Here is a 138008-nt window from a genome sequence, read left to right on the forward strand (position 1 = left end):
GGGAGCGAGGGCGGAAGCTGGCAGGAGCGCAGGGAAGCGAGATGCGGAAGAGGATGGAGGCGAAAGGGCAAAGTGTTGCTCCCCTGTTGGCAACAGTGGAAGCTTTATGACGCCCGGTCGTTTGGTAAAGGCCGGTTCCGTACCCTACGGGTGCGCAGGGATAACGCCTAATCACTGGAAGTAATGCGCGGAGTGGCCTTAACTACCCAATTTGGGGGGGGGAGTTAGGGCGAAAATCTCGTGCCCACTGCTCCGCTTTTAGCGGCGCCGTACACGGGGCAGCGAAGGGACGCAGGCCCGCAACTGATGCCCACGCGTCGGTTAAGGGCGTAGCCCGGCAACCGACTAGAGGGAGACCCTTAAGGGAACAGGTGATGCCGGCCCACGCCCGGGGGCTACCGTCGCACCAGTGGCACCCGGGGTACCACCGCTGCGCGACGCGTGGGCCCCTCCCCCGGGTTCCCGGGAAGGTCTCATCCCGGGGAGCGCCGACGAGCTTCCCGGCAAGCTACCAGCCCGAAAAGGGCTAGCGGGGCTTCGGGGAATATTCCCGCTTAGGTACCTCCCGGGAAGCTGCTTCGCGGGAGGAGGTTCCCGGGTGCTTCCCGGGTCGACTTGCGGGGACTGGGGGTTCCCGGATGTGTGCCCCCGCCTCGGGTCGTGGGGCCCACTGGACAGCGCCGCGCGGGCGCGTGGCGGGCGTGGAACACGCGGTCCCACCAAGGCAAGGATTAAGGCGCGCGGCTCAGTAAACGAGCCGACCGACGGGTAGTTACCCGTCCGATCCAAGGAACAGTGGTTGTCCAATCCTACCCTACGGTCTTAGGCCCCTAGCAACGGAGGTGGCACCCATGCATGCCACCAGCTCACCGGGGAGAGTTGCGTGGCTCTCCTTTGGACACTTGTAGCCCATGCACCGTGGCACATGTGGCATCCTCTTGTGTATAAAAGGAGGACCCATGCCAACGGTTGAGGGGGTTAGAGGGTTGACGGGTCAGACAGTTCAGGGATAGTGAGTTGGTCAGTTGGTTCCGGTGGACAGCAAGCAGAGAATAGTAAGGAGTACTTAGACAATGAGAGGAAGCCCGGGAACTGGCCTGGCAACAACTTGTAAATGCTTGATCCGCAATCGATATCAGTTCAGACAGGCAGGACGTAGGGTTTTACACCTCCGGGTGGCCCGAACCTGGGTAAAGAATGGGTGTGCATTTGTTCCGGTACTAGCGCACCCTCTTGGCACTTGGTCTCACCGGCCCCATCGGGCCTCATCGGCCGTGCCGGCGATAACCGGGTCTCCGCCCCAGACGCCCCTACCGAACCTAAATGGGGGACGTGGCTGCACGCCCCCGGTGTTGGAGCACCGAGCGACGACACAAGCGGGAGTAACGATCGCCCACTCAAAGAAGGCGACCAAGCTTCGAATCCTGTCGCACAGGCACCATCTTCCCGAAGCACCTCGCGATGATGTTGTGACATCCCCCCTCGCTGATCTTGGCCTCGTAGTCATGGTGCCCTGGCCGCCGTACGGACATATCAGCTGCGTGGCCCACAACGCCGCCCTTTCCTCGGAAAAAGTCGCTGAAAAAGACAGGCCCAAAACTGTTAAGTACCTTCACAAGGGAAAACAATCAAGGCGCGAAGGGGAGAGGAGCGCCACTCATGTGCGGTGACGACTTGAGGAGGACGGAAAGATCGAAGGATCCCAATCTCGGACCTCGGACGACTCCTCATCATGAAGCGTCCCGCCATCACCATTTCTCCATGAGGTCACGAAAGCTCCTCTTGGCCGACACTTCCTTGATCTTGGCCACCTTCCAGAGGTCGGCCGACCGAGGATCGCCAGGGTGGGATGCCTCCCTAAGACCTCCGGCCCCAGAGTGCCGGGGGAGATCACCCGTGTGCTGAAGACAGGTCTTCGAAGCCCGAAGAAGAAACCACAGGGACTCCCACTTGACGAACAACTTCTCCGCACTCTTCCCCGGCATGAGCAGGAAGTCGTCCCCAAAGCCGGAACGAAGCCTCAGGTTCACCGAACCAAAGGTGCTCAGAGCAAAGCCGTCCGGGTTGAGCAACTCCCTCACCTCCACGGTGAAGTAGAACAGCAGAAGCCTCATCAAGGGCTCCTCGTGAAGCACCATCTCGCACAGCCACCTGAAAACATTCAACCTCACGATCGTCGACGGGTGAAGCTGGGCCAACTCGATGCCATACGTCTTCAGGAACTCCAGCAAGAATGGGTGAACAGGCACACACAGGCCGGCATGAAACCAGGCCGAGAATGCCACGATGCATCCCGGACGCCGCCTCTGGTCGAACCTCACCTCCTCACCGTTAGGCAGGATACCATTCCGCTTGGGGAAGTACCCCGCCTCCTCCAGCTGGACAAGATCCTCGGGGCTCATCGACGAAGGAAGGAGGTGGTCGTGCGCCCAACCTCCGCCATCCACGGGCACTTTCGGAACCAAGGAAGGGCCACCGCGAGGGCGGAAGGAAACCTTCTTCTTCCGCGACGGTCGGTTCGCCGCAAGCTGCGCCACCGAAGACCCCCTCGCTGGCTCGCCCACCGGACACACGGCATCGGTTCCTGCCATCTCGCCTGCAAAAAAGACCCGCCAAAAATTCGTAAAGCACGGAAAATCTCAGAAAAGGAGGAGCAACAGGGGTGCTGCAGCCCTCGCCCGCAAGATGCTCGACAAAATGTCCGCGTTCTACCACCGGTACCCGCACAAACACCATGCCGCGCCAAACGCCGCACTGCGCCCGCACCTAAGCCTCGTCGCACCGCATCGGGATTCTACCGCGTCCGCGCCCATGCTCTGCCGCGCGCCCCGCCGCGCCGCGGCCCGGCTCTGCCGCGTGCCCTCGCTCGCGCTCTGCCGCCCCGCGCCCGCTCTCTGCCGCCCGCACGCGCACCTAGCCGCGCCGCGCTGCGCCACACGGGCGCTCTGCCGCCCGCGCCCGCGTGTGCACCGGGCCGTGTCGTGCCCACGTCGCGCTCCGTCACCGACGCCCGCGCACCCCCGGGCCGCGCCGTGCCCCGCCAACGCCCGTGCGCCTCCCGCCACGCCAAGGCCAAGGAAGGGCCAAGCCCACGACCACATCGCGCCCCGGCGTGCGCGCAGCCACGCCACTCCCTCACCTCACCGAGCCAAGGCCAACCCGCGCGGAGACACGCCTGCTTCCACGCGTAGAAGCGACGTCCCGGGAGCGCTCAACAGAATGCCCACAAGGGTCGCCCATTCAAGAAACGTCAAAAAACAGCGCCACCGGGCTTCCTCCTACCTTCGCACAAGCAAGGAAGGCGCGGCCGACGACGAGGCTCACCCGGGAACACTTGGAGGCACGATCGACACCGAGCTCCGAGTGGCCTCGCTCGCGCTCCACGTCCCCACGAAGGCTCAGAGATGGAGAGCTTCCGCGGTAGCACCGCGGCAACCAACGCAACCTCCGTCGTGAGCGGGAAGTGGCTAGTGCCCCTGCGGAGCTCCCTACTACACCAACCTCTCGAAGAAATGTCGGGCGCCGCCGAACTCGTCTTCGACGCCGGACAAATCAAACAAGCATGGTGTAAGCTCCTCCTGTGGATGGGGGTTCCATTTTATAGGCCACCGGAGCTCCTTGGCATCCGGGTCGGGCCAATGGCGGGGCGACACCTCGCCGTCCTTCCACCCAAAGAACAGGCCAAGAAAGAAGAAAGAAATGCGAAGAAGGAGCACCACTTTCCCTAAAGGAGGCCGGCCTGGCCAAAGGGGGGCGTCCCGCGCACGGACCACGCGTCCTCGCCGCGTCGGCATCACCTCCAGTGACGAACGCCGGCAGCAAAAGCAAGGCCAAGGGGACCCTCCCTGTACGAAGGAAGAAGAAGGTCCCCGGCCGTCCGATCTAGGGCGCCCGGCCACCCACAACCGTCGGATCTTCTTTACTTAAACCGAACCGGTACCGGGCTCCAACTGGGCCGCGGCCCGGTAATGGCCCAGGAAGTTGGCCGGAATAAAAAAAAAGGAAGAGGCGCGCCCGAGGGCGGCCCAGCTCGCGCGCAAGGCCAGCCTGAGGCGGCCCAGCTGGCCCAGGCGGCCGATGAGGCTCAGGAAAATTGCAAAAGAGCCCAAAATCGTGGGGAAATTGCCAATAAGACCCTGGAAATTTCGGGGAGGCCCGTAAGGCCCCTGATATTTGCAAAAAAGTCCTCCGGGACACCGGATTTCTCACAGAGAGGCCCCTGGGGTCCCGGTTTTGCTAAAAATACCCTCCGAAACTCGATTTCTCGCAGAGAACGCCATCATGGGCATGGAATCTCCCCACAACGCCTCCAAGACTTCCATTTTTTGCAGGAAAAACACCAAGTACCTCCGTTTCTCACAAGGGAACCCATCGGGGTATCCGTCAAGGGACACCGTCATGAACCCAAGAGCGAAGAAAAAGATCAAAGATCTCGCACCGGAGGTTGACCCGAAGGCATTCTCAATGCCTCCAGCTCAAGGGGGCTACTGTTGTAGTAAAATAAAACCCTTAATCCTACGTGGCGACGACCAAGTCAACATTCCGCAAGCACGAGTCAAAGACACCTACGTGACGCAGTCAATCCTACGTGGCAGAGGAAGACTAGTCAACGAGTCAAACCTCTCATGCCATGGTCAAGGGGTCAAATGAGCTAGAGTGGGGGGCAAGAAAAGTGAGAGGAGAGAGCCATTGGTCCATGGTGGACCATGGACCAAGACCTACTTTTCTCACATGGTGCACACAAAAGTTATGTACCAAAAGAGCTACTTTTACCCTTTTGCCCCCACTTTTCTCTCTCCCTCAAGGGTAGCCATGGTCATTTGTCATAGACCCCTAGGCTATAAATACCCTTCCATGGGGGCATGTATCACTCACTCTCAACTTGAATAAACTCAAGGGGAGAGGGCTAGAGCCTCTTGCAAAGAGCTCTAGTTTCGAGATCCGGGAAGACGCGTTCGGCCCGGACTCGAAAGAGAAGTGGTTGGGTTAGAGTTCCGAGGGTATCCTAACCTCGATAATTGGAAAGACGCGTTCGGTCCAAGTACGAGGCGGCCTCGACGAACCTCTCGCCAAAAGGTGTCTTGGGAAGATTCGCTCGGCCCAAGCCCTAGGCTAACAACCCCCTCGAAGTCTTTCCTAACATAGAATTAAGTCGCACCAGCAGGGTCGACCAAACTTATTCAAAAAATATCGACGTGTCAACTTGTCAAAGTGTACGGCGACCTTCGCTATAAGGCCGGCGTACACGCCGTACCTTTATCACCGTACTTGTGCCATCGAGCATTGACACCCCTTACTCTAATTGTTGTCGAGAACAACAACATCTACAAACATTCAGGTTGACGAAACTTCACTTTTCGGTTCCCCAAAATTCTTAATGTTCGTCCACATCAAAATTACTCTTATTGTTTTGTTGCATATGTGTTATGAATGACAAAGTCGTTGTGTCTTACGATATTCATATTTTCTTTTTTCATTAATTCATATTAGTATCATTTTCTAACATCATATCCAGATCGCGGCAACTCGCGGAGAATCGCCAAGGCCACTTCAATTACGCACTACTGAATCCGCGTCTCGCATGCATGCATACATGAGCTTATTATTCCTACCCACGGAAGGAAGCACGTACGCGACACGTCAACGGTCAAGATTATTTTTGGAGGGGTAATAGCTAATAAGAGTAACCATAGATCCAAAAAATTGCCCTCTTGGGTTTGTCCACACGCACTTGCCCACGACCCATGCTACCTTTTCAGTCCAAGGGACATCCGATAAAAAAAACGGCCCGCTCGGCGTAGGCGTCCTTGAAATTAGGCACCTTCCAGTTAAGGCGCATTTTAACGATCGTTGGACCCTAGCAAGATGTGCAACTGCACATTTGTCTGCAAAGTACGTACATGGAGCGACTCAACGAATTCTTGGTGACTTGAAAAATCATCCTGGCACTTGGACTCGGTAATTTCAAACAGACTTCGATTTTTTTTTACCAACCTTAGACACTTAAAACAAAACCGGAAAGTGCCGAACTACAGTGGTGGCCGTAATTCTGCATGAGATAAGACTACCAGTGACTGACATTACGCATAATCGATCGACAAGGCCACTTCAAGTTCGCCACGCATGCATGCATGAGCTTATTATTCCTGCCCACGGGCCACGGAAGCACGTGACACGTCAAGCGTCGGACCAGGTGATGGGCACGACCCCGTCGTCGGTGTCGAGCCCGAGCGCCTTCCACACCGCGGGCGACCCGTCCACGACGTTGTTCGCGCACGGCGGCTCGAAGTTGTGCTCGTCGTCGCAACCGCGGGTGGAGTCGCACTCGTCCACGACCTTGGCCGTCGTGGTCTTCCCGCTGGCGGCCCGGATCACGACGCGCTTCCCGCACCTGCCCCCGCCGTCGTACCACCCGGTGGAGAGCGCCACGACGGGCTCGGAATCGGCGTGGAACTTCTCGTCGCACTCGGACCTCCCGCCGCCGTCCCCGCCGTCCGCGAAGCTGTTGAGCGTGAGCACGGCCCGCGTGCGGCCCGTGACCCGCGAGGAGCACGCGAACGTCTGGTACCGCTGCCCGTCCACGCAGCACTCGGAGCCGTTCTCCGGGTTGCAGGTGCCCGATTTGCCCCGGATGGTGCCGCTCGGGTTGCACGTCTGGAGGAGGGCGCGGGCAGGGAAGCCGGCCGTGGCTAGAGATGAGGGGAGAACTAGGAGGACGAGGAGTGCGTAGTAGGACAGAGGAGCAGCAGCCATGCTTGGTTACTTCACTTCTGCTAGACGGCTGGTTGCAGTGCAGCTAGTGCTGTGTGTGCTGTGTGTAGGCGCCAGCTTTTTATAGCCGCGGGCTGGGCGACGTAGGGAGCGGGCAAAAGGTTTTGATTGGTCGGTTGACGACTGAAACTTCCGGTCGTCTCCCTGTAGACGACTGAAACTTCCGGTCGTCTCCCTGTTGATTGAACCTTCAGATTGGGCCATATCTGCATGCATTGCATTAATTGTGCCATGACTTTGGTGCTAACTGGAGGAGATTAGTACGATCTGCGACTGTGTACAAACTGCACCAAAGGTGTTACGCAGAAGTGCGCCTAATCCTAGCTAGTTGAACAGAAGCTAGCTGGGAAAACAGTCGTCAAATTAACTGTATCGCGCTGAGGAAATTGATCGGATAGGTGAAATAAGCAGCTAACTGATTGACCAGAGTAGTATTGAAGAATTAACGTCCCTTATGAAGAATTAACTGATAGGTGAAAGAGAGAGGCAAAAGCTTTCTCTTATTTTCTTTCATTGAATAAGAAGAAAGCGAAAACTAGGCTTCAAGTGCATAACACAAATTCACCAATTTTTACAGCGGGTGAGAACTTCTACACCTATTGAACTTTGAGGGCAAATATTTTGTTTTCTGTATTTCAAATTCTGGACAACTGAAGGCCCAAGGCCTACTGTACGTAGGCCCTGATCACGTGATGAAGACAATGAAAACTTTGGCGGCGTTCGCGGCAGATTTGCTCAACTTGTATTGAAAGGCCCGTATATGTGACAAAAGCCGTTTGGTTACAAGGGGCCCAAGTAATGTATATACACGCGATAGTTATATGCAGGAAATGAGCAATCCAACAAGATTCACAGATAGAATTTTCTACTTCATCAAGCCGGCCGGCAAGTCCACCGTGGCGGGCGGGCGCCCTTGCCTTCGAGATGTGACTTCTGAGCACGGGCATGTGTTTTTTATTCGTAGCGAAAGCTTGAATCTTGGATTCTTGGATCTCCTCGGGGATTTATGTCCATGGCGGTGTCCTCCGGCCGGCACAATCTGATCTTTGTGGTCAGGGATTAGAGTTTCAGGGGATACGTAGTTGTTAGCGCATTTTTAATGGTGACATGTCATCGATCGTCGGTTAGATCATGCCGCGTCAATAAAATACTATGTGGAAGAATAATGCATTTTTGGTACAATTTCATACAATGTTGTACGCAAGGCAAGACAAAACTGCAGACAAGAAAGAGAGATGAGAAGGAGAAAATACAAGTACAGTACAAAATATACAATTATGGGCTGCGGTACGTAATTATATAATCTATAATCATTAGAGCATGTGAAAATCATGTTTAAAAATTTCAAAAACTTCCTACAGAAGTAACATATGTTAGAGGTGTGATGCTCTGCAAACGTACAAAACTCAAATGCATTTGGGAAAATTAAAAAGAGAAATATACAAATAAAAAACGCCAAACCGTGAAGAATGAAGAACCACTATTCATGTTGAATTTGTTCTTTTTCCAACTACTTCCTCCGTCCCACATTCATTGTCTCAAATTTGTCTAAATATGGATGTATCTATGCCTAAAAGGCATCTAAATACATGTAATATTTTGACAATTAATATGGGATGACGGAGGGAGTATCTTTTTTTCGAAAAGGAGTGAGTCTCTCAGCCTCTGCGTCAATCGATGCACACAACCATATCATTAAAGTCTATCGTGCAAATCTCAGATATTACAACTCAAAATGATAACAAGTTAGAAAAGAACACACCCCTCATGGAAATTTGCCTAATATTGGCCATTCCCATTTAATTTAATCAAAAATTCCTGAAATGCTAGAGGCCTATGTGGCCCATTCATGCATGGCTTGAGGTGGGACAAATGTTTAGTCCCACATTGCTAGTTGAAGGGGAGTTTCATCACTTTATAAGGGGAGCTCTTCCACCACTTGGTAAATGGATGAGAAGGAGAAGGAGAGAGTCCCACACGCGCGCTCCTCCTCCTCCGACGCCCGCCTCGCCGCACGGGCCGAGTTCTTTTTGCCAAGCATGACTGAACAGGTGCACAGAAGCTGGTTGTTCGGCTGTGGCCGGGTTCACCTCCTGGCTCTTCGTTTCGCCTCCCATCGTTGCCTGTTCGCCTACTCATCTCGTGCCTATAAGAGAGAGAGGTCGCTCCTCTCCTCAGACGCACTTGGACACAACCACTTCACCTTCACTTCCAGAGCACTGCGCTGCCTAAGATCTTCCCCATCCCGTCTTGCGGCGTGCACTGCGAGCCCGGGACAGTAGGCCTCCGGAACCCCGCCTCTTCGAGTCCTGTACGGGAGAAGGGCGATAAGGTTTTTGAGGAGCGCTATCGGCGCGACTACTGGCTTCATCACGGACTCCTTCACGGACGCCGACGACCGCTGCCCCAACGACGACTTCTTCCCTGAAGTCGAGAACCTCTTCCTCGACGACATGGCTGACCCCAACGCCAACACCAACGTCAACGCTGCTGCACTACTGTATGCTATCTTCCTATCCTTTCTTCAGTTTGTTCAGATCATGTCTCGGTTCATATGTTCTGCAGTTACTTGTGATTCTTGGTTGACTGTTTATCTGCAAGACTGCATGATTAGTTTATTTCTATTCATGCTTTATCTACTGTTTATTTTGGTTACTACACTTGGTAAATTTCTCATATTCTCAACAATCCAAAAATCTTATTATAAGCAATTCAATCCAAGTGGTTTCGTTCCATCCGTGAAGCCACCACCCTTTGAGGGCGTGCATTACAAGAGATGGTGTGTGAGAGCAATCCTATGGTTTCAAAACATGGGCTGCTATAAGGCTATCAATAGCAAACCTAAGAGAGAGCTTTCAGCTGTCCAAGAGGAAGTTTATGTGAAAACTGACTTCATGTTCAGGGCTGCTCTTCTCTCTGTCCTTGGGGAAAACATTGTTGAACCCTATATGTCATATGAGAATGGCAAGGACATGTGGGCTGCGCTCGAGGCCAAGTTTGGGGTCTCGGATGCTGGCAGTGAACTGTATGTCATGGAGCAATTTTATGACTTTAAGATGTCTGATGACCGCTCCGTCGTTGAGCAGGCTCACGAGATACAGTCACTGGCCAAGGAGCTTGAGCACTTCACCTGTGTGTTAGCGGACAAGTTTGTTGCCGGGAGCATTATTGCCAAGCTTCCTCCTTCGTGGAGGAACTTTGCTACTTCCCTGAAACACAAGAGACAGGAGTTTTCCGTATCAGGTCTCATTGGGACTCTTGATGTGGAAGAGAAGGCGAGAGCAAAAGACACACGTGCTCGAAGTGCTGAGGGAGGTTCAAGTGCCAACTTGGTACAGAAAAAGAACTTCCAGCCCCACAAGTTCAAGAACAAGGGCAAGTTTGATGGCAAAGGAAAGTTTGATGGGAAAAACAAAGCCTCACAGTCTACCAATTTCAAGAAGAAGACTGATAAGAAGAAAGGTGCTTGTCATGTATGTGGTGATCCTAATCACTGGGCTCCTGCTTGCCCAAACCGCTTTGACAAGCGTCAGCATGGGAAGAGCGGCAAGACCGCTAATGTTGTCATGAGCAACGTTGAGATGAAGGATGTTGGGTACGGTATATTACCTATTGTTCTTTCATTATGTCATTCTCCTGATTGGTGGATTGACACGAGCGCTAATGTACATGTTTGTTCTGATATTTCCATGTTCTCTTCATATCAGGTCGGGAGGGCTTTCTCCATGTTGATGGGGAATGGCTCACATGCTTCTGTTCATGGTGTTGGTACGGTCGATCTGAAGTTCACTTCGGGAAAGACCGTGCGCCTGAAGAACGTGCATCATATTCCCTCCATCAATAAAAATCTTATTAGCGGATCGCTTCTGTGTCGTGATGGCTACAAGATTGTCTTCGAGTCCAATAAGTTTGTACTGTCTAAGTTTGGAACTTTTATTGGTAAAGGCTATGAGTGCGGAGGTTTGTTCTGCCTGTCATTGTCAGACATATGTAATAATGTTGTGAATCATGTTTCATGTGATCTTGAATCTAATGTCTAGCATTCACGTCTCTGTCACGTTAATTTTGGTTGCATGACGCGACTAGCTAAATTGAACTTAATCCCTAACTTCACCACTGTCAAGGGATCTAAGTGCCAAGCCTGCGTACAAGCAAAGCAACCTCGCAAGTCACATACGACTGCAGAGGTGAGAGATTTGGCACCACTAGAGCTCATACATTCACATCTCTGTGAGATGATATCTTGACAAAAGGTGGAAAAAAATACTTCATGACGTTGATCGATGATTCTACTAGATACTGTTGTGTGTATCTTCTGAAATCAAAAGATGAGGCTTTGAGTTTCTTCAAAATCTATAAAGCTGAAGCAGAAAACCAACTTGATCGAAAGATTAAGAGGCTTAGGTCTGATCGTGGTGGAGAGTATTTTTCCAACGAGTTTGATTCTTTTTGTGCGGAACATGGTATAATCCATGAGAGGACGCCTCTCTACTCACCCTAGTCTAATGGGGTGGCCGAAAGAAAGAACCGTACTCTAACAGATTTGGTTAACGCCATGTTAGATACATCGGGTCTCTCCAAGGAATGGTGGGGGGAGGCATTATTGACAACGTGTCATGTCCTAAACCGAGTTCCCACAAAGAACAAACAAATTACACCATTTGAAGAATGGGAGAAGAAAAGGTTAAAACTCTCTTATCTACGTACTTAGGGCTGTTTGGCAAAGGTTCATGTGCCAGTTCCCAAGAAGCGCAAGCTTGGACAAAAAACTGTAGATTGTGTTTTTCTGGGATATGCTTTTCGTAGCATCGGCTATAGATTCTTGATAGTAAAATCTGGAGTACCTGACATGCATGTTGGTACAATCATGGAATCGAATGATGCAACTTTGTTTGAGGATATATTTCCCATGAAGGATATGCCTAACTCATCAAATCAGGAGATACCTAGCTCATCAAGTCATGAATTGGCTACAAATTCTGAACCTACCATTCCAATGGAACGCCTTGAAAATCCTGAGGAGGATGATAATGAAATTCCTAAAAGGAGCAAGAGACGGAGGATTGCAAAGTCTTTTGGTAATGATTTCGTTGTGTACCTCGTGGATGATACTCCCTCTTGTATTTCAGAAGCCTATGCATCTCCTGATGCTGACTACTGGAAGGAAGCAGTCCGTAGTGAGATGGACTCCATCTTAGCTAATGGAACATGGGAGATCACTGATCGTCCTTATGGGTGCAAACCTGTAGGATGTAAGTGGGTGTTTAAGAAGAAACTTAGGCCTGATGGTACTATTGAAAAATACAAGGCACGGCTTGTGGCCAAGGGTTATACCCAAAAGGAAGGTGAAGATTTCTTTGATACTTACTCACATGTAGCCAGATTGACCACCATTCGAGTACTACTCTCTTTGGCTGCCTCACATGGTCTTCTCGTTCACCAAAAGGACGTTAAGACGGCTTTCCTAAATGGAGAGTTGGACGAGGAAATTTATATGGATCAGCCAGATGGTTTCATAGTAAGTGGTCAAGAAGGTAAAGTGTGTAAGTTGTTGAAGTCTTTATATGGTCTTAAACAAGCACCTAAGCAGTGGCACGAGAAGTTTGAAATAACCTTAACCGCTGCAGGCTTTGTTGTAAACAAAGCTAACAAGTGTGTTTACTATCGCCATGGTGGGGGCGAGGAGTTATTCTCTGTTTGTATGTTGATGACATATTGATCTTGGGGACCAACCTTACCGTGATTGAGGAGGTCAAGAATTTCTTATCTCAGTCTTTTGAGATGAAGGATCTAGGAGTAGCTGATGTTATCTTGAACATCAAGCCGTTGAGAGATGATGATGGTGGGACACTTTGCTTCAGTCTCACTATGTGGACAAGGTCTTGAGTCGTTTTGGGTATAGTGACTGCAAGTCTTCTCCAACACCGTATGATCCTAGTGTGCTACTTCGAAAGAATCAAGGTACTGCTAGAGATCAATTGACATACTCTCAAATAATTGGCTCGCTTATGTATTTGGCTAGCGCGACGGGGCCTGACATCGCTTTTGCTGTTAGCAAGCTCAGTCGATTTGTCTCAAATCCTAGGGATGATCATTGGCAACCTCTTTGAAAGAGTTATGCGCTATTTAAAAGGCACTGCAAGCTATGGGATCACTATACTAGGTATCCGAGGGTACTGGAGGGTTATAGTGATTCAAATTGGATATCCAATGCTGATGAGATAAATGCCACAAGTGGATATGTATTTACAGTTGGTGGTGGCGTTGTTTCTTGGAAGTCTTGCAAGCAGACCATCTTAACGAGGTCAACTATGGAAGCAGAACTCGCAGCATTAGACACAGCCACTGTTGAAGCAGAGTGGCTTCGTAAACTCTTGATGGACTTACCTATGGTTGAAAAACCTATACCCGCAATCCCAATGAACTGTGATAATCAAACTGTAATTATTAAGGTGAACAGTTCTAAGGATAAGATGAAGTCCTCAAGACATGTGAAGAGGAGATTGAAATCTGTCAGGAAAATGAGAAACTCCGGAGTTATTGCGTTGGATTATATCCAAACATCTAAAAACCTGGCAGATCCCTTCACGAAGGGTCTATTACGCAATGTGATAGAAAATGCATCGAAGGAGATGGGTATGAGACCCACAATATGAGTTTTCCACAGTGGTAAACCAAACTGTCTGATCGGAGATCCCGTGAATTAGAATTGGGAGACAAGTTGTTGGTTAATTGAGAGGAAAGTATCCCTACTTTAATAAACACCACTCCGTGAAGATGCAATACTTTCCTATTCTGCACGGCAGGTTGATTTTTATCTTAATGTGTTCTAAGTGGCTTATCTTAAGCAGAGATGTTGTCATGTAGAACACCTTTTGAAGAACACACCTATATGAGTCTGATTGTTAAACGTCGCAATCTATGAGAGTTGGGTGCTCTCTAATAAACTCATGAAAGGCCATGAAGTATGACGCATAAACTCCACCCACGGGGAAGTCCCACAGCAGCCTAGTATCGGTCAAGGCTTTGTGTGAAGTTAGAATGCAGCAAACTTGCAGTTCAACACATAGTCCATTGTACAAGTTGCAAGTTAGTGTAGCATAGAGTTCTAGGTGGAAGTTCAACTTAACAGTCTCCACTAGCACCGGTATATAAACAATGTTTTGGAACCAAAGGCAAATTTTTCATGTGCCTCTGGGATCTGGTGGGGGATTCTTGGAATTTTGCCTAATATTGGCCCAGCCCATTTAATTTAATCAACAATTCCTGAAATCCTAGAGGCCCATGTGGCCCATTCATGCATGGCTTGAGGTGGGACAAATGTTTAGTCCCACATTGCTAGTTGAAGGGGAGTTTCACCACTTTATAAGGGGAGCTCTTCCACCACTTGGTAAAAGGATGAGAAGGAGAAGGAGAGAGTCCCACACGCGCGCTCCTCCTCCTCGCCACGCCACGCGACGCGACGCGACGCGACGCGCGGGTTGCGGGAATCTCGCCGAGTCGAGTTCTTTTTGCCACGCATGACTGAACAGGTGCACAGAAGCTGAAACGAACTGAGTGGCTGTTCGGCTATGGCCGGCGCCGGTCGCTCCTCTCCTCAGACACACTTGACACAACCACTTCGCCTTCACTTCCAGAGCACTGCGCTGCCTCAGATCTTCCCCGTCCCGTCTTGCGGCGTGCACCGCGAGCCGGGACAGTAGGCCTCCGGAACCCCGCCTCTTCGAGTCCTGTACGGGAGAAGGGCGATAAGGTTTTTGGGGAGCGCTATCGGCGCGACTACTGGCTTCATCACGGACGCCGACGACCGCTTCCCCAACGACGACTTCTTCCCTGAAGTCGAGAACCTCTTCCTCGACGACATGGCTGACCCCACGCCAACGCCAATGCGAACGCGAACGCCAACGTCAACGCTGCTGCACTACTGTATTCTATCTTCCTATCCTTTATTCAGTTTGTTCAGATCATGTCTCGGTTCATATGTTCTGCAGTTACTTGTGATGCTTGATTGAGTGTTTATCCGCTAAACTGCATGATTAGTTTATTTCTATTCATGCTTTATCTACTGTTTATTTTGGTTACTGCACTTGGTAAATTGATCATATTCTCAACAACCCCTCCTTGCCTGTATGTAATAGTGTTTCGACTTGAAATTTTACACATATAGTTCTATAAAATATCACTTCTCTAGCATATATTTGTTTTTGAGAATTTTGAACTGTTTACAATAAAGTTTTGCACCGTAAAAGTAATTTTCATCGCTGCCAATTATTAGAGCGCACCGTCTACAGGAGTATTGTCTGTCCGACGTGTAGACCCAGGAGGAGTCCGGCTCTGGCGAGAAGAATGCTCGTGGAAGCTGAATGTTCCGCTTGGCTTCTGGATCCCGGCCTCCCGGGTGACAGCCGGTAAGGCACGATGATCTCGCGCTGTGCGATCCGAGCGTGGAAAACAAAGACCTCAAAAACTCTAGTGTGATTTTGTTTCGTGTGAGAGGATTTCGTGCTTGGTTTGCACTTTGCACCAGGCTTCTCCTAATCCTTAAAAAACCTCGGGTCGTGAGATATTTCCTCTGATACATAAAAAATGTCATCTGTTTAGTACAAAATTTATACTAAATTAGTACAAAATGAACGATATTTTTTTTGAACCGGAAGGAATATGTTTGAAGAGTTGAGCGCCACCCGGCACCCGGAGATAGCTCGCCACCCACTCACCGGTCCGTTATGTAGGATCTGTGTGGATCCCTCCAACTGCCTGAACATACACACGCGCGTCGCCGTCGTTTCATCCTGTGTTCACTGCACATCTCTGCGACAACTGATCATTCTCTACACGACGGCGACGGGGCACTCGGTCACCTCTGGCATGGGTCTCGCGTGCTAGAGCTGCGTAATTAATTCCGTTTGATACACACCAGACGAGACGACCAGGTCGTCTCACATTCATCAAAACGTTTGATACGTTAGGTCGTCTCACATTCATCAAAACGTTTGATACGTTAGGTCGTCTCACATTCATCAAAACGTTTGATACGTTACGGACTACCTTCACCTGAACTTATATCAATGAATTGCCGTGTAAAACAACCAATAAGTAAGTGTTCATACCTAAATTAGCAGGAGTGCAATCAAGGAGGTGACTATATAAGCTCCACACCCCAGCTCTCTAACCACAAGCAACCGAGGCTGGAAACAAACCAGTGTAGCAGCAATCAGGCAAAGAGGGTTACAGTTCAAGAGCATATAGTAAGAAGATGTCAACTGCCAGAGCTCTAGCCACCATGGCGCTCTTCCTCCTGGTGGCACTCCCCACCTCTCACGCTGTGTCATCCCTCCGCTCAGGCCTCGGTGCCTGCCGTGCCAGCGGCTTCCTCCCAGGAAAGTCCGGCAATTGTGAGAAGAGCAATGATCCGGACTGATGTGAGGACGGAAAGAAATATCCATAGTATCATTGCTCGCCGCCGGTCAACCGCCGCCACAAAGGCCGTCCTGACACTTAACAGCTTCGAGAAGGGCAAAGGTGGTGGCGGTCCGTCGGAGTGTGACAAGGCTTACCATAGCAACAAGGAGATGGTCGTGGCGCTCTCGACAGGCTGGTTCGAAAACATGGGTCGTTGTGGCCACCGTATCAAGATCACTGCCAACGACAAATCCGTATATGCCAAGGTGGTGGACGAGTGTGACTCCGTCTACGGCTGCGATGTTGAGCACAACTACGAACCACCCTGTGACAACAACATAGTTGATGCCTCGCCAGCGGTGTGGAATGCCTTAGGGCTCGACCAAAACATCGGTATGGAAGGCATCACATGGTCCGACGAGTAAGCACCGGTTGATCCCTGTGATCTATGACTTGTCGATCCAGCGTCATGTACATGCTTTCATTGTTTATAGACATGCTTTCATTGTACACAGTAGCTCACCTATATGGAATTTCAGGCTCTGTATATGATCCTTGTTGATGTTACAAAATAGGTAAACAGTGCAACCTGTGAGAAGTCCCGTGTGGGCATCATCAAGCGCATTAGTGAGCACTGTAGTGCAGAAAGGGATTGAGCAATGGAGCTTGACAGAGTTACAGAGTAGAGCATCACAAACATAATATTCATATTTGCAGACTGTTTTCAAGTGGTGTTCACAGAGCAGATACCAAAGCTAGTTAAATTTCATAGAAAATCATGTGTCTAGCACATATCTACATTACAGCATGCCAGCAAATGAGTAAGCAGGGCCCGGTCCTCCATGATGTGAATTCAACTGCCACAACCATTAAGTAAGCAGTCAAATGGAACAGCTAGATCAAAGATGCATGGAGAATTTTTGCACTTGTTGCTGATTGACATTTGAGTAGCGCAATCCAGAGGGTTCCGTGATCATTAGGTTCTTAGGCTTTGCACAGACTTCTGATCTGGTATTTGCACCGACCATATCATCTCAAATGACTTCCACTAGTCTTTCACGAAACGACTTCTGATCTGGTATTTGTTTAATGCTGTGCATGGGTCAAAAACCTTTGTCAATACTTAATAACTTCATAACACTATTTATAGAAGATTGCCTAACATGAAAGGTTTTTAAAATAAAAAAAATGCATAGTGAACTTGCCTGTACAGAATTTCTTCACCACGTAGCTTCTTAGATATCCAATCAGGAGACAGATCCTCTAAAATATGCAAATGTTCTTCTATCTCTCCTGTCAAGGCATAAGCGAAATATGAGTAAGAGAAAAGGACAATCAGTACAGAGAAATATTAAGTACAGAAAGGTTGGAACTGTTAGATCAACACCATACCTGTCCCTTCTATCTCCAAGTTATTAGCAAGAATATTGTGAAAGAGTTCTTGCTTAGTGATTAGCGAACTCTTGGTAGATCCAGAGATACCGCAGACTATGTCGAACGTGACACGTAAAGAGTCTAGCTTTTCCTGGGAATTCGTCGAGGGTACTTGATTGGTTTTTTCTCTATCATTTTCCTGCAAGTAACAAGTTTTCTTGGTCAGAAAAAAAGAAGCAGACAGAAGACAGGTGACTTATGATTTCTTCCAAACTCTATTGCAATAGAAAAGGTGTTCAAGTTGCCTAACTATGGTAAAATATACGAAATGGAGACAACAAACAAAAATCTAGGTGAGTATGTGCTTTCTTATACAGTTACATTGCATTTTATCCCTGCAACAAAACCAAGTATTTCTCCTACTAAACCATCGGCATTCCTAGCTTTTATGACAACAAAGATGATTAGCATATTAGTGCCAGTTACCAGTACACTGATGCTGACTAATTCATAAGACAAACAATTCTGCGTTTTGGCAATACTTGGAAACAAATATATGAATACTGCAGAATTGCTAGCATGCCTCAGCTTTTATGATAACACAAGATGATTAGCATTTTACTGCCAGTTACCAGTACACTGATGCTGACTAATTCATAAGACCAATGATTCTGCTTTTTGGCATTAGTTCAGCAAAAAAGATATGAATAGTGCAGAATTGTTTAGTGCACTCCCAAATATCTTCGTCGCTGAACAAGTCCAATCTGCTCCCCCTACCTAGATTGTTGATCTAGAAGACTTGACACCAGTTACACTAATACCATGTTAATGAGACCAAAATGACATGCATAACATTGCACAGTAAAGTTTTTACAGGAATGAGAACCCAGAAAAATATATTTGCTACTAGTTATACAATTGTCAATGGCATTTAACAAATTCATCTCCCAGTATGTACTAACCCATATACGCAAACACATATATCATGGAATGAGAATAATTGTAAGTCACATAGACACATACCACCAATAAGTCAATAGAAGTGCATGTTTCTTCTGGGAAAAGGCATTTTCCAGTTGGAACCTCATCTTCAGTGACATCCTTGTCAAGTTTTGATGTGTCGATAGCATGATCAGAAGGGCTTTCATCATCGAGTTTTGATGCTGAGAACATTATTAGTGATCTGCGAGCCGAACTGGTAGATCGTGCTTCAGAACCATGCCTACATGAGGTATCGAATTTCCCAAGTGGAGTAGGCAATGGCCTTTTTGGTGTCTGCATTGCTGGTGTTTCAGCCATCAACGGTGAATCTGAGGTTCCTTGCTTTGGTGTACTCTCTTGATAGCAAGAGATCAAATGGCGGTTTGGGGTGTCAGAAATATTGGTCTTCACTAGAACGGGGACATGCTTACTAGAGCTTTTATTGGAGCCTCCTGTATCATCAGTACTCAGGGAGGTCACTTCTACTGGATCAGAAAGCAGTTGAGTCTTTTTAGTTCCTTCAGCAATCATTTTCTTGGACGTGAGCTTTTTGAAAGATTGTGGAAAGTGCAAAGCATTTGAAAATCCAATTTCAGAGGAATTTTCAAGAAATGGCTTGATAGAAAGACCATTATGTGGTGCCTCCAGACATAGCTTCTCACTTGAATCAAAGGGAGCTGGTAGTGTGGCCTCAGGAATATTGATGTCCTGCATACATAGAAGTTTCATTGAAAAGGCTGAGAAATCATCATGACCCTAAGACCATAATAATAATAAAATGATAGGTCTACTGGAGATGCAAAGGAACTAGAGTTGAGGTTCTAAGGTGCTCCATTAAAATTAAAACAAAAACAAAGCTCCACCAACTAGCAGATGAACTTAGTACCTTATGATGAGATTCCAGAAAGCTCAAAAGCTTTGAACGAAAAGCCTCGCAAATTGCCATGGACGGGGACTCATCAGGATTGCTGCATTCCACAGCGTCCATTCGAAGTATAATTTCCATGTCAGCATACATGCACAGGCTTTTCTCATCGTGTAAGAGTATCCTATTTATCTCGATTGCTTCTGGGAATAAATGTTTCATCTGAGCCAAATGAGCGTACAAGAACTTGCTGAAATGCAGAAAATATAAAAAACCATAATCAGACTCCAATGAATGAATAATGCTTCTCCAGACATACATTTCTTATTGTCATTAGTACCTCTTTGTGAGTACTTCCACTTGGGTTGCAATGTTCTTAAATGTAGCCATCTTCTTCCTCAGGCGCAACAACCTTATAGAACTCTCCATCCGGTTGAAAAGATTTAGCAAATTCTTATATCTGATATTGTAACAAGAAATAATGGTAAACAATCAAGGCTAGGCAACAAAAATATCCATGAGATCTAAGATGTGATGTAAATGAAAAAATGGCTCACTTCTCAAGAAGTCTGTTTGATTGGCTGTCAACAGAAGGGATATTGTTGTTATCATCTTCATCGTCTGTTTCATCCTCATCTCCAAACACCTGCTCAGCTAATCTGTCCTTGTACCTATCTGCAAGTAAATTCCTTGCCAGTGAGCTTATAATAATCCCCTTCCTTCCAGATTCAGGCGCCTCTGGAGTCGGGGATTCAATTTTGCTCCCAGAATCTTCCATATCAGTTTTCATCTTCTGCATAGTTGCAGGGCTACTTGAATCGTCATCATTAGGCATTTGATGAAGTCCTTTCTCAAGGTCAACGTGAATACTTTTCCCCTCACTCATTGTCAGCTCCACACACTACAATAAGGGGGTGACACTGTATCAGACATCTTTCTGCAGTAATGTGCTCAAAATCAAATGGATAACAAATGGGACTTGCATTGCATTTTGCGTAGAAGAATTGCATCGATAAATTGCAGATAACTGTACACTATATCACTATGAGCACATAGCAAGATTAGCAATATCAACCATTTAGTCACACTACCGCTCAGGTTTACTAAATTAGTGAGACACTGAGGTGCGCTTAAGAAGCTAAGATCTTGCAGACTATCTAGTACTCATGGCTCCAACACAAACAATTTTACAAACAAAAATACAAAACTCGCAAAATGCCTACCTGTTTTACCAAGATTACAAAAGACGTAATCCGGCGCGCTAGGCACTCGTGCGCGCTGGCAAATAGCAGAACACTGCCTTACGCCCTTACCCCCTTGGAATTAGGGTGTAGGTTAGGTCCTCTGGCAAGGAATCAATCTCTCCAGCCACGGGCGGAGGACCCAGTAGGGCAAGGTAGGGCGCCCGCTCTATCTTGATTTTTGCCTCAGTTAAATTGGGGAAGATTATGAAACGGGGATCTAAAGGGCGGAATCCGTTCGTGGGGTGATGGGAGGAGAAACGGTCGGGAGCGAGAGAATCGAAGGGGAGATCAACCTGCGGTGGAGGCGCTCGAGCGAGGAGGAAGACGAGCTAGGGGGCTCGGGCGCTCGGCAGCGGGATGAGTGGCGGCGCTCGCGCTAGGAGGAGAGAACGGGGCAGCCGGAGAGGAACGGTAGGGTTTAAAATCAGCCGAGCCCAACGGTTGTATTTCTGGCCATTTTATACAGTACGTCAGTGTGAATGAAGTCTCGGGCGATTTAGCAACTGGCCCAAACGTTACGGAGTAACTGGGCCGGCCGGTTTCACTTCCACCCAGCCCACGCCTGCCTCTTCCCCCGTCTTGGATCCTGCCCCTGGTCGTGATTCGTGAAGCAGAGCGGCGCAGCGGAAAAAAAGATGTCCGCCCCGCACGCCTCCCCCTCCGCCTCTGAGCTAGAGCTCGCGCGGGCGCAGTGCCGCGCGCTGCACGACAGCCTCGCCGCCTCGCCCTCGCTGCCGCGCCACCCTGCTCTGCGCTCCCTCCTCCGCCTCGTCGCCGGCGAGCTACGCTTCATCACCTCGAGTACTAACCACCCCGACCCCAGCATCGGTAGGCCACTCTCCTCCAACCTGCCCCACCTCGCGGCGCTCCACATCCTACTCACTCACCCCGCCGTGCGGTCGCCGTCCCGCCTCTCTCCGCTCCCGGGCGTGGACTTCGCGTGCGCCTTCCGCTCCCGCCCCGCGTGGGTGCTCCTCTCCGCGCGCAACCCGACAGGGCTCCGTTGGGTCCCCGGTAACGGCTTCCACTCCCGCGTCGCGGCGGTGCTCGATGCGGCGCGCTCAGCTCCGCCCGCCATCCGCCCTGAGAAGCTGGTCCTCGCCTTCGCCCGCGGCGTCGGCGCGGACATCGTGTGTGGGCTCGCTGACGGGTTCGGGGCCGTGGAGATCGACTTGCTCGTGGAGTTCGTTGGCGAGTCGGAGGTGGACGGCTGGGTTAGCGTCAGCTTTCACTCGAATGAGGAGATGAGGAGCTTTAGGGCGTTCGAGATTGACGTCCTGGATGGCGGTGGTGAATTGTTGTCACCGCCACCGCCCCCGGAGGTCCAGGTGGAGGAGGAGGAGAGCGTGGAAGGATTGGAGGGTTCGTTTGGTGACCTTTTGGGGATGATGAGGATGGACTCGATGGACCTGTTGAATTTAGACACGACTGCTCTTGTTGCCATAGTGTCAGGTATCAGCAATGGCGGAGTGGGAAAGCTGATGGGTGCACCCGAGGCGGATACCAGGGCAAGGTTCAAGTGTAACTACAAGTTCGTCATTGATCAGGTGGTTTGAAAATATTTTCCTTTCAACCTAGTAGAGTGTGTTCAGAAATAACCTAGTTTATCTTGTTAGTCTGATGTTCTTTCATCAATCTTGACCGTAAACATCGGCAATATCTAAGGTGCATAGTACTAAAGAATTGATATGGATTTATTTGTTAGACGCAGTGTATGTTAGCAAAAATATACAGCATTTGTATCTATAGTCCACATAACTTGTTAATCTGAATTCAGAGGAACATAGTGTCCATAGCAATGGGTGAAACCCCTTTCCTTTCGTATTTCTTTTGAAAAGGTGAAACTGGTTTTCTGATGAGCGTAAGTAGAGGACAATGTGGTAACAGAAGCAGTAAATCTTGTGTTGAATTAATAGGATGTTTTCATCCCTCTTGCAGGCGCAGTCTGAACTTCAATCTCCAATATTTGTTGAGTTGGGAAAAGCAGTGGATGGAAACAAATGTATCATATGTGAAACGGTTAGCTCAGAGTTCAAAGAAATTGTTTCAATGTGTGGTGGGCCTGAGGAGAAAACCAGAGCAAACCAGTTACTCAAACAACTTATGTGAGCTTTCTTATAGTACTTCATTTTGTTGAGTTGTTTCTTATATTACTGAACAATTTATGTGGGCTTTAGTGTTTCATAATTCTAATGGGCCTTTATCTGTCCAGTATCAACTCTAGTTTCCAATTTTGATTTCATCCCTGCTTGTAATATATATACATGACGGTCAAGTTTATGCAGCAGATTTACTTTCTGTGCTCTTATAAAGATCTGAATTGGTGATCTTCCGTTCACTCTCACTGAGATTACTTCTTAAGTTGCCAAGAAATTAACTACCGCACTTTATCATACATTCTATGTACTCCCTCCAATCCCTAATAAGTGTCTTGGATTTAGTACAAAGTTAGTAGACATATGTATCAGGATTCTTTTATTACTCCCTCCAGCCGGAATCACTTGTCACTGATTTAGTACAACTTTGTACTGATACATAGGTTATTTAATTGATATATATTTTTTGGGACAATTTTTTTATTTTGCACATAGTTAGGGACTGATGAAACAGGCATTTATAAAACTCGTGCAATACTGGAACTTCTGTACCTACGCATGAGCATTTAGCTAGTCTTTCATCGATAATTTTGCAGGATATTCCAAAATGTTAATTAGCATGATGCGCTTCTTTTCTAACCGAACTTTGCAGGATATACCTGTTATTTTATAAAACAAGTTTTTTTCTTTTTATTTCTGAAGGAGAAACTTTGAAGTATAGATTAATCTACGCACTTAGCAAGTGTGGCAAAACTAGGAGGAAAAAAATGAGGGGTGAATATACTTGCCATTGGAACAATTTTCTCACAATTTTGTCTAGATACATATATATCTAGACACGTTTCATTGTGTAGATTCGCTCATTTTGAAAAAATATCGACAATTATTTTGGGATGGAGGAAGTAGAATTTATATGCTATGCGCATAGGAAGTTTGGTCTGAACTTTGGATTGCTAACTAATTATCAACTCCCAGTTTCATGACAAAGTCAAATTTTCTTCCTCTTTTGGTCTGTTACACTTGCTTAGCGATGCTAAACAAAAGAGTTAACTTCACGCCACCTTAAGGGAAACTATTCCAATCTGATATGTTTTTATGTTTGCTAGCTAGCTTCTTAAGCTGTTTTCTTGGTTGATGGCTATGACTTTCCTTTTCCTACACTTATTTGTATTTCCTTGTAATGATATATTGGAAAATAGTAGCATTGTAAATCCTTACATTGTCAAGGTTTCTGTTTTTCATTTCATTCAGTCATCCTACTGTGGTAGTCCAAGAAATTAAGGAATGTTTGATGTGTTTGCCCTTTTTATCTCAATCGTCATTTCCTCTGTTTCCTGGCTGCCTAACAGTACAATGTAGTCAGTTGCCAGGATAGCAAATTTCAGCATAATACTAACATGAGATAGAAAATTGGTTTGCTTCTTGCACATTGATGCGTTCACCCTTTTTGTCTCATTGTTTGTCACTTCACTTTGTACTAGTTAAGTGCCTAACAGTACAATATAGCCAATTGTCCTGATAGCAAATTTCAGTGCTACAGTAACCCAATATAGAAATTTAATCAGCGGTATATGTTTGCTTTTTGCGCATTTACTAAGTGGAGACTAAGAGTTGAGAAAAGGATAGGATGAGCATCAAATAATTTATTTATTTATTTATTTTAGTAACCTTGATTAGCATTTATGCACTCTGTTGGCTTGTTGATTTGCCAGCTTTCTCTACAGTCACAGTAATATGCAGTGCATTCATCCATTTAGCTTTATCTTTTGCTAAACAAGGAAATTGTATTTGTCATTATTTAGTGTTTGTTGTCCATCTCCAGTGATTTCATGACTATGAATGGTCTTAATTTCATCCCCAATCAATCTACATCTTATTTAGTAATTGCTCTTGGACCTGCAGAATTGTCCCAGACAGTCCTTCACAACGTATGATGGATCTTCCAACAACAAGAAAGCTTGCGATGAAGAACAAAGTTGTTTTTGGTACAGGTGACCGCTGGCGTGCTCCCACTATGACTGCTAACATGGGGTTTGTAAGAGCTGTTTCACAGGCTGGTATGCCTTTGTTGACTGTTGAGCACAGACCTTGCGCACTGATTGGCTTGTGAAGGAAGATAGCCCATATTTTAGGTATTCCAAATCTAATGTTAAGAGTCCTGAAACTGTAGTAACTCTAGGTGTTTGTTATGCTTACAAAATTTTTTGTTCTAAGTTAGGGCATACCCGGATATCTGTACATAAATTTGTAGCTGGTCTCTGTAGTAACTGTATTGTTTATGCTCAGTAGTAACATCTCTGAGGTTGATGTTAGTAAATGATAATTTATATCTGCAAAAGTTCTGTTAAAGAATTGAGTTGACCTGTAGTCTACACTAAAAGGACAAGCATGAGAAATGAGAAGTTAAAACATCTTTAGGCTGTATTGTTTATGCTCTGTAGTGACATCTCTGCGGTAGATGGAAGTAGAATGCTAATTTATATCTGTGAAAGTTCTGTTAAAGAATTGAGTTGACCTGTAGTCTACACTAATAAGACAAGCATGAGAAATGAGAAGTTAAAACATCTTTATTTATTTATTTTTGCGCTGGAGTTAAAACATCTTTAGGTGCTGCATTTCTTTTATTTTTGCACAGGCCACAAAAATGCATAAATTTGATATATGTATCTATAAAAATTCTGTTAAAGAATGAGTTGACTTGTAGTCTAGATTAAAAACACAACTATGAGAGGTTAACGCAACATCTTTATGTGCTGCATTTTTGTTACGTTTGCGCATGCCATAAAAATGCACAAAACGTAACATATGCATATGATACTTACAATCATCTACATGTGTGATACCGTTTTGACATTTTCCAGATGCACGGAAGTTATGTTTTATGAGAGAGCTCAAGTGAGTCGGTAGGGGTGGAAATGGATCGGATGATGTCGTCCCCTCTTTCTTTACTGTATTTCGAAGCAAATGCTGATATGAATTATTTTCCATATTTCAAAACCAATGCGGATCTTGTTGAATACAATGGTGTCATTTGAATATGAATACGGGTGTTGTTTACTCGATTTGAGAAGCATACTGGTATGGAGTATGTTACAACTTATTAAGACAGACTAGGTAACAAATTTAACTCGGTGACTTTGACTCCTGATAATTGACTTATGAGTATAATAAATGAATGATGAAATGGTAGACGATAGCAAGAAGCCAAGAATACTTGACAATTCGCTTAGTTCCTAGGCTGGGTGTTTGTTTAACCTAAATTGACTAGTGTAACATTGTTTGGATACCGATGGTATACATCCTAGTCTGCCTTTGCTTCAAAATCATATTTGTATTTTCCTTCAAAAAAAAATCATATTTGTATTTGTAAAACAATTGTCTGGACTAGTGTAACATTGTCTGGACGTTATCCATATCCGTAGTTGTTTCCATTCGGATGTTGGACGCTTGCTTGCCATATTATTTGCCGACTAAAATATTAAGGATTTTGTCAGTTTCTACCTTGATGTAATGCTCACCTCAAATACCTCAATGTCATCGCTCTACTTTCCTTCACTCCATCCCGATTTCTGGTGGTGTAACCGTCTAGAATCTGTGGACAGTAGGCGAAGTTTGCGGAACTATAATTGCTGAAACTGCCATCTAGGCAGTCTCTGAAAAAAGCACCACAACGAATCTATACATTTAATTTGATCTTCCTATAGAATTGTTATCTTGAAGCGTTAGAGCAAATATACACAACACTAATTACGTCATCAAGAAAGCATTAGCTGGCCCTCTTTCTATTTGATGTCACAAAAAAAATGTTGTCTTGATACAACTTAAAGGAGTAAAGCTTACAAAAAACTAGTTTTTCACGGTGCTGCTTTCACCACCTACATTTTCATACAGATGAACATATATTTTATTTCCATGCCAGAAGTATGGCAAGCACACCAAAGATTCTAGACTTGAGTAAATAGTACCAGTAGACGTCTGTTCTTTAAACATCAAATAGATTTTTACTCAGAAGATCCCTTGAGCACGAAAAACCAGATCTAGTGTCTAAAACTTAGAATGTGAACTAATAATTTTTTCCACAGTGTATCAAGCTCCCAGCTCCCAAGAAAAGCCCGAATATTGCAGCGCTGCCAATTGTAGTTTGTCCAATGTGTCTGATCTTCAGCAACCCAGGGACCTGAAACAAAATCACACTGTTGAGCATAAGCTGAGCAGGCAGAAGCCAAGAACCAGCAAGGTTCCAAACAACCTGCCACACGGCACATGGTCCATTACTTCTTTCTGGTTTGTGAGCATCACATGGTTGCCATCTCAGGTGGCGCAGAGAGATTCAATCACAATTCAAGATGGCCCATGGGGAGAAACACAGATAAGGAATGGAAGTAAAAGAAGAAGAAAAACAGACTGATTATAGTAAAACGGGCTAGCTAGTCGTATACCATCACCAAACTGCTACCGTGTTGTATGCCCAAATCTACCTAGAAAGTCATGGGATTAACGAATAAATATGTTCGATTGCGCAGGATTCTTTGTTGGATATATGTATGTAGAGGGAAAAAATGTACTTTTAAAAGGTTGATGAAAAATGCATGAATCTTTAATAGAACTGTGGCATCATGGCAAGTGCTACCACCGGACCTCTTGTTGCTTGTTGATGTACACTACAGACTACAGAGTACACTCTACAGTCTAAAGATCAGTACGCCAGTATACCTACTAGCAGGGAAGCTAGCTTAATTAAGAGATCGAGCGAGAGAGCGGCAGCCAGTTACACTTCTCGTTAACAAACAGAAACTGAATTTTCACGCTGCAGACAAAAAGAATACTATGTTCTGAAGGTGTCATGAGTTTCCTATGAGCAGACTCCTGAGGAAAAAAAAAACTGGTGAACCATAACCCATCTGCTTCCAGTTGCCACTTCTCAGGTACAAAAAAAGTGCCTTGCACCCCTTTACCAACCAACCAAAATGGGAACTAAAAATCCTCTAGAAAAAATGGGTGTCAAATTCGATCACCAAACAAGACGCCCAAATTAAAGAAGATGTGAGATCTCAAATTGAGACTAGGAACTTGCTAATCCGTGTCCAGACAGAAGCAGTTCAACTCACAAATTACATGTCATGTACTCATGTTTGCTTGCTAATTAGAAACCAGCTAAATCCATGCAATATTTTATTAAGTGATGAGGTTCAGCATCACACATCAAATTATGACCTCGCAAACTTAATATTATCTCTTCCCGGATATACCCTTTTCCAGGATTATGATGTTCTGTCCTTTCAGTATTTATGTGTTTGAATAGTAGCATGTATTAATTAAAGAAAACTTCAAAAATTTCATACAGAGCTAACTGTTGATTTGCCCAGACAGATTGAAGTTAATCACGTAACAAGGATATGAGTACAATGTCATGGTTAAAATACAAATCATTTATATAATGCTGAAAATACAAATACTTTAGCATTCCGATTTATTTACCGACTTTGAGCACTGTGTTAATCTCTAAATTCTAGCACATCAAGTATGACATAAAAAACGAAGATTAAAAGAAGTGGTAGAGTGCTGCCACAAAGTAGTTTGGGTATTACTTACCCTAAGTCTGACAGCTTCGTAAGTCCCATAGACAGCACCTGCACAAAAAGAAAGAAAAGCATGTCCAATTATTTCCTTCATATTCATTCATATCCTAAGCTAGCCTTAATTCAGATATTAAGATTACTACAAAAAACGAATCAACACCAACAATAAGAAGCTCCATCGGACTTGCATTATGAGATTGTGAATAGTTCTAGAGTTGTTACAGCGAAGGAGCAAAAATAACTATGAATATTACAGAAACATCCATAAAACTACTGATCATCTAGCACAAAATAGCAGAAACAGTGAGTATGTCTCCAAGTCAAAAACTAAGGAGTAAGTATGCCTACCTTGGGATGTCATGTTTTCAAAAGCATTAAACACTCCAAAGTGGACTATTACTTGTCAACATCAATTGCCAAGATACACGGTACAAATAACATCAAAATTCTTAAATTTCGTTCCTAAGTCCAATCTAACTAAAAGGCAAAAACTTAATATTCTAATCTGCAACTCAATCCACATTAGCATAAAGCATCCCACTTAAATTACTGGTAAAGCCAAAAGGAACACGGAAATATTATCTTTTCACCCACTCCTGGTCCTAATTTACAACCACCAACAGATGAAACACCGCCTATCACACCAAACCAGCATTGACCCGCAGTTGGGCGAACAAGCAGGTTGTTCAGCATCTAGTCGCCACAGACGTGCCGTCTGCTTCTACCCTCAGAAGCTCCTACGTAGTACACAAGAATTCCTAACAAAACGCAACCAAATAAGCACAACCCATACCCCCACAATATACAGCCCTCACCTACTAGATGGAAGCAACAGATCAGCAGCTAACCGGAGCAGATCCCCGAATCAATCCAATCCCCAGAGGCTTTAGCCAATGTCTAAACGCGAAATCGAACCAGTACCAGGCGGGTTGGTTACAAGAGTAGCTAGGGTTTAGGGTTTTAGGGAGAGGGGAGGTTACCGACGGCTCCTCCGACCGCGCCGCCAATTGCGACTCCGGCGCCGACGCGCACCAAGCAGCTGTCGCCTCTCGCCATCCCCTCTCCTCTCGTAGCTTGCCGCCGCCGCGCTCCTCTGCTGCTGCCTTCCCGATGGAATCTTTCTTGCTTGGTAATCTTCCGCACCTGCCTTTGCCTATATGGCCATATGGGACTGGGCTGCTTTGCGTCAGTCCCTCGCTGTCCGGGTTTACGGATACGGGTCGGGCTTTGTTTTGTACTACGATTGGATCGGGCCCGGGTTCTCGCAGGAATACGAGATGAGCCTTCTGAGCCGTCCGATTTGCGTAGTTACGGCTTGGATTAGAGAATTCTGCTTCAGAAGATACACCGACCATTAAAAAAATACACCGACACAAATTACGTTTTCTTGCAGTGAAGTTAAAGAAAAAGCTTTCTTGGAGTATAATTTAGAGAATTTTTCTTGGGCTCAAAGTTTTGGAGCCTCTTTGGATCGAGGGAATCGAAAAATGTAGAAAAAGAAAAACAAAGTGTAAAATGTCACTAATATACAATGAATTCCCATAGGATTTGTACAAAGTGTAAAGTGTAAAATGTATTTTGATGGTCATAAGAAATGAAACGCATGATTTTTTATATGAAAAATAGGAGAGACGTAGAGGGAAATAAAGAAAAGGTGCATTGGACTTCTTGAAGAAAAAAAAGATTTTAAGTTCATATTAGATTTCCTATACTTATGACGGAATGAATGCATTCCATCGAATTTAACAGCCTCATCCACATGGTTCAAGGAAATCATATACTCCCTCCGACCCATATTACTTGTCCGGGGTAGGAAAATTTCTAATGATTGGAATCCTAAAACAACAAAGAGGTCTTTTATTCATAGTGTTGTATTAAGTATATTTTCTTTTCTTCACTTGCTATTGTTTTTAATCGATTTTCGTCTACAAAAATAGAAATGATACTTCGCGTGCGCTTATACAAAATGCAAATGTTTCCTATGTAGCTTGGTTACTGGTAGATGGTATCATCAAGTTTGCCACTAAGGGTATCCACGAAGGTAGAATTTGTTGCTACATCTTCTAGCTCTGCATATCATTTAGACTCGATAGCAAATAAAGTATGCACGAAGATGTACACAAGGAGTAAGCATTAAACTCGTCGGCATAGAAAGGTAATGACAACACTCCTTCACAAATGCCTAAGAAATATTATGCTTTTATGAATGAACTCTAAATTTTGAGGAGATACCATCATAAGATAGCCTCGGGGAAACTCATATAGACATTTTAAAAGAAGATATGGCCCCCAACCGACCCCCACCCCAAGTGCAATTTTTTTTTTAGGAAACACAGTACTGAAAGGGCATTTCGATCCCTAAGTGTTTTGGTTTAATGACAACATGACACGTGGACTAACCGTGTGCTCGAGTGTTTCAGATTTGAAACCAAATGGCACAAGATGGTTCGTTGCCCTCAAAAAGGAAAGAAGCGTAGCGGTGTTTAGCGGCTTTTTATTTATATTGAGTCGTAGGAACTCTGTACTATAAAGAGTGAGTCCACATGGGAAGGTAATGGATGAATCGGCTTCACGTACACAAATCTACCTTATTTTGCACCCACTAAAAGGCCTACCCAAAAAGTGAGAGAAGAAACCAAACTCCAAAGATCAGTTTTTGGGCTGCTAGAATTTCAGGGGAGGAAGTTCCGGTCCAACCAGGTGGAGGAAATTCCGGTCCAACTTCCAGTCGCTCTCTGTTAGCCCCTCAGGAATATGCGGAAGTTCCGGTAATTTGCGGAAGTTCCGGTTTGTGTCTACGTAGTGCATAACGGCTCGATTTGAGGACCCCATATAAATACCCCTTCGTCCCCAACGAGTCTTTTGCCCGAGCTTCAAGCCAAGAACAACCCACTCTCTCCCAAGAACACCAAAAGTCAATTCCGTCTAGATCTCCCTCCATAGAGCTTCCCCCTTGTTGATTCTTTGAGGATTGGTGGAGAAGACCTAGATCTAGGGATTCACCAAAGCAAAACGTTCATTCCCCTTGTTTCCTTTGTGAATTTTGTTACTCTTGTGATTTTGGGATTTCTAACCGGAAGGTGTCTCCTCAAGGCCACTAATTTTCTGAGGTGGTGCTTGTGAATTCGGTAAGTAGGCTCCAATTAAGTTGTGGAGACGTGCCCTTCTCCTCGGATTGGGAGCTTCCAATTAAGTTGTGGAGAGAGCCCGATCAAATTTGTATGGGTTGGCGTTCGCCCTCAAGGAAGCCATTAGTGGAGCTCACCTCGCCTTTGTGGTGTTGTGAGAGGAGAATATAGTGTGCCTTTGTGGCGCTTCTAACTTTGTGGTAGAGCACTCCTTCAAACGGAGACGTATACCTCCCAAAAGGTGGAACTTAGGAGTCAAATCTTCGTCTCCCGTGTGATATTCTTGCCCCTTTACTTACTTGCAAAAATTAATTGTTTATCTATTGCTTGTGTTTGTGCTTCGACTATTGCATCATACTAGGGGTGTTCATCGTTTAGACGATTTAGTGAATCCATGTATTGATGCTTGTATCCTTAAAAGCGAAAAGAAAAGTAAAATTTGTTAGTCGCCTATTCACTCCTCTCTAGTCGACCATACCGATCTTTCAAGTACAGACACAAGTACTCACACACACGCACGTACAATCACGCCTATGAACGCACGCACACACACCCTACTTCGATGAGCACCTCCGAGAGACTAGACCGAGATTGACGAAGTCACCACAGGCGCCTCCTAGTTGAGGAGTATGTCATTCTCACTGAAAGCACAACGCCGATTAAACCCTAAAATAAATCTAGAAAATGCGAGCACCCATGCCAAATCTGTGACTTGAACCTAGGTGGGGTTGGTTCCAACCTGAGCTAGGTTTAGTTCGCACCCCTAGTGTAAACATTGAACTCACACAAGATACTAAAGAGTGTCATGCGCAACTCTCCTCTGGGTATGCCAATGTTTTTATACTAGAACATTTTCCACCATATTTATATATGTGTAAAATATCAAATCCAAAATCAATCACGTTTAGTAGCAGCAAAAAAAAAACAATTTGACATGAATAGAGGTTTTTCACTGTTTGAAACTATTCGTTTGTGTATTTTTCTTTTTCATCTCTTCCAAACGCATCCAAGTTTGGGCTTGAAATTTTGCATGTTCGTGGAGAATCGGAACTCAAATATATGCTTTTTCTCAGAAATTTTTTGATACTTTTAAATATATTTACTCTATAGTTTTTATGTATTTTGCGCACTGTATGCACCGAAAGAGTGATTTTTATTCTGTAAAATATTTGTCACATGCTAGCTCGCCACGGATGCAACTTTGAATTCACGAGGGAGAAGAGGCAAAATTGATTGTCAGGTGTCAATTGTAGTAGCAGACGAAAGTTACAAAAGGCGTGGGCGCGCGGATGGCAGGAGCAGGACATGGCTTGCAACAAGTGGCACAAAGACTATTTTGTGTCTAACTCGTATCACTGACAACGCGTAAAGTGCTACGTGGAATCAGGATTTAAATTACTCGTTCTCGTGGATTACGTAAAAGCGGTGCATTGAACTTGCAGTGTACAGCCCATGCCAGCAAGTTAATTTACCCACTTGCACTTTTGGGAGGAGCAGTTAAACACTGGTGTATTAGTAATCGACCGTGCAAGCAGAAGTGACAAGCTTGCACCGGAAGTAGTACTAGTACAAATCATTGGAAAAGATGTGGTCGTGCTCAAGTTTTCTTTTGGGTCAACTCTATGTGCAACCATGCGAATCTCATGTTTGTGTGTCGCAGCACTTCGTCTTATCACCTATAGCGAAAATTCTCATTTACCGAGCCGGGGACTTACCGAGTCAAATCGCCCGTTGGTTTTCTTGTCCGGAGATTCGTCCTTCTGGTTTCAGGTTCACTTGATTTTTGTCGTGCATGTCCAGGAGTGGGTCCTGGCCTGTGAGGTCACGCGTGGTTGCTGAAGCAACAATACACTAACATATTTGATCTTCGTACGAATTATTTGATGGTCCAAACGAATTTAGATTTTGGCGAAAATTTGAGGGGTTGTTTAAGACGATGTTTCCCACCTACAGAAAAAGTTTCAAGAAAATTTTAGCAAGTTTGAAAGTATTCAAATTTGCTTTAAATTAAGAGAGGTAGTAAACTAATTTCGTGAAATTTTATATGGGCTCATCTTACATATATACGGGCTGGTAGAAAAGGTGTCGGGCCAAAACGACAAAGTTAAAAATGATGTGTTTTACAGATGATTGAAATATAATTTAACTATTGAAATGTTAGTGTCATAAGGATTGCCGATTGAAACATTGGTGTCTCAATGAAACTTTCTTATACAATTTCAATCTTATAAGAATAAGTTTAAATCTTGCCGATTGAAGCAGTAGTGTTTGAATAAACCTTCGTATATATGGTCAATGAAAATATTTGTGTCTCAATGAAAAGTGTCTCAATGTTAGTTTAATATTTGACCATTGGAATAACCATTGGTGCTAACGAAATTTCAATGACTTGTCAATAAAAATTCAATGTGATATCTTTAAAATTTCAGAACTAGCTATACATAGCCAGCCATAAAAATGGTTGCAATTGCATGCATTGGTCAGAGCTAGCAGCAGAATACAAAACAATTAATTACTTCATATGCACGTGGCTGGTCCCGCGCCTGCACGTGGTAAGGACGGCCGGATGGAACCTGTATAGAAACAGCAATCTTAGCGAAACATTACGGTGGATTTAACTAGTAAAAAAAATCGCTTTATCACCTATAGTCAAACAAAACACACCGACGAGCGGTAGAACAGTGACGATCTCCCAGCACGTACGTACAGATACACGGAATGATTTGTTGCGACAACCTCTCAAGAACACAAGATGTTTTTTACCCGAGCTATGAAAGATGTAGGCATGCATATTATTCTTCCTCTCTAACAGCAAACATAGTATCAACTCGATCTACACAAGAATACAAGATGTACATGAACGGAGCGAGTGCGCCGATGCAAAACACCACAGGGCACTCTGCTAAAAGAATGGACCCGAGGCAAGACCGGATCAAATGCGACCGACCGATCCCCAAGAACAACCCAAAGAACTGCACTAGGAGGCAGGAAAAGGAAGGACGCGGAGGCTAAGCAATAGCAATCGCCCACAATTTTCAGATGAGCTTGAAGCCGAACTTGCAGTTGCTGGCCTTGATCTTGATATTGCTGCCGGCGTTGAGGATGCTGTCAACGACAAGGTCGCAGCGCACCCTGGACGTGACCGTCCACAGCTTGAGCGTGCCGAGCTCCACCCGGACCGGCACGTCGGCGCGGAACACGAGCGGCACGGCGCCCGTCCGCTGCGCGTCCCGCATGGCCGACACCACGGCGCCGCCCAGCTGCGCCTGGCCCGCCATGGCCACGCCCAGCGTCGTGGTGTTGCGGTGACCCTGGTAGAAGGCCGGGAGCGCGCCCCTGGCGAGCCGGACGGACTCGTACCACACGCTCAGGCTGGACCCGCGCTCGTAGAAGATGCCGATGCGGGCGTTGGGGTTGGACGCCGTGAGCGCGGCCTCGAACGCCGCGGTCGCCGTCAGCGTGGCCGGGTCCACCTGGAACTGGGTTACCGAGAGGCGGTCCACGGAGTAGCGCGGTGCCTTGGGGTTGAAGGCCAGGTAGAGCGCGCCCAGCGCCGCCGCGACCAGGACGGCCAGGATGACGGCGGTCGCGATGATGCAGCAGAGGAGACGGCAGCAGCAGGAAGCCCTGCTGCGGCGCCGCTTCGGGGGCGGCAGTGGCGGCATGGGTGGAACCGTGCGGCGAGGCGGCGGTGGTAGCGGCCTCGTGTCGGGCTGCGCGGCCGGCGGATGGCCCTTGTCGGAGCGGAAGCTTCCCGACGGAACGAGCGGCGCCGTGGGTCTCGGCTGCCCCGCCTCCAGGTCCACCGGGTGGATCCTCTGGTGATCCGCCATGGCCGATCGATCGAGCGCCTCCTGGCTCCTGCCTTGTCTGCAACACGCAAGAATCGCAAGATGGAGCCACAGAAACGCTACACTGGGCTAGCTTGCAGTCGTGTGTGCCTCTATTCCTCTCTTCTCCTCTTTCTTGCAGTAAGTAGCAAGTTAAAGACCTGTGCGGTGCGGCTCTATATACTGGCGCCCTGCTACGGGACGACGGCGAGGGTCAGGGAGGGAGCGGGGGGAGGTGGAAAGGCTTGGACGCGAAGGGATAGGGACGTATGTTTATGTGTCGGCGTGCGCGTGTCGCGGGAGCGTGAAGTCTCCACCTGCTCCCAACGGCTCACACGGCCACTGCCCACTGCGCGTCGTTTGCGTCGTCCGTGCCGGTGGGCTAAAACTGGCCGCCGCTGTCCTTGTGAGCTCGCTTTCGCGCGTTTTCGGTGAGCGGCGTGGCGCGGCGCAGCGGTGCCCGGTTGGTGGGATGGCGCGTCCAGTCCAGTTTTCTTTTTCTTCCTTCGCTTCTTTCTTCCCAGAGATGCACATGGGGCGCACGAAAAACTCGCGGAAACTTGCCGTCCGTCGCCACGCGGGAATTGATGTCGGGGGACGCGTGTTCTTTCTGCCGGGGGAGACCGCTGTAGATTCGGACGCGCCTCCACCGGACGGATGGGCTCCACGCGACACCTGCGTTTCCGCGAGCGGCGAGCCGGCCGGCGGCTTTCCGCTAATCCTGCTCCCTTTCAATAATCAAATCAGATCTTAATGATTTATTTCATTCTTCTTGCGGGAAATGGAAGGAGCATCTTTCTTCTTAGCAGGGATGTTCTCTTGATTTGTTTTTGGCAGGATGTCCGCTTGATGCAAGCACGTCTTTAGTAAATAAACGACATGATGTGGCCTTCCGCTGCCCATTCCCGAACTTCTTTTAACAAAAGACGCCTCGATCGCGTGTCTGAGACTCCGAACGATTTGATGGTGAGGTTGGATGGTATGATACACGGCCGAATAGTCAAATGTGTGCTGCTGAAGAAGCTCCTCACTCACAGATTCAACCAAGCTGGACGACCAGAATTACAGATTACCCACAGTACCTTTATTTCGAACGGAGCTTGTCAATTAGTACTACGTTACACCGTCCGGTCAGATTAGTACTTACACGGCAAGTAATTAAAATTCTCTATCACTATTCTCTAGCTTGCGAGGTCTTTTCACGGCAGGTAGCTACTGTAATGAAGTAGTATAAGCATATATTGATACATTAGTACTGTAACTAGCCTCACATATTGGAATGCAAGTACATCGATCAACTATGTACGTGACGGCTAGATTGGCGTCGTTTTGCCGTGTAATTAATTAGTGGCGTTCCAGTCTCTTGATCGACATATCTATCTATGATTAAAGGTGGATATACTACTCTTAGCTTCAAGTGTGCGTTGAGCTGGTTGTTGATCGGTGCCGGCGACAACTGCGGACAACTGTGACAAAGACAGCGCTGAATAAAGAAGGCGAGCAAAGCAGGGATGTAAAGCGTAGATGCGACAACGTCACAAGGATGTCTAGGATGTCAAAAATATGTCATGGTCTTTTTCTGCATTTCGACGGGCCAGTATCCATATGCTAGAGACGAAAATTGATCCCATGTGATGGAACCTGGACTTATGGGTCTGTTTTCTCGCCCATGGACACCCGGTAATCGTTGGCTAAGTATGGATCTATTTTTCTACTATACCCCTGGGTAACCCGACTGCATCTACCCAGATAATTGTTAACAACACTTCTCAGGTTCGCAGTGATTTTTGCTGCTATGGCAATGTCAAATGTATGATATAAAAATGTGACTTGTTGATCTGGTGGAAACAGTTCAAAACCATGCAAAAATCATGTTCATAAGTTTTTATTCCCTCCGTTCCAAAATGAGTGACGTGGATTTGTATAAGAATCTATACGAATACAAGTCACTTATTTTGGGATGGAGTGAGTATTTTATTTAGAGAACTATATGTTGGAGGAGTGGGGTTGGACAAATATGTAATATTTCAAGTTTAAACTCAAATTCAATGAGAAATAGTACCAAAAAATATGCTTTTTAGGGGAAATAGTAAGTTCTACTCTCTCTCTCTTTCTCTCTCTCTTGCTTAATTTGCTTTTTACATATCTCAAACGAATATGAGTTCGAACATGTTTTTTTACAAAATTCTAAACATAGTTTTCACCGTAACTTGGTTTCCATGGGTCACTTGTTCATTATCAATCTGTAGTGTATTCGTCTTGATATGCCAAATGGATATTCGTCAGGTTTGCATCTCCCGTGCTTTGATTTAACCTGCTGGTCACCAGCTTCTCAATGCTGCCGACCTCAAAGAAAACCATTGCACACCTCTTGATCGTTCTTTGCTACTCCTCCTTGCATAATTCTTATCGAAATATTACAGGTATTTAAACGCATTTTAGGAATAGATACATCCAATGTTGGACAAATTTAAGAAAAAAATTATGAAATGGAAGGAGTACCTTCATCAGGGCTCTATGTATGGAGGGGGAAAAAAAGGCGGACCGTCACTTTTTCTTTATCTTTGACGATTGTGCTTCCTATTTTTTTCTGGCAGATTGAATTTGATGACTTGTATTACTCCCTCCGTTTTTATATGTAGGGCGTATATTTCTGCGCACTAATATAAACGCAGCTAGCGAGCGTTTTGACTCGATGCCTTCCGTAGCACGTTAACCTGTTAAGACATCTCCAATAGCATATCCATATTTTGGATACCCAAAATCAATATGGGTAGGGAAGAGAGAAAATTTGGTTACTCAAAATTAGTCCTACTTTTGCAGCATCCCTAAATTTGGATACCCATATTCCTCAATTTCTGTGAGGCCCACCTGTCATTGACTAGCCCCTTCTTCCCCTTGGCCCCTTTCTTCTCCCCTGCCCAATCCCAAATCCCAATCCACATCGGAGCAACCGAGCCGGGCACGAGCGTGGCAGCGTGGGGCGTCGGACGGCGCGAGCGTTGGGCCGCAACGGCGGGGGCTGGGCAGAGCTCACGACGGCGTTGGACCTCGGGGAGGGAACCGGCAACGACGAGGGCTGGGCGGCGGCTGCTGCTGCGGAGGGGATGCACCGCGGGGCGGGCTGATGGCGGGGGTGCGAAGGGAGGAGCGGCGGCGGTTGCACGCCAGGCGCGCTACAGCGGGGGCCGCGCCTCCTTCTTCGAGAGCGGCGGCGCATGAACTTCGGCAAGGGAGTCGGGATGGACGACGACGAGGGCAATAGGGAGTCGGGAATGGCTGGAATCGGCAGCGGGAGGTTGGGAGAGGGCGGCGCATGAACTCCGGCAAGGGACGGCGGCGGCGGGGCGCCGGAACGAAGAGGGAAGGAGGCGGCCGGCGCTGGTTCGAGGCGGATCGACGCGGAAATGGCAGTTACTGTGCGCGCCAAGAATATGGGTCGTTTGGGGACTCTTGCCGGGAATACCGTATTGGGCCTAAAAGATGTGTAGCTACCAAAAAAAAATATGGCTATCCAATCTTTTTTAGGTATGCCGTTGGAACTAGACAGTTTTTGGATATTTTTCTATTTTTCTAAATATAGGTACGCTGTTGTAGATGTTCTGACACATAAGACTTTCACAATGCTTAAGGCCGGCCTGAGCCATAAGATGGAGCCCACGTGTCTGAACTTTTTTTCCCCACCAACCTCGCCTCTTTCCTTCCCGCGAGCAACCGGAAAATCCCCAATCTCCCCTATCCTGGAATTCCACCGATCCCCAATTCGACATCCCGATCCGTCGATTTCTCAAATCGCCTCAATCCCAGAGCAGATCAACAGGCTAATGGCCTCGTGCTCGGCGTGGTTGTGGCCGGCGCCGTGTCGTGCGTGAAGGTCGAGGACGAGAAGATTGCGGCGGGCTTCTTCTTGATGCGGCGACGGCCACGGCGAGGGTTCTTGCCGGCGGGGTTGTCGTGTGCCTCCAGCCGTCGACTGCCTCCGCAGCTCGCGTCCAGCGGCCATACGCAGCTCGGGTGACTGCCTCCGCAGCTCGCGTCGCGCTGCTGGGTCATCCACACGGTGGCATGGCACCTGCCGATCTGAAGCATGGCTCCGCCAACATCCTCGATTTGCATCCATGGTGAGCACCAATGTGTTTTTCTTGTGTGTGCTATCACTGAGATGATTTGTACGTAGTATGCATATGAATAAAATTCAGAAATTTGTTCTGTTCATTGTGATTGGAATTGGTTTTCATGTACTTGCCATATAGATGAACTTGCTGAGCAATGGATAATTAGAATAAATTGCAAACTCAAATTAGTAGTCTATGGATACAGAATAAAGTTGTTCTCCAACAGGACCACAAGAAATAACATGACACATAAATTAGTACATATCTAAATGGTACAGACAGGTTCAACTTATGGAGAAATACAATAATATGGCTGAGAAATTAAGAAGGACAAATATTTAACTAAGGAATGCTAATCTTGGTCATCCTGAAATCGCTGCCAAATATGTTCTACCAAATCTGCCTTTAGTTGCCTATGCATTGGTCGATCATGAATAGCAGTGTTCAGTTCAAGGACCCTTGCAAATTCATGAATAGCAGTGTTCAGTTCAAGGACCTTCGTGAGTAGCTCCTCCGCTGATTAGGGTTGCCAGCTATCTCTGCCTCAAGCCTAGCTTCAAGTTGAGCTTCGATCTGGGCTGTCATCTTCTCCTCCAATGGGTTGTACATTTCTTCTTCCAGAAGCTTATCAAGATAATCACTATCAATGGTGGCATCTGAATTGTTGCTCTCTTGTGGTGACTCAGACATTTCTATGAAGTGAACTGGAGATGTTTGCTTGGTTGAATTGGGTACTACCTGAAGAACATCTTCTATATATAGAGTTTGAGTGCATTACATTAATTTGAAGATCGATAGGCATTACATTAAACTGAAGATACATGGGCATTACATTAAACTGAAGATACATGGGCATTACATTAAACTGAAAGATACATGGGCATTACATTAAACTGAAAGATACATGGGCATTACATTAAACTGAAGATACATAGGCATTACATTGAACTAAAAGATACATGGGCATTTCATGAAACTGAAAGCAGATACAACCTAACCAAATAGTTCTAATTGCATCTGATCTAAGGCCTGATTATGTCTTTTCAACCTTTCTTCATTGAAACTTGAAGTATCCTTCTCCATCATATCTAAGTATTTTGACATCTTGCTGAACTTTGTCCTTTCATTTGTAGCAGAGGCTATTGCAACTTGTCCTTCTGATTTCTTTGACATAGCTGAATGATACATTCTCATGTTCTCACATGGCTCATCAATCACACCTTTTGCTTTTCGCCTTGCTTTTGCTGCCTTTTGTCCCTCGGGACGCCTTTCTCGGGTTGTCTCTTCTCCTTCTGGGTTGCTTGATGAGGCTTATGCTCCAGTTTCTGAAATTTTTGTCCTCTTACTCTTTATCATCTTTCACATAAATTCTGCGCCACTTAGGATTATCCTTGACCTGATCCCACAAATACTCCATTGTGAAAGCTTTCTGATTGTTCTCAGCTTTGTACCACTCACGGGTCTTGCTCTTTAGCATCTTATCACATTGCCCACTACTATAAGCACTCTTTGCTCGCTCATAAACTCCATTGAAAGCTGCAATACCCTTGTTTAAAGTGCTCCAGTGGCTCTTGCATTGCTTAGCTGTCCTTATTGTTCCATTTGTAGGCCTATTCTTGTTAAAATCTTCAGTCACAGTTCTCCAATAGAATTCTGACTTCTTTGCATTGCCCTCTACAGGGTCATTTGAATTTTCAATCCATGAACTTGCAAGGCGCAGATTCTCTTCATCATTCCAATTAATGAGCACTCCTTTGATCCCATCTTCCTCTGGACTACTAGCATCTGATTCTATTTCTTGTTTAGGTTGCTCTTCATGTCTTGAGTCAGGAGAGGCTGAATGGGTGAGTGGTGCGGCGGGCAAATGGCTGGATGATGCTCGCATACCTGCAGCCGGAAGCTCTTCACGTGGTGAGATGTGCTGCCAAAGTTTAAAATCAAAAGCAAGGAAATGGGTGGATGAGATTGTGCTCGCATACCTGCAGCTCGGGGCACTCCACTTGGTGAGTTCACATAAGCTTGTTGCATTCCTTGAAAGCTTCCTGTAGATACAACATGATGTTCGTAGTTGTATGTAGTAGTAAATGGGCGAAGATTCTGGAAGTAATGAGAGGGTGGACTGCTTTGGGGATACTGAGATTGTGGTAAATTCATGCCATATTGTGGTGGTGAATAACCTGAGTAGTTTTGGGAATAGCCTTGGGAATATTGAGATGGTGGAATGTTCAAATTTTCCGAATGTGACTTTGGGGAGTGTGGGATGGTGTGATTTGTGAAATTTCTATCTCGTGGATCCATGGCATGAGTTGGTATTTCGAAAGTTGAAAATGATTTGAGATGATGAACTGATATGTGTTCAACTTCTATCTTTTATAGGCAGATTTGGAGCTAGGAGAAGAAGAGCATGGAGCAGCAGCTTGTTGTTTGAACGAGTCCAGAGAAAAGAGGCCTGCGGGGAAGAAATGACTACAGGGAAGAAATGGGTTCAGGAGAGCCAACGGTTATTTTGGCCAACTGCAACATGCAGTGCTACAGTATAAAATGTATTTTATTGCCTTGTGGACGGGCCATATGGCTGTGGCCGACCTCAAGCTGGTTTTGCTTATGACCGACCTGCGCAATGTGTAAAGTTGGCTATGGTCGACCTTAAGGGGCCTTATGGCCGACTTTATGTTCACATTGGAGCTGCCCTAACGCAGAAGGAAACTGCTACTCTGATTTTTCTCCACGCATGCAGTCAACAACGGTGGCATCTGATTACCGGCCGCAACTACTGCGCGCCTTATAAATCGAAAATCAATAAAAAATATTACACGCCCTACATACGAAAACGGAGGGAGTACTTTATTTTGTTGAAAATAGAAAGTTAGTATCTTGTTTATGTTTCACCGATCTAATTGTTTGTGTTTTTTAAATATAGATATGACACATGTAAATATTTTTTCACTCAATAATAGTACTAAATGTTATATAAATTAATGTACAATAATCAAATTTCTACTGCCATACAAACCACATAAACCCTAATACACCAATACATGTATGAATCCCATATGAGCCAACACATATCCGCAAGGTTCCAACCCACGTATATACCAAGCTATTTACTCATCAGACCAGGTGATACCCTCCATACCGACATTCTGGTCAAGACCCAGGGCGTTCCACACCGCCGGAGAGGCATCAACAATGTTGTTATCGCATGGCGGCTCATAGTTGTGGTCTTCGTCACATCCATACACGGAGTCGCATTCGTCCACCACCTTAGCATAGACGGACTTGCCGTTGGCGCTGATCTTGATGCGGTGGCCGCACCTGTGCATATTCTCAAACCAACCTGTGGACAGTGCGACGACCATCTCCTTGTCGCTGTGGTAGGCGTTGTCACACTCAGACGGACCGCCACCGTCCTTACCCTTCTCAAAGCTGTTGAGCGTTAAGACAGCTTTGGTGGCAGCAGTGACCGGAGGCGAGCAGCGGTACTGTGGATACCGTTTGCCATCCTTGCAGCAGTCTGGGTCATTGCTCTTCTCGCAGTGTCCAGCTTTCCCAGGAAGGTAGCCACTGGCGTGGCACACACCAAGACTAGGACGAAATGAGGAAGCAATATGAGAGGCGGAGAGCATGACCAAGACGAGGAGCGCCATGGTGGCTGCGATCGAAGCCGGGGCCATCTTTTTTTGGAGGTAAACTCTCCTCTTTGTGTTCTTGATTTCTTATGCTTTTGGTGGCTTGATTGTTGGGTCTCGACCCTGTGTGAGCTTTTATAGTTGAGTTGTTTACGCTCCTAGGCTGCCACCACTAGCAATGGACGTCGATCTGTATTTTGTCAGCCACGGCAATCCACTGCCATGTTCAGATTTGACTACACGAAGCTGGCGTGCCGTTTCAATCGGTTATCTCACTGATTAACGTGTGTCATTTATACGTTTTTACAGGGGTTAAAGTGTTAATTACATGGGCCAAGGCCCAAGAGATTATGACAGTCAAGGAGTATCTTGCTGGTTAGCCCATTAGTCCCCGTATCCATCAGCCGAGTATCGGCCATTTGTTTTTCAGCCAGGTACTCACTCGGGAGGCGGCGGCAGAGAACGTGCGCGTCATACTTCCTTCCGGCCTCCTCCCCCGCCGCCCCTTCCGACCATTTTTCTGTCAGCCCAGGTACTCGGGGTAGTGGGGTACTTCCTTCCGGCCTCCTCCAGTCCTCCGCCTCACCTTCCGCGCGCAATATGCTCCAGCCGCCCCTTCCTTGGCCGAGCAGTTCGTTTTCTGGCATATTCGGCCTTGCCGCGGTGGAATTCGCTGAAATGTCAGCGACGCCATCGCCGCCTCCACTGGGCCTTGCCTTGTGCTCGCTGACTGCGGATGGCATGGATATGGAGGGACATGACCTGCAACTGCAAGCGAGCATTGGTATGTACTCCGATTCTAAATTCTTGACTCAAATTTGTCAAAACATGGATGTATCTATTCTTAAAAAACGTCTAAATACATGTGATATTTCGACAACATTTAGGATCGGAGGGAGTACTAAGCAGCACTTGGGATGCGTTGTTAGGTTTTCAGTTCTTGCTGATTGGGAACTCGACATTGTATAGTGCTATAGGAAAAATATTTTTTGAGAAAACGCAAAAGCTTTGCGTCTCGATGCATTGAATAAGAAAGAGAGTTATGTACATGTCCAAGAGGACAACACCACGAAATTACAACGCCACACAACTAGGGATCCGCCAGGAGCAACGCTCCAAGCCCAACCGCCCCGGCCCTACCCCAGATCCGAGCTTCAGTCTTGATCTGATCAGCGAGGAAGGCGATATTGGGAGTCGCATTGTCGAAGACGGCCGCGTTGCGATGCTTCCAAATCCACCTGGCCGTAAGCATGATGATCGACGCAGTGCCCTTTCTAGCCGTGGAAGGGGCGGAGAAGACGGATGTCTGCCACCAATCGGCGAACGGGATGCCAATGGTCGGTGGGGCACACGTAGATCGAATACAGGAGAACACCTCGTGCCAGAGGGTGCGGGAGAAGGGACAATCGACCAGGAGATGATTTATGGTCTCCAAGGACTGATCGCACAACAGGCATCTTGGGGCGTGAGCCAAACCATGGCGTGCTCTTCTCTCAGCGGTCCAGCAACGGTCCTGGCAAGCTAACGAGATGAAAAACTTGACCCGTGGGGGAGCCCAAGCTTTCCAGTTCAGCTTCCAAGTGTCAGAGGTGATCCCACCGCAGAAGAGTTTGCGATAGAAAAACTTGGAAAGTATTGGCCGCCGGAAGTCCACCTCCAACAAAGGGTGTCAGCCGCATCCGAAAACTGCACCGTGCGGATCCTCCCCCATATCTGGATGTACTGCCACAGAGCAAGTGGATCCAAAGAACCCTGGATGTCGCGGATCCAACGTCTGTCAACAAGAGCCTCGCGAACCGTGCGTTTTTTCCGGATGCACTTAGGCACAAGCAACGTGAGGTTCGGGGCCAACTCCGAGATGGCCCGACCATCCAACCATCTATCCTCCCAGAAAAAAGTAGACTCGCCATTGCCAATAATCATCTAGGTGGACGCGAAAAACACACTTCTCTCCAGCTGAGAGAATTGCAAGTCCAGTCCACGCCAAGGGCGGAGGGGATCGGTTCTCATACGCCACAACCAACGGACGCGAAGGCTGACGGCCAACCTGGAAAAGTCCGGGATGCCTAGACCACCGAAGCAAAGTGGTCTGCCAACCTGGAAAAGTCCAGGATGCCTAGGAAAAATATTGCAACTGCCACATTGTGTGTTTGTTTAACAGGGCATGTGTCATATTGTCCCTGTTTTTCGCAAAAACAAAAAAAATATTATATTGTCACTTCTCTTGGTTTGTCAACCCTTAGTTTTGGAGCTAGAAAATTGATGTGTAGTGTAGAAATATAGTTGAACTCCCATCACATCTATTCCTGGGTAATTTGGAAATTGCACTATTTGCTGATGTGAGTCGCAATGTTGCTCGCTACCAGCTTCGGTATTACAGTCTGATGGAATTATAGTTGAGAAATTTGTGACGAACTCATTTCACTGATAAAATATGGCATCTTGTGATTTCTGTAAGATTATGTTATTCTACTAAGAAAAGAAGGGGGCTTTTTTGATGAAACCAATTCTTACTCTTTTTTGAGTGAGGAGTACAGAAAGTAGCATCAAGTACTAAGATCTATTGGCATCACATGCATTCCTCTCTAAACATTCTTTAAATTTTGCTGTCTATGCCCATTATTCAGTGATTGCAGATATTGGCAAGATGTTCCAATTTCCCTTTAAGTTTTTAGAACCTGTGTAGCGTCACCAATCCAATTTATAGATGGAGGCATTGAATGTTTGGGTGTTGACGTGTTGTACCGTAGATGCTGTAGGGAAAGTTGTTCAACAGGTTTGGGAAGATGTCTTAACCAGCCTTTTCCTCTCTGGTATGAACTCTGGTACTTGTTTTTCAAATAGTTGTTTCACAAGAGCAAGTGCTTGAGCTAGCTAGCTGCGTCAGGCTAGCTGTAATACTTTCTGGGTTTCAGGATTTTTAGATGTCTGATAAACAATGACCATGATTGCTCTAGTTGCCTCCAAAATCAGGGTGACACTGTAACTGTGACATAACTAGGAGTAATTTATAAAGTTTAAGTCTATATAAAGAGACATCATATTTACAGGGGCAATCATTCTTCCTATTAACAAATCTGAACATGCCATATATCTCTGTACTGACTGCTCTTGGATACCTGCTATGCAGTTCTGCTGTTTACTCTTCTGACCAGGTGATATCCTCCATGCCCACATTCTGGTCGAGCCCCAAGGCGTTCCACACTGCTGGTGAGGCGTCCACGATGTTGTTGGCGCACGGCAGCTCATACTTGTGGTCCTCGTCACAACCGTACACAGAGTCACACTCATCTACCACCTTGGCATACACAGAGTTGCCGTTGGACGTGATTTTGATGCGGTGGCCACAGCGCGCCATGTTTTTGAACCAACCGGTGGAGAGCGCGACGACGAGTTCCTTGTCGCTGTGGAAGGAGTTGTCACATTCTGACGGGCCGCCACCGTCCTTACCTTTCTCAAAGCTGTTGAGCATCAGCACGGCTTTGGTGCTCGATGTCACGGGTGGCGAGCAGTGGTACTGCGGGTACCTCTTGCCGTCCTCACAGCAGTCCGGGCCATTGCTCTTCTCGAAATGACCGGCTTTCCCTGGAAGGTAGCCGCTGGCCCTGCAGACGCCGAGGCTGGGGCGAAGGGAGGAGGCGAGGCGAGAGATGGACAGCGCGACCAGGACAAAGAGTGCCATGGTGGCTACAGCTCTACTGGTGGACATCTTAGCCTTCTTAGGTGCCCTAGCTTGTACTATGTCCCTATGTTTTACTGACTCCTGATGTGTTGGCTTTGTTGCTTGTCTTCTTTGGGAATTGGTGGATCTGTTTATATGCTTGCGTTGCTGATAGTTACGGGCATTAATAGGTTGTTTTCCACGGCAATTCTATGCTAATGTTTAGATTAGGTAGATGGACTTGATGTGTTGACGTACCATCTCAAATGGGATTCTGGTTACCGTTCCAAATGGTTAATCATCTCCTTAATTAACCTCCTAGGCGGTTAAAATACTTTACTTTTGTAGATAATAGCAGTGCGAAACTAGTTTATGTTTAAGAATGTCGTCGATTGCCATCACATCTTTTTCTTGCTAAGTTATAAAGTGAATTATTTGCTAATTCCAGTCATGGTGTTAATCACTACTAGCTTTGGGGACAAGAAAAGAAACTGAAATTTAATGGATGGGAAATTGATAACATACTGGTCAAACAAGGCAACATGTTGTCCTATTTTCAGTTAGTTCTTACGTGCATTAATATGATATCCAGTATCTGTTACAAGATTTAGTGAACCACTAACAATAATACTGGAGTACTGATCTGTTTTTCATTCAATTCTGGAGTTGTTCAATTAAATAAATAGTTTTTCACTTCCATGACTGCATCTCTTTATCCACCGATGAATCCTTGGTATGAACTGGGAGTGCCGCAACTGCAAATAGTTTTCTCACCAAAGGTATGGCTTGTTTTGCAATCTGTGCCATCAGCAGTACTATGTATATTTCAGAATTTACCAATTTATCTTGGACACCAAGAAAAATCCTGATTGATCCATTCGATTCCAGAATCTGGGAGACATTATAATTACGCAATAACTAGATATAGATGACCATTCATTTCTCAAGATATGCTGTATGAACTAGTGAAAATTTATCAAGTGTAAATTATATATAAAATGTCATGACCACATGATATTTATGGAGACAATGCACACTTCCTCTTATAACTCTGTACATACTATATATCCCCCTGTACTGACTGCTGTTGTTGCCTGCTATGCAGTTCTGCTGTTTACTCTTCTGACCAGGTGATATCCTCCATACCAACATTCTGGTCCAGCCCCAAGGCGTTCCACACCGCCGGTGAGGCATCCACAATGTTGTTGGCACACGGCGGCTCGTAGTTGTGGTCGTCATCACATCCATACACAGAATCGCACTCGTCCACCACTTTGGCGTACACGGAGTTGCCATTGGCGGTAATCTTGATGCGGTGGCCACAGCGGGCCATGTTCTTGAACCAGCCGGTAGAGAGGGCGACGACCATCTCCTTGTCGCTGTGGTAGGAGTTGTCACACTCTGACGGACCGCCGCCGTCCTTACCTTTCTCGAAGCTGTTAAGCGTCAGCACGGCTTTCGTGCTTGATGTCACGGGTGGGGAGCAGTGGTATTGCGGGTACCTCTTGCCGTCCTCGCAACAATCTGGATCGTTGCTCTTTTCGCAATGGCCGGCCTTCCCTGGGAGGTAGCCGCTGGCCCGGCAGACGCCGAGGCCAGAGCGAAGGGAGGAAGTGACGTGGGACATGGAAAGCATGACCAGGACTAAGAGTGCTACGGTGCCTACAATTCCAGCGGTGGCCATCTTTGGTGATCTAGCTTATACTATGGCCCTCTTTTTTACTGATTGCTGATGTGTTTGGCTTTTTTGCTTGCCTGCTTTGGGAATTGCTCAGCGTGCACCGGTTTATATAGTTGCCTTGCTGCTTGGTTTGAACATTGGTAGGTTGCTTTCTACGGCAGTTCATTGCTATCTTCATGTTAATTAAGTAGATGAACTTGATGTGTCGAGGCACTTGTCGTACCGTCTTAGATGGTCTTCTGGTTACCATTCCAAATGGTTAATCATCTTCTTAATTAACCTTCTAGGTGGTTAAAATACTTCTACTTGTGTGGGATGTGTTGACACGTCATTGAATTGCGATCGCATCTTCTTAATTAACCTTCTAGGTGGTTGAAATACTTCTACCCGGAAGTTGCACCACTGATGGCTTCCTTTGTTCCGGATGGTTTTTGATGTCGTTCCTGATGGTTTTTATGTCGTTATGGTGCTCTTGCTACATTGATTTTGCAGTACATTTGAAGTTCAATGTTTGTGTCATACAATGTGTTTGTGCATCTTGTAATGAACTGAAACAATTGGGCACCTGGTGAACTGTTCCCAACTATATGATTTACCTATTCGATGAAGTGAGATGAGGATGAGTGTGTATCTTAATGTACATGGCTGCATTTTGATGTTTGCCAACTGTATGGTTTAGCAAACTGTATGCATGGCCTAAATTCTGTAATTTTATGTTCTTCAGACCAAAACTGTGATGTTCTTCATACTTAAAGTCAAGTCTGAATCACATGTAAAATATAGATTTGTCGTTTTGTTGGCTTATATGATAAAAATTCCCTCAAGTATTTAATTGTCTGATGCCATGCCATATTAAGCAAACCTTTTCTTTTGCATGCAAGTAAATCCCAGTAAAACTTGGACAGCACAGTGAATGATGAGAAACTTGGACAGCACAATGAATGAAGGTTGGAGATTTTGAACAGATGAAATTTACACAATGAGGATTAATATTCTAGCAACATACATGATTAACATGAACGAGAAAAGTGTTGCATATGTCCTACATTTACACCTCTTCTCTTCAACCTTTGCGTGACAAGCTACAGAGTCAAGTTGCTTCTCTAATTATGAAATTGGTACAGTAGTTCCTTCGGAAGCCAACATTTCGAGGAAACTACTGTTCGAAGCCATTGTGCAATAATTGACCATCTCCTCTGCGTAGTTGTTAAGAAGGTCATCCATGAGCGATAAACTACAACCCTGTAAACATTCATAACATCCAAAATGTGATAATCAGTGACAATTAATAACAAGGGAAATTTTAAATTTTAGTATGCAATATTATTTACGAGTAGAAACTATTAATCACCATAGGCATGTTGCATTGCAGCAAGCATCGGCGTGTGTTATTGTCGGTGTAATATCTTGTGCGGGCTGCAGACTCATGGCAAGAACATTGTGGCATGTGTATGCATTTTTTTATTTATGTTTTTGGTTTCATCTGAAAATACCTCGTAACTCTGCACTGAAAACAAGCTTTGCATGACTAGTCGTTTGACAAGGATAGAACTAGCGAAGCATATAGCTACAGGAAAATGCGAAAGAAACTGCATAAGAAAAGCTCCACAACTCACATACGAAGCACCTGACCGTGGCGGCACCACTGCCCTGTTGCCGCCGGCGTGCCTCGCCGCAGGTAAGGGCGCCGTCGAGGCCGCGAGCCGCTGCCGCTGCTTGCCGAGACACGCCGCCGCTGGCCGTCGCGAGGCTCGGGGCACCGCCATCGCCACGAGCGCCACTGGCACCGCAGCCGCCACCGCGAATCGCAGTTGCGCGCCGTTCCCTTGGACAACGTAGCCCCTCGTCCTTGGGGCCTCTGCAACGGGGGACCGGAGGCGTGGCGCCGGGCGCCTCGACGGACTTCGGACCGGGGAGGGGGGAGAGGTGGCAGCCTTGGTGGCGGGGGTGCTTGCCGGCGTGTCGCCGGAGCCGGGGAAGGGAGGGCGCGGCAGCGGTGTGGGATCGGAGGAGGAGGCGGCGTTCAATCGGGGAAGGGGGCGAGGACGACGGGGTGGGAGAGGAAATGATAAGGGTCGGCCCATAATCACCGTTTGGGCCGTGCGGGAGTTCCGAAATTACCCTTATACTGCTCAATTTGACCCAACAGTACAGTATACTGCTAATTTTGTGAGAGCTGTATAGATCTATCTAGACCTTCGGATCAATTGAAACGGAGGGCCCAAATCGACTTCAGGGTACCAGAGAAGAGCTCTTCGTTTTATGTTCATATTGAATATATGAACTTGGTTTGTTGACGTACCGTCTCAAACGAGCCCGGTGAATGTTCCAAAGTTCATCTTCTTATTAACCTGCTAGGCGGATAAAATGCTTTTAAGTTGTTTTAGAAAAAACTAAAGGCAAATAAATAGTGCCGAGGAAATTGATGTATCAAAATGTCGTCGAATCGCCACCACACCTTTTTCCCTGCGTATCATGCCGGCAGTGCTAGGTATTAACATTGGTGGATCGTTTTTTGCGGCAATTTGTTGCTATGCTTAGATTAAGCAGATGAAGTTGATGTGTTGTCGTACCGTCTCAAATGGGCTTCTGAATTCTGACTACCTTTCCAAATGGTTAATCATCCTGTTCATTAACCTGCTAGACGGGTAAATAGTGCTTTACTTCTGTGGTCAATAACAGTGTCGAGCAATTGGTCTGCAACGTGAACACTGCTACATACTAAGCAGTTAACCCTTTCCCTAAAAAAATAGCAGTTAACCCTGATTTGGCAACTCTGACATGCCTGTAGTTGGGTTTTACAAGTTGCACACAGATATGACGGGCCAAAACCTACCTATCAGCGTACGAAGGATATATCGCCTCAATACTGATATGTGGTGATGGTGTCCGTCAGTGGTCACATCACGTCATCTTTGGATCGGTTCTCACAATTCATAGCTTCTTATGTTGACTCGTCAATGGTTAATTTGTGCTCCAGCAGGCGAAGTCGTGATCAGCAATAACTGACAGACCTTTTAGTAGCGGCCGGTCAGTGGTGGCCTATATCCAAAAGGGCGCACGCAGCACCGACCCGTGCGTGCACGTCCCCATAGATCCAGCTATGAGCACCACCACGCCGAATTGCTACCGTGTTGCCGCCTGCAGGCTGGATTAAAAGTTTAGTGTGGCCTCTCTCTCTCCCTGAATGAAGACGACCAGCGTACAGTGGCGAAGGTAGAGAACCAAAGTATTTGGTTCAGTCCCCTTATTTCGGTGTACTTCCACTAATAAGTATTCCCTTCTATTCATATTAATTGTCTCAAATTTATTCAAATATTGATGTATCTATGTCTAAAAAATTCTAAGTACATGTAAAATTTTGATAACTAATATGGATTGGAGGGAGTAAAACAAAGACTAAATTAGCGAGGATTTAATTATTCCATTGGGTTCACGAAGGATTGTATACCAGCTCCGCATGCTTCATTTTAACGTAGCAGTCACCACTCCTCAATGCCGGTGACCTCCAAGACCCCATGGCTTCCCTTCCTCTAGTTTGTTCTTTGATTCCTTCCTCTGTTCTCTATGCGGAGAGAAAAACAAAACTCGTACCCCTTTCTCTTTATCTTTTGGCAATTGTGCTTCCTATTCTTTTTATTGTGGGATTGAATTTGATGACTTGTATTTCTTTTTTGGATTGTTGAAAACAAAGAAGTTTGAAAGAATTTTACATCAGTATCTATCTAATTGTGTGTATTTTTATATAAATACGACACAAGTGAATATATTTTGATCAATGATAATACTAAATTTCATATAAATGTACAATAATCACATTCCTATCACCATACAAACCACGTAAACCCTACCACAACCAGTACATGTATCAATCTCATGTGACCCAATATATGTCTGCAAGGTCCCATCTCAGGTATATAATACCCCTTTTACTCATCAGACCAGGTGATGCCCTCCATGCCGACATTCTGGTCAAGACCTAGGGCGTTCCATACCGCCGGAGAGGCGTCGACGATGTTGTTGTCACAGGGTGGCTCATAGTTGTGTTCGTCATCACATCCATACACGGAATCACACTCGTCCACCACCTTAGCATAGACAGACTTGCCGTTGGCGGTGATCTTGATGCGGTGGCCGCATCGGCCCATGTTCTCAAACCAACCCGTGGAGAGCGCGACAACCATCTCCTCATCGCTGTGGTAGGCGTTGTCGCACTCGGACGGGCCGCCGCCGTCTTTGCCCTTCTCGAAGCTGTTGAGCGTTAGCACAGCCTTTGTGGATGCGGTGACTGGAGGCGAGCAGTGGTACTGGGGATATTTCTTGCCATCCTCACAACAGTCAGGGTCATTACTCTTTTCACAATGTCCAGCCTTCCCGGGAAGGTAGCCACTGGCGTGGCACACACCAAGGCCATGGCGAAGGGAGGATGCAATATGAGAGACGGAAAGAATGACTATGAGGAAGAACGCCAAGGTGGCTGCATTCGAAGCAATAGGCATTTTTGCTTGCTCTAAACTCTCCTCGCTGTGTGTTCTTGATTTCTTGTGCTTAATGTGGCTTGATTGTTGGGTCTCAAGACTCTCAGCCTTGCTTGACCTTTTATAGTTAAGTTGCTTACGCTGCCAGGAATGTCGATTTGTATGTTGTCTGCCACGGCAATCCATTGCCATGTTCAGATTTGACGAAGTTGGCGTGCCGTGCCGAACGGTTATCTCACTGATTAATGCGTGTCAGTTTTAAAGGGGTTAACGTGTTAACTACATGGGCCAGGAAATTATAACAGCCCATTAGTCCCCGTATCCATCAACCGCGCGTCGGCCATTTCTCTTTCGGCCCAGGTACTCGCGAGAAGAACCGCACGGCCAAGGAGAAGAACGAGCGCGTCTTCCGGCCTTCTCCTCCGCCCCACCTTCCGCCCCCAATATGCTCCCGCCGCCCCTTTTTCGGCCTTGCCGCGGTTGAAGCCGGTGAAATGGCAGCGACCGCGACCGCCTCATACAGTGGATCTTGCCCTGTGCTCGCTGACCGCGGATGAAATGGATAGGGAGGGACACGGCCTCCATTGGTATGTACTCCTACTCCGTACTAAAAGAACAGCACTTGCTATGCGTTGTTAACTTTTCAATTCTTGTTGGTTGGCTGCACATATTTGGCATTATATTGTATGGAGCTATAGGAAAAATACTGCAACAATTAATATGCCACACTGTGTGCTTTATACTGAACTACACCACTTGTTTAGCATATTGTCCTTTTTTTTTGGTTCGTCAGTACCCAGGTTAGATTTTGAGCGAGAAAATAGATGTGTAGAAATATCGTTGAATTCCCATCAAATCTTTTCCTGGGTAAGTTGGAAATTTCACTATTTGCTCATGTGAGTTACAATGTGCTCGCTACCAGCTTCGGTATTAGGGTCTAATGGAATGCTAGTTGAGAAATTTGTGACCAACTCATTTACAGATAAATAATCGCATCTTGTGATTTCCGTAAGATTGTGCTATTCTACTAACAAAAAAATAATTAAAAAGCGAATTGAAAATTCTGTCCAAGAGCTGTCATGCTTTCAGGTAGCCCTTGTAAAGTTGCACGCACCGAACCAGTGCCCCCAACAGCCCGAGCTGATGGGACAGGAGGGCAATTCACTTCCCTCCTCCCCCACCCCCAATTCTTTCTTCTGGATTTCTGTGGGAATTGAAGACCTCCTTCTTTTGTTTCATCCAAGCTCTTTCAGTCATTCAAGCTTGGTTTCTCCTGTCCTTGCAATTTCTTTAAGCTGATATTTTCAACAAAACACAAAAGCTTTGCATAGAGCAGTCGCTGATACGTGATATGGAACGTCTTGTACTGTCCATTTTCCGATTGTTCAGAGTGTGAGAGTTATGGAGTATATCCTCATCTATAATGCCCCAAACTTTTCTATCATAGAAGTTAACCTGCTTTAAACATTCAGGGCATTTTCTTGACGTAACTTTACAGTCTGTACTGTCATTTACACTGATCAAGGAGTACAGAAAGTAGAATAACGTAATGAGATGTATTGGCATCACGTGATTTGATCTCTAAAACTTCTTTAAATTTTGCTGTTTATGCCCATTATTCGGTCCTAGCAGATTTTGGCAAGATGATGTTCTCAATTTTCCTTCATGTTCTTACAACCTGTGTAGAGTCACCAATCTAATTTCTAGATGGAGCCATTGAATGCTTGGGTGTTGTCCCTTAGATGCTATAGGGAAAGTTGTTCAACAGGTTTGGGAAAATTTCTTAACCAGATTTTTCGTCTTTGGTATGACGTCTGGAACTTGTTTTACAAATAGTGGTTTAACAAGAGCAAGTCCTTGAGCTAGCTAGCTACGCCAGACTGTAATACTTTCTGAGTTTCAGGCTTTTTAGATGTATGATAAACATCAATGACCATGATTGCTCTGCTTGCCTCCAAAATCAGGGTGACACTGTAGCTGTGCCATAACTAGATATAGATGATAGGCCATTCCTTAGACTGCTGGATGAGCTAGGCATAATTTGTTAAGTTTAATTTTTAAATTATATATAAAGAGGGATCATATTTACAGGAACAATCATTCTTCCTATTAATAAATCTGTACGTGCCAATATCTCTGTACTGACTGCTCTTGGAACTTGGAAACCTACTATGCAGTTCTGCTGTTTACTCTTCTGACCAGGTGATATCCTCCATACCAACATTCTGGTCGAGCCCCAAGGCAGTCCACACTGCAGGTGAGGCGTCCACGATGTTGTTGGCGCACGGTGGCTCATAGTTGTGGTCTTCATCACATCCGTACACAGAGTCACACTCATCCACCACCTTGGCGTACACAGAGTTGCCGTTGGAGGTGACCTTAATGTGGTGGTCACAGCGGGCCATGTTCTTGAACCAGCCGGTGGAGAGCGCGACGACCAGCTCCTTGTCGCTGTGGTAGGAGTTGTCGCACTCTGATGGGTTGCCACCGTCCTTACCTTTCTCAAAGCTGTTGAGCGTCAGCACGGCTTTGGTGCTTGATGTCACAGGGGCGAGCAGTGGTACTGTGGGTACCTCTTTCCGTTCTCACAGCAGTCCGGATCGTTGCTCTTCTGGCAATGGCCGGCTTTTCCTGGAAGGTAGCCGCTGGCCCAGCAGACGCCGATGCTGGGGCGAAGGGATGAAGCGACGTGGGAGATGGTGAGCGTGACCAGGACAAAGAGCGCCATGGTGGCTATAGCTCTGCTGGTGGACATCTTAGGTGCCCTAGCTTGTACTATGTCCCTTAGTTTTACTGACTCCTGATGTGCTTGGCTTTCTTACTTGCCTTCTTTGGAATTGGTGGGCGTGCATCTGTTTTCCACCGCAATCTATGCTATGTTCAGATTAGGTAGATGGATATGATGTGGTGACGTACCGTCTCAGATGGGCTTCTGGTTACCGTTCCAAATGGTTAATCATCTTCTTAATTAACCTCCTTGGCGGGTGAAGTACTTTTACTTGTGTGGCCAATAATAGTGGCGAACTAGTTTATCTGTAAACCATAGTGTTACTCACTACTAGCTTTGGTATTAAAGTTTTAAATTTCAAATGGTATGATAGTTGACAAATTGACTAACTCATGTCACTGTCTCACTGAACTAAACTGAAGTTCTTATGAGTTCTGTAGGTTTGTGTTCTTCCACTGTTAAAGAAAAAGAGAGACCTTAGATGAAACTAAGAGGTCCACTTTTTGAAAAAAGAGACCAACGTGTGGACTGGAAAAGAAACTGAAAATTAAATGGATGTAAAACTGAGAACATTCTGGTCAAACAAGCTAAAGTTTGTCCTATTTTCAGTTACTTCTGATGTGCATTAATATGCTATCCAGTATTCTGCTACAAGATTTAGTGAAAGTCTAACAAAAATACTGGAGCAATGATCTGATTTTCATTCAATTCTGGAGTAGTTCAACTAAATAAATAGTTATTCTCTTCCATGAGTGCATCTATTTATCTACCGATGGGTTCCAGTTTGGAACTTTTGAATCATACATGTGCCTTTGGTATGAACTCGGAGTGCCGCAGCTACAAAGAATTTTCTCACCAGAACTATGACTTGTTTTGCTAGCTGTGGCATACAGCAGTAATATGTATATTTCAGAATTTACCAATTTCTATTGGGCATCAAGAAAATTCCTGATTCATCTATTTGTCTGGGAGACAATATAATTGCGCCATATAACTAGAGATAGATGATCACTCATTTATCAAGATGTGCTATATGAACTAGCAACAAATTATCAAGTGCAAATTATATATAAAAAGGCATGACCACATGATATTTACAGAGACAATCCACACTTCCTGTTATAACCCTGTAAGTACTATATATCCCTGTACTGACTGCTCTTGTACTCTTGCTATGCAGTTCTGCTGTTTACTCTTCTGACCAGGTGATATCCTCCATACCAACATTCTGGTCGAGCCCCAAGGCGTTCCACACCGCCGGTGAGGCATCCACGATGTTGTTGGCGCACGGCGGCTCGTAGTTGTGGTCGTCATCACAGCCGTAAACAGAATCGCACTCATCCACCACTTTGGCGTACACGGAGTTGCCATTGGCGGTGATCTTGATGCGGTGGCCACAGCGGGCCATGTTCTTGAACCAGCCGGTAGAGAGGGCGACGACCATCTCCTTGTCGCTGTGGTAGGAGTTGTCGCACTCTGACGGGCCACCGCCGTCCTTACCTTTCTCGAAGCTGTTAAGTGTCAGCACTGCTTTGGTGCTCGATGTCACGGGCGGTGAGCAGTGGTACTGCGGGTACCTCTTGCCGTCCTCGCAGCAGTCTGGGTCGTTGCTCTTCTCGCAATGGCCGGCCTTTCCTGGGAGGTAGCCGCTCGCCCGGCAGACTCCGAGGCTGGGGCGAAGGGAAGATGCAGCGTGGCAGATGGAGAGCGCAACCAGGACTAAGAGCGCCATGGTGGTGCCTACAGCTCTGGTGGTGGCCATCTTAGGTGCCTTAGCTTATACTATGTCCCTCTGTTTTACTGCTTCCTGATGTGTTTGGCTTTGTAGCTTGCCTGCTTTAGGAGTTGCTCGGTGTGCATCGGTTTATATAGTCACTTTTCTGCTAGGTATGAACATTGGTAGGTTGTTCTCTCTAGCAATTCGTTTCTTTCTTCTGGTTAATTAAGCATATGAACCTGATCTGTCGATGACTTGTCGTACCGTCTCAGATGGGCTTCTGGTTACTATTCAAAATTGTTAATCATCTTCTTAATTAACCTTCTAGGTGTGTAAAATACTCCTACTTGTGGGTCCAATAATAGTGCCGATCTTATTGATGTATAGAGACGTCGCCGAATTGTCCTCGCATCTTTTCCTGGGTAAGTTAAAAACCGCATTAATAGCTATGTGTTGTTCTTATCTTTCAATGGAAGTTAACAAATTGATACCAACTCATTTTACTGACCGATTTTTGTAGTTTTGATTTTGTTGTTTCACTAAAAAAAAAGAGACGTTTTGATGGAATTAAAAAAGGTCAACTGTTTGAACAAAGAGCAGAACAGATGGACAAGATAATAAATTGAAATTGAATGGATGCAAAATCGTGCACATTTTGGTAAACAAATGCAACAAGTGGTCTTGTTTCAGTTAGTTCTTATGTACATTAATTTGTTATCCAAAATTCTATCACAAAAGTTAGTTTAAGCAAATAAAATAATACTGGAGCAATGATCTCATGATTATCTGTTAAGTTGGGAGTAGTTCAGTTAAATAGATACTTATTATTTTCGATAAGAGTATATGTTTATCTGCTGAATGGGTACTAGTTCGGAAAATTTCTGAACCAGATTTTGTGTACTTGGTATGAACTGGGATAGCTCCAGCTACAATTAGTGTTCTCACCAGAACAATTACTTGGTTTTGCTAGCTGTATCAGGCAGCAGTGCTACGTAAATTTCAGACTTTTTAAATTTTTGTCGGACATCAAGAAAAATCCTGATTGATCTACTTGCCTCCAGAATCTGGGCGACAATGTAATTGCGCCACAACCAGAGATAGATGATCATTCATTTCTAAGGATGTGCTGGATGAAGTAGCAATAATTTATCAAGTGCAATAATATGTAAAACGGCATGACCACATTATATTTACAGAGACAATGCACACTTCCTGCTATAACTCTATACATAGTCACATGCTATATATCTCTGTACTGACTGCTATTGTATGCTTGGCACGTAGTTCTGCTGTTTACTCTTCTGACCAGGTGATATCCTCCATGCCAACATTCTGGTCAAGCCCCAAGGCGTTCCACACCGCAGGTGAGGCGTCCACAATGTTGTTGGCACACGGCGGCTCGTAGTTGTGGTCGTCATCACAGCCATACACTGAATCGCACTCGTCCACCACTTTGGCGTATACGGAGTTGCCATTGGCGGAGATCTTGATGCGGTGGCCACAGCGGGCCATATTCTTGAACCAGCCGGTAGAGAGCGCGACGACCAGCTCCTTATCGCTGTGGTAGGAGTTGTCACACTCTGACGGGCCGCCGCCGTCCTTACCTTTCTCGAAGCTGTTAAGCGTCAGCACAGCTTTGGTGCTCGATGTCACTGGCGGCGAGCAGTGGTATTGTGGGTACCTCTTGCCGTCCTCACAGCAATCTGGATCGTTGCTCTTCTCGCAATGGCCGGCCTTCCCCGGGAGGTATCCGCTGGCCCGGCAGACGCCGAGGCTAAGGCGAAGGGAGGAAGCGACGTTGGACATGGAAAGCGCGACGAGGACTAACAGTGCCATGGTGCCTACAACTCTAGCGGTGGCCATCTTTGGTGATCTAGCTTATACTATGTCCTTCTGTTTTACTGATTGCTGATGTGTTTGGCTTTTTTGCTTGCCTGCTTTGGGAATTGCACGGTGTGCACCGGTTTATATAGTCGCCTTGCTGCTAGGTATACATTGGTAGGCTGTTTTCTACGGCAATTCGTTGCTATGTTTAGGTTAATTAATTAGATGAACTTGATGTGTTTGTCGTACCGTCTCAGATGGGCTGCTGGTTAACATCCGAAATGGTTAATATTTTCTTTGTGCAAAATTGCAAATGATTAATCATCTTCTTAATTAACCTTCTAGCCTAGGTGGGTAAATTTTAGTTAACCTTTTAGGTGGATAAAATACTTCTACTTGTGTGGCCAATAATAGTGCAGAGCTAGTTGATGCGTACAGATGTCGCTGAATTTCCTGTGCAACTTTTCCTGTGTAAGTTAAAAATTTCATTACTTGCTATGTGAGTCAGTGTTGCTCTTATATTTCAAATACAAGTTGACAAATTCCTTGGAACTCATTTTACTGACCAAACTGAAATTCTCATGATTTTTGTAGGTTTGATTCTGTTGTTCGGCTGTAAAAAAGAGACATCTTGATGAATTAAGAAGTTTTTTTAAAAAACTTTCAAAAGATTACAGATGGGGTTCTGTTTTTTTAACTTTCAGTTTTTTTTCTGGCAAACTTCCAAACTTTTGAGATGAACTGTGATATGTTGCATTGGGCTTTGCTGCTTTGTTTTTATTTATTTATTTAATAACAGCGCTGCTTCGGCTTTGCTTAATTGGGCCTTTGATCGAGCACGGCTGCGCGAGCGCCCGCGCCCACGCAAGTGTCCACCGCGCGGAGCCCCGCTGAAGAGGTTTATTGGTTGTTAACAGAAAGGGATGTTAAAGAAGTTAGATGCAATCCGAGCTGTACGGCCGATTTTGATCATAGGGCCATGGAATTTCTTATTGCTGACTGCTAAACAGACAGAACATGAACTCAATCAAAAACCATAATCATAAGATGTATACAATGCACTACTCCATATTAGGCTTTATGTGTCTAATAGAGTCAAGCCCAGTTACATCAATTATTATTAGTTACACCGTTTAAGCCTATTAGATATACGCGGATATATATCGTACAACAGTAAACGTACAAATCATAGCAACCACCGGCTTATTTAGCAGCTAGCATACGTCTCCATCACCAGGAGTACTCTAGCATATATGTAAGCGTATATATAAACGTGGGAAATGTATCAAACACGTCTTTTACGATGCGGCCATGGATATAGAGCAGCTATATATAGCTTACACATCAGACCAAGTGACCTTGACCTCCCCGATGCCGTCGTCGAGCCCGAGCGCCTTCCACACCCCCGGCGACCCATCCACGACGTTGTTGGGGCACGGCGGCTCGAAGTTGTGCTCCGGGTCGCAGCCGTTGACGGAGTCGCACTCGTCCACGACCTTGGCCACCACGGACTTCCCGCCGTGGGAGACGCGGACCTTCCTGTTGCAGCGGTTCGTCCCGTCGAGCCGCAGCCAGCCCGTGGACAGCGCCACCACCAGCTCGCGGTCCCCGTGGAAGTGGTCGTCGCAGAAGGACTTGCCGCCGCCGTCCCCGCCGCGCGCGAAGCTGTTCACCGTCAGCGTCGCGGGCGTCTTGGCCGTCACGGGCGGAGAGCACTTGAACTGCGGGTACCGGCGCCCCGCCGCGCAGCACTCGGAGCCGTGCGCCTTGTTGCACTTGCTCGCCTTGCCGTGCAGGACCCCGCTGGCGCGGCACTGCCCGTGGCCGCCTCCGGGGTGCGGGTGCGGGTGCTTTGGCTTGTGCCTGGTGGAGTTCACTGCGGAGGTGAACCCGACGTCTTCGACGGCGCCATGGACGGAGTAGAGAATCTGTAGGAGAGCAAACACGGCCAGTAGCAGTAGCCTCGTGCTCGCCATGCTCGATCGATCAGTTGGATTATGAGCTACTCGATCGTAGTCGTAGCTAGCTAGTGTGTGCAATGGATGGTTGCTAGCTAGCTAGGCTGGGGTTGATTTATATAGGAGTACAGGTCTCAACGTCTCAAGGAAGGGAACAAGAAATTTTGTTAGATGGAAGGGAGGAACAGCAATTTCTATGCAATTTACTTCGGTTACTTCAACCTCCGCCTACGATTAGTTTCTTTCATTGGCTTTAGCCTTGTAAATTTGTGTGGCGGTGAAACATGCCGTGTAAATGTTGTGTTGGTTATCACAATGTTTGCACATTGTATTCTAGAAAAAAAACACTGTTTGTACATATGCATGTGAACGGATAATACATACAAAATTTGGTAGCACTATGTTTTTGTTGTCTCTTTCGTCTAAGTTGTAAGTTGAGATTCTCTAGAAGTACATATTCTATCTGTATAAATATAGGTGTCGCAAAGACAAGAACAACCGATCGACTTGTCTGAGCTCCGAGTGGGTCCGTGGATGAGATTCCAAAGTATATGCAGGATGCTATTATTGTCCAATGAAATCATCGGAATCTAGAATAAGTAATTCATGTCGTCCTGCATATACTCCGTCTTATGCATCTATAGGATAACAGGGTCTCTTTGATTGGCAACATTTCAAATGTAATGTCACACACGTACACTACATTCAGCCAGCTTTTATTTTGACGTCAATTGCCAATATAGGATTTGGTTGAAACCTTTCTTCCTGCACGCCCCGCCATCTTTCTGCACCTTGGCGGCTTGTTGCTCCATCCATCTTCAGAGTTTATCGCGATAATAAAATAATGCATTGTTTCATAAGACGTCAATTACCAATATGGGGTTTGGTTGGCAACTTGGCATCCGCATTTCCTCCAGCAGCTCGGTGATGATAATGCATTGCTCATAAGACGTGGCTGCATGTCTGCGAGCTCATTGAATTATTTCATTGTTCTCATGAGAAGCATGCTCAGGTTCACGCACAAGCGGTGCCAAATCGTCGAGAAATGTAGCTGCACCTTATTGCTTACTCCACAAAATGTGTTGAGTTTGTACTAAGTCAAATTTCTCAAGTTTGCTAAGTTTATAGAACAAAAAACATCAATATGTACAGCACCAAACTAGTGTCATTAGGACTACCATAAAAAATATTTTCATATTGCATTTCTTTATGTTACATATGTTGATATTTTTTCTACAAACTCGATCTAAGCTGACAAAGTTTGACCAACAACTCTAAATGTTTAGATATTATAAGAAAACGTAGGGAGTTAGTATATGTCAAAGCATGCCCAGCTTCATGCATAAATAGTTTTTTCCAACCTTATTTGAAAGTGCGTCTTTAAATAGTTTTTTCCAACCTTGTTGTGAAAAGGCATCTTCCTCGGTGAAACTGTACATGATCGCACTGGTCAAGAGATTGGTCGTCTCAATTTATCAGTTAGATCCACCCATGACCTCAAAAATACATGCAGGGTGATATGGGACCATCAATTAGAAGAAAAATACTTGCAAACTCAGAGACAAATTCCGAACACATGACCTCGAAAAATATATCTGATTGTACAGTTATTCACATCAAATGTACCAGAATATGCATACACATGATTGCTATCTCCTTAATGTACCATAGCATAATGTTTTTTTTACCGGAAACTGTTGCGGAGGCCCCAACAGCACGTTTCATAAAATAAAAGGTAATGTACAATATATACAAGGAAAGAATAATGCTTGAGCCACTGCACAACCCTATATCATCCTAGAAAGGATGAATAATTCCATTCTTTAGTGCCATGGACATGGGAGGGAAAGGGAAATTATTCCCATCCCAGCCAACAAAAAAATGGGACGCAAAACCCAACCTATCTAGGAAAGAATAAAGATTTACATGGCACGACTGGACTGCAAGAATAGAGTAGAAAGGAAACCCTATGTTGAATTTACAACATCGATGAGGAAGAATACAGAGATATATGCTGTAGATCAGCAGAATATGCTGAGCGAATGAACAGGCCGCATCTTTGAGGGCTTATCGGCTCCTCAAGAATTGGAAAGCAGGGACCGCAACGAGTTCCGACGGTGGGGCTACGTTCTGAAATTCCTTGACATCCATAGAATCTGCTATCTCCTCAAGTGATATCGGCATGCTGCGATGCAAACACAAAAAACCCAGTGTTAGCATGTCCTTAAAGCATAGGACATGGTAAAAAATAGCATGTACCTTATTTCATCATCCAATAAAAAGGTGCTGTCTGAAGTACTATGGCTCGATTCCTCTGTCATCAATGTTCTCATCTCGTCAAGAACCTACAATGAAGAGACAAATTAATGAGCTCTCAGTTACCTACTTTATGTTTTATAAATGGGCAAAAGGTCAATTAAGAACAGAAAACCAAGAAAACAAGGGGCGAAATGTGTGTGTATATGTGTGTATATATAGACACACTCTTTTGGAATGGTATTGAATACATTTATAACATTGGAGTGGCACTTCATCGAAATGCAAACTTTGACAACAACACCTAGCTAGGTTTCCGTGATATATGTTTCGCAGAAATGGTACTTCATATTCTATTTATTTCAAAATATAAGGCCTATAGTTTTTTTTTCAATTATCTTTCACGATATGGGACTTGCACATAGAATTATTAACCTTCCTCTGATTTGCCCTCATTTATGTCTTGTCTCTCATCGTCATTTATTTCCTATTTGAAGACAATAACACCATGGAAGTGGTATGATGTAATTTTCCTCTACAATTAATGGCTTATATGCCTTTACAAAAATAGAGGGTGGGAATACATCCTAGTTGCATATGAAGTACTCCCTCCGTCCAACAAAGGATGTCTCAACTTTGACTAAATTTGAATGCATACATACACTAAGTCATGTCTAGATACATTCAAATTTTGAGAAACTTGAGACATCCTTTGTTGGACAGGGAGTAGAATATTTCGTGCTTACATATTTGACTAATTTTCACGAGTTCACAAATCGCAGACTCTGATATTACAACCTAGGTGGTTATCTACATTAAGGTGCAGGGGGAGGAATTGGTAGCAAGATGTAAAACAGTTTGGATGGAGTACCAGTGTACCACCACAAGAAGCATGTGCAGGTTGTGATGAGGTTCAGAAAGTATGGCACTTTAGAAAGTAGGAATTCGACACAGAAATTTGGGTAAACATGGGAACCAATGGGGAATTATTTTTATATAGGTAACCGTGACACATTCAGTGAACAAAGAAGGCTAACTCTCGTGGATATCATTAAACGTGGAGGTAGAAGACTTTATAGAGTTACCTCTTCAGATACACTCTCTGTATTATATTTGTCATCCCAGTACTGAGTGCATATTTTGTACAGCTGTTGGACACTGAGTACCTGCATAATACAAGAGTAGATGCAATGTTCAATTATATGTTTCCATGCATACAGCATGTGCATGCCTCACTATCCCCCTCTCTCCCCAACCCACACACGCACATGCAGAGGAAGGTAAATAGCTTACCGGGCAGAGATCATGAACTATCTCATCATATGAAATCCTGAATTTCTTGAATATAACCTGCATCAACAGCACGAATATACACATTGACTATTTAGTATTCATATTGCGGACTTCAAGCAAGACATGGAACACAACATACAAATATTCACTGGCATTTCAGCTTTAGAAAAGAAAGCTACATGAAAGGAAACTAAATCCGCATTGTTTTTTTTTCTTCAAACCTGATCAAGCAGATAAGATTTAACACAGTACGGTAATAGGGTTGCTGGCCAGGGCATATAGATTTCTGTCGACATACTGGGTTTATGGTGCCCTTATGTAGTATTTTGAATTTGGTTTGCACAAGCTTAAAAAATGCTCCAGGAGCAATATAGATATGAATACTTTTTTCAACAAATGATACTTTGAAAACTTCGCATCAGTTTTGTAGATAGATTAGTATGTTAGTATGGTGCAGATCTTCGTTTGGTTCATGGTTGGCTGCCACTGCTGGTGGTATGTGCTGTTACGCTTGTGCCTTCTTTGGCATTCTTCTTCTAATACACAATGGTACACATTTAGATGCATGTTCAAGAGAAAAAAAAAACATTACATCAGCTTACAGAGAACACCACGCAATTATTTAAACACAATCTATTACGTGAGTATGAAACATTGATATCTTTTTTTTCTTCAACTAAATAAAGCAAATTTAGTTCCATTCTACATAACTAAGTATACTGTTCAATCCCTAATATATTCAGGAACAGTATAAATATCAACATATTGGATTCTCTGACCACCTAAGAACAACTGGATTCAATCGCTAGTGTGTTTTACACAGACGATATAATCATTGAAAGTAAACATCATCTCTTGATATATCTTTTATAGTTTCCAGACTTCAGCTTTTGCATTAGTTCCACCACATGATATATGCAACTTGGGGGCAATATATTTAAGGATAGGAAATAACAGTACATAGGAACTGGTCTAGTAATCAGTGGATCTAAAATAAAAGCACATGTGATGCAACGTACCAAGAAACCAACAGCTTGCCTTATGTGCCTGAGTTCATCCAATGCAGATCCTGCATACTGTTAGAATTTAACAGTTAGGTGAGAGCAGTGAAAAAATGGAATATAAACATTGAAATATTGACAAAAAGCTTGTAACTAACAACATTATTGGATTACTGTCAACAATCCAGCAGTACTACTACTAGACGCTCAGATATATGTGCTGTCTCGTATGTTTACCTCTGGCTTTACTTCACCACACCAAACCTCCAGTTGTGCCAACCCTTGTTTTACATATTCTCCATTGCTAAAAGAGCAACACTCATGGCGTACAAGAAGACTGCAGATTTGACAGAACAACCAATTTATACTTTGGGGGGAAATGGAAACGCTAATGCTAGAATCACAGGCAATTACCTATTGAAAAGTTGAGCGTTGATAAATGAGAAAAGCTGGGTAAATATCTTCCGGATAAAAATGGCAGGAACCTAAAATTTCAAGAGACGTTCAGACTACTATCCAGTAGTTGTAGGGAAGGTATGTAGAATAGTAATTAACACTTACACAGTTTTCTCGCAAGATATTCAAAAGTTCATTCAAATTGTCGACTATCGCCTGCCAATAGCTACCTTGATTTGAAAATGAACGCCCCCTCGGCAAAGTTGATGACCCAAATGAATGCCCTCTTACCATGCTGGCTTTCATGATTCTTGGGACCTACAGTTCCAACATAGTCCAAAAATCAACCCTAAAAGGTAAAAATGAAACTTTCCAAGAACTTGCTGGCAAAGGAATCTATTATATACTAGGAGAATAATAAAGGGTTCCTGAGGCAAGACTCTACAGCATCCAAATTATTCAGACAATTAGATCTTATAGTTAACAGTCAAGATTTAATGAGGGGGGTATATTTGATGGGCTAGCGGTCAAACCTCAAAATGGTTTAAGGCCCACATAGGCCGCATAAGTTACGGTTAGTGGTAAGCAAATATTTATTTGTATGCTGCCGAACCCAACATACTCTATTGGGCAATCAATATGTTATGAACTCTCAACTTTATTTTTTGTTCTTTTTCTTCAGAAATCATTCATGAGAATATTAAGTAGTAAGTCAAGCTCCATTCATCACAATCTATATTTTTGCAAGAACAAGTTATTGACGGGTACTTGAAGAACTATAATTGTACACACAAATTTTGTGTACAGATGTGATATATAAATACAATGTATGATCAGCCGTCTCAGGTAGTGACCTGCGGCAGCTGTGAACTTTAATTCCAGATACGATCAATCGGTTTGATCGACCAGTCAGCTCGTGATCTATGCTTTAATTTTGGATCACAATCTAAAACGGGATAAAAAATAAAAGGTTGTCTCTCATGTTGAAACGATGACTTGACTCGATGATGAGGGACAGTAGAGAAGACCAAAATAAAATAAAAGTCGAAGTCAGATCTCTCAAGGCTTCTACACACTTCTACTATATTCTAAGTAACTTGTCTTTTAGTCATAGGTGTTGTGGTAGTTTCTAGAGTGTTCTACTATAAGTTGTAACTAGGATATTTTCCTAGCTTTGAGTAGTGTTCCCTAGAAGTTTCTAGTTATAAGTAGAGCTAAGTAGTGCAAGCTCTTGAGGCCTATAAATAGAGGTCCACACCTCTATCTTGGGGCAGACTATGTACCACTACCTATCTATCAATAAAGAGCACTTTATGTTCTTTGTCTTAGATCTTGGATTAGATCTTGTGTGTTAAGAGTTTGGATTAAACTCTTGGCAGTTCCCCGCCCCTAGAGCGATATCTAGCGCAGCACGTTGAAGTGGTTCCTTCAACATTTGTGCTATTTATATTATAGCAGCAAGGTGGAGTTGCTCCTCCACAACTTTGTGCTGCATCACTCGATATACTTCCATACTTCTAGGTGTGGCGACATTGGTTATTTCTACTTTTCTAGGAGTACCGGTGTTGATTAATTATTCCTTTATAACGACCAATCGTGCTCATGACCTCTAAACTTTATTCGAGTGTCAGCTCACTCAGCCAAGCACATTATGTCAGCTCACTCGGCCAAGCGGTCTACTGTGACCCGAGTTTAATTTCTTATACTGGTCTAATATCATGTATAAATGACAAACATCTATCATTGATCTAGTGTACTTGCAAATAGTATAGCAATAACATCTTTGTGAGCCAAAAAACTAAAGATGGTTAAAGATGTTTCCTGCGCAATTCATATCTACATGGACCAAAAAAGTTTTTTTTAAGAAACTGTAGGAGAGGCTCCGACAGTGATTATACTAAAAGAAAATATGTACAAATATCCACAACTACAAGGAAAGGGAGGGAACCCCCAGGACACAAGGCACAGTACAGTACACACAGAAACAACGAGGAGTTAAGTTACATTGTCAACAAACCTCAGCCAGTCAGAAATAGCAAGTCTAAGAGGCTCCTTAAGCCTAGGGTAATGACACATTAATGCCTGCCTGAAGCAACTAAACCAGCGACTAACAGAAGGGTGACCTTATCGAAGACTAGACCATTGCGTTGCTTCCAGATATGCCAAGCGGCGCAAGTGAAAACCAATAATATAAAGTTGATTAAAGATGTTTCCCCCATAATTGCCCAGGACAACGTGCTAGTTGAGACAGTAAAACATTGGATGCAAAACCTAGTCAACAAATAATAGGGCTCAGTAAAACAAAGACATGCATCATGGATAACATTCCATTCATTCAAAGTAACCTGACTAGTTGTGAATGTGCAATATCAGATTTTCTTACTGCTGATTCAATTGATGATTTGATGTATGAGATTAGCCGACCCAGACCACATGATAAAGCAAGATACCTGAATAGCATGCAAGAGCAATGAAGATAGTTCTTTCTTCACATTATCACGGATCATTCCATATAAGCCTTCCACAAATGCTGCAAGTTGCTGCTTGAAAAGAAAAGCAGGATACTTGGCCTCAATTTGGCGCACCAGGTCCATATCGACAGTGATGGTGGAAGAACGGAACACCTGACCACATAATACCAGCAGAATAACACAATCATCAAGTACTGACCAACCATCTGATCACGGAAAGAAGTAAAACAGTAGTGCAGACCATGCCATACCAAGAGTCAGGACACATCATTTGTTACTCCCTCCGATCTACTAACTTTGTACTAAATCCCCGACACTTGTAATCAATCGGAGGGAGTACAAATCATGCCATGCCAAGAGTCAGGATACATCATTTCTTACTCGTATCAAAAGCAATACATACGCATTAACCGAGAAACCTATATTATTATGCGCATACCATCACAAAGATGCATAATTAGGAAAATATTATCCAGGATGAGGATGGCCTAATTAATTCTATGGAATAATTCTAACGGAAAACCAATGACAATATCCATGTTGTTAATTTCAATACTCTCCATGAAAATCTAGATACTTTTTGTCTATATATCAGAGATTCAGACATCAAATTTGAAAGAATCTTACTGTACTAAAACATCTTTCATAGAAGCACAGGGAGTAGTAACTATTCTGTCACCAAGATTGCACTCAAGACCTATCATCCACAATTAATTATTTGCCACTCCCTCAGTAATTGACTTCCATAATAATGTTGCCGAAACAAATCTACCAGTATCATTTCACCAGGTCGATTCTTTTTAAACAAAATAGGGGCCATTGGATATATGATGGTCAAATGTTTCTTACAAGTATATTTCTAAATTGAACAGAATAAGTATTGATCGTATAAAACACATAGAACTCCAAATTCCAAGGACTTCCAGGTCTATATGATGAATCTGCAGTTCCTAAAGTAAGCAATGGAACATACCATCCTCCCAAGGAACGATGACTGAGGCTGTGGTCTTTTCCGTGGAGTGGTTCCAGATGAACCAACAGCTTTTAGGCTCTTTTGTAGTATAATCAATAAAGTCGATGAGTTCGAAAGCCAGTATGCAAGATCCTCGTTGCTATCATGATTCTGAAATGCATATGATGCCATGCCTTTAAGAACATATTGATTAAACTGATAGATATGTACTGGGAACAAAGTTCTTGCGAAACAAGTCACTGTTAAAAATAAATAGGATCAACAGAATCAGAGGATACCTGCATTGCAGAACCAAAAATTTGAATAAGCCTATCAAAAACAGATGTTTTTTCTGTTTCGAAGATCTTCCAATGAACAAGACATTTGTATATGGTTATTGCAGCAACAGGCTTTCCTTCGCTAAAGCCGACATTCTCAGCAACACAATCTATAAGTGCATCGACACTCTCCTGCAGCAAAATAAAAATGTAAGGGTGAAGCCAATCATCAAAAGATACTTATAACTTCACTAGATAATTCAAATATTTAAATATAAGAAATTCAATATACATGCTGCCTCTCGAAAAAGGATGCCCTTGGTTGTGCTAAGTTCCCATAATCCTTGGGTGCTCGAGGGGTGCCATGGGGTGTCTGGGTAGAAATGACCAATTTAGATTCAAACATAAGAACATACAGTGTAATGATTTAATATATTGTATAAGATAATTGCTTCTGACCATCTGTTCCTCACTGTGTGGGCTGCCATTAGTCAAGTTCTGTCAAAGGTGGAAGGTGATTTAAGTATGTCAGTAATTAAAAGGTACAAAAAACACAGATATAAATGAAAAAAAAAACAAATGCCAGCAGACCTATGTTTATGCTCAAACACTTGATATAAAAATTCACAAGTGCTATCAAGGAACAAGGCTGGGATAGAGTGGTAGAGCAGATTAGACATATAGAGACCACATACAGATTTAGGAGATGTATTTTCCGGTATTGTTCTCACAGGCGTACGCAACAGCGCCTGCTGCCGGAGAAGTTGATTTTCAGCTTCCATATTAGTCATCTTTTCTTGAAAACTGCCGGCCACACAGTAGAAAAAACACTATGTAAGGTTATTGGCAAATGAACACATGCAAAATATTTATCAAGATGGGGGTAACCTGAGCATTGTGTTGGTCAGCCCATTTATCTTTGACTCTGCATCTATGGCTTTCTTTAGCAACTCTTCTCTGGCATTCTTCATCTCTTCAAACTTTTGTTCTGTTTCATCAATTTTTGTCTCGAGAGATACCACCAACGTCTACAAATATTTGAAGAAATGTTTTAGTTATTCGCTAGGCTAGGAATGTCACATATGGATATGAATGAGTGAAATGAAATTGATAATGTCATTAGTTTTTTTTTCTCGAACACACATGAAAATGTGTGTCATTTTGCATTAGAAGGAGAACGCCAAGAAGGCACAGAACTTACACGAAAACAACACAAGAAAAGAAAATTCAAAACACCACTCTACACCAAGCTGCCAGCCAAAACAACAAGAGAGGCAAAAGAAGGAAAATAAAACTACTCTACAACTATCCAGCCAAGGACTCCAGTCATACAACACATTCAATCAGCATAACTCACATGTCGAGTTAGCTTTCCTTCAAGTAAATGGCACATGGAAAGGATGAGTACTTTATTATGGTCCTTTATTAGATACTATTGAATAAGTTAGGACAGTTTCTCTCATGCCAAGTGTTCAGTTAGTCAATAAAAATATGGGTGTATGAAGCCATGCTGAGGTCGAAACATAATTGGAGAAAGAATGCATGTATTCATACAAGCACCCAGCAGATTGGATACTTGAAGAATGGATCCAAAGTCTAACAATTTTCAATTGATTATTTTAATTAGGTAGTGCATTGTTTTTCTCAGTTTCTCACTGTAACTACTGAAGCTACTAAGTCAATTTTACACCAGTGATATTCAAGCCTAATACATGACTTCTGCCCAAAAAAAATGTAAGGATTTTGTTGGTTCCAACAATATAGTTTTGCATGTGTAATATGTTGATAAAAAAAATCCAGAGATAATCTTCATTGTAACCTAGCAATCTACAATATTAGCATACTGGAATGTTTTCTACACTGGTCATGGTAGCAGCACCATTACCATACTTTCTGTCATGCAAGGTAGTGCCTTTAATCCATTCCTCAGCACATATATTAGCCTAACATTTGCATTTTACTCACAGTGAAGAGTCTTCCAATTTACCATGAGAGTGCGCAGACTGACTAAAGTAATGAATCTATTGCAGTAAAGATAAAAACGATCATATCATATTCACCTTAAGCTTCTCATTTTCAGCAGTGAGCTCATCAACAAGAGTTGTATCAGCATGGATCTCTGGTACCAAGGCAGCTTTCTCCCATGCTGTTTTTGCATTTTCCTGTTCCCTTTTTAATAGATCTTTTGTCTCCTTGGACTGCAATTGCAGTTCTTGCACTTTTTGTTGCAACTTCCTATTTTCTTGTGTCTTGGCTTCTTCCATGTCAGTCTGCAGGGAAGCAAAATGCGTAAGGCACTTGCATACAAATGAAAAAAAAAACTAGATTGGACGTTCATTGCAATGAAGTTGTGCCAACAGTAATCTCCATTTTACAAAGTTAAACATTTACTTTAACTATTGCGTATTAGGTTTACCAGATAAATGTAAATTTTCAGTTTTGTCCTATATTGTATAGTATAGACAGTTGGTCGACATAGTGCGATTATGAGTTCGAAATTAAGAACAATCATAACCAAGATCTGCACATCAGATGCAAAACAGTTGCCAGAATAAAGTATCATTATAAAAGAATAATTGATGTTCGCTCCCAAATGGACTAGAAGAACCTATGTCCCTTTAGCAATTCACATTAAACATATGACGACAATCACAATTTGTAAACACCAATTTAAATGCATTTAAGTGACAAGCAGCTGCATTAAGCCAATAATTTGAACAGCTAGCGGAGATGTAAAAGTCAGTAATGATTAATATGGTCATGCAACACAACATTACATAGCTACAGAAGTTAAAATAATGTTCATGCAGCATATGGTGTTTTTGAAACCATATTAACTTCAAGGGAAAAAGAAAAGTCCACTTGGCTCCCTGATGTTTGGAGAAAAGTCAACATAACCACCTGAATTTTTAAACCAGGTGTCCTGCCCCCCCCCCCCCCCCCCCCCAATCTTTACAAAACCGTTCAAATAACCCCCAACGTCTCTTCTCCTCCCTTCTTTTAATTTCTATTTTCAAGCTGTGTCAGTGAGGCACTTTGTCTATTTGATAAGTCCGGACATGTCATACACTCACGTGCAACGTGGGCAAACCTACAAGGTGGCTTATTGAAGGGTTTTTGTGAAGATAAAGGGGCAGGACACCTGGTTTCAAATTCAAGGGGTTGTGTACTTGTGTTGACTTGGCTCCAAATCTCAGGGGCTCAAAGTGGACATTTTCCTAAATTGCAAGACCGTAAATTCCTGTAATTCAGTAGTTTACCCTCATGCGTTTCTCCAGTTGCAACCGCCAAGTGAGCTCCTCAACTTGCTTCTCCAACTTATTCTTGGCAGCTTGCAGGGCACCACTTTCCTTTGCAGCCTGAAAGTAATAAAAAAAAGGCAAGAAATCAATGGACCAAAGTACCTTAACCAAATAGCACTGTACTGAACACTTATCTATGCGCTTATTGGTGATCCAGAATTCCAGAACTGTGACAGCTGTGGACTTATGGCATTAAGCAAGCTTGTAGATGAAAGAGTTTAGGAACAATTCTGATGCTAGCATGGTCATATTATATTTATCTATAGGAACAAAGCTAGAACAAATTTTTGGAGAAGATTCAAGATAGGTTAACGAAGCTATAAGTTGAACCAACACTCCTGAGGTTTCCAACTTTTGACGAAGTTCGAATTCCTGAAACCAACACCAATTTACAACGGGTAGTGACAGCATGGCATGTTGTTAGAGATAAATCTGGACGGAGTTTATACCAAAACTTGAAACACCATTACATGGTCGATAATTGACCTCTTATGGATAGACATTATTGGCAATTCTAGTGTGACAGACTAATAAATAATCAAATAATACTGCAACAATAGGCCATAGAGACAGGGAGAAAGAGAGCCAGGACATAAGTTCTTACCATTTTAAGTTTCCTAAGTTCTCTTCTGGCCACCCTTCCTCTCCAAGCACATTGCGTTGTGATCGCTGCCTTCTTTAAGCCCATATACCGTGAGCTTGCTAAATCACTACGGCAGCAACTCTGCGGTGGAAGAAATCATTCAGATTGAGGTTAAGATAATATAACATATATGGAGTGAAGGGTGAAATATAAGAAAGGGAGATGCATATGCGAATGCTTCAATATAGCACCCAGTTAGATACACACTTGAAGAAGTAGAGATACTATACAATGATGTGGCAGTTATGAAAAATGGCACCAAGGTTTATTTTTTAACTTAAACAAAAGAACCATGATTCTTGCATTTTACTAACTATTGTTCCATCTAACAATGTTGATCATCATACATTAATAAGATTTGGTTGCATCATATAATGTGCAAGAGTACCCATTTGGACAAAGTTATAGACTTATGTTTATACAGCTTGGCATTTGACATATCAACTAAGTATGCAAGTTTCGTTGGGAGTACGAGTGCCATCAATGCAACTTAAGATCACCAACATTATGATCTAAAAAATTTACCAATAGAAAAAGATCACATGAGTTTGAGTAGGAAAATATAAATATTGACCCTTCTATTCTGCACACCTTATTCCCCAAGCATTTCATGGAAACATAAATGAGAACCAAAAACACACCTGAATAATCACTGCGGCTTTTGTTTGCTGACGGAAATGCAGTTCCCTGCGAGCAGCCATACCACGCAGACCTGATTGAATGGTAGTCGATGCAGAACATATATCTCTGTAGTTTTTCCTTGCAAAGTGCATACGATAATAGGTCTGAATTTTTAATGAAGCAGCCTTCCTACGGAGGTCTTCATAATGAAATCTTGCAATTTGCCCTTCAGTTGTCACAGCTCAGAAGTCATTATCTCCACATAAAAATCAGACAAGACAAATATTATACGTTTTGCAGTAAAAATTAATGTACCTCTGCATATTGCCTGAAGCTGAGTAGAAGACATTCGTAACTCAATGAAATTTCTGCGAGCCAGGTATGAACGAACTTTTCTCTGAATTTTGCTAGCAGAACAGTTCAAGACCTCTGTTCTCCGAGCATCTAATTCAGCCATCTGACCAGCACGCAGAAACACTTTCGTCTTCCCTATCTGTAGATCAGACATTAGACCTTAAGATAAACCAAAAGGAACGAAAGCAACATCAGCATTAGAAGTTTAGTACTACAGAAGACATAACTTGTTCTGATAGGATGAAGATATTGCGTCAAACTTGCTATCCCTCCTATTAATAATTCTGATGGATGTATTGACAAAACGTGTGTGAGACTCTGTCGTCTTGTTCTGTTGATACAAGCTTTTTGGAAAGAATTGGTAATATTTTTCCAGTAGTACCAAATGAGATTGTGTGTCTGAATTATCTTTGGACAAGTCTACCTAGCCATCTAAACTAACTAAAATGATCACTGCTTCAAAAGAGTAACTTCTATGATGGAACAACATAGTATGTGCAACATATACCATTCTCTATTATTTTAGGCTTTTGAATTACCTTGAATAAAGGCTGAATACACAAGCATACATATAGGGACCAAGCAAGATACAACTTAAACTGCTTATCTGACTTGGCATATTTACAACAGTGCAGGAACAAGAAATAAATTGCACGCCTTGACATTACAGGAAAATGTTTGAGAAGCCAAAGAAAGGATATGGATTAAACTGAACACACCAATCACTCGTTTCAGTACTAAGTAGTTACCTGATAACCTGTGAGATTTACTTTCTCAAGGAGCATGTTTGTAGCAGTAACTTCATCATAACTGCAAACAATGATCAATTAGTTTAGACCCCTAAACAAAAATAAGAAGCTTCAAAAACTCAAATCAAAATACTCTAGACTTACCTTTCACCAAGAACTTCTGGTAGTAAAATACCAAATCGATCAACAAATTCGTCAAATGTCCGCCTTGTCGGATATCCTAGACAACTTATTCTTATTGCCTCTAGTACTCCCTGTTTACAGAACATAACACTGTCACTCTTGAAAAGCTAGTGCCTAGAAAACTGCATAAAGCACATGACAGTGACAGCGTCGATTTATGTACTGGCATACTGCCACCATGTCCACATTGCAGAATGACCACATTTTCTAATATTCTTGTGTTCACTAATTACTATGTTACACATCACATGATTGACCTCATATGAGTTCAAGAGAATGAAATTTGACTATTTGAGCAGCTTTCGTCTATAGTGGATATGGTGCAATTTGCGTTGCTGGACTCCGGTAATATAGCTGAGAACGGTACAATTTCTTACCCCGCATCGAAGTTGCTGGAGAACATTACTGTTCTCAAAAATTGCTGGCTTCAGAACATTGTTGGGCTTTATGCAGCGCATGTAATGTGGTTCTGTTGTGCTGAGAGTTTCCAACAAAGCTTGTAATTGTTGCTGTTATATTACAGAAAAAGATTATATGAGTTGTGACAACAAAGCTATAAAAAAATTTATGGCTCAAATGAAACAATGACTTATTTTACCTTAAAGCTTGAACCTATTGATGTGAACTTTGTGGATTTTGTTGATTCTTCGGAAGGAGGAAAAAGACTTGATACAAATGGGCATCTAGAAGCATGCAACAAATCTTGATGCTCATTTACAGCATAATCTATGTTCTTATCTAAGAATAGATCCGTTTGATATGTAACCTACAGAAGAAGAAAGTTCTTATAGCATAAGTGTGCGAGTCTCAACTGCAGAAATGCACATGTGGTGGCACCAGCTTGCCCAACAGATTAATGCATTTCCAGTGTAGATGTACAGTTTATATTTTGTATGCTAGTAGGATTGTTTTGGATAAGTTTTTTCAACGACATTGAGTGTATGCAAGCTGAGGTCCAAGCAAAAAGAGATGAAGGCATACTACAAACTGTCATCAACTGTCCGTTAAACTTTACTGTCCGTAAATACTAAACAATTACTCAGTACTGACCAATTAAACTTCAAAAGTTACCATGTTATTGATTTTTTTTAATACATTTAGCATGTTATTCATTAAAAATAGTCCATCGGATGCTACACTCGAAACTTCTTCCACAGCCCATTAAGCCTTTGGAGTTCGACTTGATACATTCTCATTTAACCAATGTTTAAAATACATAATCACATTATATAGAATAGAACTATTTTTATTTGTGGTTGTTTCTCAATTGCTTAGAGCTTCAGCGAAGTTTCTTGGCAAAACATAATCAACATTCAGCAAGCATAACCTGGTATAGGCTGAGATGTCCATTGAGCTGACACTATCATGAATACATAGGCAGAACCAAGCCATCATGTGTTCTACACATAATTATTTATTCAGTAGGACAGGCTTAAGAAATATGCCACTTACATTCCCTGCATAGTGATGAATAGTGAAATCAGACCGTGAAAATTTTGGCCTACTGAAGTGCGGATTGTCCTTAAATTTTTGATATAGCTTCTCAGCAAATATTTCATGGTTCGAATTTCGTAACATGCTGAAGCATAAAATAAGGTATGTTAGAGAGGTTCGGAATAATAATCAAACAGAAAGGGAAGCTACACTGTCACTTGTACATACCAAGTCTCATCCAGTAGAGAAATTATTCCCCCTGGTTTCTGCATGGCAAGAAATATGAAATCAGACATGAATTTCATATCAAGCTCACTGGAAATAAATTACTGAATTCTATGTAGTCACAAGATATGCACGGAACTCAAACAGTCTAGTCTGTTTACTAACTTTGACTAAATGATAATTTCACATTCTTTTTTGGTTTTCTACGTGGAGCCTATGAAAGTAAAAAAGAGTAATAATTGGTCCGATGTAGTTCAAAGAGGCTGCAGATTAGTGTGTGCCTAGAACACACTATATCAATATAGCAAAAGAGTCATATTGGTGATAAAGAAGGCGCTGCAACAAACACCGAATGGGCCAAATGGGTGGGACATACACAAAAAGTATGATAAAACTACAAATAACACCCAGAGACAGAAACTACACAACTACAGTGGTTCAACTAGTACGCTTAACATTTCACCTTCTCAATGAGATCAAGAATCTCTTGGTTGTCCACAAACTGAATGTAACTCCAATCGATTTCTTCCTTTGTATATTCTTCTTGCTCCATCTTAAAAACATGCTGCTCATAAAAAATATGTAGAATTTATACAAATTCTTATTTGACCATAATAGTATGTAGAAGGTAGAACATTTGTATCACTTAGACTTCCATTCTCTAACCTGATTAAAGTGTTGCTGGAGCTTCTCATTAGTTAAGTTGATGCAAAACTGCTCGAAGCTGAAGCACAGAGAAATATCAACATAAAGAAGGTATCATCTCTAATTATTTCCTAATTTTCATTTCATATTCACGTGCTCTCACAAGTTTTGCCTGAGGCACATGTGGCTTATCTAAGCATACAGTTCCCCTCCATTACTAAATGCAAGTCATTTCTTAAATTTTTGGTCTTCAATGCAAACTTTTCAGCATGGTTTAAAAAAGAATGCAAATGTAATTTCCGATATCAATCTAATGGCGTTAATTTTCATCTACCAGTTTATGTTGGACACATTAGAAGTTCCGTGGGAAATACAGAAAAGTCATCATCTTTATAAACATCATGTGAAAACTAGCAACATTGTGGGCATATCTCGAAACTCAATTTACAGGTTGTTGGGTTGTGCTTACTTTTTAAGCTGCTGTGGAAAAAGTGACAAAAAAATGTACTGCTCTATTGAGTAAATCAAATTAAGTGTACACAAATTCAGTTAACCAATGATTGTCCTCCGCTCACATGTTTTGAAATACAAAAATCATATCCTTTTGTAGAATCATAAAGAAAAGGCAGGCAGTCAAAACACCACGTCATTTAAAAGCAGCTCCATCCAAGGAGACGTGAGTCATAAGTCATCTATTATTATATCCTGCACTGAATAGTGCTTCAAGGCTAAATGTCGGTCTTAAACTGATAGTGCGACAAACAAATTGGTGCATGCTGACCATCTACCACCTTAGCATATGGTACTTGTAAGAAGTACAACAGTCAAGAGTAATATTCTTTTTCTCCAAAAATTTGAATCAAACAGAAGTTACTACATTCTCTTGTGCACACAATGGACAGCCCTTGGCGAGGCTATCAGCTGCCATCAAATTAATTACCCAATAAGCGACATCCATAAAGTCTAACCAATGTGATGGTAAAAAGTTTCAGTTTCCTAATATAGGTGCACCAGCCAGTGATTAGCTCTCTGTAGGAGTACCAATACCATACTAGCAGCCCATATTGTTGTGCAGTTGCTACTATCATTTATAGAACATCCATGTAACTGCCAAAGATGAGAGCATGTAACTTGCAAGCTAATTTCATACACATGACATCCCCATTCATGCCAGCCACATGATGCGATATCCCCATTCATGTCAGTCACATGATGTTCATTGTTTAGTTTCCATTAAGCTTTTCTACTTGGGACCCTGGGGGCAATTTCTGAGAGTAAAAACCATTACTCAAACCTTCGTCATGTTTCTTCTAAATCTTGCCAGTTACTTATTTTCAAAATATGATTCTGATACTGTATGTTTGGGCTATTTGCTTGCAGATACAAATCATTGCATCTTCTTCTTTATTTTTACATAATGGCTATTTTATTTGGTGGAATAAGCCAAGTTTCACTGCTTTGCAGAGGTGCAACTTAAGCAATGAAGTTTCTTCATACATTGAAGCTCCTGCTGTACTGAAACCCAAAGAGTAAAGTGAATACTTCTCAGCGGCGAACATTCTAGTTTATTTTACTTTTTAACCTATTCATCTGCTCCAGTAACTTCCCTCCAAAAAGGTGAAATCGGAAACTCAACTTCAGATAAAGTACCTAGTCACCAAAAGCCAATAAAAAAATATTTCAAACAAGACGTTCCTCAAAGATATGCTGATAACATATTTCTAGTTGAAAAGGCAGAATGTGTGCCTATGTCTTCTAAGTACATTAAGATCTTCTGTCTAGAATACGCCCCAAATCACGCATCTTTTGTATTAGTAGAAAATACCAACAAGGCTCAAGTATAACACCACACAAGTTGGTCACAACCCAACACAACAAAAACAAACAAACCCAATAGAAGCAACCAACAAAGTAAAAGAGAAACAAAACAAAACTGCAGCCAAACATGTGGCCAAGGACCAGAACTTGGCCCTGTCAGCTGGCCAAGTACAATACGTTTGACTAGGCTTAACTTGTGGCTTTTGACTTTTGTCTTCTAAGCCAAAACGCGCCTATATGTGCTTTAGGTTTTGGCCTATACCATCGTGTAACAATATCCAGTCAAAAGCCCAAAAGCCAAAGCCAACTTCAAAGCTTATAAGCCAAAATTCAAAAGCCACAAGTTAAGCCTAACCAAACAGGGCCTAAGGCTATGTTTGGGATCGTGGTGGACTGTAATAATCTAACCAGATTTTTGCTCTTTTACCGTTTGACTAACCATTTTTTTATTTTTCTAGTTCTGTAGCTATTTTTCTACGGTAGATTATAAATAAATTCAGCACAACATTGTCAGCAATCACAGACTGAGCCTAACACAAGACATGCAAAAGCATACCACTTAAGTACCTGTTTGTTTTGAAACTTTCAAATCCATAAATATCCAACACACCAATCAAAAGCTTTGAAGTAGGATCCTGTCCAATTGAGGTATTGATCTTATTCACAAGCCTAAAGAACAGAAATATAGTTGTCAGACTGTCAGTTATCTTTCTGTGTAATGGAAGTGACATAAATATACAGCAACATGACAACTACCTTCTAGACTAGTGTGTGTTTCGAAACTTACCAATCAAACAAACGGGAGTAAACAATTCTGGCCAGTGCATCTCTACTAAGTGCTGCTCCCCGTGAATCTAAGTTTCTTACAATACTCTCGCCCCGTGTTACCATAACACGCTTACACAAAGATTCCTCAAGAGACTTTTCATCACACCTGCAGCATGTTGCCAAGTTCATGCCATGTCAAAAGATGTCTGGGAAATATTTTGGATAGAACCCTAGAAAGGAGTAGTACATGAAAAGCTCGGCAGCTGTCCTGAGATGGAATTGGGATTTTTCATCTTTGGGTACTGAAGAATCTGCTTCGCTCCCTTCTGAAAAATCCACATTACCTAGATGAAGAATAGCAGCTACAACTCTGAATATTGCATCCTGCAAGGTATGCAACAGAAGTCCTAAGCAAACTGTAAGGGAAGCCTCGACAGTCAAATTCAAGTGCAAGAGGAATTGAACTCAGGTGGTTGGACTTTATGTCCACTCCCCCACCCAAGTGAGCTAGGATCACTTCCTCCACTTTGGGATTACCTGCTCATCCGAACTAATGCCTACAATTTCCATAGCTCTTCTGGTTGCTATATATTCTGAAGAGTCATCCATTCCATCAAGCTTAATGCAGTTAGACTGATTGAGATAGTGAAATGATGCGGCATCTCCCAATTTATATCTCTCACGGTCCTGAAACACCAATATCGAGTAAAGGAAATGAGAAGCAATACCAACACAGTGTATTACATGTCTTATGCTTGCCATTCAACATCTGAAGAAGTTTAGCAACTATTCCTACAGATCAAGTAACCAACTCGACTATCCAAGTGTTAGTTCCCAGTAATTTATAGCATGGTATCTCTGATTACACAAATTACATATATAAGTATATAATGTTTATACCCAATTTACAATTTTCCCTTAAACATGTTGTCCAGAAAGATATGTGTTGTATTTATTTATTTATTGAAATAAAACTGTAGGGGAGTCCCCCACAGTAAAAATTTATTAAAACATAGTAGAAATATTCGCAAGAAAGCTGTACACAGGGGAATAATATACACAGCGGGGAGAAAGCTGCTTATGTGGGCAGAAACCAGCCATGAAACTATACAAGGAGCCAGATCAGGCTTAAGCTAAAGGAAAGAAGAAGAAGGTCCCTTTTGATCAAATGGCACCATGAGGATAGGGAGAGGCTAATGTCATAAAAGAAATCCTTGCATTGCTCCCAACTGTGCCAGACCGCAGTGACGAAGGCATCTCTGAAAAACGGCTTGTTAAAGCTAGACTTGGCTTCTGATAAGAGAGTCCCATGATCAGAGGAGGTGGTGAAATGTATGCCAATAGCGTTCCAACAGGTTTTACTAAAGGGACAACGCCAGAAAAGGTGACCGTGGTCTTCCAGAACTCCAAGGCCGCAAAGGACGCAATACTGAGTATCTCCAGTGAAGAAGCCTAAGAAGCAAGTCTTTGGTATTAAATTAAGCCTGTGGTTAAAAAGAAGCCAAGCAAAGGCTTTGAGCTTGTTGGAGCATTTAGATTTCCATATCAATTCAGAGCACGAGACTGTTGAATATGATCGAAGGAGCTGGCATAGATATGTTTAGAGGAGTAAACATTCCCCCATTGGAAAAATCATATGTCCTTATCTTGGCTGATGTGCAAGGGACTGATGATGGACCTGAAGCTCAAAAATTCATCAACAGCTTGAGCCGATGAAAGAGATCAAGAAGATCCCCACATTAAAGCACATCTCTGACCGAGCAAAGAGGATCCAGGGCAAAGGAGTGCAAACGAGGGGAAAAAACAGATTTAATAATGCGCCAAGGGTCCGACGAAAACAAGGCAGTGGGCAGTGGCCTCTGAGCCAACTTAGAAGGAGGCAGGGGTGGTGGCGCAGTTTGCTAGCGTGTAGGTCTCATAGCTAAACTTGGCAGGAGGCAATGCGCCTGAAATGGTTAGACAGGTTACAGATGTCCCTCCACCAAAAGGACCCTTCAGGACGAAAGGATTTAGGGAGCATCACCATTCCCATATCTTCTCCAAATAAGCTAAACCCACAAAATCTCAAGCATGTTAAAGAATTTGAACAAGAATTTCATAAGCAGAGAGTCATTCTGAGCCGAGAGATTAGAGATGCCTAAAGGCCCACTGTATCTGGGCATGCAAACTTTATCCCAAGTAACCAGCGACTTTGGATGATCCAAGAGCCAATTTCCCCGAAGACAAATGCTACAGGGTTTGTCAATCATACCTGTAACCCCTCTGGCAATTAGAGAGTGCACATGTAGAAGGTGGCGAGGGCCGACATAACAGCCTCGGTGAGAGTGATACAACCACCGTGGGATTAAAGGGAGGAGCAAGAGGCAAGACGATGTGGTCAATGTGCAGAGCAAAATCACGGTCTGGAAAGTGGAAAAATCCAAGGGAAGGCCAAGGTAAGTGAAAGGGAAAGAGGAGTTTTGGCAGCCAAGGGTACCTGCCAAGAGGGAAGCTTTATCATCAGAGATGTTATTGGAAGGAGGCAGATTTTCTGTAACTGACATTAAGCCCGGTGGACTGACCATAGGTCTCCAGGATCCCTTTAAGACAACAAAGTTGACGGGTAGATGCTTGCATGATGATCAGAGTATCGTTAGCGTATTGAATAATCAGGAAATCGGAGTTGGGAATGGGATTAGGCAGGCCAAGAAGACCCAGCAATTGAGCACGATTGATGGACTTGAGGGGGTCAGTAGCTAATCAGGAAATCTTTTCAAAATCGAGCTCAAGGACAATGATCTCCTTCTTGGCGTGATGACATTGATGAAGATGCTCAAAGCTCCAAGCAAGGCAATCTTGGATAGTGCGAGTTTTGATGAAGCCGTATTGATTACGGTGAACAATGTCACTAATCTTCTGGAGGGGATCGGCCCAAAGTAAATGGCTCACAATATCTGTGTTTTGATGTGTTGTATTTTAAGTACTCCCTCCATTCCAAAATACAACTCATATAGATTTGTGCACTTGGACCAAGACAGCCCTCGTTTCTAGTGACTGACCACTCATATTGGGTTAATAATAAATGGACGTGACTAGTTATTGGCCGGGTGCGGGTACCAAGAGAAAAATGAGGTGTATTGTGGAACAAATGAAAAAAAATCTATACACGTTGTATTGTGGAATGGAGGGAAAGATGGCTTCACAATATGCTGCCGTTGATACCTTAAAGTTATCCGTTTTATAGCATGAATCATATCTTTGTCATAAAAGTGCCCCTTCTTTTGGCATATCAGAAAGTAGAAAAGATAGTAAGTGAAAAGGAAAGCAGATTTTTTGCAGCCAAGGATACCCGCCAAGAGGGAAGCTTTATCATCAGAGATGTTGATTGGGAGGAGGCAAGATTTTCTGTAATTGACACAAAACCCGTGGACTGACCATAGGTCTCGAGGATCCCTTTATGACAAAGAAGTTGACGGGAGCAAGCTTGCATGATGATCAGAGTACCGTCAGCGTATTGAATACTTGGGAAGTCAGAGTCGGGAATGGGAATAAGCAGACCCAGCAAGTGAGCACGACTAATGATGGACTGGAGGAGGTCAGCAGCTAAAATGAAGAGAAGGTGGGATGGGGGTCACCCTGACGAACACCCCTTTTGCAGTGAAAAATCTTGCCGGGGACACCATTGAGAAGCAACAAAGAGGTACCAGAGTTGAGGATAGCAGAGATCGAAGATATCCATTTGTCGTCAAAACCAAAGCTTCTGAGCATATGAGTAATGGCCACATGCTCAATAGTATCAAAAGCCTTTTCAAAATCGCGCTTAAGGACATTGATCTCCTTCTTGGAATGATAACATTGAAGAAGATACTCAAAGCTCCAAGCAAGACAATCTTGGATGGTATGAGTTTTGATGAAGCCATATTGATTACAATGAACAATGTCAATAATAATCTTCAGGAGGCGATTGGCCAAAAGTAGATGGCTTCACAACATCTGAGTTTTGATGTGTTGTATACTTGTATTTTAAGTAGATGGCTTCACAATATGATGCCCTAGATACCTTAAAGTTATCCGTTTTATAGCATGAATCATATCTTTGCCACAAAAGCCTTTTCTTTTGGCATATTAGAAAGTACGAAGTAGAAAAGATAGTAATCCACAAACTGTAGTTACAAACTCATTCAAGAATTTAATTGTACTAGCCATGTTACCTCTGGTGGTGCAGCACATAGCATGTAAAAGCAATGATAGTTCCTTTCTGGGTCAGATATTTGACAGACCCGAGATCTTTCCAAAAGGTAAGTCCTTATGGCAGCTCCTGAGATTTTCCCATTCTGATCAAACTGAAGCTCAACAAATTTACCGAATCGACTGCATTATGAGATAAGAAAATGCGCTGAGAGAAATTCAAATTTCTGCTAAATGAACAAATATTACCAAGAAAAACAATGATGAAAGAATAAAATCATAGTTCTGTTGAAGTTCATTACCTCGAGTTATTATTCCTGACAGTTTTTGCATTTCCAAATGCCTCGAGAACAGGATTGGACTGTGTCAATCAACAAGGTATATTAGAAAACATAAGTCTGTGATACGACATTATTTTTAATGAATGACACAAATCATGCTGTCCTGAAGAATGAAGTGTTTGATTACAAATAATCCAAATGATAGCTCATAATCCACATATCCACTATTTCATGGTTGTTCAACACGAAAAAAGTGGTAACAGAAAGCACTAATGACGATCTTACCTCCAGCACTTGTTGCTGCACTGACCTTCCACCAGATTCAACTTTGCCACCCATAAAAGCAAGATATTGCATAAGCATTTTAGTGCTTTCTGTCTTACCAGCTCCACTTTCGCCACTCACCAATATGGCTTGGCTGATACCATAGTTCATCATAAGCCTGCACCATGGGAATTTAAGATATTTATATACGAATTCAAGCATAAAAAACTCAAAAGCTCTTTGCTTGCTGAAAGCGCACCTATATGCACGGTCTGCAATGGCAAAAGGATGGGGACTCAGCTCACCAAATTCGGCTCCTTTGTACATTCCCATCATGTGATCATTATACAGGTGAGGAAGTCTTTGAAATGGATTTACAGCTATTAAAATGTTCCCAGTATAAGTCTGGAAAAACAGTTTGATCAATTAATTAGGTCAGCATGTTGACAAATTAACAATTTAATTCGTTAGAGCAAAACATAGAACTTGAACAGTGTTGATAAGTTCCAAATTGCAGAAATGCAGATCTAGAAACAATAAATAGTAAACGCAGGTGAAATATCAAGGCAACAAAGTAAGAAAAGATAAGAACTAACAATCGTACGGGAGGTGCAAATTCATCAAGTAATTCAACTATCAACCAAGAGAACATGTGTGCATTTTGCAAGTGTCAATACAACCTATAAATCATAGGAGTAAAGTATGGATATGACTCAAAGAACGCATGAATGAAATAGCATAAGGGCTGATATGCTGCAGCGATCAACTCACATATATTTCATTCATTCCATATCTGGACTTCAAGTTTCGGAGTACTCCTGGTTCATGTAGATAAGCTAGCCTTGTCATATCCTCAACACCACAGCGTTTCACTTCTACATCCTTAGGATAGACACTTGACACATTGGCAGTAACCTGTAGTTAGAATATAAACTTGGCATTAAGTGCATGAATTTTGAATTTCATTTATCATTCTTTGATTACAGTCAAAAGCTACATGCATCAGATATTGGCACTAACAAATCTGCAGCTGCAACCTAAATAATGGTTGACTGAGATAAAAAAAATCTCAAGGAGAAAATAGTGTAATAGTCCTAGTAAAGAATGAGCGGAAATGACCCAAAAGGCCAAAACATTTGGTATACATACATTCATAAATGTTACTTTTGGAGAAAGAAAAGAATAAAAGTTATCAACAAACTGGGAACAGACCTTCTTCCCAGAAGTGCAGTTTACAGTTAAATTGTCCCCATTGACCTCCTCCACCAGCCCATCAATCCAAGCCACATCAGCATCCTCAACCCAAACATGAGAACCCACTGTAAAGCGGGCAATGGATCCCTGCAATAGAATTTCCATAAATACACCAAGATGGTAATGGCATTGAAGCCATTTAACCAATGATATTGTACTGACTGAAATAAAACTGGAAAAACAACGTAGTAATACTCGTTCTGTAATCATGACCCCTGGATGTTACAGCTTACAAGTAGAATATCAAGACATGCAACTAGTAATTACAAAATAGACAAGAGAGATTATAAAATCCTGATTTTGTTATTGATTCTAGCTCACTAATATCATATAAGCCCGATATCAGGTTCCATTAGGAACAATTTCCCCACAAAGAATCCTGATTTCAGCTAAATGCAACTGTACCCATAACACTCAACTACTCCCTCCGTCCCAAAATAAGTGAAGTAGTAAACTATAGAAAATTGGAGTATAAAACAGCTATGGGGATTTGTTACTTGTTGAGGTTGCTGAAATACCAGTTCTACTTGGGCGGTATTGTGGTTGTTTTGCACTGCTCTTTTTTTCTCAGCACTTGCAGTCTGGGTTTAAGTTATACGAGTTAATATTCCAGTTGGTATCAGAGCTTCTTGGGATGCCTGTATGGCCATCTGGGCATCGTTGAGCTGATGAGTCGAGGCCCATGGAAATGTTGGCTAGTATTAGCATGTGCTAGGATTCTGGTGCAATGTGGCGATTTTTCGTTAGACTTGACACCATGAGCATATGCAAGTGTTACACACTTACACATGGTTGAATCTGTATTTGCAGAATGTGGAGTTTGAACGACCAATGTGTGCGAAGCTTAGTCATCAGTAATCAGTTACTCATTGATCAAACCTTTCAGTGCTACACTGAACCTACTATCGTGTATCAGATTCAACGTTTCAGTTGTACACTGAACCTAATCAACTGTTTTTAGGACATCACAGCTTAAAACCCAGAAAATTCATGCCAAACCCAGAAAACGTTTCAGTTGCTTGGTCAGACTGTCAGACAATGAAGTATATATATCAGAGAAATGCGCTTTGGGAGCATTCTCAGATTCTCCCTCTTGAAACACAGTACAATCTTAGACTCGTTGTAACCGGATTGTCCAAACCATCGTCGAATCCCGATCCCGCCCGGTTGATCCAGATCGGGGTTCGAGTTCGTTCCTCTGATCCGCTGGCCGATTCACCATGGACGTAACACAAAACAGAAGCAACCTACCATGGTACCGTCGAGTTCGTCGTCAGTATCGCCGTTGCATCATGCTGTCGCTGTCGCCGCTGGATCACCGTCCTGCCGCCATTGACGTGGTCGTTGACGGGAGGGCGCGGCAGGAAGATCAGCAGGGAGGCGCGCAGCTCGCTGGGAGGAGCAGGAAGGAGACGGCGCGCGAGGAGGAGGAGTAGGTGGGGGAGGAGCGCCCGGGGTGGACGGACCACGGCGGCGGCGGCGGCGGCGGCGAGGTTGGGTGTAGAGAGCCAGAGAGGAGACGACGACTGAGGCCGGTCGTGACAGGCTCGTTTTTTTTTTTTTTGGTTACGATGAGTAACGTGCAACGAACTGGCAGATGACGACGCGGCCAATCAGAAGGGAGGTCTTTGGGCTGGTTCCCCGTGGGCCCCCGCCCGTCAGCTTCTTTTTCACTTGGTCGATGGAGCATGTGCAGCGGCGACCGAGTCGTTTGGCTCAACAGTTTAGCAATGTGGTTCGCTGTACACGCAACCCGGCCGAGCTCGATCTTTCACACGTGTGCTTCTTCGGCGGTAGACCGTCGAAGTATCGAAGATGCATGATGGACTGCACGGCCATGTGTAAAAGGGGAGTCGTCAAACAGCACCGAGTGCACTGGTTAACTCGTTTTTCTTACCACAGCTCGTACCGGAACTGCAAGGTAACGATGCCCTTTCCGTGCCAGCGTCAAAGACATTGCTGCGGGTAGAAGAAACGCTGATGGTGAACAGCCCATCTCCCATACTGGATGAGCTGCAATTGGATCCCGCCACTCCTTTTAATTAATAGCTGGAGTAGTATTTAAAAAGAAAACAGTCGACTCTGCTTTTTGTTCTTTGACGATCTTATTCCGGACTGATTATGGAGGCCTGTGCATCTCTAATGATACACTTCAGCTATTAAGATCATGACATGTAAGTTTTTTTTATGATATGGAGCAGAGAAAGGAGCTTCAACAACGAATTCAACGAAGTGAATGATGCGATAAGTGGTTACTAAGGGCGTGTTTGGATCCTTGGCTTTGCCTGCCTAAGCTGGTACTGGTGAAATCTCCGAGCGCTTTTGAGGGCCGCCTAGCGTTGGGTAGCGAGCACAATCTTGCCCGGTCGGAGAGCCAAATCGGCTCACCTCCGATGGCAAACTCGAGCGGAAAAATCACAGCCGACACATATGAATGGAATTGCTCGATCGCTGGTTGCTGGTAAGATATATGGGCCCATTTTTCCCGATCGGTTGGCTAGAGCAAACGAACGCCAAAGCTCTAGGTAACACTCACGGTATATACCCCTACCATGCCTAGCTTGCCATGTGTTCTTTTTTAATTTACATCCCTTTTACATGCATGCACTCTACTTTCTTTCACATGTCTTCTTTCCCTCTGACACATGCACGCCCTCTACTTTTCCCCACATCTCTCTCTTCTCACACGTTTATCTCTCTAGTTCATGAATGGCATGTGCACGCGTCTAATTTTTTATCCAAAGTCTTAAATCTCACTCGGCGCATTAGAGTTGTTGGATTAAGATTCAGATGACATCCCCACTCCCTTCTCTTTCACGTGTTGCCACTGGATTAATATCCAACGGACAAGCACTTCGACTTATCTCTAACTTAAAAACAAGCGACTTCTCTTTAACAAGATTGTTAATTTTTTTTATCAAGACATAAATAACATCAAATACTTGTTGGAGAGAATTTTTTTACTAAGACACTTATTTCGTGGGTTTCATCATCTCCCATGGATTTGTAGCTTTTTTTGTCTAAGTCTACTAGAGATGCTATTATTGTAGTGAGTTAAAATATTATTTCTCCTCTTAGTCACATATAAGTAACCACTTGTTTGTGATGCCTTGAGTTGTTTGGTTTGTTTGTCAAAGTGGGAGCAATGTCACACAATTTATATATAGGAAAACTCAATAATATTTCATTCATGTAGGGTTTTACATGATATAAAATCTTTGTTTTATTCCGCCCACAACACAGCGTCCATAATCCATTTGTTAGAAAACAGAGAACCAGATTCAAAAGTGCAACAAAAAAAAAAGGTTCAAAACATAGTTTAGAACTAAGTGGATTAAGAGTGTAACAGCTCTCAGAGCTGGCCTGACAGCGTGCAACCAAGTGAACCACCACTTTTCCATAGAACAGTTGACCGAGAATGGCGATTTCACAGTCTTCTCATGCAGTCGAGCCACTCCAGCCTGCAACAGCTCGTGGGTGTTTGATTCTCCTGGGATCTACCCATTTGGAACCACCCTCATGTCCTTGCAACATGATGCCAGCAGGATTGCTGCATCTTCTATCTACAATAGCAGAGTGCCCGTGCGTTGCAACGGAGAACAACAAATAAATAAAAAACAACAAAAATCATAAGAATTCATCATCAAGTTACTTGTAGGCACATGAGTGACAGGCACATAAAGCTTTTTCTTGTCCTTAATTTTGTGGTGTGTGTGTAGAATCTGCATAACAATGACACATGCAGCAAATGAAAAATAAAACATGCCACAATGAGCAAGAAAGCAAAAGACAACACACAAAATAATAATAGAAATGAATTAAGTACAGCCTGATCAAATTCAACAAATTGCGACCCATTTGACATCTTTCTAGTAGAGGTCTACACTGTTTTTCTTCCAAAAATGACAAGAGAGCAATAACTATAGTAGACAAAACCTTAAGATATGAGGCAACTGATATAGCTAAATCCTTGGGCATGAACTACTTAGCTACGTATGATAGGACCAACCATAGAAAAGACAACCATGTTGAACAAAAAACTATCAGGTGCAGTAATTGTTTCTAGAACACAGGCTTATAATACATCATAATAAGAAGCAGATCATAAAATATTGCGCGCAGCAAATTCTCTAACAGTAGCATAAAGATGTCATGCATAGTAAAAATCTAAATATGCATTGCTTATAAGAGACTGAAAATGATACCTTTGTGATATTATAACGTTTAGCCTGAAAACAGCCTCCCGGTACTTTGCTCTCGTTGCCATAGATGTTTATCTGGCCCATCCTCCTGAATCATGGTGCTGCTCTAAAATGAAATCTGGCAGGTCATTTATGGACATGCCGCACTCTGCATACATAATGTTAATGCATCATGAAGCCATTAGCACAAGATAGGATCAATTAGAAAGCACCAAACATGCGGAATGCTACTCCCTTTGATCATAAATTCTTGACTCAAATTTGCCCAAATATGGATGTATCTATTCTTAAAAAGCGTCTAGATACATGTAATATTTCGACGACAATTTATCGAAGGGAGTACTACGAATCCCATCTCCCATATTTTTTTTAGGAAGTTATACCTCCACGAATCTTTCATAATGGAATAAGATCAGTGCACCTATGATTAATCAATTCCAAGATCTTAGTGCCATTGGGAAATTTTGTCAAACACCCTGCAAGCATCTTCCACCTCTGCATCCGAAGGCATGACTTGCAGCCCTCCGCTTCCCCTCTACATCAATGCTGCTCATGGACACTATTCCAGCACCTAATGTGTTTGATTTCCCACGCATTCATCAAGAGAAGCACGTGCACGATCGTGAATTTGTTGGGTCATGCAAGAAACATTGTTCCTCCTAAACGACAGATGTGCGCAGACTGGTACAACAAATCAAGCTAGTCTATCTTCAGTTCTGCTTTTGTGAGTCGAAGAAGAAACCATACCTTTCTGCAGCCAAAGCAAACGAGGAGCTCGGAACAGTCACCGGCCCTGAGGCGGAGGACAGAGCCTCGGCCGACGATGAGTCCAGGGCGGATCCGGACTGTGCGAGATGGGGATCACCAGATGTAGTCACGACGAGACCCAAGACCGCTAGCGCATACCACGGTGCCGACGCGATCAAAGGAGGGATGGCGGCAGGGCAGAGGAGGCGGGCGTCGGGCGAAGGAATCGCGTGCACGCGGTGGGGACGGAATCACGGGCAGCGCGCAGCTCACGCAGATGGAGGCGGGCGGCGAGCCATGAGGCGACGTGTGGATGGTTACGGAGGTAGGGAAGGGTGGCGTGTGTGGGAGCTAATCGCGGGAGTGGATCGTGTGGATCGTTTTTTTTTGGGTTTGGATGGGAGCTAATCGCGGGATTGATTGAGCGGACGTTTTTCTTCACGATGCTCTATTTTGCGCTTGTGTGCCTGCGACGGACAAACGCACGCACGTAACTGGAAATTAAGTTGTAAGATTTCTTGTTCTCATGCATTCTGTAATTCTACACAAATTTTTTTTTGAGAAATCCTACACAATATTTGGTAAATGCACAAGCATGACAAACCAACACTCAAACAAGCACTATCACGACTCTTCCACAGCACCCAGCAAATGGCCGCTAAACCCACTATTTGGATGTTAGCATAGAGCTCCTAACATACTTACAAAACCATCAAAAGAAGAGTAAAATGCACCCGAGGTCTCCATTCTTTCGTAAAGGTGTCAAATAGGTCCCTAATCTTTGAAAATGCACGTTTAGGTCCTCATTGTTTGTTTAATCTTTGAAAATGCACGTTTAGGTTCATCCCAAAAGAAGATTATGCGCAGTTCTGGCCGCATATGACATGGCTGCCACCTAGACTTTGGGCCCACACGTCATGTGACGACGTGGCATTACAATCTTACAAAAAAACCGTGTGTAAGTCTATTGCATTTCGCGGTCCACCCATCCGTTCTCCAGTCCCCCCCCCCCGGATCCTCTCCTACGCCTGTGCCAACCGCCATCAACCCTAACCGCCTGCGCCAGGAGTTCATCGGCGATGAAGAGAGGAAGGAGGGCAGGAGTTGTGGCGCCACCAGCAGCAGCAACCGCTGCACTGGAGATCCTGGATGGACGCGAAATGAGAGGAGAATAGGTTGGGGGGCTTTCTGTAAGATTGCAACGCCACATCGTCGCCTGACCTATGGACCCAAAGCCTAGGTGGCAGCCACGTCATGCGACCAGAGCTGCGCATACAGGCGAGGGACCTGGGATGAACCACTTAACAAACAATGAGTACCTAAACGTGCATTTTCAAAGATTAGGGGCCTACTTGACAGCTTCGCGAAAGAATAGGGACTTCGGGTGCATTTTACTCTCAAAAGAATTTAGAAAAAGAGCTAGGACGAACAGATGCCCCTATCGTTCGGTTCACCACACTCCAAACATACCATGCCACAGCACACCAAAGAAAAGATGTAAACTACTCTCAACGGCAGAGCAGAAACTGCAAGTAAAATCCCCACCAAATTGCACCTCTTCGTGTTATCTTTAGCAGCTATAGCATCAAGCAGCTACCCTTCAATCTTTACAGGATTTTTTGCCTTGCTTCTTTTGGATGTAGATATTCAACCAAGGAATTGAATTGGGGTTCCAATACCAAATCTGAGGGGAATCGGAATTGAGCTTTGAATTCAATACTACTGTTTGGCTGCTAATGAAATTGATACTTGAATAAAAGAGAAGAGGCAATTCCAATCCCTGTTTGGATGTATGTTCGACTTGGAATCAAAGAGAAAATGTAAATCAAGCAAAAATATTAACATCAAGAAACAAATACACAAAATAACTAGTAGAACAGATTACATCAATCAAGTTATAGGACAACAAGTTATGAACTTAACCATGCTCCATGACCATGCATCAATCAATTACACAAGGAGAAGGGCATTGAACCTTGCATAAGTTACGAACTTGAACATGAATGTCGGGAGGATGACCCCGGGTAGGGTCATGACAACACATATTAGCCGGGATAGAAAGAGCAAAGCCGGCGTAAGCAAGTACGCCGACATCCTTAAGCCAACTTAATAACTGGCCGGCATACAAAAGGTATGCCGGCTTATCTATCTTGTCTTATGTGATTGCAGGACAAGCACGAGCTATCTGATCTCGGCTAAGGTCGGGATGCGCCAACGGTCATCTCCTAGTCACATGGCGCAAAGTAAAGCAACGCTCCTTTTATGACGGAAAAGCAGTCGTTGGTCACGTCGCTGTGCTGGGTGATTGCACAGTGACGCGCCGTAGAAGGACAGATGACGAAGGCCGGGGCATGACTACAATGCGCGCCGCCTGGCAGTACGAAAAGCACAAAGCTGCATTGTCCCCTCCCAGACAATCTGGAGGGGACCATGGGGCGTACCCGGCGGGCCCGGTGGTAGCTAGGGCTTGCTTTTGGTCCACTTGTCAGCATGACACCTTTGGCTTATAAATAGAAGCACCACCCCTCTTGTGAGAGGGGTTCCCCACTTAGCCATTTAGGAGTTCTCCTCCTCTTCTTCTTCCTCCTCAAGAAACAGCTCAAGGAGCACCATTGTAGTCGTTGGTAGCTCAGGTAATATAACAAAGCAAGAGTAGGAGCTTTACCTCGTCAAGAGGGCTCCGAACCTGGGTAAATGCCGTGTGGCCTTACTCTGTGCGTGGTTCACATCACGCCTTCCCTCCTCTGGTTCCTCCTTCGTCCATCGGACCCATCTTAAACCATCTTATGGCATCTGCCGTGGCACCACCACGACAGTTGGCGCCCACCGTGGGGCCAGCAGTGGCGCTGGCGGGAGTTTTCATTCGGACGGGAAGCTTCCTCGTCACCGGAGAGCGCGTCATCTCCAGTTTGGTCCGGAGATTCGGCTCTCTAGGCTTCATCGACAACAACGCAGGCTGCTTCAACAACACGCCACTTCCCTGCGTAGGCCGCTTCATCAACTTCGGTACGCATGAGGTCTACGTTGCCACTGACACTCCTTGCAGGTATCCCGAGCAGGTGGTGCTCGCCGAAGATCCCCCCGCCGTCTGCACGGTTTGCGGCCGGTATGTCGACTGGCCCGCTGACCGTGCGGAAGTCATGGTGACCGCTCATGGCGGCGATGCTGGCAAGGGCGCGGCAGAGAGTGCCGGACTCCCAAGCAAGTTCGGCAGAACGGCGAAATTTCCGATGGAGAAGCCGGAGAACATCGCTGCTCAAGCCGGCACGTTCGCTGTGCCGGCAAAGCCGACTCCGCTCCAGGCCGCCATCGAAAGGCTGACCTTGCCCGTAGCACCAAACGCCAACTCGGCCCAGCTGCAGGCTGAGCTGGAATTGGAACGCCAGAAATTGCTGCAGGATGCTGTCGACGTGGCTCGTGCTCGGCAAGAGCTCGAGATTTCGCTCCGTGATTATAACAGCGCACAGCCGGCATGCATAAATTATCGCCCCCATGGGAATGACCTTTCAATGAGAGCAAAGCGCTGCACAATGATTCCTACTATCTTATAGATGCGCAAGACCCCAACGTGAACAAGATGGACCGATCTGGCGAGAAAACCAAGAGGCCATGGAATGTAGCTTTGCTTCGTCCGTTCTATACTTAAGAGATGAGTATTTGTATCATTTTTTCCTTATGTCGAATATTTTGAGACAATGAAGTATCCGCCGGGTTCTTCAAAGGAACTCGAGGACTCCCATCTTGTATGCATGTTGTGTTACATTTATTTATTTGTATGTCGGCATGTCTTGATTGTGTAATCTTATGTCGGTCTAGTAGTGTGTCGGTATAAAAAACTCCTCTATGACTTAGCTGTTGTCCGCAACCCGGCTTCATGGCAAGCTAGAGTACGGGTGCGTTACTAAACACATGAAAAAGGATTGCAGAAACAAACAAACGAGCGAGCCGAGATGCGCGTTACTTTACCTAACCCAGCATTCGTTTCCTATACCGGGTATTTCCAGGCGAGTTTTTTGAGTTTAAGATTTTTTGGAAGGTCTATTCTATGACTTCGTGATTAGTACGTCGAACGCCGACAAGGCAGACAAAGAGCCGAGGTCATATAATTTCACCAGCAGTAAAAATAAACTCGGGGACTCAGTTGGAAACTCGATAACTTGCGGCAATAAGCCAATTCAAAATGTTGTGCATCACAGGCAAAAATACTTTAAGATAATTACATTTGCACCCGGCATCCCGGGGATCTAACAGTTTTAAAAAGTTTTTGCCGACATCACTAGGCATGAATTCAGGCAGCAGGATCATTCGTGCTGGCACTCGGAGCATCTGTTGCGACGGAAGGCGACTCGGCCACGATTTCTTCGTCCACCTCTTCCTCTTCTTCCTCGGCCGCCTCCTCGTCTGCGTCCGATCTCAGACCCTCCACAAAAGTATGCATGTCGGCATACTGGATGAAGGAGTAGGCCCGTTCTTGACGCTTCGCAATCAGCTCCGGGTCCGAGAGGAAGGGAGAGCCGACGCGCATGGACTGCAACACGTCGAGGTTAATGCCGTCGTACCAAAAAAGTACGAACGACAGTGCCACGTCAGCGCCGACACGAGCGGCTGACTCCCACCACTCGCTTAGCCGGTCCTCCAGTTCCAACAGACGCTTGGCCAGTTCCGGGATACCACTCAACACTTCCTCTCCCGGCCAAAGAGCTTGGAAGGCGCGGATGCCGGCATTAAGCATGTCAACCCCGAAAGCCTTCAAAGGCTTGACCCAGGTCCAGATACTGATGAGATAGTCGTCCACATCATATTCCGATGGCAATGCCTTGGACGAATCCCTCTTCCCGCGAGCCTTAATCACGGCAGCCTGAGCAGCTTTGGTAGAATGCGGGAAGATCTCTAACAGAGACAAAGAAGAAGTAGTAAGTCCCGGCACACTGCTATTGTCGGCCAAATGATCAAAGGAAAAGATTCGGGTTAGGGCAACTTACTGGCCAGCAATCCGTCTATCTTGCCGAGATCCCGAGTGCACACGCTCAGCATATGTGCGCTCTCGGTCTTCTCCTCTTTGGCAGCAGTGGCTCGAGTCTCGGCTTTGGCGAGAAGATCCTTGTATTTTTTGACTTCACCTTCTAGGCGGATCTTCTCGTCGGCTTGCGCAGAAAGTGCCGAGGTAAGTTGGACTACCTCGGCCATATGCGCCTCGGCCTGCGCTTCGAGTTGCGCTCTTAGCCGGGCCACCTCATCTCGGTGCTGCTCGACCAGCTGAGTCTTCTCCCCTATTTGGAAGACATGAATTACAAGAGTTCAAGACATAATGGATGCAATCCGAGATAGAGACTAAGTCATACCTTGCACTTCCATGACGCGCTTCAGAAGCTCCAACATTTGTGCATCATCTTCGACAGTGTATGAAGGCACATGTCAGTTTTCACAGTACATAGATAGCTCGACATAGCTGTTATGTCAGTGGAAGTATACTCACTCTTGTTCTGCTGTTCGGCCACCAAAGGTTTGTGCTTCGCTGCCAACTTCCGATGCGATGCGAGCAGAAGTTTGAAGGTTGCGTTGCGTTTGTTCATACAGCTCTGTAAGAAGGTGATCCACAGTTAATTCTATAGCAGTGGCAAGTCAGCAACTGTAAGCTTCAGGCCGACTATTCTAAAACCCGGCCTGAATCTCGAGGAATAGTGTTTGAAGTTTTTTAAGCTTCATGCCGACTATTCTAAAACCCGGCCTGAATCTCGAGGATTAGTGTTTGAAGTTTTTTAAGTTTCAGGCCGACTATTCTAAAACCCGGCCTGAATCTCGGGGAATAGTGTTTGAAGTTTTTTAAATTTCACTCCGACTATTCTAAACGCCGGCCTGAATCTCGGGGAATAATGTTTGAAGTTTTTTAAGCTTCAGGCCGACTATTCTAAAACCTGTCCTGAATCTCGGGGAATAGTGTTTGAAGTTTTTTAGCTTCATGCCGACTATTCTAAACCCGGCCTGAATCTCGCGGAATAGGGTTTGAAGTTTTCTGAAGTAAGCTTCAGGCCGACTAATTCTTATTCGCCCTAAACCTCGGGGACTAGGAATATATATACTAAAGGTAGAATGAAAAATTTCAAGGGTTTTTTGTACCTCGGTAGCTCGGCTGGATTCGAATAGCGCAACCCTCGCCTGGAACATCCGGGCCACCACCGACTCTGGAGTTGCTGCCACAGGTGGGGGGCCCACCAGAGCGTTCTGCTGCGCTGTCTGGATTGTGCTGGAGTTGACCTCTTAGCTGTCGGCGCTGTTCCAATCCATGACATACTGGCCGAGAGACCCCCAGTTGTCCCCGCTAGTTGTCCTAAGAGGAACTCCCTGAGTACCCCGGATGGATGGTGAGCCGGAGGAACTCGGAGGCTGTTCTCCTGTCGGGATGGCTGAGCTCCTGGTCTTCATAGCTCGAGCAGCTGCTAGTTGTGTCCGTTGTGGCAGCGGCGGCGTTGCCGTTGCTTGAGGTTCTTGGGGTTGTGTTGCCGGCTGATGAGGAGGATCCGCAGCCAACAATTGCGGCTGCGCATCAGGCGCTGCCGGCGAAGGAGCAGCTCCGGCCGCCGATGTCCCGGCCTCTGATGTCCCGGCTTGAGCGACATCCCGGACGGGAGATGTCGCATCTGCGGTGGTCTCGGTTTCCCCGTGGCCTGGGTAGAAGGCTCTGCACGAGGGGACGAGCTTGCCGAGATCTCGGACGCGATGCAGGTCTGAGACTGTGTAGCCGTAAGAGCCTCCCCGCAGGAATGGAATATTGTTACCTTCATATTGGTTAAGAAAAATACCGACATTAGAAATATAAATGGTGTAAAGCTTACCCGACGACCATGGGCTTCGGTTTTGGTTGTCGGCCAGCGGTTTTCTTTCGCTTCATGGTCCTGGAAAGATCAGTGTTCGCAATGCGTTTCTCGCCGGCCGACACCGGAGTAGCAGCAGGGGTCGCATCAAGGCTCGGATCGTCCAAGTCAGCTGTTCCCTGACCAATGCAGGCATGAGTATTTTGGAGATAAGTATTCTGATATCTATAAGAGGAGGTCGGGAGTTATTACCTACGGCATGTCGGGGGCCGGCATGAGGAATCGACATGTGATCCTCCGAATCCGGGTCTTCCGGGTCAGCTCCCATGCGATTGCTTCCGAAGCGCTTGTCCGGCGAGTGCCCGTCCTCATTGCGCTAGAGCGTGAATCTCTGCACAAAATTATAAGGTTACGCCGAGATAAAACATTATCGGTTGGAAGCCGGCATACTATCATGTCGGAAGAAAATCGAACAAGCATGTACAAAAACTTACCAAGGGTGCACGGTTCTTCTGGCTATACGGAACCTTACCCCAACCCCAGTTCTAGGACAGGTTGGTCTTGGCGATCGCCTTGACTCGACGCCGGACCTCGAATTTGTCTAGCATGATAGTTGAAACCCGGTTCGGGTCAAACCGGCCGCTGTGAAAACACATCTTATGTGTTTGACGTTGGAGCGGGCAGACCCGTCGGAACACGAACGTGACCAACAGGTCGTCAGCCGTCAGTCCATTTTCCTTCATCGCAATGATGCCGGCATGAACCTCATTGATCTTCGGGAGAGAGTCTTTGGGATCATACCGCCAATTCTTCTTCTCCTCCGGCGGGCCGACTATGAATCCCGACAAGTTGATCTTGTCGGTGTCGGAGGCATTCTTGACATAAAAGAAGGTCTTCAGCCACTTCTTGCAGGACTCAAGACCTTGAATCCGAGGAAAGACGGAACCCCGGCAGGGTATGACGGTGGCGGCGCCGCATTGAGTCATGGGCTTAACGGCGTCGGGATTGTCTTTGTCAGTAAGGACCTGGGGCCGGAACATAAAATATTTGGCCCACAGGTCAACGGATGGCCAGAGGCCGAGATAACTCTCGCAGCAGGTAACAAAGGCAGAGAGAGTGAGAATGGCATTAGCCGGAAGGTGGTGAGGCTGGAGGCCGAAGTGGTCAAGGAATTGCCGGATAAAGTCGCTAACCGGGAGCCCGAAGCCGCGTTCGAAATGCGAAATGAAGACGACAAACTCACCAGGCTCGGGTGTCGGCGCGACCTCGTCGCCGGGATCCGGCACTCCACCTCCTCCGGGATCCGCCGTGTGCGGCGGAGCCAATCAATGTCCACTGGTGACACGTCGGAGCCCTCCCATCCAGCGCGCTCCGAGCCGGCGTCCTCCTCGGTGTGCTGAACGGCGGGGTCGACGGTGGCAGTATCACGGGAAGAAGAAGCCATGGCAAAAGAATAGATCTGGGACAGCTCCGGCGAGAGAGTGGCAGCACGAGGCGCGGGCGAGCAAGGGAACGGCGGCGAAAAGGCAGGCGAGCGCACGCAAGAACGCAGCGGCGAGCTTGGCTACTGGTGGCAAGAAATGCGGTGGCAGAGGAGCTTCAGGCTTGCGACAATGGCGGGCGCGCGAGAGCAGTGAAGGAGTTAGGGTTTCGGGGTGGGGGGGGGGAGTAAAAGAATCCCATCCCATCCCCTTATTTATAGTCGGGGCGCAATCATGGGGCGCGGATCTTGCGCACCCGCGATCCCCGTGGCCAACGGTAAAACCGCGCATGATCGTGGGGGTGTTTAACCCCATAAACAGCGCACGCGCGCGGTTACTGCGCAACGTGGCGCAGTAAATCCCGCCGAATCCGTGGAGATAAGGCAATGTGTGGAAACCGAAACTCCTCCTCTTAATGCCCTGCCGGTTTTCCTGTCCAATGGGACGACACATTCGCCTCAAAAGACGCCCCGGGAGTGCTTCCAGTCTTATCTTCCCGTTGTTAAAGCGAGGCGCAGAATATGCACGACAGGTGGCGTTAATGTCGGCAGAAAGAGGCTTTCTACTGCTGGCCGCGATAAAAAGAGGAATCTCGGCTCAAAGCTGAAAATACCACGCCGACTAAAAATGTCGGTGTTGCCAGATCTCGGCTAAGAAAGCTCGGGATTGTTTCGGCATTTTCCTTGGTCTAAGCCCTCCTAGGCTCTGAGTTGTTTGAGTTTTGGGAAACTGTCGTGGCCCGACGTCACTTCCTGCCGGACCGCAACAACTTCAGGGACTAGTGTCGGGGGGATGACCCCGGGTAGGGTCATGACGACACATATTAGCCGGGATAGCAAGAGCAAAGCCGGCGTAAGAAAGTACGCCGGCATCCTTAAGCTGACTTAATAACTGGTTGGCATACAAAAGGTATGCCGGCTTATCTATCTTGTCTTATGTGATTGCAGGACAAGCACGAGCTATCTGATCGCGACTAAGGCCGGGATACGCCAACGGTCGTCTCCTGGTCACATGGCGCAAAGTAAAGCAACGCTCCCTTTATGATGGAAAAGCAATCGTTGCTCACGTCGTTGTGCGGGGCAATTGCACAGTGACGCGTCGTAGAAAGACAGATGACGAAGGCCGGGGCATGGCTACAATGCGCGCCACCTGGCAGTACGATAAGCACAAAGCTGCATTGTCCCTGCCCGGACAATCCGGAGGAGACCATGGGGCGTACCCGGCGGGCCCGGTGGTAGCTAGGGCTTGCTTTTGGTCCACATGTCAGTGTGACACCTTTGGCCTATAAATAGAAGGACCACCCATCCTGTGAGAGGGATTCCCCACTTAGCCATTTAGGAGTTCTCCTCCTCTTCTTCTTCCTCCTCAAGAAGCAGCTGAACAAGCACCATTGTAGTCGTTGGTATCTCGGGTAATACAACAAAGCAGTAGTAGGAGCTTTACCTCGTCAAGAGGGCTCCGAACCTGGGTAAACGCCGTGTGTCCTTACTCAGTGCGTGGTTCACATCACGCCTTCCCTCCTTCGGTTCCTCCTTCCTCCATCGGCCCCATCTTAAGCCATCCTATGACATCTGCCGTGACACCACCACGACAATGAATCATTGGCATAATAGATTACAAAAGGAGAGAGTGGCGGAGGACTGGGAAGAGCAACATCCATGGCCGCGGTGGTTCAGAGCATGTTGCAGGGCATCAACGAGATGGGCATCGACTACATCCTCCTCACTCCCTCTTTCCCGGATTTGAGATTAATTCGTCTCTATTTCTTCTTCCGTGGATGTGTGTGCGTGGGAGGGGCGGGGAGCTTGGTCCAGCTCGACCCGGTGGCTGGAGGAGCACAAGCGACGGTGGCCTGAGAAGGGCGAGCGACGATGACCTTCACGCTCGGGTCGAGCTCGGAGTCGACCGTCACACCTGACAGGGAGGGCCGGAGGGGACACAGAAGGTCGGGCGGATGGGGGAGAGGTGGCTGGAGAGAGCTCTTGCCTGCGTCGTGCGCCACTTGCTGGCGTCGACCGCCGCGTGCACTATGGTCATATCGCTTGCCCCTCTGTGTTTCGGGAATGAGAGGTTTGGGGAAGAAACGTTTCGCGAGAGAGAGGACGCGGGATGAATTCGGGGCAATACAAAGCTCGCGCGGGGGGTCGGAATTGCGGGATGAGTGGGCGATGTGCGCAGGAGATGGTTCGGAATTCGGTCCCAATTCCAAGCGTTCAATTCCAGTCTCATCCAAACAACGGAATTGGGGATATCTAATACCAATTCTCAATTCCTTGCTCTAATATCTACATCCAAACAGGTTTACAGAATTCGATTCTATGCGGTCTCTTTTCCGACAAATGTTCATACATACTCTCTCCGTTCCTAAATATAAGAAGTCCTAGGTTTGTTCTAAGTCAAACTCTTTAAACTTTGTCCAAGTTTATAGAAAATTCTACCAACATTTACGACTCTAAATTAGTTTTATTAAATCTATCATGATTTTTTATAGTATATTTATTTGATATTCTAGATATTGATATATTTTTCTGTAAATTTAGTCAGATTTAAAGAAATTGACTTATGACAAATCCGTCTCAAAATAAGTGACTTAGATTTGTAAATATTCTTATACAAATTCACGTCACTTATTTTGAAACCCAGAGAATACTGCTTAGAAACAAAGAAAACACCGTACTTGGACCAGTCCCACTTCGGCACATCACCAGCTCATTAATTGGGGGCCCAAATTTAATCAAGAAATTTCTCAACGTCCCATATTGATTTTGCAAACTTTCATCTAAGCATCAGCGGAAACGAGAGTTCCAGTCTCTCTAAACGACCCAAAGCCTAGAAGAAATTCGCATGACGGTAGACTAATTAATCAAGGAAATCTGTCGGCAAGTCAAGAATACATATAAATGGGTCACATCATAATTGATGTGTTTTTAATTGCTTCTCCGTTATTTTGTCGGTGTACGTACGCGGTTGGTGGCTTGATGCATTCCATTCAATTGGCTGCTCTGACCCAGCTCGATCGCCGGCAGCCAGGGATGTACTATCAGACTCGTAGTCATACATGTACGGCTTGACATGGACAATCCTATGACTAAGTACAGACTACCTTATCAGGCAGAGCCAAACACTGAAAATCAGAAGAGCTGTGGCGCGTGGCACGTCGCCGTTTGGTGAAATCTCACATCACCAAAGCAGGGGGCACCAAAGTCCCGGAAAGTTGACGGCCGGCCCCTCCGCGCCTGGGCCTGGTGTAATAAGCATGGAAAAATCAGTTAATTCACGTGCAAGAGTCCAAGAGCGCAACTGACGCCGGCCGCCGCGCGCAAGAGTCTCTTCGATTCCCCAACAAAGACAGGGTACGTGGGCACATGGCACAGTTGAACACGCATATGCATATATGAGCATCACCAATCCAATGACATACATATACTATCCAGCTAGAAGCTAGAGTTAGAGGCATAATCTATTAATTAATCATGAAGAATTGTCCAGTTTAAATAGCAGAGAACCAAACAAAAACAATCACAACGCGTCCACAGCACCAACAGCAGACGGATACACACTCGGGCACTCCGCACAAGTATCGACTAGGCAACCCATCTTGATGACAAGTTACAAAAGAAAACATGCAAAGTTCGTGTCAAAGAGTACTATTACTTGGAAGTTGCCTGTTTGTTTGTATTTAAACTTTAAAGCTAGATTGAGTCAAGAAAATTGCAAGACCACTAGATCATTTGCACGGAGGTCAGAGGTCACTAATATAATACAACGTGACCTCCGGGTTTTCTTCCATCAAATTTATGCAGAGAGAGACGGCCAAACTATAGACGAAGTCAAGTCAAATCCTTTGACTGAACCAATCACGTAGCCTATATAAGCCCTTACCAGAGGCACCGAGTGATATCCACACGACCACACCCATAGCTAACAGTCTGTCTTACGCTGTTACACACGTACGTATAGCTAGCTTGCACAAGATGAAGCTTCAGCAGGTAGCCGCACTTCTGCTGGCCCTTGCTGCGTCGGCCAGCGCCGTGACGTTCGACGCATCCAACACGGCGTCGAGCACTGCAGGAGGGCAGCGGTTCAACCAGGCCGTCGGCCTCGATTACTCGAAGCAGGTCCTCTCAGACGCCTCCACCTTCATCTGGACCACCTTCAACCAGCGTTCCACCGCTAACCGCAAGCCGGTGGACGCCGTGACCCTCGTCGTGGAGAACATCGACGGCGTCGCCTTCGCCAGCAACAACAGGATCCACCTCAGCTCCAAGTATGTCGGCGGCTACTCCGGCAATGTGAAGGCCGAGGTCACCGGCGTGCTGTACCACGAGGCAACGCACGTGTGGCAGTGGAACGGGCAAGGGAAGGCCAACGGCGGGCTCATCGAGGGGATCGCCGACTACGTGCGGCTCAAGGCAGGCTTCGCACCGGCGCACTGGCGGAAGGCCGGCGAGGGCGACCGGTGGGATCAGGGGTATGATGTGACGGCGAGGTTCCTCGACTACTGCGATTCGCTCAAGCCAGGGTTTGTCGCGGAATTAAACGGCAAGATGAAGGGTGGGTACACCGACGATTTCTTCGCGCAGATTCTCGGTAAGAGCGTGCAGCAGCTGTGGAAGGATTACAAGGCCAAGTACGGAGGCTGAATAGTTTACTGATTCATAATAAGTATAACAAGTGTCTTGAATCTAATACAAAATTATTACGGATTGGATGGACTATATTATTCATGCACTGTTTGATGTAATAATTAAGAGACTGTACTGAAACGATCAAAAAGACAGATGTTTACATCTGTATCTTTTATTGAAAAAGGATGAAATGGTACAAATAAACGATTCTCCTATCTTTTTACTCCTTCCGATTATGGCAACCGATGGAGAGACAAGAGTACATTTGCGGGTCATATACACGCATCAGCCGCGGTACTTGGTCTTGTACTCCAGGCACGGCTCTTGCACGCTCCTCCCCAGTATCTGCACGAAGTAGTCGTCATTGTAGCCTTGGTCCTTCATCCTGTTGTTCCTCTCCACGACGAACCCCAGCCTCCCTACTGAGTCGCAGTAGTCGAGGAACCTCGCCGTCACGTCATACCCTTGGTCCCATCGGCCGCCGCCACCCAGTGCGCGGGCGCGACCCCGGCCCTGAGCCTGATGAAGTCGGCGTCCCCCTCGAAGACGCACTAATGCGCCTCGTAGTCCAGCAAGCCCCACTACCACACGTGCGCCGCCTCATGGTACAACACCTCCATCACCTCCGTCTCGAGGCCGCCTGCGCCGGAGTCTTCGATAGTGCCCCGAACCTACCGGCTGCCATCCATAGGCCACTAACATTGTGCACTTGAGCTCGATGGTGCTACCCGTGGTGGAGGCGATGGATTATCATAGAGCGAGGATGCTCTGGCGGGAGACAAACGGGAAAAGGAAGTATTATTTGGTTATCTGTCCAACTGCGTGCCTCCCCAAGGATTGTGGAGGACTTCGCATTTTAGACCTGGCTGATATGAACGAGAGTTTGCTCTGCATGTGAATCTAGAAGTTGGAAAATTCTTAAGGGACTTGTAGGAAATGTTGTCAAAAAAGTATCTGATAAACAAAGTGGTAGCTTTACATATTTCATGCATTTGGGTGCTCTAATTTATTTCTGGCAGAGCTTGAATCTACTTTTCCAGCAGTTTACAGAGTGGTTGGGGATGGGGAAAAAAACTAGTCTGGATGGATCGATAGATGGCATGGCCATATTTCTCTTGCTTTCATATTTCCGTGATTGTTTCGTATCATTTCGCTGCGATATCTCTCTTAAGAGAGTGGTGGTGGAAGGTTTGGGATGTGTACAATTTATAAGACTCCTGTATGGGGAAACTGTAGACCAATGGGAGCAGGCAGGGGCGAAGCTAGCTGAGAGAACCAACGGTGTCATCTATATTGCATCGGTGTCATTTTTTACAAATAAATAGTAGCCTTCACTAATTTACAAGGGATTTGCATCAAATCACCGGTGTCAAGTGACACCAGTGCTACAACGTTAGCTCCACCCCTGGGAGCAGGTGAGAGCTATAGTGGTTGGAGTGAGTTCGATCTGATTTTTCAACTCTGTAATCACTTATCCTCCTCGGTGGTTTTGCAAAAAAGGAAAATCAAATCAAAGAAAGTTTTAAGCGGTCATCGAGATGGTGAAGCTGGTGTTATCTGAAGCTCTGCCCGGGCGACATAGTTGGGTTTCAATTGGTCGAAGATTGCAAGGACGTGCTCCAATCCGATGTTCTAGGGTTTTGGGGTTTCTGGTTGGGGATGTTTGGTCATCGCTCTTGGTATTTTGCTGCTGGTTTTTCCAGATCAGCTGTAATCTAGGCTCCTTGAGTTTTGAGGTTCCCTAGCTGTATGAAACAACGTGGCCTTTTTTTTTTTGTAAACTGTTTTTCTTTCTTTCGTACTCTACCTTTTTAAGACTGGTGGCGGTTCACATATTGGAAATCGGTGGGAGAGCCCACTGTTTTTAAAAATTATTATGTTTTCTCTGGTTGCTGCGAGAGCTAAATTAAAAGGATCAAGACACGCCTCCAACACTCTTGGCGGAGCCAAAACGAGAAGAAATTCGCAATTTCGCATGACGGTAGGCTAACTAGTCTAGGAAAATCTGTCGGCAAGTCAGGAATACATAAATGGGTCACATTCATGATCTGTTTTTAATTGCTTATCTGTTACAGTATTTTATTGGTGAACGCACGCGATTGATGGATTCCTTCTTCAATTGGCTACTCTGACTCAGCTCGATCGCCGGCACAGGGATAATGGGATGTATCATAGGCTCGTACTAGTCATACACGCACGGCTTGACTTGGACAATCCTGTGACTAAACACTGAAAATCTGAAGAGGCGTGGGGCGTGGCACGTCGCCGTTTGGTGAAATCTCACATCACCGAAGACCAGAACGTGAAGTGTGTATGCTAGTCCCGGAAAGTTGACGGCCGGGCCCTCCTCCGCCCCTAGCTAGCCCCTGGTCAAAGCATGGAGAAAACGAGTTACAGTAATTCACGTGGAAGGACTAATCTTCGTGTGGCCAACAGCGCAACTCCTTCTCCGCCGGCCGCCGCGCCCGCGAGTACCTTCGATCTCCCGACAAGAGAGTAGTGCATGCATGGCACCCCTGAACAAGCATAATGCATACACACATGCACCATCGGTCCGATCGATCACGCGTAATTTCTCTTGACAGAAAACATGCATGATATGTTTAGTTTTGTAATGAGTCAAATTTCTTCGGACGTGAGCAAATTTATAGAAAATATGTTAATATTTACAAGATAGATCAACAACGGGTTTAATAAAGTTAATTTAGAGTTATAGATGTTTGGTAAATTTTTCTGTAAACTTGATCAAACGCTAACAAGTGAAGGGGAGCCTTGGCGCAGCGGTACAGCTGTTGCCTTGTGACCATGAGGTCACGGGTTCGAGTCCTGGAAACAGCATCTTGCAGAAATGCAGGAAAAGGTTGCGTACAAAAGACCCAAAGTGGTCGGATCCTTCCCCGGACACTGCGCAAGCGGGAGCTACATGCACCGGGCTGCCCTTTATCAAACGCTAACAAGTTTGATTTAAGACAAAAACTAAAGCATCTTATATTTAGAAATAAAATGGGTCGATCCAAAGTTAGAATACGTTCTACTCTAGAACACATTCAAAAGAATAATGTTGTGGAAAGCGTTGATGTAGCGTGTCGACAACCTTCAATGACTTGCATGCATCCAATTTGGGTGGGTATTGCGTTAGGTTAGGTCATGTCTAGAATCAAGAGGTTTTGGTCTTTTGGGTGATGGGATTCAGTTTTGTTTGACGAAAAAAGTAGGGAGCTACACTCTGAGATGTTTAGCGTTGCTATTTCATACTAACATTGCTTAAACCACTCTTCTGATTCGATATAGCGACACAACATGCTTTTTTTTTCTGTGAGGACTGTTATGCGTGTGAATTTTTGTAACTCACAGCACATTTAGTGGAGCAATACACATTGTTAGGCTTCGCCTAAATTACTACCCGATTGATGCAATGGAAAAAATCATCATAATTGTGTCGTGAGTATTTTACTGTACGTGAATCATTTCTGTGTTTTCTAGAACAATTTCCGTTTTTTTAGAATAAGAGAACAATTTCCGTCTTTTGTTGATGACTACACAACATGACTTCCGGGCTTTTTGCATCAAATTTATGCAGAGGGAGACCGCCCAAGCTAGACGAAGTCCAAGTCTAATTAATCCTTTGACCGAACCGTCGAGAATGCAGTTCAGAAACGCGTCGTGCAGAACAGAAACCAAATCGAGAACTGTGAAGTTAAAAAAAGCTTCATGCAGATTTAAACTAGCATTCTTCCATCCACGGCAAGTTCATACTACGTAGCATTCAACATCCATCACAAGTTCATCAACCAGTACCTAGCAGTATACATCCTAGTTCATACTACATAGCATTCAACATCCATCTGAAGAAAACCCGGCCTATAACATTCGTGCGCTTGTCAAGCCAGGGTTCGTCACGGAGATGAACGGAAAGATGAAAGATGAAGGATGTGTACGGCGGTGACTACTTCGTGCAGATTTCGCGAAAAAGTCCCTAGCTCAATGGAGCCACTGCACCAGGGGTTGGGAACCGTCCGATCCCAACGAGTAGGTTGGTACTAATCACGCCCTGCCAAAGTCAGACGCGATCAGTGCTAATCGAGGTACAGAAAGGTGCGGATCATTTATTGCAAAGAGGGTGGGTAGGTGGATGGCAGCAGGACGCTCAATTTAATATCCGTGCACTGTAAAGCCTTGGTTGAATTCTGTCGGACCAAATTGCCCCTCGCGCCATCCTCTGCACTTGGACTAGCTTAGAAAAGAGGAGACTCCGGAGCTGCCCTGGTGAGCCTCCTCGAGGAACTAGAGTGCCCTGTGCCGCCGCATCCTCGTTCCCATTCTACCTCGCCGCTGGCTTATAGCAATAAACACCTTGATGGTGAGAGATATGTTCTCCCTCGGTGGGCCATGAGAAGCATCGTGGGAGGCACTGATTCAGCTGGATCTATGGCGGCCAACAAACATAGTTGTGGGCTAGTTCAATGCCAATCTGATTGATAACCATGGTACCCTTGGTTTGAGCTATGGACCAGAAAAAAATTCTCGGCTTAGAGCAACTATAGCAGTTACCGAACCCGAGCGATCCGAACTAACCGAGTTTGGATCAACCGAATTCGAGAATTCGGTACCGTCTCTCTTCCAGCAGAACAGATACTTAATACCAAAACCGAACAAAAGACAAATTTGAAACTTCGCGCGAAATTCATATAAATATGGGGCTGGTTCTTCGCGATTCATATCGCAGATCATCGGAGTTCGTCATTCGTCCACATACTTAAGTTCTACTGCATCTACTAGTTTGACATTTACCAAAAGTTAGCTAAATTAGAGGAGCAAACACCCCAAGACAAAAATGCTCCTCGCCTGCCGCGCCAGCTTCAGATCCCCTCGCCGAAATGCTTGCTTACTCATCGTCCGAAAGGATGATGACCGGGGGAGCTGCCGTCACCGGAGGCGCGGGACCCGTGTTGGAGAGGTCGTATACCACCGCGAGCATCCTCTCCTCCGTGGTGAGCCGGCGCACGTCGTTTTCGGCGATGGAGAGCTTGGACACCTCCTTCGCGCGCACGATGTCCTCGGGATTGAACCCCGCCTCCACCCATGCCTCTGCTGCCGCATCCGCCTCCGCCTTCCTCACTGTCTCCACCGACGAATCGGAGGAAGAAGAGAGGAGGGCGGAGCCAATCACTCGCTGACAAGGGGTGGACGCCGCTCGAGCTCCCCTCCTCGGCGGCGTTGTAGCGGCAATCGAGCTCGGCCGCGCGCACTGAGTCCGGCCCACCTCCCCCACTTGCGGGCTCCCCGCTTGCGGCCAGCCTCGGACTGGCGGCGCCGGGCTTCTTCCTCAGCGATGGTGAGCCGGCCGCCGCTAGGGTTTCCGCGGCCGCTGGGACCGACAGCCAGACGCTTGCGGCAAGCGGCGGAGGAGATCGGTGGCCGCATTTTGAAATGGAGGCTCGCCAGAAATGGAGTGGGTGGCTGCGGCGGTGGCGGAGGGAGGTGGATTGCGGCGGAGGGGAGTTCGGAGTTTGAACCGAAAGGCCCCCTCCGAACGCTATATATAGTGCGCAGAATCGAAGCGATTCGGTGACCCGAATTAGGTTTTCGGTTCTTGGGCCGTTTTCGCTATCTGATCTGGCCCATTTTTCGGGCCAAATCAGAAAACCGAGTTAGGACCTCTCGGATTCGGTAACTGCTAAGTTGCTCTTATGCTGAAATGGTTTTTCGATTGATTATGGTTGCATTTAGTGCGCAGGATTTTTCGCTATATAACTATTAGCAACTGGCCAATAGTGGGCAGGAAGGGTGAGCAAGATTGGGGTAGAGGAAGCATACTGGAAACTAGATTCTGTACCGCATGCCGAGGAGTGATTAACGAAGCTTAATTAGCTTTGCGTTAGCGCCAGCCAAGGCATTGAAGTCACGTCAGAAACTTTGCTCCGATCCACATCCGGCGGTGGCTGACCCCTGGTGCAGTGGTACCACAAACCAAAACGCCACTCTCCTTCGAAGAGCGTGGAGGAGCTGTGGAAGGACTACAAGCCCAAGTACCCCAGGCCCAGAGCCAGGGCTGATCGAAACAGAGTCTCTTTGTCCCCTGCCTGATGATCGAATCAAAACTGATCGATTGGAACAAGAATTCAACAAACCATAGACATGTACGTACGGTACCCATGGGACATTGTTTTATTCTATCTCCTCAGGGAGTAATACAACAATTTACTATAGCTTAATTAAGCTAGCTCACACGTAAAACGCCGACAAATGCATGTTCTGCATCGACTGATCACGATCAGCCCTGGGAGTACTTGGCCTTGTAGTCGTTCCACAGCTGCTCCACGCTCTTCCCCAGGATCTGCACGAAGTAGTCGTCGCTGTACCCGTCCCTGAGCTTGCCGTTCATCTCCGCCACGAACCCGGCCTTGAGCGAGTCGCAGTAGTCCAGGAACCTCGCCGTCACGTCGTACCCCTTGTCCCACTTGTCGCCGCCTCCGGCCGCCACCCAGTGGCCCGGCACGTAGTCTGCCTTGAGCCGCACGTAGTCAGCGATCCCCTCAAAAATCCAAGGGTGCACGTCGTAGTCTTGCAGCCCCCACTGCCACACGTGCACCGCCTCGTGGTACAGCACGCCGGAGACCTCGGTCTTCACGTCGCCGGATATTCCGCCGACGTACTGGGCGCCGAGGTGTATGCCGTTGCCGATGGTGAAGGCGATGCGTTCTCCGATGTCCTCCACGACGAGCGTCACGGTGTCCACCGGCCTGCGGTCGGCCTCGGAGGGCTGGTTGAAGATGGCCCAGATGAAAGTGGAGGCGTCGGAGAGGACCTGCTTCGAGTAGTCGAGGCCAAAGGCCTGGTCGAACCGCTGCCCGCCGGCGGTGCTCGACGCCGTGTTGGACACCTCGAATGTCACGGCGCTAGCCGTCGTCGCTGCCAGCGCCACCGCCACAAGGGCGGCGACTGCAGCTACCTGCTGAAGCTTCATCTTGCGCTAATAATTAACGTGTGTCGCTGAGCACGCTATGGGTGTGTCGTTCAGTGGATATCTCATTTGCTATCTATGGTGTATATATAGGGGTTACCTGATCGGTTCAGTCAAAGGATTTGACTTGGAATTCGTCTAGTCTGGCCGTCTTTGGTCTCACTCCCTGCATAAATTTGGTGCAAAAAGACACCCCGGACGTCACGTTGTGTACTTATAAAGTCATATGAAGATGTAACACACGGTTGGCCTATTCGTCCTTAAAGCATGACTGCCTAGTACAAGTCATAACTTTGTCCATTAGATCGCCGTGTATCAATGATCACCATAGAAGCCCAGTGGCCCCGCAATTTGATTTTTCGTTTTTTTCGGAAGACTTGGACTAACTTTAGAGTTCTAGTCTTTACAAGAAAAAACTCTACCGATTGTCCGATTCTTCTTATCTACTAGACGGGCTAGCGCGCTTCGCTGCACCATTGTTTATGGGCCGTGACTTGCCAGCAAAGAGGGGGTTAATTATGGTTAAGTGTACACTCTGTTTTTATTCAGCGGGGCAGAGTTACGATTGGTTAAACATTTAAAAAAATAATCTACAGACCAAAGCAGCCTTGTTCCTTAGATTGATAAATTTGTTTCGGAAAGAGTTGTCTTTCAGTCTTAAGGATCGTCCTTTTACGAGTATGTTATACTAGGATCGATTTTCACTTGCAAAATAGAACACTCTTAAACCAGTTCAGGTTCTTGGTCGATAGCAGGTTGTGTTAGTTTCGAAAGCATATTATGTTCAGAAAAGTAGCTGTAAGAGTAGATACTTAGTTGCACAAGCACTACTTGCTGTTGTATAAAAATTTGACTGTTGTTTGTGTCGCTGAGCAAGCTATGGGTGTGTGGTAATCCTGTGGATATCTCATTTGCTATCTATGGAGTTTATATAGGTGTTAACTGATAACCTGATCGGTTCAGTCAAAGGACTTGACTTGGAATTCGTCTAGTCTGGCCGTCTTTGGTCTCTCTGTGTGGATAAATTTGGTGCAAGACACCCCGGACGTCACGTTGTGTACTTATAAAGTCATATATAGATGTGACACATGATTGCATATTCGCCCTCAAGGATAACTGCGCTACAGCCTGCGAGTAATGACTTTGTCCATTATATCGCCGTGTATCAATGATCGCCGTACGTAGAAAACTAGTGGTCCAACGATTTGATTTGATTTGATTTTGAGTTCCACTAACTTTAACTTTAAAGGAAAATATATACATCTTCCATCCCAAAATAAGTATCACGATCTTATCTAAATACGTATGTATCAAGACATATTTTTATTGTGAGCGCTGCTTCACGTACAATGAATTTCATACGATATACGCACTACACAACACATCCGCATCCGCCGAGGATCACATCATTACTATTTCTAAGCATCAAATTGAGACATGGTGCAGAGAAAGTACTAACTGGTCTCTCTCTCTCAGAAAAAGAAGTACGCTACTGATTCTACCTTCTGGATGTACATGGCATTGCACGTTTGTAAAAATTAATGCTACATCAACGATTGCAACAAAATATTTTGTTGAAATGTCTTCTAGGTCTGGACTTTTTTTTTCACTTGGGATCTCTTCCCTTTCCATTATCGAAACAATGGAAATACAGTGTCTTTGTTACCCAAAAAGACGGGAAACAGGAGGGAGATTAGCAGAACAGGATGAAAAATAACTACGTCAGCAGGAAACTCACTTACCAGCACTTGCAATCGAGATATGTATTGTTTATGGGACAAAAACCTGCTCCTAAGCTACAGTCCTATTAAGGCAGCAGACCAACATTACAAGTTTCAGACTAAACACAAACTGGAGATACAAAAGAACTCTTACGCAAAACACAGAGCCGCCACGACAGACAACAAAAGCTTTAGGACGCTAGCGAAAGACGCAGAGCAGCCAACCCATCAGCAGTTGGTGGAGCGTTCCCCTGCAGACTTCGCATGATCTCCTGCGTGTTGGCACTCAGCATCCTGGCGCCATCTTTCATTGCCTCAGTATCCTGCCCCTTGTGAAGACCTGCCCAAGACAATAAGTATGCACATGTAGTGAAGATAATCTCAAAAGGAGATCTGAGTTTGTAGCTTTGAAATGTCACACGATTTTGACATTTCCAAATCGCTTGGATGACAGCAGCAGGGCCAACCACAAAATATCTATCCCCTCAAGACAGATAAACATGCATCCAGGCAAAAAATTGCTAAAGAGCATTTGGAATAACATAAGTGCCAAACACCGCCCCCCCCCCCCCCCCCCCCAAACAACTTTGGACAAGAACAAAGAAAGAACAAATGCCTGGCAGATTCAATCCGACCACAGAAAAAACAAACAGGTGAATCTTACTAATTCTTTCTGCTCATACACTCTCATGTAAGCACAACATCCTAAAACAAAAGCCATATATAGGAAGATCTGAATCTTGAGAGGAATTTTAGCTTTCCAAATCCATTTGTGATGAGCACCATTTAGATTTCTTTCAAGCCACCGATAAAAGGATTTCACAGTAAAATTGCCAGTTTTTCCAAGATTCCAGTTTACGGTATCTTGATCATTAGAAACATTAAAGAGTCAACCTTGGCCCTGAGCGCACTAACAAGGTGGAATTCAGTTGCCTCATGAATCTCAAAACAAAACCAGCATCCAGGAATTTTTTGATAGTAATGTCAGGAGACAAATAGATATCATATAGGTCAGTGAACTGAGAAGACATAAGTCCATTCTCACCATCCCAGTTATCATCCCATAATCTCATTAAGGACCCATTTCCCAAGTTAATGTTCCTCCCAGCCAAATAAAATTCTCTTACTTTGAGCAAGGCTTTCCAGCAAGGAGAATCTTGCCGCCTCAACTTAATTGTAGGAACAGTGGCATTGGTGAGATACTTCCTCCTCACAACAGACTGCCAGAGCCCTTCCCCAGTATCCAGTTTTCCACCACCGCTTACATTAAAGACTTATATTTTGTGTCCTCAAATCTTTAACCCCCGAGCCACCTTTAGTTTTAGATCTGCACACCCTATCCCACTTCACAAGGTGATATTTCTTTCTTTTTTTCTCATTCCCTTGCCACATGAACTTCCTCCTGTGCTTATCCAACTTTTCAATAAAAGTTTTGTTCAGCAGGAACATAGACATATGATAAGAAGGTAAGTTAGAGAGACAAGCATTCAACAACACATTTTTCCCACCCATTGATAGGCTACATCCTTTCCAGGCCTCAAGCTTCTTCATGAATTTAGTATCAAGGGAATCCCAGTCCTTGTTCTTAAGAGAAGAAAAAACTCACTGGAACTCCTGAGTACTTGAGAGGTAGAGTACCGATCTGACAACCAAACAAAGTATTCTAGGTCTAGACTAGATCGACTTAGCATAATGTGTACTTAGTACTTCAAAAGTATTTATTCAAATTGTGGATTTCTATTAAATCATACTCCTCCCTTTTTAGTTTATATAAGCATTCTGTAAAATTTACATATTCAAGATTAATTCAAAAGTAGCCGTGCATCAACATGTTTTTTTTTAAGATGACGTACAAGCTGAAACCTGCAAGTTACTTTCTCTATCCCTCTCTGCACCAACATGTGCCTGACGAATATGTCAAGTCGTGTTGTGCCATCCGTCCTGCTAATTTCTCTAGTCTAGAACTTGCGAGACTTGCGAGATCACACGGAGCAGCTACTCTATCCTTCGGCCCAGGAACCATTTGGTCGGATAATTTCAATATAAAAAATTGTTACTCGCTCAGTTCTATTATTCTTGTCGTTGTTCCGGTTCAATTTGAAACGGAGTGAGTACAAATTTTTTGGGTAGAAATTTAATTAGACGTTGTAGACCAAAGGGGAAAAGATGGTTAAAGTGTTGTAGACCAAAGGGGACAAATGATTAAAGTTCACATGGATAATTCTTTTCCAACGCTACAATGCCATGAATTTGGGGGAAATACCAAAGCACCAGTCCGCAAATCCAAATCGAACCTAGGTCAAAATCTGAAAAATAGGAAATTCACTGTGAGATTGCACGGATCCACGAACATGAAGCGTAATCTATCGCTGACGCGCACCACCTAATCAAACCACCTCCGGGCCCTGGCTCTTGGCGTAGGTGAGGCCGCACTTGCCGCAGGCGAGGCGGTCGGCGTGCGCCGCCATGAAGGTCCCGGCGCCGCACTCCGGGTTGGGGCACTCCTTCCGCAGCCGCTCCACCGCCCCCGTCGCCTCGTCCACCCGGTATAGCCCCAGCACGGCGAGCTCGGTCTTCGTGCGCTCGTGCTTGGCCTTCTTGGGCGTGGTGTGCGTCTTCTTCTTGCGCTTCTTGGCGCCGCCGCGGAGCCGGAGGACGAGGTGGAGGGTGGACTCCTTCTGGACGTTGTAGTCGGCCAGCGTGCGCCCGTCCTCCAGCTGCTTCCCGGCGAAGATGAGCCGCTGCTGCTCCGGCGGGACCCCCTCCTTGTCCTGCACCTTGGCCTTCACGTTCTCGATCGTGTCCGATGACTCCACCTCCAGCGTGATCGTCTTCCCCGTCAGCGTCTTCACGAAGATCTGCATCGTGGCTAATCCGTTCCGCTGGTCGCCGAGATTTATGACCTGTTTCGGCTTCGCCCTTCGGCGGCGGCGGCGTGGATTGGGAGGCTTTTATGTAAGCCTAGGCCCCTAAGCTTGAACCGCACGGGCTCGCGTGAGACGTTCGATCGGTAACGAACGCTCGCGATCGAATGGGCCGGAACCGACTCGTGAACCAGCGGAAATCCGTACCGGACACGACACAACCAGGATGGAGTCTGAACTCTGAAGTAAACCAAACGCGACCAAGCTACGTGTAGACGCCTGAAACGGGAAGAGGCCGGAGAGGGTAAGAAAGAGAGAGGGAGAAGCGCGGCCGGCAAGCGGCGGAGGCAGAGGCAGAGGGCGGCGCGTTCGCTTCGCTGGGTGGAGGGGCGGAGATGGCCTCCATCGGCTCCTCCAACATCGGCTTCCAGGTCCTTCCGTCGCTTCCTCTCCTGCCCATCCCCCCTATCGTGGTGGATTAGGGTTTGATGCTTTGATGTGGTTGATTGCTGTTTTTGAACCTGACGGCGTGCGTGTGCGTTTGGATTGCTGCAGCTGCTGAAGAAGTCCGGGTGGAAGGAGGGCACCGGCCTAGGGGCGCAGGAGCAGGTGTGTGTCTACTCTCGCCTCCTCGGGAAGCTGAGATTTCATACCACGTCCATTTTCCCCAAATTATCATGTACAGCACTACGTAGTAGTATAATTTAGGGGTGATTGTAGCTTGTAAGTAACAGGGGATTTTCAAAGTGAGGCTTTAGAGTTAATTCTCCATATTTTAGTATGACTATGTTAGTACTAGATTGTGAGATCGATTCTGAATCTAATTGGCTCAATTGTAGACTTAGCAAAGGATAAAAGGGCATGCAGACATAAGTTTGTTTCTGGGTCATGATCACTGTGGGATAATATAAGAATATCTTGTTCAACCCGAAAGCTCCGAAGGAACTGAAGTTGGGTAGACAGTTTATATATTTAACTGGAATAATTATCATGGGTAGGTTATAAAATAGGAAATGATTTTGTCTGACCATCTTTTATATGTAAACGTTATTGCAACCTGTGATTACATGGCACTTGGATGAAGCTGCCTTGCGGCTTATAATTTTGCCATGTACTCTTTCGATTAAGTGTACTCACTTGTCCCAACTGCTTGTGAAACAGGGGAGGTTGGAACCAGTAGAGACTCGTGTTAAGAACAACAAGCGTGGTTTGGGTTCCAAAGAACCAAAGCCAAAGCCACTGGTCGAGGACGAAGTTGAAAAGGCTCCTAAAAGGCCCAAGGTGAGCAAAGGATGAGATTTGCAACATTATATTGCTTGATACATCGTTCTTGTTACCTTAATTGCAAAAATTCTTGTTATGATTCTGAAAATTTTGATGTCGTAATAGTTTACAAGTTCTGTTGATTTGACAAAATAATTTTAATCCGGATTGTTAACTACTGAGTTCTTTGTGCAGTAATTGGAAATGGTATTTGTGTTAGATAAACATAACACCTTGCATCAGATACTGCAGAATGTTAGCTTGGTTTAGGGGACAATACAGATGTGTTGTTCCTTGCACATTACTGTATCATCAACAAGTTACTTTTAGTTGTTACTTCTTCTGAAGGCATCTGACTATGTCCTAATTATCAGCAGGACACGATGTCAACGAAGAAGGCAAAGTTGGCTGCAAAGAGGATACGGAAGATGCAGGAAGAGGAGAAGCGATTACAAGAGAAGGAATTCGAAATAGCTTTCTTCAGGGAATTTTGGCCTGATAATGTATAAACCACAAACCTAATAGTGGTTTCACCTGCTGGCGTCACCTTATAAGGCCATTGCACAGCTTATTGGCGTTTCAGTAGTTTTTCACTACTTTTTTGTACCGTTTCTGCTGCACACTTCCTGTCTAAATGTTGTTAAAATTGACCCCAGTAATAGATGCTTCTGCACTGTAGAGGTATTATTGATCATCAGGAGTATGTTGTACAACAATTGTTCGTTGATTGACAAGATCACTTGGAATTATTGATCATATAAGATTTATTTGTGTTTCCTGAACTACATCCTTGGTAATTGAGACGAGTAACAACAAAACCACATTTATTACCAAGGGATTGCAATAACAACTGTTGTATACAAATAATTATGCATGTCAGGATCAAGGAGAAACAGAAAACAATGCCAGTATGGTCTGAAAGAATGCAGCAAAAAACTGTCACCACAGTTCGTGTCCATTGTCTATACAAATAATTATGCATGTCAGGATTATGCGTCGCTTCACAAAAGCATGCCTAGCTACAACACAGCAGCTATTGGGCGCCACAGCACTGCGTCTGGCAGGAGCTCGACTCTGCTGGCTACCTAACAAAAAAGTTTCTCATCTCATCTCTCCTAGAACGCCAATTCTTCCTCCTCTTGGGACGCGACTGGCAGTGTGCCAGCTGATGCGGCATCCCGAAGCTGGCCAGCCTTCTCGGCACTTATGTCCAGCAAGTACTGCAACCTTGATAACTTCTCAGGCTTCGGGATACTCTTCAAGTAAAGGCAGTACAAATCATCCAGCTCTCCTGGTGAGGGCCATGACAACGGCTTTGAAGCAGGCACGGCAGCGTCACATGCTAGTAAGTCATTCAATGACGAGATCTGCATTGGGATGAATTGCCGTTAGACACACAAGGAAAAAAATTTGGACAGAAACAAATGATAGATAGCAGATATTTTTTCAAAAATCTTGTAACAGGGATAATTTAACATTTAACTATTGCCAACACAATTTTAGAACATTTCAGTTGACAATTTCCCTGAATCTGGAAAGTAAATTTGCTTCATCAATCCTGATATGCTTTCCAGGTTACCAACAGCATTTTCTCAAAAGATACTTCTAGTTCTGCATACTGATGATTTTCTCTAACCTATATACGGGTCTAGGAGCAATCATGTAAAATTGAATAGAAACAAATTTAAGAAGCAGATAGGGGACACTCAGCACATACCACACCATCTTTCTTTTTCTGCCGAAGCAAAGCAACAGCCTGAACAAGGGCGTTCTCCAACCTAACCTTTGCAATGTCCTGCACAATCGACTTGGCCTTCTCAGCATTTATGATAAGATCAGCTGGCATCTTGACATACACTTCCTCTTCATCAAATTCGCCTGTGCCTGATGAAAAGATCTCCTCGGCAGACTTTTTGTAAATGGTTTCTCGCAACGGTTCTGCAATCAAGCTATCCAACTGAAAATTTGCTTCTTTCAATCCTCGGACCTGTTGGATACCAATCTGCCCTCGAGCTATAGAAGCTTCAATTGCAGAAGATAACTTCGTCGTTGTGATGCTTTTAATGATTTTCTGTGCGTGCTCATCAGGCAGACCAACCTGCTTCTGTATCTTTGCAAGCTGGTCAGCCTTGGATTCTGTTAACTTGCCATCAGCTAGAACCACTTCAGCCTGTTGCACAAATGCTTTTTCTGCTAGCTTAATGTGGACATCTTGAGCTTCCTTGCGGGTTAAACCAAGTATGTTTCCCAATTGCTTTAGCATTAAATACTCTGAATTGTCTTTCTTCGTCGAGATTGCTGTTCCAAACGAAACATTAGTCGTCTCCCCAGTGATACAGAACATCAAATATGTTTGATACAGCTCAGCTCTGTCTCTCAATGGAAGATCATCTTTGAGGGTTATCTCCTTCTGACTTGACTTGTCTAGCTTTTCTTTTAGCTCTTTATCAGGCCTAGTCTTTTTTAATGTTTCCAGTGATTCCCATTCATAGTCATCCTCTCCCTCTGATTCAGTGGTTTCAGGTTCTGAGGTCGTACTTGATGTTGCAGGTTCAGCAGTTGCAGTCGGCTCTCCTTTAATGTCAGCTAAAAGCTCACTTACAACAACTGTATTGAAGGAAATTAACTTCTTCAGTTCTTTTGCCTGTTCAATGCGGTTCCCAGCTGCTTTTGCTCTCTGAATGTAGTTCAGGAATAATTTCCGTACCTGGTCATTTGAATTCAACACAGATAAAAAAACTGAGTTACAGTGGGAATATATGAAAAGATATAATAGCTTTTAGAGAAGTAGGCAATTCTATAGCAAAATTTCAGAGGGAAGAGGCATACTGCTTTACTAAATATGGTCATAGCAGCCTCCTTTTTCAAGTTTAGACCTTGTGCTGCCTTCCTAACCGCATCTCGCCTATCAGCGTTGTATCCATCAACAGACACAATTGCTTCCTTGACAACCTGCAATGTTTGAAAAACGGTAAGAACACGACTTACACAGAAACAGATCATTAACTTAATGTGGATCAGGAGCTAAAACCAAACTTATGGAGAGTATGCCAAATGAAATGCACCAAAGAATGCATCACCTTTTCAAACAATTGGCCGCAGATATCAGTATGAGCAGCATCGACAGTTTCTTGAGGAATGCAGAGACGCACTTGGAACGCCATCAAAGCTTCAGTTTCATCCTTGCTCAGCTCTCCGTCAGCTACAAACTGCTGAAGCTTCTGTCTATAAATGTCTGAAGTTTGAAGCAGCATTAATATGTATAACAATCACAATATAAAGACAGTACTTTTAATCAGATCCTTTTGAGTAGTTTTTTCCTGGTAAAAATCAATTCATGATCGTAGACCACTACACCAGCAATGTACAGATGAAGTAAAATGCAGTGAGTTGCCTTGCTCTCGAAGAGTCAGGTATTATTTTGACAACTAAAGAAAGCAGAAGTATCAGCTGATGCATGATGGTGTATAATGAATGATTGCTTGCACTGATGGTCTAACTGGACCAAACACAGTTCTAAGTTTGACACATGATTACTAAGCGGTCAGCACGGCCAAGATGGTACCTTCATGCATCTTGCTAGCAAGTTCAGGGTCAAACTCTAACTCTTCACAGAGATTTTGGAGGAATGATGCTTTGCTAGGAGCCGCAGCCAACTCAGTGTTAAAGCATTTTGCAAGTCTCTTTCTGTATACTTGAGATTTGACATCTGAGATGATTGCTTCTGCTTCACGCTTCCCCAGTCCAAATATATTCCTCAGTTCATTCAAAGGAATGAGCTGCATTGTTTGAATCACAGAAAGATTTCTGTTAAGATGTCCACCTTATAAGGCACATTGCTAGACTTGATGGTCATAACTCTTAAGGCATGGGCAAAAATATACTCCCTCCATTCCAAAATACACCTCATATAGATTTGTGCACTTGGACCAAGGTAGCTCTCGTTTCTAGTGCCTGACCACTCATATTGGATTAATAGTAAATTGATGTGAGTAGGTATTGGCCAGGTGCGGGTACCAAGAGAAAAATGAGGTGTATTGTGGAACAAATGAGAAAAATCTATGAGTTGTTTTATGGAATGGAGGGAGTATAAGATGGTTACTTGCAAGAACAAAAACCATCAAACCGTCATTATACACTTGCAAAGTAATGTAATGCTCAAGCAATTTTGGTGGTGATTAATGCAAAGTTTACAGAACAATGACAAAAGATTAAAATACTTGTTATTGCTAAATCAACTGGGTAAAGCCAATCAGTGTATCATTAGACTTCGCATTTATATACTTTGGGAAAAATAGCTCCGCAGAATCGCAAACCTCACCAGTGAGGCTGACAAGAGAGGGGCTATAATAACAAATCAATAGTATTTTCTGGTTCAAGTTATTTTTACACTGTAAGCCCTGGATAAGACCAGCAATTTTGAACAAAAGAAATTATGTATATATTCTAAATCAAGTATTGGTTATGTAATTCAAGCCAGGGAACTAATGGTGGGCACAATTCACAATTTTTGCAATAAGCATAACTAATTACAGTCTACCAGACACTTGGTCCTGACAAAACCAGATGGTCTGAGCTCAAATTTATCCAGCAGCTGCGCTGTTTTAGTTTAAGAGTTTATACAGTTGGGTATGATCCTGATACTCTAAACAGATGAAACATGGTCTTTCTGTTGTTATTTCTTCACAACAGGTAACTGATATGACTTGCCACACGTTATCATCTCCTAAGTGCACACATTTTGAAGGATGTGAAAAAAGTACACACACTTTCTCTACTTATAATCCAGAGTGTATTTTCCTGACCCTGCAGCCATGCAACTTGCACTGGTCTACTTAATAAAAATCATCGCAACAATAGGGTTTATTTAAGTTACCCAGTTCATAAGAAGCCTAAAGAATTATTGAGAACTTATTTCAGATTGTCATTTCATATGGACCATCAGTTAACTAGATCAAATGTGAATAACATGAAATCACCTTCTCATTATCAAGGGGGCCGTCTGAAAGCACTTCTGTTGCATAGGCCCTATAGAGTATCTTCAGATCACCAGCCCTCCTATCATGATCAAGCTCTCCAGCTATGCAAGCCATGCACAAGAATCAATCATAAGGACAGTCCACCTCTTAAACTAATGAATCAAAAAAACTTTACAACTTTACCTAACGAAATAGGTCCAAGTCCACGCACAAATCGATCGCCTTGAGGGTGCTTGCTTAGTACTGTTAGCAAACTGTTAAATGCAAGAACAATCTTCACTTCTTCAATAACCTGTGTTGGGCTATTCCTGTAAGCATGATCATATGGTTAATATAATTTAATAATAGCCGATTAACAAAAACAAAGCAGTTTCTTTGATATTTCCCAAATTTCCATGGAAGGCAGATATATTATTTAAAGTAGTAGTCCGTCAAATAGACACTCACTCCTATAGTCATATGAACTGCATGATAGAATACATACAGCTAAGATTTTAACTGGAGATTTGAGTACATGTGTTATTGCTCAGGATACAAAATAATACTGAAAGCTTGCAACTCCAACAAGTCAGCGGAATTCTCGACAACATGACTGGCCCATGTGTGGGAAAGGTGGCACGTGATGGGTAACCACTTGTTGTGAACAGAGGAGAAAAAAATTATTCACCATTTCTTGTGAAGAAGTATTTTCCTCCATTATTTATGACAAGAATTTCTAATGAATTAAAAAGCTACATATCAGCTTAACCAAAATATATAGCCCTTTTTTTAAATCATTTGATTAGCAGTTAAAACATCAGCTCAGATTTTTCATGTAAATTGTCAAATGATGAAGTCAGTCAGCAAGTTTTGCAGTGAAGCAGGGTTCATACGCTGCTTTGGTACGTGACTTCAAGATGTCTAATGCTGATGAAATGTTTTCTTGAATCAACTTCTTTGCATGCTCCCTGAACATATCAGCAGCGATCTGCAAGAAATTTAAATGAGATATATTACAACAAAATATGCTTAGGTTCATGCCATTTTCCATTTCCTATCTACTTAGATTGATGTCAACAAGGAAATTGAAAAACGTTTATGCCATCTATAGTATATACTCTTGATGGCATGGTGGCGTACAATACCCATAGATTTATGCAATTTGGATATAGGTGACACGATGCCCCAGAACAGATGAAGATGTAGAAGCAAGTGAAGCCAAAGCATCCGAGCAGTAAAACTTTGATACAGCAAAGGGTTACCTCATCAGAAAGTTTATACGCAAGTTGTGCTCTCCTTACTTCAATGAGTGTGCCAATGTCAAGATCTGGAGAAAATTTATCCCAGTGAGAACATTCACGAGATGCAACAAGTAATATATTAAGTAATTAGTATAATAACAGAGGATAATCTGCCTATAGGCCCCGGTCAATCTAGTCTACTTGACTTAAGAATGGAACTGATGCCTACAAATAAGAATGGGTTTCAGCACTACCTCTCCCAATAGACTTGAGCTGTGACGTGTATAAATTTTTGGCATTGTCCCGCATAGCAATGTCTATCTGCCAAAAGATCATAAAAATGTACGAGAACAACCAAGATGTCAAAACACAGAAACATAGAAGCTATGCACCAAACTAACAACGAATGATCAAGCAACTCAAAAGATATGTGCCAAAATACAAGCACAAAGTATCTGAGCTACGTGACTGTGCAATATGTACATATTGAAGCAACACATGTCTCATCCTTACTACAAAGAAGCTATTCACTTTCAACTTCTACATCCATTCTGAAACAGAATTTTATATCCATGCTAGTCAAACTTTTGAACTTTGATCATGCTAGTCAAATATGCTAGACCACCATTGCATCAAGAAGGGCACAACACAACATAGAGAGTATCCTCGACATGCTTTCGTAAGCCTCCCACAATAGCAAAAGTGTTAGAAAATGGATGCAGTTACACTCCAACGTTCAGCAATATAATACTATGCCTAATGAAATAGCAAGAGTAAGACATGCTATGCGATGATTATTTTTATACAAATTTACCTGAGAATCAGTGATCCCGAAAAGCCTCTTCCATGGAAGTAGGAAGGCTGATGCATCTCCGAAGACAAGATTTGACACATAGATTAGCTTTTGAAACGCCTATGAGATATTTTCCATGGTTATAATCAGGGTCTGCAGACAGTTTTTGAGTATCCAACTATCCATGCATGTACTTCCAAACAGAGACACTTACCCGCCGCTGTTCCATGTCAGCATCGCGATCCCTTGTTTCCAGCCTTTCCCTGTATAAGCGTCTACCAATCTAATGCAGCGGGCAAAGTGAAAAGCATAAGCAGGAAGGGATAAAACACTGTAAATGTGAAAAGAGAGACTAAAGTGATAACAACAAGTGAGATGGATACTAAGATATAATAGAAAGGCTGATGCAATACCTCCATGTGCATATTTGCAGCATCTACATCATCGAGTCCAAGAGCACTTTTAAATTTCGTAATAACCTCAACCTCATTACCTTTGAGATCTTCATCTCCAGGAGGCAGTACTGAGTAAAGAAAGCTACAGAAGAAAATGGATAGGAGAAAGGATGAGCCAATGACTGATGCTCAGGAGGGTAAATCACAGCAAATATCAAACTACAAAACTGTCGGGTTGTGGACAGTATCAGTTCTCTAAAGATTGCAAGGTTCAACATGGGGAATTTATAGGTGCTTGGTAAAAAGATAGTGATACATTCAATGTCGGGTTGTGGATAGTATCAGTTCTCTAAAGATTGCAAGGTTCAACATGGGGAATTTACAGGTGCTTGCTAAAAAGATAGTAATACATTCAAGGACTGAGTAAACTTAATGCCACAGAAGTTCAAAATTCTGGACAAAAAAGGATCATATGAGAAATATTTAGTTAAATCCTGCTCACTTGGACTGGCAATATCTTTCAACTGTGTAGATTAATATATTTGCCATATGCAAATGATATGACTGAATATGCCATCAAAGTATTTCCAAAATAGCATAGATCTGTACATTTACAGAAATATTATAATGTAAGAACTTTGCATGTTGACGTTAATAAGATGTCAAAACTAAGGGACAGGAGTGGGCGGTTGCTAAGAGAGGTGTAGCCATGTAGGATAACGGATAACCAGAACAAATCAGCACCTAGAACACAATATGATTAGTTCGCTATACAATTACTGTTCAACATAGAAGTCAATATTTATCTGGTCATTCTGTGCGTCGCCATGTTCACAGTCATGGGAAACATATGCAGATCACAAGGGCAGCGATGCTCACCTGGCATACAAGTCACAGAGCTCTGCTTTGAAGGCTGCATCTTGTGTACTAACTCCATACCTAAGATAAAATAAAAGGATAAGATAATGGAGAATGCAGCCAAGGATCCAGTGCACAGTTTTAACAGGTATGATTATACAGGCTGCATCACCAATTCACCATAACAAAATATTTACTGTCTTACATGATTGATTAATTAGCGATAGTTCACAAATTATGTATTTCATCTTTTTCTGAGAAAGCATACACCAGAAAATTTGCTAGCATGACAAATTGGAGTTTCAAAAGTAAATAACTGAAACGTACTCCGTACTATATTGCGACCCCTAATTGGACAGAATAGATGAGCAGAACAACAGAAGGTTGAGATGATCAAATAGTTAGCTTCTATAAACGATATACGAACATAAAACGAACGCAGCAACTATATAGGGCAATCCAAACTCACTTGCTCGCGATGGCCTCCACCTCGCTGGTCTCCAGCTTGGTGGGGTCGTCGCAGCCGACGACGTAGTTGTGCAGCCCCACGGCGGCAACCTCCGGCACAACAGAGTTTACCGCGGCGGCCCCTGCGACGCTAGCTGCCCCGAGCACGGCCGCGCCCGCGACCGCTGCGGCCCGGGAGCCGCCGCCGAGGCGGAGCCCGATGCCGTAGCCCGCCGCCACGGCAGCCGCGGCCACCGCGAGCTCCGCCGCCGTCCGAGCCGCGGGCGGCAGCGACTCCACGAGCGGCTGCACGCCGGTGAGCTCCTTCCGCCCCCCGAACACCTCCTCCCTCCGGCCCCCGAACACCTCCCCCCGGGCCGTCGCGTCGCTCTCGCCCTCCCCGTCACCAGACCCCGCCGCGCGGCGGAACTGGAACCGCTGGCTCCTGAGGCGGGCGAAGGGGGCGGCTCGCCGCGGCGGGAAGCGGAGGAGCGGGAAGGGTTTAAGCGGGGCGAAGAGGAGCGCGGAGGCGGCGGCACGCGGCGAGGGCGAGGGCTTCGCGGAGACGAGCGAGAGCTCCATTGTAAGATCTGGCCTGTCAGCGGAGGTAGTGGATGGGTGCTTCTTCTCGCCGGCGGCGGCGGAGGAGGTACCGAGGCGGAGGGTGTGGATAGCGTTGCGACGATGGATGGGGGGGATTGGTGGGGCGGGGGAGGGGTGGCTGGACAAAGGAAAAGGGGGTTGGGCGAAGACAAGGGGGTTGGGCAGAAGGCAGAACGTGAATTTCTCGGACCGGTGGGGCGGGGGACTGCTTTTTTTAGAAACAGAGAGAGAAGGGATTTTTCTTTTCTTCATTTTGAACTTGAGAGAGGAGATAGTAGTATTACTGCATTAGTGTCTTTTTCTTTTAGAGACAAAGGGCACTATTACAGCTAAAACAACTGTGCAGTGACGAGTAGCTCCATGCTACTGCACGACTCGACCTTGAACTCGATAATGATACCGCTAAACATAAATAAGAAATTGGGGCTTCTTAAAAGAGAAATTCATGCTTGCTCTGTGCACAATGTCATGGCTATCTCTAACTCAGACACCTTAATTTTTCATGCAAGTGAATTCACGTAATGATATCCATCTTTAGGTCTTTCGGTGGTTTGAGTTGTCGTTCAGTTTTTAATACTCCGACACTTTTTTATTTTACGAAACAACACGAGAGTCGAAACGGATCTGACATAGAAAATTATATAAGAACCATACAAAAGGAAAAATAAAAGGAATGTCAAGGAAGGGAGAAGGTGAAGATCAAGCTAAGGTGACCGAACCACATGTCCAATCCTAAGATCAAAGATCCAATATCTAATGTATTCAACTTCCGCTTTAACATTGTTAACAACTTTCAAGAAGGATAGCAACTTGTGTTGGAAGATGTGGTTGTTTCTTTCCTTCGAAATGAATCAAAGAGAGCAGTAGCACTGCTAATCCATTCGCACTCTTTCTACTTAAACTTTTCCTCGCCCCGATTGAGCCACCATTGCCTAAGAGTCACGTTCAAAATCCACCTAGCGACTGAATTCCCTGATTTTGATCCAATTTGCCACTCATATTCATATCGAACGAGCAAAAGCACAATCAATGAGGAGATGGTACGCTTTTTCCTATGTGTTATGGCAGAAAGGGCACCATTTGTCTTTCTCAATACTAGGGTTGGACATATGGACCGAAAAATGAACTCTCAAACCAAAAAAGAAAGAAACCCTTTCTCAAATTGGTCTCTCTCCCTATCGATCAATCCGTCTGACCCCGATTTCTTTTCTCCTTATTCCCGTAGCTGCTAACCCTAGTCCAAGACGCCATCCATACTAGAGGTGCCCTGAGCCCACATTGTCCCATACGCACGCCGCCCATCCCTTGTATGGTGATCACCCGACCTCAACTTCCTTCTCTCAACTCATCGACTCCCACCTGCTTGCCACAGTGCACCGCCATGGCCATTGCATTGCCTTCTCCAAAACCACAAGTGGGATGACCACTTCTCTCTGCCTCTCTTTCTTCTCTCAAGTATTGAGCCCTGCTTCTACAACTTGTTTTCTCATGCCAGAGGCAATTTCCACAACTTGTTTTCTCGTGCGCCGCCCGTCGGTTTGTTTCGGTTCTGCTCGAGAAGAACAGAGAACCAAACCAAATTTTTGGTGCACCGATTTTTTTATTAACATATTGAAGGGGAACCGATTGTTCATCGTTTCTTTAGAAAGTTTTTTCTCAAAACCGAACCGACCTAGGCCTGGAAAATAACTTTCTTGGCGATTGTGTCCACTGTTGGAATTCTTTTGTATACAGGAATCCAGCCAAAAACTTACACTTCTTGGGATCACTTCTAGAACAGGAGATTGAAAGGATGGCAACTCATCACTTTAAACTGTGCCAGGTAGGCTGATTAAGCCGAAGACTTTGTGTCCTAAGCTCAAGGAGAACAAGGTGGACATTGGCCTCTGGTTTCCCGTGACCAAGTGATGAGGGTACGGATACTCAAGTGTTGATATCCTACATCAAGATATGCGCGAGGGAGGAGAGGGAGGCAGGCGCACCAAAAGTGAAGATGAAGGATACAAGTTAGAAGAATGTCTTTGTGTGCAAGGGGCAACCAATGACAAGGATGATATGCCCAGGATGCACCACAAGTCGAGTACGAATATGAGGCGCACTAGGACAGCCTACGACGAGTTCGACACGTCTAAGGAGCACCCGGATCTGCGAGTCGATGTTTGAGTCTGAGTGGAATTCTAGTTCTAGTTTGAGTCTGAGTCGAATTCTAGTTTGAGTTAGTCGGAGTCTGTATTGAGTTTGGGCTACTCCTCGTCTATATAAACAAGGGGTACGTCTAGGTTTAGGGTGTGTTGTTGTTCTAGAAAACAACAGGAGTACGGGGTGCCAATGCTAGATGGCTCAAGTGTAAGAATAGTATGTAGGATGTGTACGCCGGCCTTATAGTGAAGGTCGCCGTACATTTGGACAAGTTTGACACGTCAATATTTTTTTAATAGGTTCAGTCAACCCTGCGGGCACGACTTAGTCCTATGTTAGGAGAGACTTTGAGGGGGTCGTTAGCCGGGTGTTTGGGTTGAACGCATCTTCCCAAATCACCTATGGCGAGAGATCTCTAGGGGCCGCCTCGGACTTGGACCGAACTTGTCTTCCCAAGTAGCGAGGTTGGGATACCCTCGAGACTCTAACCCGATCCCTCTACTTCGAGTCGAGGTCGTACTAGACGGCCCGAAACCTCGAAACTAGGCTTCCTAAGTCACGTCCCCGAGGTCGAGTCGAGATTAGGCTCGACCCAAGCACTCGAGAGCGGGCTCCTTAGGTTGCTCTAGCCCTCTCCCCTTTGATCTTATTCCAATGGAGAGTGAATGATACATGCCCCCATGGGGGGTATTTATAGCCTAGAGGTTCATAACAAAAGACCATGGCTACCCTTGAGGGAGAGGGAAAGTGAGGGCAAAGTGGTAAACTCATCCTACACCTTTCTTGGCCCCTACTCAAGCTCCCCTTCTCCTTTAACCAAGGCATGAGCGACTTGACTTGTTGACTCCTTTGACCGGCGCCTAGTTGGCATGGCTACGCCTTGTTGGCAAATTGATCGGTTTTTGGGATTTGTTGACTTGGTCGCCGTCACGTAGGATTACGGCCCGGCCCATGTAAGGATTTTATTATATTACAACAGGGTGAGACCACGTTTTAGCTATTTTCGAGACTCTTGTTGATTGCGAGAAGCATTCATCTGGAATCCTATACACCACATTCGTTTCGATAGGGTGTTTGTTATCTACTGAAATTTCGAGCGTAATCTGTCGTTCCGCTGGGGATTGGAAGATTGCGAAACCGCTTGTGGTCGGCGGACTACTGCGCAAGTGTGTGGTGTTGCGAATTTCCATTGGGTTGTAAGTTCGTCGTGCGGCGACGGGTGAACAGCCGAAGATTTGTAAAATCATACAAGTTATCCATGTTACTCTCTGAGTTGAAAATGTTGGTAGAGTCTATAAACATGATCAAACTTTAAGAAGTTGACATAGGGCAAAGCTAGATCATCTAATAATTTGGAACAGAGAGAGTAAATCGTTATCAGGCATGTTTCTTTTATGTTTCATGAAACTGTTACCTGGTAACTTGCTGAAATTCAGCAACAGTTCAAATTACATTGCTCTCTCTCTCTGCTTGTCAGAATTCAACAAGGAAAACAGTATTTGGAACAAACGATAAAACCTTTTAACCTAGAGCCAAGCATGAGCATCATGCTAGTACTCTGGATTTGACATTTGCAATGATTTCTTCTGCTTCAAGCTTCCCCAGTCCAAATATATTCCTCAGTTCAATCAAAGAAACAAGCTGCATTTTTATCAGGAAAAAAATTCTGTGAAGATGCTACCCGTAAAACGCATTGCCAGATTACACAAATAAGAAGTGTGGGCAAGAATATAAGATCACTTAATTGAACAGAACCAAAATCATTAAAAGCTAGGATACACTTGGCAAGTTGTGTATTGCAGTTAAAAAAAAAGGCTTTGAATGGGTATACTATTGGAAAGTCGATCAACTGTCATGATCTCATTTACCTGCAAAAAATAGCCTGGTATAATCGTAAAGATGCACCATTGGAATACCATCGCATGTGAGGCTGCCGAGTGGGAACATGGGGCTACATGCCAGGGATAGATCGACAGTATTTCCAATTCAAGTAATTTTTAACAAAAGAATTGTATTCAAGTTATATGTGGGACCTGAATGAAGTATTGTTTATGTATATTCAAGGCCACCGAACTTATGCTACACATAATTCATAGTTGTATTTGGCAATAAACCTAATCTCTTGCAGTTTCTCAAATGATACTCAATCTGGTCTTGTTTAAGACCAGATTCTCTCGGCTTAATTTTATCCAGTAGTTGCCCTATTTTTTTTAGAATTCATAGATTCGCGTATGAGACAGTCTAAATATATAAACATTGTTTTTTCTGCAGTTAACGGGTCAGGGTTGGGTTTGTCAAGTTCAGTATCTAAAATCATTTCAGAAGAGTACAGAATTAGTGTGGCTTTACGTCATAATTCTATAAGGAGAAACAGTTAACTAGACAAAATGCAAAGACACATGCAATCACCTTCTCATCATCAAGGCTATCTGAAAGTACTTCTCTTGCATAGGCCGTATAGAGTATCTTTAGATCATCAACCATCAACTCATGATCATACTCTCCACCTATGCAAGCCATGCACAAGAACCAATCATAAGGAAGCTCAACCTCACCAACATATAAATTCAGAAAACTTAACAACTTTACCTAACGAAATAGGTCCAAGCCCACGTGCGAATCGATCGCCTTGAGGGAACTTGCTTAGAACTCTTAGCAGACTATTAAACGCAATGATGCTATTCACTTCATCAATAACCTGCGCTGGGGTGATCCTGCAATCAGTGATCATACAGTCATATGGTTTCATAGGAAGGTAACTTGTTCATGTTCTGCATCAATAAGCTTCAACTTCAAAAGCAAAGTAACATTCAGAGATGGGGTTGACCACTTCTCCTTGGGGATGATAACAAAAAACTTGTGCAATTTGTTAAGCACTTTGGTGGTCTTCTCACATTTTCTTGGAAGTCAAATGGCTCAGTTCTTCTGTAGTTAAATACTCTCTACTAGTGAAAGCAGATCTATCCCTCAAGCATAAACCTCACTTCTATCAGTTCTATGAACTACTCCCTCGGATCCTAAATTATTGTCATGGTTTTAGTTCAAATTGGAAGTAAAACAATGACAAGAATTTGGGATCGGAGGGAGTACATGATAGCGTATATATGAATATAAATAAGTTCTTAACTGTAGGTTTGAATACATATATTATTGCTCACGATAGACAAAACAGTACTGAAAGCCTGCAACTCCAACAAGTCAGCAAACTACAATAACAGGACTGCCCTATGTGTGGCAAAGGTGGCACGTGATGGACAACCTCTTGTTGTGAAGGAGGAAAATGCATTATTCCTAATGTCTACTTGCAACTTAATTTCCTACATTGTATATATCACTACAGATTCTAACAAATATAAACCTATATACCAGCTTTGACAAAAACTGCGTGTCCTTTTCTTAAACCGTTAAGACTGTCGCCTGTCGGTTAGAACATCAATTAAGGCTTTCAAATTCTCATAAAAAAATCAGGTTTTCATGTGAAATGCCAAGTAGTGAAATATTCCAATAGATTTTGCAGAGAATTAGGGTTCATACGCTGTACTGGGTTGCGACTTCAATATGGCTAAAGCTGATGCGATGTTTTCTAGAATCAATTTCTTCGCATGCTCCCTGAACATGTCAGCAGCAACCTGAAAGAAGTTTAAATATCAGATTCCAACACAACACGCTTGGATTGATGCCATTTGTCATTTCCACTCATGCTTAGATGAGGCTGTGGCGATCCCCTGGAGGGATGGGTGAACTCTCTTGTTCCTTTATCTCCTTGGTAATATAATCTGACCTTTTTTTTTTCTCAAATGCACAACTAAGTGTGCGTATTTTGTATTAGAAAAAAATACCAAGATGGCGCGGGTGTTAAAAAACCCGACAGAAAAAACAAAAATAGAAGTGGCCAGAGGCCGGAAACGAACAAAACAAAACTGTGAGAAGGGTTACCTCATCAAAAAGTTTATACGCGAGTTGTGATCTCCTTAGTTCAATGAGCGTGCCTATGTCAAGACCTAGAGAAAAAGAATATGTCAGAGGTGAGAATGTTAAAAAATGGAACAAGTAATATATCAGGTATTGGTGCAATAATTGAAGATACCATTACTATCTTCCCTGATCTAAATCTTATCTACTTGGTAACGCCAGATCTAGTGAGCACAATATAACTTAAGAATGGCACTGATGCCTACAAAAGACAATGTAAGTAAGCATCACCTCTTCCAATAGACTTGAGTTCCGATGCGTATAAAGTTTTAGCATTCTCCCGCATAGCAATATCGATCTGCCAAAACATCATGACAATGTAACATAACAACTACGATGCCAAACAAGACATAGAAATTCAGGAACGAGCACCAAAGAAATATAGAACAACCGTGATTGAATTTCGGTTGAAAAAGGAGTATTTGTTTATCCAATACTTGTAACCTAAACTAGTGGCTCCGAGAGTTTGGAATTCCAGCCAAACCCTCTGGACCATCCATTGCATCATGAACGGCATATAATTATGCAATGAGCATGCTCAGCATTCTTTAAGAGGCCTCTCACTGTACTACTGTAGAAACTGTTAAAATTAATGGGTGCAATTACACTCCAATGTTAAGTGCTAATAATCAAAACGACATAATGGATATAGCGCTCTGCTTTCTCCATAAGATGAAGCCATAAAAGTGAGGTATGCTGTGCACAATAGTAAATGGATGACGATTATCTTTACACATGTACCTGATAATCCGTGATCCCAAAAAGATGTTTCCATGGAAGTAGGAAGTCTGATGCATCTCCGAAGACAAGATTTGACACAAAAATTAACTTCTGGAATGCCTATGAAATATTTCCCATGGTCAAAATTAGGATTTAAAAGACAATTTTGTGTATCCATTTATGCTTATATACTCCCAAGAAGAAACACTTACATTGAGCCTCTCTTTGTATAAGCGTCTACCAATCTATTACATCGAGCAAAGTGAAAGGCATAAGGAGGCAGAGCGAAAACAGAGTAAATGTGAAAATGGTGAGTAAAGTCATAAGAACACCTGATAGATACTAAGATATAGAAGGGCTTGGATCATGAGGCAATACCGCCATGTGCATATTTGCAGCATCTACATCATTGAGTCCAAGAGCTCTTTTAAATTTTATAATAGCCTCCACCTCATTACCTTTGAGATCTTCATGTCCTGGAGGAAGTACTGAGTAAACAAAGCTGTGGAAAGAATGGATAGAAGAAAGTATAAGCGAATGGCTAATGTTCATCACATTGCCAGATTGTTAAGATGTGGACTATATACAGGTAAGGATTTCAACATTTACTTAAGGGGAAAATGCTGTCAAATTAGCAGTAGAGAGAGTCAATGCCACAAGATCAAAATGATGTAATCTGAATTATATAGCTAAGTAAACAAGATAGCATGTCTGAGATTAGTAAAGGGCTAATGGCCACCAAGGAACATTGCTTGTAGTAGGATAAATGCGACAACAGGCACTAATTCCCCGGGAATTTTGCAGAAAACAACATTTTTGTTAAGTTTGTCAAATTAATATGACAAGACATACAGGAACAGTTGCAAGGCATATCCTGTATACACAGACGTGTCATTATGTCTCTAAAAAAGTGTCATTATGAGAAATATGCAGTTAAATCTTGTTCCCTTGCACCAAAAAGTCTCTCTCAAAGTATTTAGCAGATCTGCTATATGAAAACGATATGAGTAAATATGTCACTAAATTATTGAAGCTAATGAGTATTATTATTTGACAACGATTTTGACATCAGTGAATCAAGAATAGTATTATTTTTCGAAATATGGTAACGTCAAACATCCATGGGATTTACATCTGTTTGCCAGAAGATAGTAGTATATCCAGGAACTGATTCAACTGAATGCCAAAGAATCTACTAGCTCTGGCCAAATAGAAGTCATATGATAAATGTGCAGTTTAATCTTGCTGACTTGAATTGATAATATATCTCGAAATGACAAGATAAGTAGAGTAGTCATATAAAAATGATATAATTGAAAAATGCCACCAGGAGTATTTTGTACACGTTTTAGTTTTATGTACCTTCTCCCTCATACTAAAGCACAAAATTGCATACTGATATCTACTAAATGTCAAAAGTGACACCCTTTCTTGTGAACAGAGAGGGTGATTGCTTGGACAGGGATAGGGGAAAGATGCTAGTTTAAATACCTCCCTCGAGGGGCAAGAAGGTAGTGGTAATAATTCAGGGAATTGATAATTAGTTCCATATACAATCTCCATGGTAGTTAAAAGCCAATATCACTTCACTTGTGCATAACCATGTTCACAGCCATGGAAAACAACTGCACAATATCAAAGATATCAAGATCAAGAGGCTCACCTGCCATACAAGTCGCAGAGCTCTGATTTGAAGGCTGCGTCTTCTGTACTAACTCCATATCTAGAACAAAATAAAATGATAAGATAATGGAGAAAGAGCGACACATCAAATATTTCAATGCTAAGTTTAACAGGTATGATTATACAAGTATACAAATCACATCACCAGGACAGAACTCTAGCTCTTCCGTACATGATTAACTATAAGTCCCCAAATTATACTTTCATCTTTGACTGAAAAAAGTATACACCAATATTTTTGGCACAGCACAGCACCCTACTCATTAGATATTTTAAGAGACGACATTGCGAGCGTAAGAAGATGCTTATTATCACAACAAAAGCTTGAGAATTGAGATAGTGAAACGGATGCCAGTACTACTACAAAGTACAAGCCACTGAAGCGCAAAAACCAATGCAGCAATTATAAAGGGGAGATCGAAACTCACTTCTTCGCGATGGCCTCCACGTCGCCGGTCTCCAGCTTGGTGGGGTCGTCGCAGCCGGCGACGTAGTTGTGCAGCCCCACGGCGGCGACATCGGGCACCACGGAATTCACCGCGGCAGCCCCCGCGAGGCTGGCCGCCCCCAGCACGGCCGCGCCCGCGACCGCCGCGGTCCGCGAGCCACCGCCGTATTTGGTCCCGAGGCCGTACCCGGCCGTCGCCGCGGCCGCGACGACCGCGAGCTCCACCACCGCCCGCGCCGCGGGCGGCAGCGCCTCCACCAGCGGCTGCACGCCCGTGAGCTCCTTCCGGCCGCCGAACACCTGTTCACCCTTGGCCGCCGCCGCGCAGCGGAACCGCCGGCCGCGGAGGCGGGCGGCAGTGGGGCTGCTCCGCGGGGCGGACGCGGCGGCAGCGGCAGCGCGGGGCGAGGGCTTGGCGGATACGAGCGAGAACTCCATTCTTGCTAGCTAGCTTGGGCCTTGGGCGATCACCCCTGCGTCGGTCGAACGATGTATGGTCGCGGCGGCTTCCATGGGCTTTAACGGCGACATCATATGGCTGCGCGGCGAAATAGATGGAGCGATGGGTGAGTTTGCGGCTTCCAAGTATGGCTCCCGGATTTCAAAGCTCGCGGCCAGGAAACATTTGTCCTTTCGAATTTGGATATACTTTTAGTTCCATCATATCATATGACGGGGTTAATTGGATCCACGGCATTTTCTATTTCACCCGTTTGGAGATATGTCATTATAAAAACTTGATTTGAAGAAATGTCATTCTAACTTTTTTATACCACTATCAATGCCATTCTCTCCACTTAAGACCAATAAGTGTTCAAAAAATACATGTATTTCAGCATGTACAACAGTATTTACCATAATATATCCATATTTACGACGTTCATCAGTACGTTCGAGTCTTCCAGGCGCCATAAAGGTTAAAAAAAAATCAAATTTGGCCCAAAATTCAATCTTTTCAGAAAAATCTATAAAAATTACAGAAAATAAAAAACAGTAATACGAGTCCACTGTTGGGGACGGGATATGAGGAACAAGTGGGGATCAATAAGAGGAATAAAACTGTTTGACTTCGGATGGGAAAAAATTGTTCGTATAGAGCTATGTCTATACGTATTTAGACAGTATATGTGCTGGTATTGGACAAAATGGCATGGATAGAAGTATACAAAAATTAGAGTGGCATTTCTCCAAGTCAAATTTTTATAATGGCGTATCTCCAACCGTTGGAACAGAGAGTGGCATAAATCCAATTAACCATTTTTAATGTGGTGGTAGTGGATGACTCCTTCCTGCATCAGGGTCATCGGACGCATTTCTCTGTTAAAACTTAGAAACAGGTCATGGAACAAAAATAATGTCTCCCTCCGGTCAAATTACTTGTCGAAATATTACATGTATATAGACGTTTCTTAATACATTCATATTTGGGTAAATTTGAGACAAGTAATATGGGTCGGAGGAAGTATAACAAATTCAAAAGTTAGAACGGAAGAGCACGACCATTAGTACGGCTTTTCTTTAAAATTTATAATGTGTTCGTTTCATGGTAAAAATGCATCTGTGTGTTTTCAGATGATTGGAGATTCGAAATTTAGTCTTTCTTTTTTTTTTTACCAGTTTCTTGGCCTCGCAAAAACAAATCCAGTTTTTTTCTTGCTCGTGGCTTTGACGTAAGCATTCGAATGTTATCGATATCTCTAATCCCAGGAATCTTTCTAGCAAGGAATTCCCTTGTAGCAATTCAATGGTAGAATGTAGTTTTGTAAAGGCACAATAGGATGCATGTTTGCACGTAGTATTATTTTTAGAGAAAGTATGCACTTTATTGATCACATAAACATGGTCATTAAAAACAATTACCCGGATACACTCTGAAACGTCATTGTGCCAGTGCCAGACTACGTGAACAAAATTGGTCACAGGAGCTAGCCCGTTCGACGAACGACTAGTAGTACAACAGAGCTGGAAACCTTCAGCCGATTGCTTGATGTCAAAAACTAGCCCCGCACCCCAGCCGGCCGTAACAAAACAAGACGGACGATCACATGCACGGGCAGGGAGAGCCCGCACACTGACAAACATCTCGGGGTCGTCACCGTCACGCTCAAACACTCGTGACCCCGCGAGGCCACGATCCCGAAGATCAGAGACCAATGGCCCTCGCCGCCGGCACCGAAGCCTAGCAACGTATCGCCGCAGCTCCGACTCCATTGCCTCGTGCATCGTCGTTGAAGAAGAAGACGCGAGCCTGCAACTGCAAGTGGAGTCCCGCATTTTGAGAGATAATAATATCTCTCCAAGCACTTTGAGAGGGTCCCTTCATCACATCAGCCTTTAATCTTTAGCCGTCACCAAGATACGTACCCTCTACCCTCCATATCGTCAGGCGCTTCCGGACCTGATCTGACCTGACTATCTCGAAAAGACTCGCCGCCACACATCAGACATCTTCGCACGGATGGATCAGATTCAGACCGTGATTCACGCTCTAATCCAATCAGCGGTCTCAACTCCAGCGAGAGAGAGAGAATCAACGGCTTCAGGCTCACGATCAACGTAATCACGGATTGATGTGCCTTGGCAGCCCATGTTAAAAGGAGAGGAAAGATAAAGACAAAGGCGGTGTCTGATTTTCTTCTTTATCAACCCAACC

General features: G+C 44.6%; 18 protein-coding genes, 2 long non-coding RNA genes and 2 pseudogenes across 26 annotated transcripts; 5 read left to right on the forward strand and 17 right to left on the reverse strand.

Annotated features, from left to right (window-relative positions):
• Nucleotides 1-5903: 5903 nt before the first annotated feature.
• LOC100845201 (ripening-related protein 3) lies at nt 5904-6800 on the reverse strand. Its single transcript, XM_003571877.3, has one exon. It carries the CDS (start codon nt 6751-6753, stop codon nt 6178-6180), a length of 576 nt encoding a protein of 191 aa, XP_003571925.1. The 5' UTR covers nt 6754-6800; the 3' UTR covers nt 5904-6177.
• A 9166-nt stretch (nt 6801-15966) lies between these two features.
• Nucleotides 15967-16692, forward strand: LOC112271995 (putative ripening-related protein 5). The gene has a single exon (XM_024462378.1). The coding sequence runs from the start codon at nt 16179-16181 to the stop codon at nt 16596-16598; it is 420 nt and encodes a 139-aa protein (XP_024318146.1). The 5' UTR covers nt 15967-16178; the 3' UTR covers nt 16599-16692.
• Nucleotides 16693-16862: 170 nt separating this feature from the next.
• Nucleotides 16863-21071, reverse strand: LOC100827903 (CDT1-like protein a, chloroplastic). 3 transcript variants are annotated; one of them, XM_003574055.4, is made up of 8 exons: nt 20931-21071; nt 19951-20294; nt 19734-19853; nt 19415-19643; nt 18571-19236; nt 17566-17746; nt 17379-17466; nt 16863-17265 (listed from the first exon to the last, which is right to left on the reverse strand). In XM_003574055.4, the coding sequence occupies exons 2-8, from the start codon at nt 20277-20279 to the stop codon at nt 17208-17210; spliced, it is 1671 nt and encodes a 556-aa protein (XP_003574103.1). In that variant the 5' UTR covers nt 20280-20294; nt 20931-21071; the 3' UTR covers nt 16863-17207. The 3 variants fall into 3 exon arrangements, with proteins under 3 accessions (XP_003574103.1, XP_010234853.1, XP_024318145.1); XM_010236551.3 differs by lacking the exon at nt 20931-21071 and adding an exon at nt 20617-20889; XM_024462377.1 differs by lacking the exon at nt 20931-21071 and adding an exon at nt 20617-20889 and having other exon boundaries at nt 19951-20330.
• Nucleotides 21072-21257: 186 nt separating this feature from the next.
• Nucleotides 21258-25803, forward strand: LOC100846112. 2 transcript variants are annotated; one of them, XM_010236552.3, is made up of 4 exons: nt 21258-22184; nt 22576-22742; nt 24636-24865; nt 25595-25803. In XM_010236552.3, the coding sequence occupies exons 1-3, from the start codon at nt 21273-21275 to the stop codon at nt 24841-24843; spliced, it is 1287 nt and encodes a 428-aa protein (XP_010234854.1). In that variant the 5' UTR covers nt 21258-21272; the 3' UTR covers nt 24844-24865; nt 25595-25803. The 2 variants fall into 2 exon arrangements, with proteins under 2 accessions (XP_010234854.1, XP_003571927.1); XM_003571879.4 differs by lacking the exon at nt 25595-25803 and having other exon boundaries at nt 24636-25157.
• A 682-nt stretch (nt 25804-26485) lies between these two features.
• LOC100828211 (reactive oxygen species modulator 1) lies at nt 26486-29497 on the reverse strand. The gene is made up of 3 exons (XM_003574056.4): nt 29293-29497; nt 28326-28363; nt 26486-26910 (listed from the first exon to the last, which is right to left on the reverse strand). Exons 1-3 carry the CDS (start codon nt 29366-29368, stop codon nt 26797-26799), a joined length of 228 nt encoding a protein of 75 aa, XP_003574104.1. The 5' UTR covers nt 29369-29497; the 3' UTR covers nt 26486-26796.
• A 4562-nt stretch (nt 29498-34059) lies between these two features.
• Nucleotides 34060-35584, reverse strand: LOC100846419 (NDR1/HIN1-like protein 6). Its single transcript, XM_010236553.3, has one exon. It carries the CDS (start codon nt 35271-35273, stop codon nt 34476-34478), a length of 798 nt encoding a protein of 265 aa, XP_010234855.1. The 5' UTR covers nt 35274-35584; the 3' UTR covers nt 34060-34475.
• A 2700-nt stretch (nt 35585-38284) lies between these two features.
• Nucleotides 38285-42137, forward strand: LOC100828514. 2 transcript variants are annotated; one of them, XM_024461646.1, is made up of 3 exons: nt 38285-39391; nt 41066-41388; nt 41762-42137. In XM_024461646.1, exons 1-3 carry the CDS (start codon nt 39358-39360, stop codon nt 41849-41851), a joined length of 447 nt encoding a protein of 148 aa, XP_024317414.1. In that variant the 5' UTR covers nt 38285-39357; the 3' UTR covers nt 41852-42137. The 2 variants fall into 2 exon arrangements, with proteins under 2 accessions (XP_024317414.1, XP_024317415.1); XM_024461647.1 differs by having other exon boundaries at nt 38884-39391; nt 41192-41388.
• A 184-nt stretch (nt 42138-42321) lies between these two features.
• Nucleotides 42322-43106, reverse strand: LOC104584170 (putative ripening-related protein 5). Its single transcript, XM_024461645.1, has one exon. The coding sequence runs from the start codon at nt 43057-43059 to the stop codon at nt 42490-42492; it is 570 nt and encodes a 189-aa protein (XP_024317413.1). The 5' UTR covers nt 43060-43106; the 3' UTR covers nt 42322-42489.
• Nucleotides 43107-46026: 2920 nt separating this feature from the next.
• On the reverse strand, nt 46027-46696 carry LOC112271671 (putative ripening-related protein 5). Its single transcript, XM_024461416.1, has one exon. The coding sequence runs from the start codon at nt 46694-46696 to the stop codon at nt 46154-46156; it is 543 nt and encodes a 180-aa protein (XP_024317184.1). The 3' UTR covers nt 46027-46153.
• A 1093-nt stretch (nt 46697-47789) lies between these two features.
• On the reverse strand, nt 47790-52914 carry LOC100846726 (putative ripening-related protein 5). Its single transcript, XM_003571881.4, has 2 exons — nt 52290-52914; nt 47790-48261 (listed from the first exon to the last, which is right to left on the reverse strand). Exons 1-2 carry the CDS (start codon nt 52853-52855, stop codon nt 47790-47792), a joined length of 1038 nt encoding a protein of 345 aa, XP_003571929.2. The 5' UTR covers nt 52856-52914.
• Nucleotides 49271-49966, reverse strand: LOC104583674. Its single transcript, XR_731580.2, has 2 exons — nt 49708-49966; nt 49271-49598 (listed from the first exon to the last, which is right to left on the reverse strand). It is a non-coding gene; the product is annotated as an uncharacterized LOC104583674 (long non-coding RNA).
• Nucleotides 52915-55020: 2106 nt separating the features above from the next.
• On the reverse strand, nt 55021-57324 carry LOC100820918 (annotated as a pseudogene).
• Nucleotides 57325-58387: 1063 nt separating this feature from the next.
• On the reverse strand, nt 58388-61183 carry LOC100821824 (putative ripening-related protein 4). Its single transcript, XM_003571885.3, has 2 exons — nt 60445-61183; nt 58388-59128 (listed from the first exon to the last, which is right to left on the reverse strand). The coding sequence occupies exons 1-2, from the start codon at nt 61077-61079 to the stop codon at nt 58573-58575; spliced, it is 1191 nt and encodes a 396-aa protein (XP_003571933.2). The 5' UTR covers nt 61080-61183; the 3' UTR covers nt 58388-58572.
• Nucleotides 61184-62718: 1535 nt separating this feature from the next.
• Nucleotides 62719-87983, reverse strand: LOC100822132 (myosin-8). Of its 2 annotated transcripts, XM_010236554.3 has the most exons (39): nt 87668-87982; nt 86375-86503; nt 85934-86077; nt 85422-85567; nt 85184-85340; nt 84920-84978; nt 84641-84800; nt 80988-81137; nt 80698-80834; nt 80470-80616; nt 80250-80351; nt 77886-77943; nt 77683-77784; nt 77223-77260; nt 77013-77139; nt 76159-76326; nt 75938-76069; nt 75522-75631; nt 75378-75438; nt 74590-74767; nt 74295-74500; nt 73615-73734; nt 72969-73067; nt 71769-71978; nt 70597-70736; nt 70404-70512; nt 70168-70206; nt 70001-70081; nt 69730-69900; nt 69452-69601; nt 68458-68631; nt 66173-66325; nt 66026-66096; nt 65849-65948; nt 65630-65686; nt 64611-64667; nt 64403-64483; nt 63321-63406; nt 62719-63246 (listed from the first exon to the last, which is right to left on the reverse strand). In XM_010236554.3, the coding sequence occupies exons 1-39, from the start codon at nt 87668-87670 to the stop codon at nt 63129-63131; spliced, it is 4530 nt and encodes a 1509-aa protein (XP_010234856.1). In that variant the 5' UTR covers nt 87671-87982; the 3' UTR covers nt 62719-63128. The 2 variants fall into 2 exon arrangements, with proteins under 2 accessions (XP_010234856.1, XP_024316983.1); XM_024461215.1 differs by lacking the exons at nt 62719-63246; nt 63321-63406; nt 64403-64483; nt 64611-64667 and adding an exon at nt 64992-65146 and having other exon boundaries at nt 87668-87983.
• Nucleotides 67858-68462, reverse strand: LOC112271602. Its single transcript, XR_002964878.1, has 2 exons — nt 68391-68462; nt 67858-68278 (listed from the first exon to the last, which is right to left on the reverse strand). It is a non-coding gene; the product is annotated as an uncharacterized LOC112271602 (long non-coding RNA).
• A 15556-nt stretch (nt 87984-103539) lies between the features above and the next one.
• Nucleotides 103540-104501, forward strand: LOC100828815. Its single transcript, XM_003574058.3, has one exon. It carries the CDS (start codon nt 103633-103635, stop codon nt 104299-104301), a length of 669 nt encoding a protein of 222 aa, XP_003574106.1. The 5' UTR covers nt 103540-103632; the 3' UTR covers nt 104302-104501.
• Nucleotides 104502-104551: 50 nt separating this feature from the next.
• Nucleotides 104552-109710, reverse strand: LOC100822448 (annotated as a pseudogene).
• A 697-nt stretch (nt 109711-110407) lies between these two features.
• On the reverse strand, nt 110408-111329 carry LOC100829117. The gene has a single exon (XM_003574059.4). The coding sequence runs from the start codon at nt 111251-111253 to the stop codon at nt 110561-110563; it is 693 nt and encodes a 230-aa protein (XP_003574107.1). The 5' UTR covers nt 111254-111329; the 3' UTR covers nt 110408-110560.
• A 3818-nt stretch (nt 111330-115147) lies between these two features.
• LOC100822760 (ubiquitin-40S ribosomal protein S27a-1) lies at nt 115148-115965 on the reverse strand. The gene has a single exon (XM_003571887.4). The coding sequence runs from the start codon at nt 115833-115835 to the stop codon at nt 115359-115361; it is 477 nt and encodes a 158-aa protein (XP_003571935.2). The 5' UTR covers nt 115836-115965; the 3' UTR covers nt 115148-115358.
• A 112-nt stretch (nt 115966-116077) lies between these two features.
• LOC100829417 (G patch domain-containing protein 11) lies at nt 116078-117880 on the forward strand. 2 transcript variants are annotated; one of them, XM_010236555.3, is made up of 4 exons: nt 116078-116266; nt 116391-116444; nt 116997-117116; nt 117473-117880. In XM_010236555.3, exons 1-4 carry the CDS (start codon nt 116231-116233, stop codon nt 117605-117607), a joined length of 345 nt encoding a protein of 114 aa, XP_010234857.1. In that variant the 5' UTR covers nt 116078-116230; the 3' UTR covers nt 117608-117880. The 2 variants fall into 2 exon arrangements, with proteins under 2 accessions (XP_010234857.1, XP_003574108.1); XM_003574060.4 differs by having other exon boundaries at nt 117476-117880.
• A 25-nt stretch (nt 117881-117905) lies between these two features.
• On the reverse strand, nt 117906-126514 carry LOC104583675 (protein TIC110, chloroplastic). The gene is made up of 15 exons (XM_010236556.3): nt 125813-126514; nt 125365-125424; nt 124504-124627; nt 124305-124373; nt 124112-124210; nt 123552-123618; nt 123319-123383; nt 122950-123044; nt 122261-122385; nt 122078-122178; nt 120664-120877; nt 120179-120333; nt 119928-120050; nt 118816-119805; nt 117906-118465 (listed from the first exon to the last, which is right to left on the reverse strand). The coding sequence occupies exons 1-15, from the start codon at nt 126370-126372 to the stop codon at nt 118214-118216; spliced, it is 3099 nt and encodes a 1032-aa protein (XP_010234858.1). The 5' UTR covers nt 126373-126514; the 3' UTR covers nt 117906-118213.
• Nucleotides 126515-129857: 3343 nt separating this feature from the next.
• LOC100829726 (protein TIC110, chloroplastic) lies at nt 129858-135844 on the reverse strand. Its single transcript, XM_010236557.3, has 11 exons — nt 135336-135844; nt 134888-134947; nt 133603-133726; nt 133437-133469; nt 133246-133344; nt 132736-132802; nt 132469-132533; nt 132067-132161; nt 131122-131246; nt 130942-131039; nt 129858-130173 (listed from the first exon to the last, which is right to left on the reverse strand). The coding sequence occupies exons 1-11, from the start codon at nt 135791-135793 to the stop codon at nt 130078-130080; spliced, it is 1320 nt and encodes a 439-aa protein (XP_010234859.1). The 5' UTR covers nt 135794-135844; the 3' UTR covers nt 129858-130077.
• Nucleotides 135845-138008: the final 2164 nt, after the last annotated feature.

This window comes from Brachypodium distachyon, chromosome 3 (genome assembly GCF_000005505.3).
Source record: "Brachypodium distachyon strain Bd21 chromosome 3, Brachypodium_distachyon_v3.0, whole genome shotgun sequence".
Classification (NCBI taxonomy): Eukaryota; Viridiplantae; Streptophyta; class Magnoliopsida; order Poales; family Poaceae; genus Brachypodium; species Brachypodium distachyon.

Bases quoted from the DNA above. Each gene is read 5' to 3' on its own strand.
- LOC100821824 (XM_003571885.3), bottom strand. From the start codon at position 61,079: ATGGCGAGCACGAGGCTACTGCTACTGGCCGTGTTTGCTCTCCTACAG. The intron at 59,129-60,444 runs GTAAGCTATATA...GGCCACCGCTAG, and splicing joins AAGGTCACTTGGTCTGATGT to AGTTGTAGGCACCATGGCAC.
- LOC100828514 (XM_024461646.1), top strand. From the start codon at position 39,358: ATGGCTCCGCCAACATCCTCGATTTGCATCCATG. The intron at 39,392-41,065 runs GTGAGCACCAAT...TGCCCTCTACAG, and splicing joins ATCCTCGATTTGCATCCATG to GGTCATTTGAATTTTCAATC. The intron at 41,389-41,761 runs GTGAGTTCACAT...TATCTTTTATAG, and splicing joins AGCTCGGGGCACTCCACTTG to GCAGATTTGGAGCTAGGAGA.
- LOC100829417 (XM_010236555.3), top strand. From the start codon at position 116,231: ATGGCCTCCATCGGCTCCTCCAACATCGGCTTCCAG. The intron at 116,267-116,390 runs GTCCTTCCGTCG...GGATTGCTGCAG, and splicing joins CCTCCAACATCGGCTTCCAG to CTGCTGAAGAAGTCCGGGTG. The intron at 117,117-117,472 runs GTGAGCAAAGGA...CCTAATTATCAG, and splicing joins AGGCTCCTAAAAGGCCCAAG to CAGGACACGATGTCAACGAA.
- LOC100846112 (XM_010236552.3), top strand. From the start codon at position 21,273: ATGTCCGCCCCGCACGCCTCCCCCTCCGCCTCTGAGCTAGAGCTCGCG. The intron at 22,185-22,575 runs GTGGTTTGAAAA...TCCCTCTTGCAG, and splicing joins ACAAGTTCGTCATTGATCAG to GCGCAGTCTGAACTTCAATC. The intron at 22,743-24,635 runs GTGAGCTTTCTT...TTGGACCTGCAG, and splicing joins CAGTTACTCAAACAACTTAT to AATTGTCCCAGACAGTCCTT.
- LOC100846726 (XM_003571881.4), bottom strand. From the start codon at position 52,855: ATGCCTATTGCTTCGAATGCAGCCACCTTGGCGTTCTTCCTCATAGTC. The intron at 48,262-52,289 runs GTAAAAGGGGTA...TGGCCTCGGCGT, and splicing joins GGCATCACCTGGTCTGATGA to CTGCCGGGCCAGCGGCTACC.
- LOC100829726 (XM_010236557.3), bottom strand. From the start codon at position 135,793: ATGGAGTTCTCGCTCGTATCCGCCAAGCCCTCGCCCCGCGCTGCCGCT. The intron at 133,727-134,887 runs GTGAGCCTCTTG...TTCTTTCCACAG, and splicing joins CTCTGCGACTTGTATGGCAG to CTTTGTTTACTCAGTACTTC. The intron at 132,162-132,468 runs GTAACCCTTCTC...AACTTCTTTCAG, and splicing joins CGTATAAACTTTTTGATGAG to GTTGCTGCTGACATGTTCAG.
- LOC100827903 (XM_003574055.4), bottom strand. From the start codon at position 20,279: ATGAGTGAGGGGAAAAGTATTCACGTTGACCTTGAGAAAGGACTTCAT. The intron at 19,644-19,733 runs GTACTAATGACA...TCTGCATTTCAG, and splicing joins GTGGAAGTACTCACAAAGAG to CAAGTTCTTGTACGCTCATT. The intron at 17,467-17,565 runs GTATGGTGTTGA...ATGCCTTGACAG, and splicing joins CTTGGAGATAGAAGGGACAG to GAGAGATAGAAGAACATTTG.
- LOC100828211 (XM_003574056.4), bottom strand. From the start codon at position 29,368: ATGGCGAGAGGCGACAGCTGCTTGGTGCGCGTCGGCGCCGGAGTCGCA. The intron at 28,364-29,292 runs GTAACCTCCCCT...CTTTTTGTGCAG, and splicing joins CGCGGTCGGAGGAGCCGTCG to GTGCTGTCTATGGGACTTAC. The intron at 26,911-28,325 runs GTAAGTAATACC...ATTTTGTTTCAG, and splicing joins ACGAAGCTGTCAGACTTAGG to GTCCCTGGGTTGCTGAAGAT.
- LOC100845201 (XM_003571877.3), bottom strand. From the start codon at position 6,753: ATGGCTGCTGCTCCTCTGTCCTACTACGCACTCCTCGTCCTCCTAGTT.
- LOC112271995 (XM_024462378.1), top strand. From the start codon at position 16,179: ATGATCCGGACTGATGTGAGGACGGAAAGAAATATCCATAGTATCATT.
- LOC104583675 (XM_010236556.3), bottom strand. From the start codon at position 126,372: ATGGAGCTCTCGCTCGTCTCCGCGAAGCCCTCGCCCTCGCCGCGTGCC. The intron at 124,374-124,503 runs GTATTGCATCAG...CCGCTGCATTAG, and splicing joins CTGCAAATATGCACATGGAG to ATTGGTAGACGCTTATACAG. The intron at 120,878-122,077 runs GTGATTTCATGT...CAAACAATGCAG, and splicing joins GCCCCCTTGATAATGAGAAG to CTCATTCCTTTGAATGAACT.
- LOC112271671 (XM_024461416.1), bottom strand. From the start codon at position 46,696: ATGGCACTCTTTGTCCTGGTCGCGCTGTCCATCTCTCGCCTCGCCTCC.
- LOC100822132 (XM_010236554.3), bottom strand. The intron at 77,261-77,682 runs GTGAAATGTTAA...CTTGCCATGCAG, and splicing joins TTCTTGATCTCATTGAGAAG to AAACCAGGGGGAATAATTTC. The intron at 75,439-75,521 runs GTAAGTCTAGAG...CATTGTTTGCAG, and splicing joins CCAGAAGTTCTTGGTGAAAG to TTATGATGAAGTTACTGCTA.
- LOC100828815 (XM_003574058.3), top strand. From the start codon at position 103,633: ATGAAGCTTCAGCAGGTAGCCGCACTTCTGCTGGCCCTTGCTGCGTCG.
- LOC100822760 (XM_003571887.4), bottom strand. From the start codon at position 115,835: ATGCAGATCTTCGTGAAGACGCTGACGGGGAAGACGATCACGCTGGAG.
- LOC100829117 (XM_003574059.4), bottom strand. From the start codon at position 111,253: ATGAAGCTTCAGCAGGTAGCTGCAGTCGCCGCCCTTGTGGCGGTGGCG.
- LOC104584170 (XM_024461645.1), bottom strand. From the start codon at position 43,059: ATGGCCCCGGCTTCGATCGCAGCCACCATGGCGCTCCTCGTCTTGGTC.
- LOC100846419 (XM_010236553.3), bottom strand. From the start codon at position 35,273: ATGGCGGATCACCAGAGGATCCACCCGGTGGACCTGGAGGCGGGGCAG.